The 144,179-nt window shown below is 37.3% G+C and overlaps 1 protein-coding gene across 2 annotated transcripts; it reads right to left on the reverse strand.

Moving 5' to 3' along the window:
• Positions 1-5,709: 5,709 nt before the first annotated feature.
• ajap1 (adherens junctions associated protein 1) lies at positions 5,710-67,706 on the reverse strand. Of its 2 annotated transcripts, XR_008385993.1 has the most exons (6): positions 67,459-67,706; positions 39,963-40,705; positions 14,980-15,067; positions 14,503-14,745; positions 7,724-7,847; positions 5,710-7,332 (listed from the first exon to the last, which is right to left on the reverse strand). XR_008385993.1 is itself a non-coding variant. In XM_053625422.1 (5 exons), the coding sequence occupies exons 1-5, from the start codon at positions 67,485-67,487 to the stop codon at positions 7,775-7,777; spliced, it is 1,176 nt and encodes a 391-aa protein (XP_053481397.1). In that variant the 5' UTR covers positions 67,488-67,706; the 3' UTR covers positions 7,361-7,774. The 2 variants fall into 2 exon arrangements, 1 of the variants encoding a protein (XP_053481397.1); XM_053625422.1 differs by lacking the exon at positions 5,710-7,332 and having other exon boundaries at positions 7,361-7,847.
• Positions 67,707-144,179: the final 76,473 nt, after the last annotated feature.

Genomic DNA, 144,179 nt, shown 5'->3' on the forward strand with positions numbered 1-144,179 from the left:
ATTTCCCTATATATTGCTCCAACCATTCTTCCTTCAATTCTAAGTGCCCAGACCCTGCTGATGAGAAACATCCCCATAGCATCATTTTCCACCACCATTCTTCACTGTAGGGATGGTGCGTCTTGAGGCATGGGAGTTTTCGGTTTGTGCCACACATGGCACTTTCAGTTTTGGCCAAAAAACTCTATCTTGACCTCATCTGACCACAAAACCTTTTCCCACATCACAGTTGGACCACTCTCATGCATTCAGATTGTACTTTTTGAGTAATAACTTCTTTCTTGATATGCTTGACTGGTGCACTATTACTCCACTTCCAGCCACTGAACTCTGTAGCTCCCTCAAAGTGATTGTTGGCCTCTCTGTGGCTTCTTTCACAAGACTCCTTCTTGTTTGAGAGCTGAGTTTTGAGGGGTGGCCTTTTCTTGGCAGTGCCAGGGTGGTGTGATGCAGCTTACACTTCCTGATTACTGATCCAACTGCACTCACTGGGATATCCAAACACTTGGATATTATTTTGTACCCTTTCATAATCTATGCATTTGTATTATTTTTTCTCTAACTTTGGTAGAATGCTCTTTGGTTTTCATTTTCCTTCAGATTCACAGCCTGACCAATGAGCCTTCAACAATAGGGTTTTTATCCTTTATAATTATAATATATAATAAATTATATTTCTTAGGGCAATTTCTTTCATCAGTTTAAACTGGGAGCTTCCACAGCACAAGGGTTGAATACTTATGCAAGCAAGATATTTCTTTTTTTTTTTTTCTTAAAAATATTTACCAACATAAATCCAATGTCACTTTTCAGTAATTGATTTTGAGTTTCAGTGTTTTAAAATAAAATATCAAACTGTATGAAATATCAATGCACCATTTGTAATTCAGTAATATGAGAGAATTGGTCAGGAGTCTGAATAATTTTGCAAGGTACTGTAAATATGTGGTGTGCTACGAGTGCCTAAATAGATGAATAAAAATGTTGGCTTTTTCTGTTTAATTGATCTAGATTGAGCGAATAAAATAAAGTCAATTCTTCTAAACATTTGACAATAATCATTTCTCGATTCATTTGTACCTAGATTTTCATCTGTTAAAGTATTTAAAATAGCATTTTCAGTGTTCAAAATCTTTTTATGAACATGTGTACATCATCAGATGAAAGCAGCATACAAATATAATTTGAAAGAAACTTTGAATGAAAATGTACACATACAGCAAAATCACCTTTGCAATAAAGGTTTAAATGACTACATTAGGCAATGAAGCACTGAAATGCATTGCTGATGTTCAGAACATTTTCTTCCCATCTATCTCAAATATGAACCATTCTGCAATCTAGCGAGTGCGAAGTCTCAGCATTGGCAGTCAGCCATTAGCAGTTAGAGCACAACTGCAAATTAAACTGACTGCATGGAAGTAGATCTGTTTGGCAGTGTTTTTATCCACTTAGGTGCTGTCTTGAATAATAAAATCATATAATTCGTGCTAGAGTAATGTAAAGTGTGTGGAAGTTCCATCAAGAGCCTGAACTTGTTATAGCTCAGTCTAACTGGTCATTTAGCAGACAGTATCAGCATTGCCAATTTAGACCATTTCAACTATTCAATGTAGGAATTTTGTCTTGCACATTAAGTGCTGACTCTTGTACTTGACCGCAATGAAAAGGTCTAAAACAGGGTGGATATGTTTAGGGTAAGGATGCACCAATCCTACTTCAGAGCTCAGAGTATCATTTAATGCACAATACTATTGCTACTGCTCTCTTCTGAGTAACTGAGCTGACACTGAAAGATTCTGTTACACGTATGCAAAACATCAAATACATGATGGAGATATGCTTTAAGACAAGCACTGTCCTGTGTTCACATCAGTAAAAAATAAAACACGACGGTCATACAAAAATCATCAACGATTGGGCAGTAAAGATGGAGATGTGAAGTGTATGTTGATTATTTTCCTATAACAGCACGTCCCAAAGTGTTTTATTCCTCTTACACCACAGCAATTTTGCAATCAATGAATACATTTTTTAAATTTATTAAACAACGACATGTCATACTTCTAAAAAATTTCTGACACTTCTGACACAAATTACCCGGGAAAGTGATCAATCACATTATAGCAGCCATAAACAGTTATTCCCTCACCATTGTTTTTTTTCTGTCTCAAAGACAAAAAGAAAAAAAAAAAAAGAAAACTGTCATATTACCAGGAAACTGAAAGTTCTTAATAAGCATATCCTTACAGAAAGTGTCACCATATCAATGATAACGTTGATGTTTTCTTTTTTTTTAGTTGTTAAAGAACAGCATGTTTTTATAAACTGTTTATTTAATATTACTATACTGCCATACAATCCTCTATGAATTAGTAAATATAATATAATTAATATGAACCTGTGATGTGAATTACAGCTGGCACTACTGTCAGACCTACTGTTATAGAAAATTATTTGACACTTTCTGCCCAATCATATTCACGAATTCAATAGTGCTGTAGTATAAGTCAACAAAAACAACAAAGACATTATATGCATGAGAGAATCACATCAGAAATTTAAATCAAATCCAATCAGATACCAGATCAGTGTTGAGGATCAGTACATTCCTGATAACATGTGCTAGTGCTTCATTCTGCTCTGATTCCCAACTGTGCTACTGTAAATATGATATTTCCTAAAACTTTTTGTCAGCCTATGCAAATTAGTGAGTGAACTCAGTTTCCAGAGAATGATGTCTCAGCAGACATCTGTTTAGGTATTGCACTTCAAACTGAAATGTCTGTATTTCACACACGCACACACACACACACACACACACACACACACACACATGCACGCACGCACGCACACACACGCACACACGCACACTACAAAGCAGTATTAAAGCTGCCACAGTTGTTCTTGTTCTGTGATTACACTAAAAAATACAGTATCAATCCCAACAATTCCATGCTGTCCACCAAAAAAGGCATGATTAAAAATAATACAAAATACTAAAAATAATGAAAAATAAAATTTGTCGTTAAATAAAAAAGACATGATTAAAAAGGAACATGTATATTGTCAGTACATAGATAGATGCATGCTTGTTTTTCTATACTACAGTGACATATTCACATGGAGCCTGCTGTAGAAAAGGTCAATGAAAATTATGGGCTGTGACATTTTAATAGAATAAATTATTTATAACTGAGCACTTTGTTCCATGAGATGCAATCAAAGACACAAACACGCAATCAGGCAGGCATTATCCTTCTCATACCACACCAGAATATGAGTTATCAGAGCTTTTACTGGCAGCACAGTGTTACACTGTTCATGTGTATCCAGCTGCACCTGTATAAATATCTAGATTTTAATAGAATGCTGGGGATTTTTGTTGTTTACCATGTTGTATGCTTTTGCAAAGAGGAAATACAGAAATCTATTGAGGCTATAAAGTGTGAAGGCCTGGAGACACTGTAACCCTGAGTTCAGCACTGATTGTCAATCTCAATGATCTCAGAGCTGTACAGTTTCAGGCTTGGACAAAAGGAGGGAAAAAAATGGTTTTGTTTTATTTCCTAACACAACAGGGCACCTATCAAATATCCTGTCTTTCTTCTATCCAAAGCATCTGCAAATCTACTGCAGCAATAACCCAAGATCATTAGGGTAAAACTGTAACTACACATTATTGCTTTTTGGAGAATCTTTTTGGAGAATCAGTGTCAACATTAAACTGTATACACTTACCGAAGCCTTTTTGTTATGAACGTTCATGCACTTATTCAATCATCCAATCATTTAGCAGCAGTGCAATGTATAAAGTCATGCAGATACAGGTCAAGGGTTTCCATTAATGTTCACATCAAACATCAGAATGGGGAAAAAATATGATCTCAGTGACTTTAATAGTGCCATGGTTGCTGGTACCAGATTGGCTGATTTGAGTATTTCAGAAACTGCTGATCTGGGATTTTTATACACAACAGTCTCTAGAATTTGCACCGAATAATGTAAGAAAGCATTAAATGAGCAGCAGTTCTACAGGTGAAGGTCAGAATGGTTTGAACTGACAAGAAAGTCATGGTAACCTAAATAATCTCTCTTTACAACCGTGGTGGACAGAAAAGCTTGTTGAACCTTGAGGTGGATGGGGCTACATCAGAACAGCAGCTCAGAAAAGCATAACAGAATGCATAACACATTGAACCTTGAGGTGGATGGACTACAGCAGCAGAAGCCCACATTGGGTTCCATTCCTATCATCCAAGAACAAGAATCTGATGCTATAGTGGGCACAGAATCACCGAAACTGGACAGTTGAAGATTAGAAAAAACAATGCCTGGTCTTTTTCCAATCTTCAAGTATCTAATTTCGGTGAGTCTCTGTAGCCTCAGATTCTAGTTCTTGGATGACAGGAGTGTGTCCTGATGTGGTCTTCTGCTGCTGTAGCCCATCCACCTGAAGGTTCAATGTGTTGTGCATTCTGAGATGCTTTTCTGCTCACCACAGTTGTAAAAAGTGGTTGTTTCAGTTATTGTAGCCTCCCTGTCAGCTCGACCAGTCTGGCTATTCTCCTTGGAACTCTCCTACCAAAAAGGTGTTCCTACCTACAGAACTACTGCTCAGTGATTGTATGCATTGCACTGCTGCCACAAGATTGCATGAATGGCCCAGTGTAAAGGTGTTCCTAATAAAGTGGTTAATGAGTGTATGTGTGTGGGCAGTGGTGTTGCTTTCTCAGAAACCTAATTGTCTAGGCTAAAAATGGGACTGAATGCAATATAATCCAGTATGGCCAGCTAGTTAACTAAATAACTGATAGTTAAATAATTGCTAGTTAATTGTGTATTAACACAATTAAGCTAAGTGAATGAGTATATGAATTCTCAGTAAGGAGACGACTGTGTGGCCATAGCCCTGATAATTCTGCTGATAAAAATGTATTTGTAGCACATTGTGTTTGCAACCTTGACAAGAAGTCACAAAGTCTTCCGCTATGAGATGTGGTGCTTTCAAGGAAAAATATAATTTGGGTCTTTCTAGGGTTTTATTTTCTCTAGATGTTACTTAACTAAAAGGTTTACTTTCTGTGGTTGTTGAACCTACTTTTCCACTATGCAACTACGTAATATATCATATAGAACTTTAATGTTCTGATGAGACCCACACGGGATTGACATGATTTTTTGATCGGTGCATCCAGGCCCTAAAAACATATTAATGAAGTAAAATTATTTTGATTATCAATACCCAAATATTTTGAGGTATATATGCGGGATATGTGGCTTGAAATGGAGATGGAGGAGCATAAACCTATCATTATGCTCTTTTTTCTGATTTAAAGTTTTCTAATTTGATGGATTTACAACTACATGTTTTTGCAAAAACTGTTTTTCCCACATGGACTTCTATATAGAAATTGTAGAACCGGTAATGCGTTTCATAGCTCAATTTAATTTCATTCTATTATATTGATATGAACTACGTATATCCTGTGTTATTCTTTTGACTTGTAAAATAATTATTTCTAGGTAGGATTTGTTTTCTGATTTTATTTCAGCAAAATTACCCAAATAAGTAACTGCCATCATTTATATCTCTTTGGCTTTGTATTTTATTTATTTATTTATTTATTTTTTATTTTTTTGCAGTGATTTGTGAAATGAATATCACACAGACACAGAAGCAGACATAGGCACACACACAAATGCACACAGGCACACACTCAGCTACCTTCCCATTTCAAGTGTTATCATGGGTCATTTCTATCCTTTCAACTGGTTGGATAATAAATTAATTTTATTTACCATTTCACAATCGGAATAAGATTTGAGAAGAAGCACAAAATGAAATAAAACCTTAACAGCTCTCTGTATACTGTAATTAGCCATACAGTTTTAAATAAAAATCCACTTCAGCATCACACCAGGTGACATTTCTGCATTTGGTACATACATCTTACTTTCTGAAGCATACTAATAAATAATATAAATGTTATGAGTGTGTGTTTAAATGATTCAAATGACTTGGACTTGGCACTCAACAATGACTTGGCACAAAAATAAAGCATGTGATGTGTTTGATATTAAGTCCTAGAAAACGGATAACTGTACAGTTTCTGTAAAAAAAAAAAAAAAAAAGAAAAGAAAAGAAAAAAGAAAAGAAAAGAAAAGAAAAGGAGTCTTTTAAATTTTGATGCACAAACCGTGAAAATGTATTGCGTACCATTGTGGAAAAATTTGACCAACCAATGACTAAGGCTCTTTGACAGTATAGATATAATACACAAACTGTGACCATAGCCACCCAACATACCAACTGTCATTTATAAGTAATGGCACCCCGTAGCAAATAAAATGGCTTCTATGGATGAACAATCATCAGGACCTGTATTACTGAATCATCACTAATAACGACGAGGGTCTTCAAAATGTCTCTTCCCCCCGACTGAATATCATATTAACAGTTCCAAGAGTTGATGCACCACAACTGAGTAAGGTGATGTGTGTCTGAGTATATATGTGTGTGTGTGTGTGTGTGTGTGTGTGTGTGTGTGTGTGTGTGTGTGTGTGCGTGTGTGTGCATGTATGTGTGTGTGTTTGTGTGTACAAAAATAGAGAAGACTATTCTATTTAAAACAGGGCCTAAAAACAATACGTTAAACTCAAAAGTCAGCCAAGGTTCTCGTCATTTCGTTTCTTTTACCTAATCAAAATCAAATAGTGCTCCTTATAAATATTTTTGGACGTCTGCAACACATTTTGTTCAACTATTTCAAAACATAGTTCAAATACATATTTATAGATTCTATACAAAAAAAGGATGGGTTGATATAGAATAACTGTCACAGAAATGACTCGTCGTTGTGTCTGTAGTTTTCAATAGACTCCCAGACGCGTCCCATCTGTACATATTGGCACATATTGGCGTTATTGGCACATAGTTCTGAAAAGTCTGTTCGCCCTTTTCACAGAAAGCAGCCCATCGGGAAACAGCATTCCAACATGTCTGTGGTGGTGATCTTCCTCGGATACTTCTACACATACAGTAATTTATGTATATAATATATTAGCTTTAAGTATATTGTATCATTTCTAAATGACCGGAAGTTTACATGGAAAATAATCTGGAGTGGGAACCATAGAACGACTCTCATCAGTGATCAGCTTAGAAAAATAAACATCTTCGCTCCATGTCCAGGAAATCCATAGTTTGTAAAAAAACACGGTGCGTACGTTCTTATTCTTCTTTCTGCAATATATGGGCTTTTGTTTCTTTTATTGTTTTGTATTTTTAAGTTTTCTTTATTTCAGAATTCAAGGTGTTCCAATGGGATTCTGTAATTTGGGAAATTGGGAAAAAGTTACAATTAGGACACAAAATTACAAGCACTTTGCAGCACAGCTATTGTTTCATTAAATTCTATTACGGCTACTAATTACTGTGAATCGAAAAGTTCCACAAATAGCATATAATTACGGGATGTTTTCCAATCTTAAAGCCTACTTCTAAAGCAAGCAATTGCTGAATATAGTCTATTTGTGTTGTCTTCATAATTACAGTTTAAGTAAAACAGTGTATGCCATAACTAGTACTTCTCTAGTTCATCTACATGGTGTTATACAAAAGAGAAACATCCTCCTTTTTTGAGCATCATGACTCAGTGGTGAGCCACAGCCTGCATGTTAGCTGGGTAGAATTGTGAAACAACTGAGAAATGGGACATACCAGGGTCCAAAATTGAGGAAGCTGCAGTTACCCACAGGTACTAAAAGGCCTTCAGCAGGAGATCTCGAACCATTTATCAGACACAAAGGCCACAGGGATTAGCTGTCTTTCAGTTGGTGATGGTCTGGAAACAAACACAGTTATTTCTAAGATAACATTTATCTCTAAATATTTCTCTTAAAAAATATTTTATATATATATCTGTCCGAGTCCAATAACTACTCACATTGCACTCACTGATATTTAAATACATTATTTTATATGCTGAAACACTTTTAAGTGCTTATCACATATCCTCCCAGTGTCATTTATCCAGCGGCTAAACACTTCACAAGTTTAAAGCACCCATAAACATGTAATTTATTACCATTAAAATAACTTATGTACATTATATGTGTGGAACAGCAAGGTGCAACCCTTCACCTGGAGACATTTGTATATTTTCTACTATATGCAATTATAATTCACCATGTAAACTGTGTCTATCTTTATTGCAGCCATTAGGGCAGTTGTGGCTCAATGGTTAAGGCTCTGGGTTACTGATCAGAAGGTTGGGGGTTTAAGCCCTTGCATAACCAAACTGCCATTGTTGGGCCCTTGAGCAAGGCCCTTAAACCTAGCTGCTCCTGGGGCGCCATATCATGGTTGACCCTGCGCTCTGACCCCAACTTCCTAACAAGCTGGGATATGCGAAAAAAGAATTCACTGTGCTGTAATGTATAGGTGGTAAATAAAGGGTTCTTCTACTGCTTCTTCTTCTTCTTCTTCTTCTTCTTCTATTCATAGCCTGCAGATAGACAGGTGATTTGGAAGTCACTTCTGTTTAGGTAGACTTCTTGGATTTGTCACAGGTAGATATTAGTGGAATTTCAATACAGTTGCAATCAATATTATTCAACCCCCATTGCAAATAAGGTTTATTGTCAAAATTTACAGACTGTCAGCTGTTTGCAATGAACAATTCAAACAAAGGTGATTGAAATAAGTCTACACAACGAATGCTTCAAGTGTTTTCCCCAACTTCAACTGAAAATACAACTTATATTGATTTCTCCAGTTTCAAAATTATTCAACCCCATTCATGGCAAGCACCTTTAGTACGTAGTGGAGCACCCTTTTGCTGTTATGACCTGCTGCAAATGAGATGCATAGCTTCTGGCAGCATTCCTGAGGAGTCTTAGCCCATTCCTCATGAACAATGTCCCCCAGTTCAATAATATTCTTGGGTTTGCGTGCTGCAAACGCCTTCTTCAAATCTCACTAGAGATTTTCCATGGGATTCAAGTCAGGCAACTGTGATGGCCTTGTAGAATCAACCAGGACCTTTTCTGCAACCAAGCCTTGTTGGAATTTGAGGTATGCTTGGGATCATTGTTCTGTTGGAAGGTCCAACGATGCCCAAGCTTCAGCTTCCTCACAGATGACATGAAGTTTTCTCATAGGATTTCCTGATACTTTAATGAATCCAGCTTGCCTTCCACACGTTGCAGGTTTCCAGTGCCAGAGGATGCAAAGCAGCCCCAGAGCATCACCGAGCCACCACCATGCTTGACTGTGGACAGAGTGTTCTTTCATCATTCTTCTTTCTCCAGACATACCGCTGATCCATCGAGCAGAAAAGTTCCAGTTTTATTTAATCGCACCACAGAACAGAATCCCAAAACTTCTGTGGCTTATTCATATTATTTTAAGCCGACTTTTCTTGTGCTTTTGGTCAGTAGTGGTGTACATCTTGGAGTTCTGGCATGGAAACCTTCTGCTTTTAGTATGCGCCATACTGTGCTCACTGAAACCTTAGTGCCTGTTGCCACCAAGTCTTGCTGCAGGTCTTTTGCCTGCCTTCTCAGAAATCTGGTTGTAGCCGCTGATAGCTTTGTTTTTCTGCCCTTCCAGGTATTTCATATATTTTCTAACCCTAGACAGTTCAGGTATTTCATGTGTTCCAGCTCAAGCACACCTGTGCAACTAATGAAGCCCTTGATTAGTTGCATCAGGTGTGCTTAAGACAACAGCTATTTTGCAAATTTGTCCTGTTGTGAGGGATTCCATTCAGTGGGTTGAATAATTTTGAAGAACTGGAGAAAACATTATAAGTTGCATTTTCAGTTGAATTTGGGGAAACCACTTGGATCATTTGTTCCGTTGATCTATTTCAATTGCTTTTGTTTGATTTGTCCATTGCAAACAGCTGAAAGTCTATAACTTTTGACAATAAACCTGATTTGCAATATGAGTTGAATAATTTTGATTCCAACTGTATGTGAGACTTGATTTACATAGTGACATTCTCAGCAATTTATTTTTTAACAATGGTAGTAAACTTTTTTTGTTTATCACTAATATTAGCTAATATAGTTAGCAGAGATATTAGTTCCTAGTAAACTAGCTTACATTAGTCACAGGTCAATGACTACATGCAGTGTTTACATGCACATCAAATTCTGTTTAAGGTCTATTTGGAATGCAGGCATATTCCAAATGCAATGTCTATATGCGTACAGGCATCAGGATATTCCTGTATACATGGTTATTCTAAGTATGATCTACATGTGCATTTTTTCTTTCCCACTGTTATTTCCTGGGAAACTCAAGATGCTGTCATTGCTACGCACGACTCCTCGCAGACTGCGCATGCAGGATTTTCTGAATAAGGTGTTTGCATGCAACAAATTTCCAATTAAAACAGGCATGTTCTGAGGGTGGGGATCAGAATTTGGGGAATCAGAATATGGTCTTAAATTGAATCAGGCAATCAGATTGCTGTGTTTACATGACTCAATACTAATTAGAATATTGCCAAATTGATGTGTATGTAAATGTAGTCAGCGAGATTAAAGTGCTGGGCTCATAATTTACATCCGCTTATTCTCTGTCATTTATTCAGCAATATCAAAACCTGTCAAAACACTATATATCATAACAACCACAGTTTTGTTCATCACTTCCATTAGTTAAAGGCGCAATGTTGTTTATTTTTTTCAGTGGTGGCTTGACAGTTAAGGCTCTGGGTTACCGATCGGAAGGTCAGGGGTTCAAGCTCTAGCACTGCCAGGCTCTGGGTTACTGATCGGAAGTTCAAGGGTTCAAGCCTCAACACTGCCAAGCTGCCACTGTTGGGCCCTTGAGCAAGGCCCTTAACCCTCTCTGCTCCAGGGGCGCTGTATCATGGCTGACCTTACACTCTGACCCCAAGCTCCTAACATGCTGGGATATGCGAAGAAAAGAATTTCACTGTGCTGTAATGTATATGTGACCAATAAAGAATCATTTATTTTTATTATTTCCTGCTTGTACAAATAATCTAGAAAATATGTAGAACATTATTTTTAAAAAATTGTTGTATTCATTGCCTCACCACAAGTGTATTCTGTGGCTGGAAAACACATTCGAAAAACTGGGTTATGGTCCAGAGTGCTTGTTTGTGTTTGGATGAGCAAATTTTGACAAATCTTGCTTAAATCACTTTTAACTTGCATGGAGCATGGAGGATTGATTAAAATCTGATATATTAAGAAAGTTTCTGTTTTAAATGGGAAAAATGACACAAGTACCTATCTATATAATCAGTTATCCAAGACACTGAGGAGTCAAATAATGTGTTTTTGAGTTCAGATTTACTGTACTATCAAAAATATTGTCTACTGGATTGGTAAATATGATACCATGTAGTTAAATCACATCTATTGATGCTAGTTATATAATTGCTTTATAGTTGTTGTAGTATGAGATCAGTTTTCTCACCTTGCAGCCAGCTGTACATAAAACGTAATGGGAGGCAGAGAAAGGACACTCATTTAGAAGGGACAGTTTGGCAGAGGGAGAACTTGACAACCTTACATTTCTAAATATTTTCATAGATTTATGGCCTGGGTTAGTAAATGTGCATCTGAGATGAAAAGGAAAGAAGGCTCCGAAGTGGGTTTTGTTTCATTATATGTAGTGAGTTTTAGTTCATACCATTCTTCAACTGTTTGTTCCCTCTTGCAATAGAGTGCATCCAAAGAAATTACATGTTTACATAACCTTCTTTGAGGGGAATTTGATAGCTCCAAAGACCTTTATGTAATATAGGACTGTCAAAGCCAATGAAATGTTTGCTCATTGTTCAAAATGTCACATCTTTACATGCCTTTAGACTAATTGCTAGGTCAAAATAATATCCTTTAATGCATGTTTGTGTCCCAGGCAGCTAAGCTTTACAAAACCAGCACAAATAATTAAAACACAAATATACCCTGAAGAAAAAGTGCAAAGAAATATCGGTTGGTCTCCACCATGCACATTTTCAAGCAGGGATTTTAAAAAAAATATGGGGAAACAACAGAAAAAATATAATTACAGTGCTTGAGGCAAGATTCTAAAAACTCTAAGTGTTTTGTAGAAATAGGGAATAAAACCAGCCATGCACTACTCAGAGTAAGACAGCCTATGATCTTTCCTCTTATGTGTTTTAGAAGTCCACTTTTTGTAGGCAAGATAAAACAATAATAAAAAGAAAATGAATAAAACATGTACACGCAACGGAAACATGTAACCATGTCAAAGTCTGTCATGATTGATGTCATAATGTGTCATAACAGTAGTCAGTGTTCCTGGGATACGCTCCGAATCCACGGCAACCTTGACCAGGATAAAACAATTACTGATTTTTTTTTCAATTACTGAATAAATAAATAAGCCTTTACAAATCTTGATCAAAGTTATAATTAAGCAGAATGTAAGTGTTAATGCCAAAATTGTGATGAATTGTGTTCATAGTTGGGTGCCATTCTTTCATTATGTGACATGTTTTATCATCACTGTTATGACCATTATCATATAATATGTGTAATGATCTGACATACGATATCGAGAGCACACTTAGCAAAAATTAGCATATGACATGAGCAGTCACTTGAATAACAACTATGTAGTGTTGCTGTGTCTCTAGATTTGGTGAATTTTAAGACCCCTGAACAACTTTATGTAAGAAAGACCCTAGCAAAAAATACAACTTTATTGAATGAAGGTTGTACAAGCTGAGAGAGCCGGTTTGGTCAACTCACCATCACCGTGTAAAGCCTGTCTTAATTTCGCTTGCACAAGCCTATGTTCCCCCAATGATCAACTACTGATCACCACTGTTCAAGAACCTGCAACTTTTAACTGGGGTGTGTAGACTAGTTAAATCCACCATAGGTAGTGGACTATTTTGTAAAAAAAAAAAAATGTCCTCTTTCTATAAGAAATGTTACAATATATTATTTTCTATTCTGACCAAACTGTATTGTATTTTTATATATTCTATTCTAATCTATTCTATTCTATATAAAACGTTGGTCATTATTATTTGTGCAGGCATTTTGACTTAATACATCGTCTCCATTTCAAGACAAGTCTAACCAGACAACTTGGCTTTCAGTCTCCAAGTACAAGATGGAAAAATTAGTTTAGATAGAGCAAATCACTTGGTGTATGTAAATATATTTCAGTCATGACAACTCACAGAGTGAAATTGTGAGCTTTAGATGGGGAGGGAGCGTAAATAGGCTTGGTCTGGTGGACTAGATCTGCTACTGCTGCTGCTGAGCGAGTATGAATACTTGGTCTTATAGACATGGTCAGACATAAAAGTAAAACTCTAAAACTGAATGTGTTTGGATTGGAAATGTAAAGAACAAATTTCCAATTGATATCCCAGAAGTACAACAGTTAAAAACGTTTTAGGAATATATATATATATATATATATATAGAGAGAGAGAGAGAGAGAGAGAGAGAGAGAGAGAGAGAGAGATAGATAGATAATAATGGTTGTGTCGATCATAATTGGTCAAAAAAAAAGAAGAAATCATACAAGTAAATGGAAATCATGTAGTCTAAGTTATAAAACCAGAATCAATATTATTAAAACCTTTATATTGTCTAAAATATTATTCCTATAATGTATCTTACCCCCAACAGATGTGTGGGTGAAAAAATTTAATAAATTGTTTTGTAATTTTATATGGGACACAACTAGAGAGGTTACAAAAGTGAGCTGCTTTTTAACATGGTTAATTGCTGTAATAAGGCTTCAAGTAAGAGCAGTGTTTAAATGGAGTTGCTTCGTAAAAACAAGTAAATGCCCGATGCCTAACTGTGATGAAGAGGAAACACTCAAACATTTATTTCTGAAGTTTCTTGACTTTAAACCAAACCTTCATCTCCAGTTATGTTGTATTTAAAGGCATTCAAAAGGAATTAAGAAGACTAAAGACCAACACATCCTGGTTTAAAGACTCTGCAGTGTGGGACTCTATTTGTATGTAATGGTATCTTGGCTATGTAAGTATTTTTGATTATGTTTGTACCGTTTCCATATTCCAATTTAAATTTTTTTTAAAAGAAAGAAGAGAACCATCCTGCTGCTGCAAAGGTTATGGAAGGAGGAGCCCCCCCAGCAGATCTACACAGTGGTGCTGTGGGGCAGGGTAGGGTACAAAATTTAGTAGCACACACAGGCCATAGGCGCCAAGTTGGTTGGAATTATAAAGGGCTACGTGGGCAGAGAAGCGTGGCTTATAGGTTGTTGCACGGCATCAAGGGAGCCAATCAGCTCTCAGACAGCGTTTCATGGCTGAACTGGGCATTTAATCTTCAGAAACATAAGCAATTTACCATATGAAAGCTGTCATTCATTTTGCTTAGTGTGTGTGTGTGTGCATTGTGTGCATTGTGTGCATGTTCGTGAAGGTGTCAAGAAATTTTTGAGCATTGTTAAATATGTATTTAACGCTCTATTCAGGATGCCTCTCTCACCTGCTTCCATTGTAGGTGGTCTTGTAAATCGGTGTGTGTTGGATCATCTCGTCTGTGTAGACTGGCACAGCGGTGCGCACACACTCGTGAGAGCACTGTAAACTGTCATTGTAGGCGGTGAAGATGTCCACCTTGCTGGGCACACGTGCCGGCGTGAAGTCAGTCAGGTTCTGGCAGCTCTCTTCCTGCTGGTTGATCTTCCTCTGGTGGCTAGTGTGGCGGCCATTCCCCGACTGTGCACAGCTACAAAAACACGCACCAAATTCACAAAGCCAACATAAAATCATACCTTGAACCCCTGTGTCTGTTTTACACTTAACATTTACAGGGGAAACAGACACAAAAATTTCAGTCCCGATACAAGTGAAGGTATGAATGTGATAGAGAGTCAGACTGAACGACAAGGACAGGGAGAGACTGACAGAAACCACGAAAATATCATTAATCACAATTATGATAGAAAAGAATCTTTCCTACCAGTTTTTAAGGACTAGTGTTGTTATCAAGGCTGCAACGACCATGATGAGGGAAACAGTGATAGTGATGATCTGATGCACTGCCAAACCTGCAAATATAGACAAAAGGCCACAAACAACCTCAATTCAGTTCAATTCTTTTCAACTCTGGTCTGTAGCACATCTAGGTGGCATGTAAAGGGGTCCATGGGTAGTTGGAGGCCCACTAGAGTAAAACTGTATGAAAAGTAATCATTAAAGTGAAAAATTGTAAATTTTATATGGGAATTTTTTTGTAACAAATGTACAGATGTTAATTAAGTAAAAATTGGCTCTGTTGTGCTGTGGGAGGATTCTTTTTCTGGCATGGGTTTGGGTTCCTTAGTCACTGTGACATCACTGCATATCAACACAAAGTTTTGATATGAAGCATTTTGATGAAGTATTTTCTATCTTGGTGGGTGTTGTCTCTTCCAGGATGACTCTACCCCCACCCACAGGGTGAGAGGGCTCACTGAATGTTTCTATCAAGCTTGAAACTTATGAAAATCATACGCCATGGCCTTGACAGATACCAGATATCAACCCAACTGAACATGTACAATATGTGAGATTCTGGAGCGACATGTTAAACAGCGCTCTACAACACCACCATCAACACTGAGGGAATAGCTTTTGGAAGAATGTTGTTCATCGTTCCAGTACAGTTCCAAGGACTTGTACAATCTGTGCCAGGCCATGTTGAACTAATGCACTTTTTTATATTATCCTTTAAATTGTCACCCATCTGTATTCTACTATTACTACTTTTCACACGCTTGATATTCTCAAGCACACTGCCCTGGAGGAAAAGCAAAATGAAAAAAAAATAACCATAATGATGTAATGATATCACTCACTAAAGAATTTTCTTCAGTTAGAGCCAAATTTTCCAAAAATGACAGTGAACGTTATTACAGCAAACTGCACATACTGAACAGCCAGTTCAGATATTTATACCTAGAGCCCCAATCCCTGCAACTGACAGGAACTGAAGTGTTACCATGCTCTCTGTTAGTAAATTCATGCAATCTTGTTGTAGGATTAAATACATCAACCTACGTCACTCCTGGCTACAGACAAACTATATGACCCTGAGGCTTTTAGGGCTAACCCACAGAAAACTTGGCCCTCCATGTCCTATTTATGCAAATACTGTATGCCTGGCGAGCAAATGAGAGCAACTTCAACCCCATTGAATGATGAAGCAGAGATGGTCTAATCGAGGCAATCTGCCACCAGTTTGACATAATCGGCCTACACATTAGCAGAAGTGGGGTGCTGCTGAGCAATACTGGCTGCCATGGTAAGTCACGGTTTCATATAGTTCTGCTTCAGAAGCAATAACACACTCCGTGACCTGAAGACACCAGGCACGGACACTTCCCTTGGCAAAATGGTAAATTGAGCACGGAGGCCAGCAGAAGTCCACTGACAGAATATCATCAATAACGCTTCCACGCATTTTACACAGTCATCTCATTTATAGTTTATGTTATATTCATTACCCTGGCAAGGATACAAAATGAGACCATGTTCTGTAGGCTAAATCAATACATTTTTCTTGTGCAAATGTAACCTTTTAAAGGTGTTTGAACATGTCATATTATGAAAGATTGAAGCTTTGAAATGCCATATTCAATTGCCATTCACTGCCAGTGCTCTGGAATGCATAGCAGGCGACAGGTCAATGGGCTCAACTTGTAGTGATGTGACTCAAACTCAGATGAGTGAGATAGAAAGAGCAGCCAGTCTTGAACTCTGTGTTTATGGTATAATTGAGGGTATGGGCACAGCAAGGAAATATAACAATCCTGGGTGCTGAGTGCTTGGCGCTGGCTGAAATACCTCCTATCACTGCCTTCCTATTGTGCTACGAAAGCCCCAATTCAATTTTCTTCAAAAGTAAGAAAGAAACTGAGGTTCTATAAACTAAGTTAGACACCAGACACTCAGTGCTTCAAAATACACAAGTACCAAGGCCTCAGGTTATGTTTTCTTCTCCAATAAGCAACTTGATCAAATTCATGTTTCAGTCCAGCACATGCCAAACTTTAATATACTGTAATAGCATTATTTAATATACTGTAATAAAAGCTATGGATCAACTGTGGAACAGGGACCAACAATCTTGCTGGAGCATCTGTTATAACAAGAAATGAATATCCACTATCCTGCTGTTTTCACATAATACAACAAATTTCGCTTAAATATGTGTGACCAGCTTTTAGGTACTAGGCTGAATGATACATCTGGTTTATCCATTTGTCAAAATCATCCAGATTGAACTGATGTCTGAGTGTTCATGGGTTTTGGGTTTTTTTTTGCCATGGACCTTGGAGTTATAGCTGAAAACTCAAGTTTTCAGGTAAAATGGTGGCAGGTTCTCAATTGAGAAAGACGGAACCATACAATTCATTCATTTATTCATTTTCTGTCACAGTGGCATCTGGTTGATAAGTTCTGTCCAGACTTCTCTATCCCCAGCCACAGATTCCTGCTCCTCCTTGGGGAATCCCCATATGTTCCTAAACCAGCTGTGAGATATAATCTCTCCAGCATGTCCTGGGTCTGCATCAAGGTCTTTGACCAGTGGGACAAAGTGGGATACAGCTATTGGAGGTTGTAAGGTGCACCTGTGGAGGAACCTCAGCTCCATTGCCTGTACTCATGACTATCCACAACTCAGGACCACATGTGAGGATAGGGATGTAGACTGACTGGTAAACAGAGAGCTATTATCTAATCAGCAACATTTATTTGAATTGTCTTAACTATAGGGTCAATATTATAGTCTATTTATAATAGATTATATATACAAGCTACTTGATTTAAAAAGGAATAAATGCATTTGAGAAGCAGCTCAACCCACTGAGTCCCATTGAGAGGCAGAGTCATCTACAAATGAAAGCGGAGGTGATTCATGATTCGGAAAAATGTGACTCAGCAACAAGCACACTGAAATGAAATCCTGCTTATGCATCCCCACTACTCACAAAAATGCCTACAGTGGCATCATAGAGAATATTTAAGATATAGAAAATACATAAAGATGCATTTTGTTTTATCCATCACATTCATTAGAAATAAAGTCCAGATGTTCTTATTTAATGATAAATAAAGTTCTTATTTAACGATCAAAAAGCAACAAGAAAGCTGCTATGCTTTTGGGATTTGCTCACCATGGTTTGCCACCTTAGACTTTTTAACACACTTTTTAGTACACTGAACTTGATATGGTACACCAATCCGTGGCCTGTGCTTTTTAATGAGCTAGGGTTTTTTTTAACCATTGCTGTTGTTGTTGTTGTTGTTGTTGTGGTACTGTCTTGTTAGTGCCACATCCTAATTTCTGTGCAAGGCTTCATCACTGTTGCTAATTAGCCTTGAGAATGTGGCATCACCATTAAATCGATTTATGTGCGTCAGTGTTTCTGAATGTAGGGCTGAATTGATAACCATATGTGGGCTGGGAGATTAAGGCAAGCAAGCAGGATGTCACAGCAAGCCAGGCTGACTCAAGCGGCACATGATGTTGAACATGTGAGAGTGAATGTTTTTATTTCTGCAAAGATTAAGCAGGATTATTGCAGCAGTCTTACTAAACACAGTGCCTCAGCACAGCTGTCAACATGATGGTGACTCAAGTGGTCCATTAGTAAACACAAAACAAGTATTAGTGGTAGGGTAATGTCCAATCAGTAACAAAAAACATCATACTTCATGATTTTACTAACAGTGGGCCTTTGTGCGGCGTATGTTTTAGGTAAGGAATAAAACCAGACAGGTGTGCAGTTATTAAAAAAAAAAATCAACAGCAGAGTGGCCTGGTGCATTATTAGACACATAAGCCCAAAGTGTCTAATAATTCTTTGTAAATTCTAGTATAGTGACAAAGAAATTTCCACCAGATTACTTAAAATCTTTCCTAACATCAGTAATATCAAGTGTGAATGAGTGCGATTTAATAGTATCCTTTTCAGACATTTAGAAATGAAATGATTTCATGTAAAGCTATGTATATACATGCTGAGTATTAATGTAGTGAAATTCAGCTTTATATCTCCCCCCTAATAATAAACCACCACGCCAAATATTCTAAGGTTCTGCACTGAGCCTGTACTCTGAATACTAAGGTGATAAACAGTTGATTTCTACAGTGGCACAATACTATTGGCCCAATTCTGAAACACTCACAACACTATAACCAGCCCTGACATTTCATTTACTTTATATAACAGCAGCCCACTTGTGCCAAGGCAGTTCAGTTTGAATAAGCAGCTCTACAGAAGTTTGATTGCACCTAAGAAGTAATGTTCTACAGTTTGACCGAGTAGGTAGCCCTTAATAATGGTGTTGTTGTTGTTTTGTTTTTTCTCCTTTCTCCACTGCACTGTATTACCTGCTGTCAGGGGGGTTCAAACACTCATTTAGCCCATATCGATTTGCTGAGCTGTCCTGATTGGTTAGCTGACATTGGCCCATGTGCTTCTGCATATGCATGAGGACAAGTTCACTTCCTTTGCCTCTATTCAGTTCTGCGGTCACAGCAGGTTAATGTCATCTCCTTCTCGCTTGCTAGAAAACATCCTGCACACATATGTGGCTTTGAGGGTGGTATAAACCTCCACCACAGGGTTTTAACCCATTAAAAATAAAACAATATTAGAAATGCTTGTGCCAATGTGGTGTTCTTAATGTAATTTGTAAAAAAAATAATAATAATAATAATACTAATAAATAAAAGATACCTGTAGTCCCCTGTGTGTAACCTGCAAGGCCGATTCTTTTGTTTTTGCTGTACACTGAAGACAGTTGGGTTTGAGAGCAAAATATGAATATGAGACGATAGATTTAAGCTCAATTCAATTTCAATTGCAAATCAAGTACATCTAGATGTGTTATACAACTTAGAACATAGCACCTTTCATTTGAAACCACTCATTTTTCAAGTAATCAAAAATATTTGAACATATTCAAAGTTTGTTGTTGCCCTTGTTAGATTGATTGTTTCAGCAATTAATAGCTCTGAATATCTACTCTTGGTTTGAGACTTAGGTTTTGCCTGTGAAAACTGCATTTGTTGTTTAAAAGGATAAACCAACATGAAGACCAGAGAGCTGTCCATGGGAGAAACGTAAGGCATTCTGAAGCTGAGAAAAGAAGTAAAATCAGTTATTGCACTTTGCACAGGCATTGGGCATAGCCAATACATCACTTTGGAATGACCAGAAAAAAATAAAAAAATACTAGTAGACTAACAACCAGACATGGAACAGTTCGGACAAGGAAAACGGCAGTTGATAACAAACATTGTGAAAGCTGTGATGACAAACATCAGTGACATCACCAACAACCTCCACAGTGCAGGGGTGAAGGTATCACAATCCACCATTCGAAGACGACTTTGAGAGCAGGAATTTTGCTACCATATCACAAGATTCAAACCACTCAACAGCAGTAAGAATCAGAAGGCCAGATTGACATTTTGCAAAAAAAAAAATGCACAGTTGAGCCACAAACATTCTGGAACCAAGTTTAACCTCTACTAAGTAATAGAAAGGCCAAAGTGTGGAGAAAGAAAAGCTCCAAAACATACTAGCATTGGTCAAGCATGGTGGAGGTATGGTGGAGCTTCTGGAATGGGATCATTAATCTTTTTTGATGATGTAACTCATGATGGTAGCAGCAGAATGAGTTCAGAAATCTACAGGAACATTCTGTCTGCCAATTTACAGAGAAATGCTTCCAATCTAATTGGGAGGAACCTCATCAAGCAGCAAGACAATGACCAAAAATACACTGCCAGCACAATAGAGAATTTCAGCATGGGGAAAAGTGGAAAGTTATAGACTGGCCTAGTCAATCACCAAACTGTAACCCAACTGAGCATGCATTTCACCTCATGAAAAGGAGACTGAAGGGAGAACACATAAAACAATTTGGGTGGTCTGCCACAAAAGGTGCCATGTTCTAAGTTGTTTAACACATCTAGATGCAAATATCAGGAAATGAAAGCTGAAATTCTGATTTATTGTCTCATATTCATCTTGATCTGAAACCCAAATGTTTTCAGTGTATAGCAAAAACTAAATAATTGGCCTTGCCATTCAAAATACTTTTGGATTCTACTTTACAAGATTTTTCATAAACATTTATATTGCAGAACTCTCGTACATTTTCTTCACCATCATGAGTAACATAATAAAGAACAGTCAAACAGTGTATGCCAAGATATTAATAATGGAACAATAACAATTATAATAGTTCAACAGTTTGCATCATATAATTATGTTCTAATAACTAGCATGCTCACCTTTTGTCTTCATAACTTCCTCCAACCTATGTGATATCCTCTAAGGAGACTTCCTGCCAAATTTATTCTAACCCTGCCAGATTTATTGGCCAATCATCACCGGTTCATCTTGACATATCTGTTATAACTCAGCCAGATGTCATCCACTGCCTCCTTCATATCAGGTCTGGAGACTTTCATGGCAAAACGTTCTTTCTTTTGGTTTGTCTTTTGATTTTTGCCTTATGTTTTGCAATGCACGTTTTTAGCAGGATTTTAAACTATTTGAACATTTATTTCTTTAAAATAAATTATAAAATAAAGGTACAATTTCCTTATTTTTTACCAAAAAACCAGAGAGGGTGCAAAAAGTTGCACTCAATCATATGCTCATTTCACCTGAGCTCATGCCTGTCATCATTGCATATGTCATGTAATAGTGGAAAAGGAAAAAAAACTAAGTTTCCCATCAGCCACTGCACCATCTCACATGTCTCATTCACCTGTTTTGCGGTTAGCTCATTAGCACTGGTGCGTATATTCAGTCATGTTCAGCACTGCACTGTTGTCTTGCGTTGTTTGTTTTGCCCCCATTTATCACATTATGCTCGTCTATGATCCATGTAAGGCTTGTTTGTTACTTTATTAAACATTTCACTTATATTCTGCAATTGCGTCTGACTCTAAATCCAAATCGAGACAAATATAGTTTTATAATTACTGCTAACTATGCATATAATATTACTAAATGAATAAAATTTTGGGCATATTTTTTAAAAATATTTTTTAAAGATATATTTTAAAATTATATTTAATTGTGTTGCTATAAAGACAGTCTGCATCAATCCTCTCCCCTTTTCTCCTTCAAGTCTCTTCCTTCCTCTTTCATGCTCTGATGGATGCAGAAAGCCAGGGGTAAGGGAGTCTTGTTTACGATGGAATGCCAGAGTTTTTATGAGACTTGTGTTTTGTACTCGACCTTGAACAACGCTCAAAATCTAACAGGCTGATTCACCTCTTGTTCCACATATCGATTTCTATCAGGGGACTCATTCCCCAGCCGTCATAAGTAACCCATCACATTCATGAGACAAAGCCATATAATACCGAGAGGGACTGGTGCTAAAGGTACGTCTATTACTCCCTGGTTTACAGAATCAAAGAGAAGGGCAATGTGTCATTTCATTCAGTCTGAGCCTGAGGAGAGGTAAATACTGCATGCTGAAACCAATTTTCAGAGAAAAATATCCCTGGTCAAACTTTTAACGGTTTTGTTTAACTTGTAATTTATTGAAATATCTATTTAAACTGTGTATCCACCCCCCACCCCCGGGTTCTATGAAGAAAAAGAAAAAGTTATCTTATTAAACTGCCAGTGGCATTGTTTCCAGCTTAGCAACGTCATTATATTAACATCATTTCAAAAGCCAAGCAACAAAGCTAGTGTTTTTTCGTTGATAACGAAATCATTCATCACTGATTACCATTGTTCTTAACAACCAATCACTGGTGACTAATGTTCCCAAAAGCCAATCACTGATAACCACTGTTTGTCCAACTCCCATATTTCCTTGTTCTTCATTTTAAACTCTCTTCTCAGTTATATTTAAAAGTTATTCTACCCATTATTATTTCCTTCCTGTACATACATTTTGCTTACTGACAGGTATGTGATTTACAGTAAAAACAAATATTAGGATTGTGCAGTTGTAAAAATCTCAATATACAGCACAAGGATTAAACATGCTGGCTTCAATAGAAACTAGCAATACTGGTCTCTGATAATGGCAAACTGTTTTATATTTATATTTAGCATTCATGGTGGCTTTGTCTAAGGAATATAAAGAGAATGTGATTTTTTTTTTTTATAAGAAAATAATGCATGTCTATATTTGCTGTGTACAATCCATGTATGTCATTTTAAATATGAAAATGTACACCAATGACCTTTCAAGATCATTTTAAGCTGAAATATGTCTAAATTTCAGACTTTTTTTTCAGTGTGGGATTTTGTTCCTGAAAAACTGCCTTTTTTTGGAAGATGCATGCGTTTCATGAAACAATGACGATATTCTGCATTCCCAAATGAGAAAGAAGGCTCTGCAGCTCCACACAATTTGCTCTTCTGTGCCCTGCCACGTCACTCAGTCACCTTGAATTTGATGCAGTGATAGTATTCGTTTCCCAGGCAGTTTTGCCAATAAACAGGACAAAGGCACTTGTACCTGTGGGACAGAGATACAACTCAAGTATCATTACTCCAAAATTGCAGGTGTGTGCTGCTGTCAGCTCTATAGCTAAAACCAGATGTGATGGTGACAGGCCACACCATTCCCATCCTATAGTATACATACCCACAGGGCATGGCACAGATGAACAGGGATTTTAGAGGGTCATTCAGAAAGACGTTACAGGTGCAAGGCTAAAAAACACTGCATAGTGTTGTCTATCTATAGTAACAGGCAGGCACAGAAATGTCAAAAGGACAGTGTAGTGGAAATAGGACACTTAAAAAAGTAACACTTTTATGGGACAAATAGGCTGCAGATATAGAGCTTACTGACAGATCTTTTATACAGCTTGCCCATCTTTTTGACAAAACTATGCATTGCACATGGAAAATTGACATAGTATGTCTTGTGATTGTGAGCAATCAAGCTAATGAGCATGGAGACTATTAGACCTTATGGACCTTATGGACCTTATATCCCTATGGATATGGGTTTCATATAGGTTAGATAGTAGATCTATCACACTGTCATGGTGTCCCCATTTGTGTCCTGCTGTGTCTTTGTAGTTTCATGAAAACCTATTGTGCAATTGGTTAGTTTAAATCTGAGCCTTTTTCCAAGGTCTGCTTTTATTGCACTTCCTCTTTCTTTTACCTAGACATGGATTATGGATTATCCTTGTTTGAGGTTATCTGCCTGTATTTTGACCCATTCTATGAACTCTAACTATGATTCTTGGACACCATGCGCAGTGCGGCAGGTAATGACATCATTGACATACGTTTTGACATATGGATATGGCTTCCATATGAATCCATCCATCAGGAGCAGAAAAAAGAAAGAAAAGGCGCCAAGAACGTGAAGCAAAAGAGCAAGACAAACTTAAAGGTATGTATTTTTTGTAATATTTTAAATTCTTATTTACTCTTGACAAATTAATTAAAAACAATACTCTAGTCAGTCCATATCAACAGATTCAATCGTAGTCCATTGTGTTTCGTTAGAAATGCCCCATGATGAAATGTAATTTTCAGTTTGTGTCAGTAGACACCAATAATCAAAACATTCTTATACATGTTTTAATGTAAAACATAATCCTGTTCAGCAAGACAAGCTGCCATATGACTCCTGTCAGTACTTTAAAAACAATGCCCATTATTCTAAAGTTTGCATATGTAGAGAATTATTGATGTATTAAAATCAACTCACTATGTTGTTTGTTGACAATAAAACTGCTCTGGCAGATTAAGGGGTGGGGTTATTTGGGGGTTTTTATGAAGGCACTGATAGGGGCCCCATGACAAAGTTTTGCTTAGGGCCCCCAGAAGTCTAGGGCTGGCACTGAGTCAAACTGATATTAAAGGTCAAAGTAAAGGCATTTGCACACCAGTTCTGGTTTAGTTTAGAGGGGCTTATAATTCCAGGTTTACTTTCACATAGAATAATTCCTTGTGAAGTTTGGATCAATTGCACAATTCTGTACATCACTTTTGTACATGCTAGCTTACAAAATGGTGGGCACCATGTCCATCCATATCTTATGAATTTCCTTTGGTACCAACACTCAAGTGGTGAAAAACAATGCTTTTTGGATGCATGGTATACCATTGTGTATGAATACCTGCAAATGAAGAACCGTTTTTGTACAAGAAGATTTTAGCCATGCAGGCCAGCACACAACATGCAATTTTCCCAGTGTTCTCAGTGCAAGTACTCACATCGCAAAGATGAATGAATTACAGTGCTCTTGTCCTATGAAAGTCTGGTCCTATGAAAGCCTGGATTTATATATCAATAAAGCAGTCACCTCTGCTGACAATAACAACTCTTTACCTGCCATCATGAAACTTGAAACAGGAAGTGGCATGAAAGTCACATTACTTGGAATGTAGTTGTGAGAGCGAATAGCTTCCATAACTGATGTGGATCACACCATGGTTCAGTGGATGCAAGCTCAAGACCACCATTATTAAGGAGAAAATTGACGACTCCTGGGCTCAAAAGCAGCTTTCACACTCCACATACCAAGCTCTCGACCCCTTGTCCGCAAAAAAAACTGAAAATGACCTCTGTAGTAATGATGGTTTGCAGTTTTGTTGAGCGGTTTGGTAATGTAGACCAGGCACAATAGACTGATTAAGCAGTAATTAATAAAGCACAGCCTTAAAAAATGCACACAAGGCATTTGATCTTAGAGCTATAATACTATGTAACAAAGGGTTAGAATGAGAGGAGCATAAATGAATGGACCAAACAAACTTCAAACACTGACTCTTAGAAAAATGCTTACTGAGGTCTATTTGTGAGCCCTCTGAAGAGAAAATTCTCTGTTCCAAAAATCTTTGGCATGCTATGCTTCCTAAATATGTGCATTGTCTAGATAGGGTTATTTCTTTTAGGTTTTGATGATTTACACAAATCTGGCTAAAGATGCATGTTGAACCCTACAACAGAAGGTGTAAAACCTTAATCATTCAAAGTACCATTTAAAATAAACCTTAAGAGAGTAGATACAGCACTATGCAGTAGCCTTAGCAACTGATCAAGGCAGTGAGTGTGTGTTTGTTAAAAAAAAAAAAAAAACTGTATGTGCAATTCATTTATTTTTAATTTGTAAAATGGGAAGATAAATGCCATTTTTTTTCTCTTTCGAATGTCTCCTTGAGGTACCGCTGCTATTAGTAGCCTGGGTGAAGTAGCCTACTGATTTTTAATCTTAACAAATACAATGTTAAATTGCACCACAAGCACATATTATTCCATTAAGACTCAGCCAAACCTGGTGTGCTAGTGGTAGAATCAAGCAAATATACTGCATATGCATACTGGGTGGTAATTATGAATACCTAGGTGCCTCAAGCAGGGTTTGGCAGCAAAGTCAATGCTTAATCCCTGAGATGAAGTCTAGAACAAATTGTCCTTTTTGGGAACACTGCATGGAAGAAACATTTTTTGTAGAAAGACAAAGTAAAAAAAAAAAAGATCACGGACCTCTAAAGGCTATAAAGCATACCACAGTAACTAAAGGCAGAAAATCTTGAGTCGTTTCAGGTGGCAGTATGTCAGAAGAAGAGATGGTAAGAAGCACATTGATGCCTGTCTGCACATTTTGTGAAGGTGGCTGTGTGATGGTGTGACTTCTTGAAATCTTGAAAAAGGCAACCTTAAGAAATCCAGGCTGCAGAATGTTCAGATCCTTTAAATCATGTGGTTGTGAGAAATCCGGCTTCGAAATTTTAGATGGTCAAAATTCAATAACTTCTATTCAAAAATAATTTACTTTAAGAATAATTTTCTCAACTCACCTAAAACCTAAGCGCACAAATGTAGTCTTCACATTAGTAGTGTTAGTCTGTACTGCTCCAGCTCCCCTCTGGCTGGAAACTGTTCTCACCTGCAGATAGTCAGCTTCACCTTTGTTTTGTTGTTATGCATAATATAACAGTCAGTGTTTAAATATGTTGTTGCTTGTTGTGCCCTTGCAAAGTCTTTCATTAGTTAACTCCATTTTTGGAGTTTTGAGTTCCTGGTTTTCATACTTCTGTTCTGTACATTTCCTTGCATTTATTCATAGTATAGTATTTTCTGGCTCTGATCTCTGCTTGCTTATTTGAAAAGTATGGATATAATTAAGGACAATTATATGTATTTTATGGATCAAGTGTAGAAAAAAAAAAAAAAAAAAGCCTACATTAAATAAATAATAAAAAAAAGAATCCACCATGTAGCTTAATAAGTATTGGAAATAATACGGTGTTAGATTCAACCAAACCTGAATTCATGATACTGAAATATAATGCATGTGTAATTTGTTGTTATATAAAGTCTCCACTTACTCCAGGTCTTACAAGTTCAGGATTTAAAAACCAAACAGTAGAAAATTCCGAACCTTATATTCATGTGAAAATTCAACAAAAAAAATCAGGTTCCAATCCTGATGAGTCTGATGTAACTCCATAAATGTTAGCAGTTTAGGATAAAAAGTACTGAAATGAAAGAAAATCCTGTACAATAAGCTGCTATGCATCAGCCAGATTTGATTGGCTTTTTTAATACCTTACTCTGATCCAAATGCCTGTGACAGGCATTGCAGATTCTCTCCCCAGTAATCTCCAAACTCAATTTACTTTTAATACGAATGATGAAATTTTATAGTGCAAGAAAATATGACTCACTGTGGGAGAATAAAGTGACAGAATAATTTCTGATGAGATCTGGGGGTCTATAAAGATTTCTCTCTTACCCTCTTTCTCAATCTCTCTGTCACTATAATAAAATTATTAGCTTCAGGAAATTCTTATAGACTCCCCATGTGCACTTCAAGGGCATAAGGGTCGAACTGAACTGTGCTTAAATGACTTGCCAAAAGCAAGTGCACGTGTAATGTGTAATTCTAATATGGTGCTTTTAGGATCCAATTTGACTATCAGTTATATTTTTTAGCTACCTTTCTAATCAGATCAATCAGCCAGGAAAAAAAAAAAGGTTGAGTAGAAGAATCCCTCATCTCTCCATTTGTCATTTCTTTAAGAAATGTTCTTAACAGGCCACAATCATTGAAACTTATGAGAGATTTAAACAAACAATTCAGCTAAGCCTCTGCAGAGAAATAAATTCTAAATTTAAAAGCCGTTTTAAAAGCCACACGGATAGAAAACTACATCTTAAAGCAAATTACTGCTCTGGTTTTCTCACTGCATGTGGCTGAGCCTCCAGCACTTTATTCCTTATAACAGAGAGAAAGCTCACATTTTCCATCTTTATTTGGAATTGGATAGCACCGTTATCTATCAGAGTGTGGAGGGTAACTTTTGAAAAGCTCCTTCTCCCATTTGTCTGAAAGAATAGACAAGATAGAAATCTTGCCAACCAACAGACCTCCAAAAGAAAGATAGCCAGCCCTGCCTTTTTTTAAAGCAGGAGAGCTGCAGGGAACGGGTATTGCCTTCAATACATCAACGAATAACCTTCACTCATTGTTTTGCTTTTGGGGTATTTCTTGTATGTTTCTAATGATTTCACAGTAAGAAACAAGTGTGCTCTTTCTTGACCTTACCTGTCATGCACTGAGCACACACATACATACACACGTTTGCCTTACTATGCTTGTAAGGACCTTCCACTGACATAATTATATTACAACTCTTTTATTCTATGCCTGCATCCCAAACCAAACCCTAACCTCAGTAACCAAAAGGAAACCTTTTTATACATTTGTTTTTTAATAAAAGTTGCATTTTTCTTCATGGGCACCAGCTAAATGTCCCCACAAGGTCAAAACTGTCTGATATTTATGTCTTGCAACATTGTATAAAAAGCATGCCCCCCAACCACACTCTGTCTGTCTGTCTGTCTGTCTGTGTGTGTCTCTCTCTCTCTCGCTCTCTCTGGGCCACACCAGGTGTTTCTCTGTCTGCCCTTGTAGATAGTGAGACTGTGAGCACTGAATCAGTACTTGGTCAGAATCTGTATATGCTTTATACCTCTGACAGTGAAACAGTGCTCTTGCCAATCCATACTCTCTGTTCTAAAGCTGATATCAGTCAAATGTACCAGTCTAATCCCGAATTCTCACATGACGCATTGCAGCTATGACGCAGGAGTGGTTCGTCACAACTGTCCTTTAAATCCAGACACATGTTCCAGCACAGCAGACAATAAAAATGTTGATATCTAGTTATTCATGCATATCATTGCTACACAAATTGTATTGGTTGCACAGTTCTGGCATCTTTGCAGATAATAATTAGAAATAACATTAACAGTATGTAGAAAGTGTGATTGTGTGATTTCAACGGTTATGTGGATTCTTTACACTTCACATATGCAAAAACAGAGATGAAACTTAAACTAAAGACAGCCTGATACATAGGCCTGAGTTTGACGCAGCTGATGTGGTTGAAACATTTGTTAAAAAGTAAGTGTAACTTCTGCATATGACACAATTTTTCTTAAATGCTTCAGACGTGTGTCCAGTATAAATTGGCCTTGACAGTCCCAAGGTTGCAGATGTTCCAGGTAGGTTGTAAAGATGGTCTTAGCCTGCACTTTAAGAAAATCCATCATAATTTTATCATAAAATGTCAGCTTTCTGATATGTGTTCATTTTTTCATTTGCCCACCGTAATCAATCATCAGCTCAACCTCAGAAACAAATGAAGTAAGAGAAAGGTTTTACTATTATAAATAGACTGAGTACACTTTTTGTTTTACTATTCTTATTCAACAATTAATTTAGTACCTGCAAATATAGCAAAGTAAATGAGCATCACTGCCCACCTCTGATGGCAAGATGGAACACTGCTTAGCCAATTATGTTAATTAAATTAAGTCAAGTGTGGAGATGTAAAAATGTCATGCAAGAATGGGGCCTAAAGTAAGTGCAAGGAACAGTAGCACCAGGTCATCTGAAAAGGGCACAACTCTGACGCCCCTTTCCTGTAGGGGGAATCTGGAGATTTTTCCGAAAGGATCTCACTCTCACTAACTCATTAATATAAATGTTGAGTGTTTGACAGAGGCTTCATCACTTTCCTGACTGAAGAATTCAGACACTTGTCACTCATTCTTAACATATTTGTTGCTTATATACATTGAATTAAAGAAGTATTTTTCTCACAGCCACTGTCTACCCATCCTTATTCACCCCTCACTGTTCCATTCTCTCTGTCTCACTCCATTCTCTCATTGCTCCTCTTCTCTTTTTGTTGTACCTCCCACATTCTCAACCTGGCCATAGGAAGCCTCTTATTGCACCTTCTGATGCTTTGCAATTGCCAATTAAAGCTGATGTCAACGTGTCAGTCTCAGCTGATTTCCACTGAGCCATGGCAATCCAAAGCACTTAATGGTGGCAAAAGGAGAAAAAAAGTGAGAAAGCGAGCCAGAGAGAAACACAAAAAGGAGAGATGAGAAGGAGTGGAGAGATCAGAGTCAATTATTGTGAATGCCTTGGTCTTCAGTGTGAAAGGCTTTACTGCATAATTTAATTAATGTACAGAGACGGTTCTCTATAAGACAGAAGGGAGTGGTCAGATATGTGCTCAAGTGACTGTGATTGTATTACTTAACACATAATAAAGTTAGCTAGGACACAACTACTTGATTTCTCCACTGCCTTGAAAGCTTATCTAGCAAATATTAAGCGTCTTCTTAGACCGACATCTTTTTAAGAGGCTGCATTTTATGATATGATGAATTGAATATGTCATGATAATAACAGTCCCAAAAGGGAAGTCTGAAATTGAGAGGTTTATGCAGCCTTCCAATAGTACTAGACATAATCTATTGCCTTTAATTGGCATTTTGAATTAACAAATAGAACAATTACATTTCAGTTCAGGTCTGCTGGATATTTTTTGTGGCACTCACTGATGGCTGGCTATTAGAAGAAGATTTGCACATTATAGGATAATATTAAATGGATCATTTAAAGTCTATAATAATTATTATAATGCTCATCCTGGCCTAGCTGTGGTTGGATAACCCCCTGTAGAGTCATCAAGATGTCAAAGCATAATTCCACTGTATTTTATAAAGTACCCTTCTGAATCCTATCCAAGTCTTTAATATTATCATTAATTCTTAAGCACACTTCGTTTCAGATATATGCATAATTTAACTTCTTACAAAATATGTAATTAGCCTATAGTCCGGGGAAAGGAATGGGTGGTGTGATAAAGAGCTCAGTGAGGAGAACAGCAGGTATGTGTGAGGCTTGAATCATCACAGCCACACTGTCTGACACTTCCATCTGGCAGCATCCACTCTACGAGCTCCCAGTGCTAAAGACAGAAGCACACCCGCACACACACACAGACACACACACACACAGAGGCACACACACATTGTACCTGGCTAACTATATACAGAGTTGAGCAGAATACTCTGAAAAAGTATTGATAGCATTGATTGTATTTAGTTTGTTCCAAGAAAACCATTCAGTGGTGGCTGGTCAATAGGGGGCACTGGGGCGCCGCCCCCTTCAAGTTATCCAGAGAAGAAGTCTACTTAAACATGTTAAACATAAGTTAAATATATATTGCAAAATAATTCTGAAATAAAATTATTCAGTCGTACTATTTGCCTGGTAGTCATGTTAGCATTTATTAAAAAAAAAAAAAAATAAAAACTGTATTTTGATCATATCTGTGTACAGGGCTCCGGCCAAATGAGTGTGTATGTAGGTCCTTAAACTTTTGAAAAGCAAGTGACTTGAAGCTGCTCTCTAATTGGCTTGCTTCAGATTGTCCTCTGGGGTGTGCCCCAGACATTCCCTCTTGTGTTGTTAGCAAATCAAAATTGTTTTTATATTTTTTGACCTCATGTGATTGGACCATTCTTCACAACTCTCTTTCCCGCTACGTTAACAACGTAGAAGTAGGTGCAACATTTCTTCCAGATGAAAGAAAATTCGGTTTTATCTTTACAAAAAAAAAAAAAAACCCTCATAAGACGTTCAAATGAAAAAAAAAATAGGATAAAGGAGTTTGGACCAGATTAACCCAATTTACAAATTCAGCAGCAGTCAAGTGATAATGGAGTTGGCCATTTAGATGAGATGTAAGTCATGCATTTTATTGTTTTCCTTGTTAGCTGTTTCAAAGTCCTGGTACCGGGGGTACGAGACTTAAACATCTTTCTGAAAAATGCAAAAGGCATGAAAGTAGTTGCAGCCACCTTGACAATTCTTATGATGCTACAGTTTTTTGGGAAGCTTCGCTTTGCTGAACATTCAGTCCCACATTACTAACGGTGTGATATTCCGTTTGTTTGTTTGAGTACCAGCTTCCACTGACACCTTTCCCAACTCCCTAAATATTTAATAATAAACATTTGCCCATTCACTTCTACCTTTTCCTTGGCTAGATTTTCAAATTTTAGATTATTTAAAATGAGGCAATATAAATGAAAATGCGAAAAAACAAATAGGATGTTCAAAAATCTGTCTGGAAGTCTATGTATCAAGAAGAACAGAAGGAAGAATGCAGATGCTGGCTTTTTAAAAGTATTTGAACCAAACAACCAGATGGGGAAGGCAGTAAATGTAAAGCATAAACAGGCAGAAGGTGAGTTGATTTGCAAACAGGAAAGCGCTAGGGGAGACTTAATGAAGAAATAAATAGACTAAGTTTAAAATCATAGAAACAGGCATGCAATGAGAGGCTCAATAACGCCACAGACTGGAATCTGGGGCAAGACTTTGCAATGGTTGAGTGTGAGTCTGGGTTATTTCAAGAAATGTGAGAAATTGGAAACGGATGTCCAAGAGCAGGAATGGGTGCAGTACAGAACCCTTTGACCCATCTCCACTGAAAAGCTCACTCCATGAGAAGACATGTAGTTCATCTTGTACTGACTTCGGGATATGGAGCCTGACTAGTACCTAGAGTCTAGGATGTCCACAGCAGAGACCAAACTCCTGGTGCATGAGATATTGCAATTGCCCCCTGCGGTGAAAAGAGATAAGAATGGTCCACATGGTGTATGAAGGAGACCCTTTGTATATCCAGATGAGGGGTGACTCGACCAAAGAATCAACCAAATGGTCCAGGGACTGTGGGATTGGGCAGTGATATGATGCCTCATAAATGTGTCAAGTGATCTTAAAGGGGTGACATATTGGGGCATAAACATTTGACCATCTCTAGACCTAGGGCTTTGGCAAGACCACCATTACTGAGTCAAAAGATTGACCAGTACAAGATTAAGACAGGGCAAAGATAAGGACTAGCTGAGAACAAGTCAAGAAAGAGTCTTAAGGTAATCATGGCCAAGTCAAAAATGAGTCCAAATGAAAGCGAGACCAAGTCAAGATCAGACAGAGATTAAACAGAGATCAAATAGATTGAAACCTATTAAATCCCTTTTTGAGGCCAAGCCTTTAGTTCAATTTCATAAATGATTCTATTGAGAATTGCAGTAGATTCCTGCAGAATCATTCTGGACAGTAAATTTAGAAATATACTTGGATTACAACTAGAAGATTACATGAACATTATTTTTTACAAACTATCGGTCAAGACAAAGACCATATTTTGCAAGACCAAGAATAAATCCCAATAAGTCCTAGACAAGTTAACATCAATACAGATAACATCCCCAAGACCTGGCTCAACCCCTACAGTTATATCTAGACCTCTCTAGTAGATAGCCCTACCCAGACCCCTGGTTCACATGTAGGTGTTTCAGCAGCATATGTCATCAAATTTGTTCTGTTGGATGATTGCAAGTGTGTGCTGGCTTCCTCCCAAGCTCTTTCACTTTTACAAAAGCACTCGTCTACAGTAGGTGGATCAGTGGGAGAAGCATTGCTGTTGATAGCCTTGTACACATTACAAGTTGGGTTGCATGGATGCAAATTCTTTTGTCATGAAACACAGGCAGGAGAAAACAGGGGGAGGTTTGGGTTTTATTAAAAGTAATCAAAGCAGACAAACCAGAAGGAGAAGGCAATAATCATAAAGCAGAAAAAAGTTCAGGCAATCAGTAAACAGATAAACACCTAGGGCTGGGCAATAACATGGTATCGGTATTTACAGACGGTACACCTTTATCGGTAACGACAGAAAAAATGTTTGGTATAATGCTCGATAAAATGTTAACAGGCATAACGTTTGGTTGCATGAACAACCCTCAAGCGTGCACCATCCCTACAAGTGACAAGCAAACAGCCAATAAGGCCGTGGTCACACTAGGTTTTAGTGCTCTCCTGACTTACATTCAAACGCATCCGAAAACAGCAGACCAGAAACACGAGCTAATGCGTAGAATTTTCATACTTTGCTGCATGATGAAAGTTCAAATTTAAAAACTCTGACCTGCGTAATCGTATCACGTGAAGACGTGTGACCAATAGATGATCGCAACGTCACTGTGTGAGCTTTTTATTTTAAAAAAAAGACATTTAAAAATGGATGGGCTAATTTTAGCTGTATTGAGCTGTCCTGTACTTTACAACACAGCTTTGAAAGATTATAAAAACAACTTATGTGTGAAGCGGCGAAAGTTTTGATGGATGATATCCATATCATATCCTGTTCCCGCCCATATTCATAGTGGTGTTCGACAAAAATATGCATGCTTAAAGCCTAGTGTGACCGCGGCATAACAAGTTGCATATCTGAGGGGTTCGGTTGCACCATCAGAACACATGAACACATACGAAAATGAGTTCAGCACCTGCCGAGGAGACTGTGAATAAAAATGGACATGTCAGCTCACCAGTGTGACACTTTTTTTGGTTTCTTTTCGTCTGACCAACATCAGAACACCGTTGTGTGTAAGCTTTACAAAACAAACCCATCCCGGCCAAACAAGCTGCAAGAGACTTGTAGTGCACGTGCAGTGCTCCGAGCATGTACAGTGCGTGTGACTCTGAACAGCGGGCAAAGAAGAAATATGACATTTTACCGCTTTTTGTGTTTTCTGTTAAAATGTCTGCTCTGGGGAGGACAGTGAGTGTCCTCAGAGCAGGAGCTTGGCTCGTCAGACACGGACCTCAGCACAGTGTTATCCGGAAGTAAGTGTTAAAGTGGAAGTTTTATACGAGGCTAGGCTAACTATGCTAACAGGCTGAGCACAAACCAGAGCACCAGGAGTCACGTTCTGCACTATAATGTGATGTTGATCTCCCTTAAAGTTTGCCTTGATTTTTCTACATTTACACTTTTACATTGCACACATTTTGTAACACTTTATTTATTAATTTCAAGAGTTTCTTTAACACTTGTTTATTTAATCTTCATATAAGAGAAGATATCTATTTAAATTCAATTTTGTTTTTGACTGTTAAAACTAAAATTAATTTTTGTTTGGGTAAAGTGGGTAAATTAAAAATACAGTAGTTAAATTCAAACCTATTTTTTCTACCAGTATTTGTTTAAAAATTATTCAAATTTATCAATAATTATTGATACAGAATGATATGGAATATTATATCATGATAATTTTTTTAGCTGTACCGCCCAGCCCTACAAACACCAAGCGAGACTTAAAATGTTTATACATAAAAACAACTGTATGCTGCCTTATCATAAAACTTATCATAGTCTTAATACAGATCCAGTTTTAAATGCTGAATATATAATGCCATTACTTAACCCTGTTAGCCCTTAACCCTCTCTGCTCTGCTCCGTATCATGTCTGACCCTGTGGTCTGACCCCTGCTTCCTAACAAGCTGGGATATGCGGAAAAAGAATTTCACTGTGCTGTAATGTATATGTGACAAATAAAGGCTTCTTCTTCTTCATAACAACCTTGGATATTTATCCATTCGCACACAAAATGGCTAATACTTCATGATACATCGCTGTTAAGTGTAATTCATGCTGTGACCAGTCACTCCTCAGAATCAATCCCTTGGATAAAATTTGCACTGGGACTTGGCAAATATTACCTTTTGATGGAGAGGCTTGTATGCAGTAAAACTGCTCCGTGACCTTAAGAGGAACACAAGTGAAATTCAGCGGAAAATGGATGCATGCAATTTCTAAGCAGCCTTGAACATTGATTAAATGATAATGTCAGCGGTTGTCTTTCAAAATTGCTAGGATCAGCACAGTAGACTGTGGTGTCACTAGAGTTCATGAAGCAGTGATTCTGACTAATGTTTCCACAGTAGAGAAACCAAATCATGTTTGCGTTGATTCGACATGTACACACGTTTCTGTATCAAAATTGGAAATTAATAAAAAGCTCTCTCTGTAGTAAGTTGAAATATTATTTATGATCAATAATAACTACGTTAAAAATGAAGTTTAAAGAGAATATACTGAAACATTTTACTTAAGTGAAAGTATAGATATGTTGAAATCTTAATTAAAATTGAAAGTGTATCCAACAACAAAATGTACGTTTTATAAATGTAGTTAAAAGAAAAGTTTATAACTTATGAAATTAAGTTACTGATATGTTTTCATGTGAAAAGTAACTTATTACAATCTGAAATGGTTGATGATCATATACATGACAAATGCTACGTAGTTTGATAATGAATTAAGAATAAATTAAGATGCTGCCTAGCCAAATATGTTGGAATCATATAGAATATGTTACTAGTCTAAACTGGCATTAGCAAACAGGATAACTTATTTAAATATACCCAGTTAACTTTAGAAATGACCAAAACTTACCTCAACATGACTTTTCAAATTAAATGGAGTTCATGCCTTCTAGAGAGGTAAAGGAGACACCTCATTTTATACAAGTATTTTCTTCCTCCAGCATATTGAAACACTTTTCTCAGTTAGAGCCAGGGGCACTCATCCTCAAGTTCCATACCACAGTCCAGTGGCTTATTCAACTGCACACAGATAGCTATATGCTAAATATAGCTATAATACCTAGAACGCATTACAAAGCCCTACAAATGCAATTAAATCTTGCCTGTAAAATAAAGCAATAATGTTTAATATGGGTTTACTTGGTTAAATATATTCTGATGATCCTTACAGCCACATTTCTATCTAGGGCCATTAAAGTCAAATTAATTTGTGACTACCTTACTACATTTCCAGGCAGGTCTTACAGTTACTAAAAAGCAGGGTGGCGTACAATAGAAAAGTTTAAATTGTAGACAATATTTCTGTACATTTTGTACTATGGTTTCTCAGGGGAGAAAACTACAAATTTATTTAGCTGCAAATATTGGATTATTCTGCTTCCTGCACCATAATACCATAATATACAGTATACTGTAGGACTTAATATGGTTATGTTCTTAAATCTGCATATAAAATATGACTTTCATAAGCTGAGTATTATTATATTGTGCTTTTCATCTCAGAATTGCTGTGTGTATTATCACCTATTCTACGCCAGTTTATCCAAAGTCAAATATTCATTCATTCATTTCCATCTTTATGCATTGTGTGTTTGTTAATCATAAATCTCTGGGTAAAGGCTTTGCAAGCTGGGAAGATATTATATAATCTTGAAACCATATACACAGCCAATATATAGTAAAAGAAAGGGCTGTAATATCTCTTGACAAACGTTTTGTATGTAAGCAGTGCAGGTGGGTCAGTCTATAATATAACTTAATCCTGTTTTCAGGATCAAAAATGTAATAGAAAAACTGCATTTTGAAATTTACCAACTTAAGCCGTACAGAGAACTGTTTCCATTTCCACAACACAGCACAAGAAATGCTGGTTATTGTGCCTAGCCTCAATACGATGCCAATTTTTACTGGATTCGTGTGGTTCACGATAATAGATCTCTTGAGGTGGCATTAAGCCTGGGGATCAACAGGCTGGCTATGATATAGCCAAGGACTAAAGCCTTTAAACAACTACACAGGGAAACTACATCATATGGCAACCCTGTAATATCTTTTTACAGGGGAAAAACAGGCGCATGAGATACAAGTCTGCTTATTAAGGATAAAATATATACAGTACAGAGCAGTTCAATTGCATTATGAAAACTGGACTTAAATTCTTTTTTTTTTTTTCCGTTAAGAGAAAGGTCTGACTTAGTTGTTAATGCAAGCCCAGCTAATTATTCTTCAGTATCAAATAGGGATGCACCGAATGTTCAGCAACCAAAATTATTCGGCCGAAAATAGCAAAAAAAGCACTTTCAGTGTTCGGCCGAATAAGTGAAAAGTCCGAATAAATTTGACCGAACAATGACGTGTTTGATGACGTGCCAAAAAGCCTAGCAACCAGAGTGAGATGCGCGAATTTCACGACCTCCACTTCCGGCAGCGCACTCGGAGAGATGAGGAGGCGCACGCATGCACAAGCTACGTGCACGAGCGCATGCCCTTCGGATGTTGACAACCGTGACATTGTTTACTGTGGACATGTGCGTTTGTTTTGTTTCTGTTCCGGAGTATCCTGTCTCCGTAAGAGAGTAGAGTATGGAAGCAGGTAAAGACGTATTTATTTAAGAGAACATAACATTAACAACGTATCTAACTATATCTACTATAATACTCCGCGAGGTGTACAGGGACGCGAGCGGTATATATCCCCAATATAATCAGCTGTATATAACCGAATATAACCATTTTCTGCACTCTTCTCAATGCACTTTTTAATGCACATTTTTGTTGTAGGCTACAGAGTGTTACATTCTTTCAGCAGTCAGTTATAGCCCTAACATAGGCTACTCAAGGGGGGCTCAAAGATGACCACATCAAAATATTTTTATTTTACTAATTTATTTATTTAAAGTTATATTGTGCCTTGTTGGTAGCCTATGCCTGCTGGAATGAAAAAAAAAAATGTTCCGTGTTAAATAAATATTTTGAAATTGTAGTTTTTGTACTTGATTTTTTTTCTTTGAAAAGCAAGACAAAATAGTAAAAAGCACATTTTGAGTATTTAACTTATGAAATGGTGAAAAAAATGGTAAAATAAATGGAAAAAACGCGAAAAAACGTGTTCGGTATTCGGCCTTTGTCCTTCGGCCAAGTTTTTCATTATATTCGGTTTCGGCTTCGGCCAAGAATTTTCATTTCGGTGCATCCCTAGTATCAAACTGAAAATGCTGCTGGAATTATTTATGTAATAGAAACAGATAATAATTAAGGCCAGGTAACATGCAAATATATGATTTTTTTTTCTTTACCATATCATATTAATACACTAATTAATTTAACTCTGAGTAATTTCATTTTTTGTTCTGATGGTATATCACACCCTGTGGATGGTTATCAAAATATTGATATGTAGTTTTATTAATAAAATGACACTTAAAATTAAAACTATTCAAAAAGGTCTGTGAAATGAAGTGAATGTTGCTCATTGGAAAGCTGTGAAAAATGGCCAATAAACTTCAAATCAATAATAAACAGAATCCAGGAAACAGATCATCTTTCAGCACCAGTCAATTCATCATCTAATGAAATACTTTTACATGGAATACATAACATCATATTTTAAGAAATAAGCTTTTCAATGCTGTTGAATATTATGTGGAAATGCCTCTTTAACTTCTACTTGAAAAATTGTTTATGAGTAGATAATAAATAAATGGCTATATAGAAATAAAGTATTTATATAAATAATTATCAATTTCTTTATTCATATTGTGGAGGTAAAAAGTTATAGATCGTAAAATCTACAAAATGACGATTGGAAATATAATAATTTTTTCCTGTGGCGTCCTGAAAATTATTCAACTAAACATAATTATTAAAGATAAATAATAGTTTGGGGGTTATGGATATGATTTGTGATTTGTATGTATTGTATGTGTCTAGAAATTTGTAAAATCTTGTACAATATTGGTTAATGGTATCACTAACCCTATTTAGCATTAGCTTGCACAGCCATAATAGTCTTTACACATATCATGTATAGCTAAGGTTATCACCTAGTAGAAGTGTCCTGGAACAATCCTAAATACTATTATACCTGAACAAGATGTACAATGTGTTTATAAGTTGCACCTACTAAAATTTGGTTTAACTTTGTATATGCTCTTACCTGGTGTATCTCCAAATGGCTTCTGTGGCTTGGCGGTCACGCCGAGATTAACAGCAGGCTGTGTGGTACTCAGCCTCCTTGGACGGGCAGTAGTGACCACTGCATGAGTCCTTTGTGGGCTGCGTGTGGTCGTGGTAGTTGTAGTAGTGGTAGTAGTGGTGGTGGTGGACTTTGTAGTGGCCGTGGTCTTGGGGATAACTTTCACCTCATCCTCTGCGCCATCATCCGTCCCAGTGGGCCCCCAGTCAATAAATCCTGCCACTGTAGTGGTCCTTCCTTCCTGCGAATAACTATCATAACTATCCCACTTCAACTGCCTGCGTTGTCGCAAAAAGTGCTGCACAATGTCGGCTTTACTCCCCTCCAAAAACTCCAGCGACTCGCCTCCCTCTGAGACAGGGAAACTGGAGGTGCAGTTCTCACAAAGATGACGTTTGTGCCTCTGTGGCCGTGGTTTGGACCCTAACCCCACTCTTCCTCCTACTCCTCCTCCTCGGTGGTCGGGTAATGGTACCGGTTGTGAGACACCACGCTGCCAGGTACCGAGAGTCCTCCAGTGTGGACCACTGGGTATATCCCGGGTGAGAAGACGAGGGCGTAAGCGAGGCAGTGACCGAGGGAGCAGCCTAAGCCCAGTCCCCACTGGAGCACACATGGAGAGATCCATAGTGAGGTGGACAAGGGTGAAGAGGACCCACATTCTGCATCCCAGGAGTCCCAGTGGTCTCAATGCAGCCATGAAACTGGACAGAAGAAGAAAAAGGGCTATGAGTCTAATTGGGGCACCTTGACAACATTTATCCTATACCCTCCAGCATCACCTTGAAGTGAGTAGATGAGAGACAGGATGTTTTAGATGTGTGTATCATTCCACAGGATTAGAAATAGGCTTGTTATAGACGCCCTGTTTTCCTAATGTGGTTTCACAGTCTACTGCTTACTGTTATGCTTCGTTCTGCTCCTTGACTCAGTAATTCTTGCAAATCGAACTCTAATAATTATTCATTTTGTATGTCCCCTTTTCATCACAAAGGTCAGAAAATAGTCACAGTGAAATACTTGTAAGGCTTGTCATCACTTTCCTAATCTCCAGTCTTGTTGTTATTGTTGTTGTTTACCTTGGGATGGAACAGTAGTTAGCTTTACTAGCAAGTTTTTTGTTTTTGTTTTTTTCTATGGAAAATCCACTATATGTGTGTGTGTGTGTGTGTGTGTGTGTGTGTGTGTGTGTGTGTGTGTGGGTGGGTGGGTGGTGGTTTTGGGGCAGGATTGGGGAGGTCTGAGGCATCACAGAATGGCACTAATATGCATTTAACATGACAAAAGCAAAACCGCATGATACAACTTTTCATGCTACAAGTCACCCACATAATGTCTGCATTAGAATATCAAAGCAAATTTAGACCTGCCAATCCCAAGGAGGAATAAAACCTAGCCACAAATGTAATTCTTTTTATCTTTTTACATTTCTATCTATTGTGCATATAGACAGGGTTTTACAGTAACCGGCAGGTGTTTGGAGACAAACAAGCTGCTGCTTATCTGTTTTAGTGAAGATGTAGCCACTAGAAAAGTGTATATGCAGAAAAGTAGAAAAGGTTTACAGTAGAAAAGTTTACTTTTCCTCCATTTCAAAAAGTTTTAGAAAAGTTTTAAACAGGTAAAGAACAATTTATAACAGTTGGAAGATGGTGCTGACACTGCACTTGTTATAAAACCCTATTTTTTATTCACAGTGTCTTCTGTAGACTAACCGATGCATAACATGGATGACTATGCATATTTAATTGCTTTTAGAAAGTATCTATAATTGGGAAATGACGTATTCACTTACCTTTTTCTCCGAAACCCCCACAATAACATAAAATAACTTTGGTTATGTGCCTACACAGGCAATGTCTCAAACCACATAATACTGTACTAGGCTAAAACGTTTTATATATATATATATATATATAATAAATTTTTATATATATATATATATATATATATATATATATATATATATATATATATATATATATATATATATAAACAGCAAAAGATACCACTAGTTATAAAGTTAAATATGCTATTAAGTATGGTATATGTGATTTGAAATGCCATGTGGGGTCACATGATCACTTGTCATTGGTGGAATATTTGTGAGTATATACAGTGCTCTCCACTAATATTGGCACCCTTGATAAATATGAGCAAAGAAGACTGTGAAAAATTGTCTTTGTTTAACCTTTTGATATTTTGTTGAAGAAATCACATAAATACTCTGCTGTCATGGATATCAAACAATTGCAAGTAAAACACAGGTTAATCAAAAAATATATTTTTTAAATATGTGCAACAATTATTGGCACCCCTATGAATTCATATGACAAAAATATATTTTAATATATTTTATATTCCCATTTATATTTATTTATTTTTTTGTACACCTGGGTGACTAGGAACAGGAAATTGTTCAACCATGACTTCCTGTTTCACAGGGGTATAAATATGAAGTAAAACATAGGCCAAATTCCCTTAGTCATTCATAACAATGATATAGCTGTGATGTGTGGCAATTTCCACCACCAGGGCAATAATTAAGAAGTTCTAGTCAACTGAAAATGTTATGAATCAACCTGGAATTGAACGTGTGTCTATATTGTCTCAACACACTGTGAAGAGTATGGTTCGAGTGGCCAAAAAATCTCCAAGGATCACAGCTGGAGGATTGTAGATCTTAGTTCTGGTTTCAAGAAAAAAGCCTCTAATCTCATCCAAAAACAAACTCAAGCATCGTCAGTTTTCCAGATACTTCTGGAACTTCAAACGGGATCGGGTTCTATGGTCAGATGAAACCAAAATAGAGCTTTTTGGCAATAAACACCAGAGGTGGCTTTGGCACACACAGAGAGGTAACCATTTGAAAAAGTACCTCATGCCCATGGTTAAATATGGTGGTGGCTCTTTAATGTTTTGGGGCTGTTTTTCTGCCAGAGGTCCTGGACATTTTGTTAGGATACATGGCATCATGGATATGAAAACATGATTGCCTCTGCCAGAAAGCTTAAAATGGGCCGTGGTTGGATCTTTTGGCAGGACAATGATCCAAAACATACATCAATATTAACATAAAAATGGATTACTGACCACAAAATTAAGGTCCTGCCATGGCCATTCCAGTCCCCTGACTTGAAACCCATAGAAAACCTGTGGGGTGAACTGAAAAGGAGAGTCCACCAGCATGAACCTCAAAATTTGAAGGATCTGTAGAGATTCTGTATGGAGCAGTGGTCTCAGATCCCTTGCCATATATTCTCCAACCTCATCAGACATTATAGCAAAAGACTCAGAGCTGTTATCTTGACAAAGAGAGGTAGCACAAAGTATTGACTAAAAGTTTGCCAGTAATTGTTGCAAACCTATATTTAATTATTGTTTTTCTATAAATCTGTGTTTTGTTTGCAATTGTTTGATATGCACGAGAGTAGAGTATTTGTGTGATTTTTTTTAACAAAAGATCAAACTGTTAAACAATAAGGACAGTTTTTCACAGCCTCCTTTGCTCATATTTACCAAGGGTGCCAATATTAGTGAAGGGCATTATATATGACAGAAAGAGAGTGGTCAAAGTAACAGTGATAGAACAGAACTACTTCAACAAATGGAATCATTTAGTGTAAAACTGCCAACTGGACAACAGAGCTCAAAACCACACTGTGCGAACTACAACCAGACACCTGCTAACCAGACTTGGGGGGAGGGGGGGGGGACCTATAAAATATTGTATAGAGCCAGTCATAAAATGACACTAAACAGTGAAACTCTTTGAGCTCTGACACTCTGTTAAGTAGCTGCAATCCCAAGGTACTGGTACACTTATACCAGACAAATCCCAAAATATCTTACCCTGGTTTGCTTGTCTGGTTTTTGCTTTGTTTTGTTTTCTAAATAAATAGTAGGGTATATTTTTATGGTGTTCATGCTCTCTATCTATGTCTTTGCCTTAAATATGTCTAGTTTACTTTTGAAGTCTGTTTAGAGTTAAACAGTGTGAGGACATTTAGAGATAAAATCACATATGGCATGGTGTCCTTCAGCTGCTATGATCATTTTAATGACTGGATCTATAATATAGCCTAACAGTAAAATTGGAGGTTTGGCACCATGGCTCAGAGTTGATTTATTTCAAAAGCATTCACAATATCCACTAACAACTCCTGCCTCTGTAGCTGTGACTGTATATTTGAGGAAGCCTGAGTCACTCTAAATGTAGACAAATGTACTGATCAGTGATGTAGCTAATTCATCAAGATGTATCTGTAGACTGTCCTTCAGAAATGGTCAAAGGCTAAAGGAATTAGCAACTCTCACGCACTAGAAGGGGGAAAAAATGGCAGGTTTTCCAGCATCTGAAAACATTAATGTCATTTAGGTAATTCTTGGAAAAAATGGGTTTTCAGTTAAATGTCCGTTTGATAGTTAACTGTGCTCCTGAAGAGGTCTACTTGAAACCTTTTCTTAGAGTAACCCATCAGTCTTAAGGCTCCCTTAAGACAGATAAGAAAATAAACCAAAGAATTCAAGTGTCATTTGGATGTTTAAATGTTCTAGATATTTAAAGAGATCTACTTGAAACCTTCTTCAAGTAGCCCATCTGTTTTACAGCTCAATAGAAGTTCCATTTTATTGGTCCAAACCAATAGCTCTGTGGTCTTTATTGCTCTGTTGCATGCTACTTCAACAATTCAAAAATAATTTTGAATGATCTCACCCCCTGTTATAGCTTCTCAGAAGTTTCCTCCTGGAGTTTTCACCCTTGTGATCACCAGGGTCTACAAAGGGTGCCCCAGTGCCCCTTTGCTCAACAGATCCATTTGATGTTCTAGCCATCTGCCACACCAAGATCAAGCTCACTCAATCAAGAAGCTCATCCAGTGCTCCAGCCCCTCAGAAGTAAGCCCCCTGCAGTTTCACCCGTATGATTATCAGGTGCTGCCAAAGGTTTCGTTGCCTTTTTGTCTTACATGCACTGTTCATGACTCAGCCATCAGCATCATAAAAGGGCTTGCTTGCTTGGCACACCAATCATAAAGCATAAATTCATAAATTCTTCTTTGATATATGTTGATATTCTTGAATTTTGCAGACTTATATCACCCTATACCATGCACCACGTTATCTGTAAGGGAATTTTATAAATGTGTTATGTCCATGCCTGAACTGCACAGGGAGTTGTAATGTTTTGTGTGAAACTGATGAACATACCATGTATCAAGTTCATGATCTACATGTTTTGAACATTGTCCTAAATGAATAATCCATTTAGAGGTGGGAATTAGAATAGCACCCAGGACATCCTTCTAGAGGACTTTCCAAACAGTGCATGACTGTGTGTTTAACAGTTTTATACTGCTGCACAGTAACAAATATGTCCCACAATAATTAACACTAAACCATTTTAACAGTTGATATTGAAACCTGTCCGGAAGGGATGCTTAGGCTCAGACATGCCATCTATAAGATGCCGCTTTTTAATCTCCCAGATGCATATAAGGTATGCAGACGAGTTGTAAATATTGAGCAAGCACTGTGAGCATGACATATAAACCAAGCAGCCTACCAATATAATAGCATAAGGAAAGTCTATTATACTAAGTCTATTATTCACTTACATTTCTGAAAATTATAGTTATATCAGACATATTAAATTAATTCACATAATGGCATGAATCCTGGAAATGGAAAAAAGGTTGGCAATTTTAAAAAAGGGGCTGTATTTTTTTTTTTTTTTGTCATTTGTCTTTTTATGGGCGCAGCATCTCCCTTTTATCTCCTCAAACCTTGAATATCCCATCTATCATTTGCCTTTCCTGTCCATTCTGTATCCTTATTTAACCTTTATAATTGAATACTTGCTTTTTTCTATTATTACATTTTGTGTATTTGTTAATGTTGTGTTTCTCTCATCAAAGAAGCTTTAGTTTTAGCAAATTGACACTACATTTCAGCAAATAAAATTAATTCAGATATTAGATAAATCATTATTTCTTGGAATTAAGAAGATTATCTCAGCCTGGAATATTTATTTCCACTGGACTGGGGCATCATTTATGTTATTAATTATAATAATGTGTGATATTTTAATTGAAAATTTTATCAACCTTTCTTACAATAGAAAGTTTTAGACTGTCTCTCTTTCTATTTATATAGTTATGTATGTATGTATGTATGTATGTATGTATCTGTCTGTCTGTCTATCTATCTATCTATCTATCTATCTATCTGTCACTGTATTGACTCATCTACTCATTTAAAAAAAAGTAGCTGTGAGATTTAAGGTAAGTGAAGTGGGGTATGACCCTGAGTCAACTGCTCATCTGAGAGCTGATAGATCATGCAGGGAATGTAATTCCATTTCAGTTCAATCTGTAAGAACTGCTCCATAACCTGCTTCACTCTCCATGTTTCCGCTCAGTTCCTATATCTTACCTGTGTCGTTTTATCCTAAAGTGGGTAATTATTATCAGGATGAGTCCACTACTTTACATAAGACATGTTTGCATAAGAGATGTTTTACATGAATCGTTAATATTTAATATTTAAAAGCAGTCTGTCGTCTGCTTGGTATTAATACGATGAGCTGAGCAGAGATGGATGCAAACATGTACAAGCTACTGCCGGGGACTGTAATTTCTAATCGGAGGATGTGTGTTTAATAAAATTCAGAATAGGGTATAAATGCCAGGTTTGTTAAATGTACATCAAGTCTGGGTAGTTTTCTTTTTAATGTCTTTCTCTTTTAGACTTTTAGATTTTAGTACTGATCCACAGAAAGTAGTATGTACAAATAATGTGTGCTGATTAGGGATGGGTATTATTAAGGTTTTAACGGTATTACTACTCTTACCGATACTGCGTAATGATCCGGTACTTTAACGGTATTCTTATTGGTACTTTGTGTGGTGTTTTTTTTGTGTGTGTGTGTTTTTTGTTTGTTTTTGTTTTTTATGAAAATAAAACAATTGAGAAGAGAATTAACATTGCTTTATTTTTTTAAAATAAGATTATTATTATACATCTATTTGTAAATGCACCAGTTTGAAGGCATTTTTAAAAATACTCTAAAGAGTTATATATAGGCTATTTGTAAAGTAACTGAAAGTGATGTGCATTTAATAGCCCAAATGTTTACATACTGATTTATTTCTTTATTTGGGATTTTAAAAACAAGTAGAAAATATGTTGAATGCGTAATGTGTTTCACCCAAATGAAATCAACATCATTTCAACGTAAGGTAAGCAAAGCAATTATTGTGATTTTACATTTATTTTAAATGACGTGAACAGCATTGATTCAACATGACTTTAATGAGCAAAAAGATGTTGGATCAATCTCAGACATGAACATTGTTTCGATGCCGCGAGAGACCTCGATTATGCGATGATTATATGTCATCGTTATTTGGTAAGGCTGCTAGCATACAAAACTGACATAGATGGGGCAAACAGACATGAGCTAGCTAGCCAGTCAAAAACTTTGCATTTCTCTGTCTGCACATAATGCACTTTTGAAAGATGCTTTGACAGCTTGCTTGTGTTTCTGCCCTTACAAGCAAAAATCTTGTTGCATTTGTGGCAACGAGCGTTGTCTGCATCAAGTATTGTGAAGTGTAACAACACTTTTGAAGGTATGGTTCTCTTCACCATTGTTACTCTGTGTATTAATTGGGAGCTTTCGTGTTGCGTGTGACAGACGGCCTCCGCGCACGAGAGATCTCACTTCTGGATTGCGAGTAATGAAAATGCAGATGAATGTCTTAATATTATCGCAAATTATAAATGGTTGGTGAGATAAAATGTGCAAGATAACATTTATAATAAATAATAATAAATAAATAAATAGGAAATACATTTATTTAATTTCTCCAGTATTGAAAGCAAAACCGATAAACTTATCGATACTACGGTCTTTCATAATTTAGCACAGGGACCAGTTTAATACCGGGTTTCAGTACTCATCCCTAGTGCTGAAGTATACTAGCAGCATATATTGCAGAAACCATTTCATATAAATGTCACGCCCTCCAGGATTTAGCAATTTTGCAATTGTAGAAATTAACATGAAAACAAGCAAACTGTGCAATATTCAGAGGAGCTTGCAATTTTTCAAAATTACAGCAGATTTTCCACAGATTTGGTCCAAGACGCATCATCACAACGTGCATTCAGCCAAAGCCCTCTTAGATTCACATGCATCCACATTAGTACAGCTAAAAGGTCTCATTTACCAACAAACATCACTGTGAAAGACCGTGCAAAACAATTACGTGCAATTGCAATTTCACCAATTCAAATAGTTTTCCGCAAAAAAAATCACAAAAAATTCTGCAAATTACATCGCAAATTTTGAAAAAAGCCACAGCAAAATCAAGCATTTTAATATATGCAATATAACAATAAATTATTAATAAAGGAGATGTTTGTAAAGAGCGCAAGGTTTGTTATTTTTAATAATGATCCATGACCATGATCATGATGTTGAAATGTTTTAGACGTTTTAGATAAAGCAAACCACTCAAGCTCATGAGGCATAAGGCAGTGTACACCCTGGACGGGGTGCCAATCCATCGCAGGGCACACTCACATATACACTCCCACACCCATTCATACACTACGGACACTTTGGACATGCCAATCAGCCTACCATGCATAGCTTTGGACTGGGGGAGGAAACCGGAGTACCTGGAGGAAACCCCCACAGCACAGGGAGAACACGCAAACTCAGCACACACAGGGCCGTGGCAAGAATCGAACCCCCAACCCTTGAGATGTGAGACCACCGTACAACTATTACAGTATAACTATTAGTGTGAAAATAAAATTAATGATTCTCAGCCAAGTACTAAGAGCTAGAATGTAATCAAGGAGTAAGGTACACCTATATTACATTTACAATCATTTATTTTAAAATAAATGATATTTGCAAGAGTAGTTTTGAACTGTTTTTTTTTTTTTTAAATGTATTGATTTCGCCCATATGAAACTGATGCACACACACTCATGCAAGAATCAGCCAAAATATGAGAATTAATATAACTACAAATAATTGAATAGAAATATGCATCTTTTATACTTGATAACTGAAAAGTTGGGCTACGTTTCAACCTAGGCATTACAATTATGTCAATACCATACAGAAACTGACAATAAAACAGTTTGACATTTTTCCACATAGTGCATAATGTTTTATTACTAATGACCCTGTCCTTATAAAACATTTTATTTTACAAGTTCTCATTTCTGAAACTCTATATCCCCATCCTATTCATGATTACAAATCTTTCTGCTATGTAATAAAAATCAAGATCCTAAACAAGACTAGAGCTGCAACAACTAATAGATAAAATCGATATTAATCGATTACGAAAACCGTTGTCAACGAATCTCATTATCGATTAGTTGGCCTGCATGCAGCACGGGGTACATTTACTTCCCACGTTACTTCTGCTCCGAAAACACACTTCGGAGAGTAAATACTAAAGTCGTGTCCCAAATGACGTACTATACACTTATACTTATTGTAGAGACTACAGTTTACAGACTAATTTGACAATGTTGTGTATTGACACTTTATGTAGAACTTAGACCGTGCCACTGTATTATGAAATAGTATACAATTTACAAGGAGAAATGTTAATACAACCCTTTTGATTTGACTTAAAGATTGAGTAAATAACTAAAACAAGGATGTTCTAGTCCCATGAGAGTTCTAGGTATCTGACCTAATATTGATGTAACACTTCATATACTGACCTCATATTGATGTAACACTGGTACCTTATTAAAAGGGCCAAACTTGATCACTGAGATAATTATAGATAGGTAAAAATCAACTTCAATCTGAGAGTCAATTCAGACTGATTATATTTGCATACAATGTTAAGAAATCACAAAAAATGAAACTCCACCGTTGTTCTATATGATCGATGTTCTTTCTGCCAAGTGTAATTTGAAAATAAAGAATAAAGTAACTAAATTAATAAATAGGCTTGACCGCATAATAAATATAGGTAATGGCTGATTGGTACAGGATAATAGATAATGGCTAATAGTAATGATACATTTGATCAAGCAGAAAGGATAATAAAAAAAACATTAATTTATACATTTGTCCTTGTTATAATCAATAATTGCTCTCAGTTCTTTGTATTATAGCAATTGTGTAATGACAGTCACCATAACACTTACAGCATACAGTACATCAGTGGATCAGGTTAGAAACGTTCTGTAGTTATGACTGTGAGGAAGTCTAGGTGAGACCTTCTAGGTCACTGTGTCTAGTGGGAGACTAGAATTCGTCAATTATGGGTACAGTGCAGTGACCTGTAGGTCTCATATCATTGAACCTGTGAATCACAAAGGACAACAAGGCTGATGTGTGTTTGTTTTATGTATAATGAAAGCCTACGGGGAAGATCTCTGACAGCAAACACTGATAAGATATGAGTGCATGCTTTGCTGATAGCATACACATACTTTTATACACACACACACACACACACACACACACACACACATTTCAAGACATGGGATTATATATGCAAAGTACAAATAGTATGTATATGTATGTAACTATCTATATGTAATACACATTTTCTATCATGGTTGTATTTGTTCAGTCCAAATAATGCATACATATTCATTCACATCACTGGAATGTAAATCTAATCCTAACCTTTACCTCAGTAACTTCAAACAGATGTGTTTTATCCTTACAGGTTTGCAAAAACAAGAACCTAACATTTAAGAAAAAAAAATTAGGCAAGATAAGCGAGATAAGAACAATGTAGGTTATCCCTATTTTATTTGCTTGCTTGTTTGTTTTGTTTTCCTACATAGTCAGGGCATTTTTGTCCTGACAATTCACTAACACAGACACTCAAGCTTCTTGGTCGTCTTAATGGAAAGCAGGATTTGTTCTCAGCCCTGGGGAAGACCGTCAGAGGGAAAGCCCAGCCATCTTACAGTAATTACATCAATAAGTCCCACCAGGACCAGACTGGAAAGGCACACACGTGTGCATGTGTATATATATATATATATATATAGCTGTGTGTGTGTCATTCTGTGGATAACCTACATGCATGTGAAAGCCTGTTTGAAAAGGTGTAGTAAAAGACAAATTCTTCTCATATTCAGGGTTCCAACGTCATCCCAAAGCCTGTGCAATTTCTCATAGTAACATGGTGAAATGGAATGGGTTGCTGACATATAGAACCAACAAGATGGGTTACGTTAAAAATGTGGCCAAGCACTTTAAATTTATGAAAGTATAGTAATGTTTAAAATCACTCTACTTTCAAACAGTAACTATGCAAAGTGTACACTTGTATGCAAACCTGATATCATGAGGTAGCCAAACAAATTCAAAAGATGGAATTGGTGGATTTGTTGCAAATAAAGTAAATTAGGGAAGTTACAAACAAAAATATATCAGCGAGTCCTACTAATTTTATTAGCGAGAGAGCAAGCTGTGATAACCACAGAAACAATAACACTTGGTGTTATTAAACATATCAGTCAAACACTGGTACATAAGGATCAGTTTTTGCCATTGATATCCTAATGAATATGATGACTGTATTGTAGATCAGAATTCTTAGATAAGAATAGGAGAGAATTTGAGAGATTCAATCACATGCACTGGTTTCTGATGGTGGAATCAACTTCCCTATCAGTCACTGGCTGTCTTCAAATGAAGACTGGAAACCCACTTCTTCACTAAGAACTCAACTAATACGCTTTTGTGTTGGGGGTTCGAATCCTGCCTCTGCCCTGTGTACACAGTGTTTGCATGTTCACCCTGTGCCCCAGGGGTTTCCTCTGAGTACTCCGGTTTCCTCCCCCAGTCCAAAGACATGCATTGTAGGCTGATTGGCATTTCCAAATTATCCATATTGTGTGAATGTGTGTGTGATTGTGTGCTGCGATGGCTTGGCACCCCATCCAGGGTGTCTCCTGCCTTGTGCCCCGAGTTCCCTGGGATAAGCTCCATGCCCCCTGCAACCCTGTGTAGGATAAGCGGTATGGAGGATGGATGGGTGGATGGATGAGTTACATGTTTTACAAAGTTGACTATTGATTATGTGACTAATAAAATGATGATTTCATTGTTACATCAAGGTATGATTACTCTGGACAGAGAGCCTTAAAAAGTCTTTTAAAAAATCTGATGTGAGTGACTTACATGAAGTGCTTTCCCCACCAGGAAAAACATATTAAGACCTTTGAATTATAAGTTTCTACTGCTTATGTCATATAATTTCAGAGTCTTGGAATGAATGGAAAAGAATGCCACTGAATATCAGCTCTGTGGTAGCCTACTACTGTAAAAATATATTTTTGCATAAAGTACTATTTCACACACACACACACACACACACAGAGCTATTCTATTAAACATGAATTGTTATGTTGAGTAATGGCTACTCCGATATTTAAAGCGAATGCTGGTGAACACAAAAGGCAATGCCACTCTGTAGCGTTACACCTAGCTTGTGAATATGATATGTAATTCGCCCCTGTATGACAATGTCTCTCTCTTTCTCTCTCATTGTATTTCTCTTGCTCCCTAAATCCCACATCCACTTTTCTTCTCTTTCAACGGTTAGTTAGTGATTACATGCACTCCGTGCAATATAGCTCCTACTCTTCAGATGCAGGAGCAGTAAGTGAAAGAAAGATGTTATCATCAGTTTCTTTCCTTTCCCTGACACCACGACTGCTTCATCAAATGGCAACCATAGCAGCTGTTCATCTGAAACAGAGGACACACTGATGGCTTCCAGCGTGCCTGTCTTGGCATGTCATTCCCTCTCCCTCTCTCTTTTTCTCCACTCGGATTTTAAGTAGACATATTGCTGTGTTAGGCATCAAAGTTTGTTTTCACGTCCCACAATGTGCGAGTCTCTGCACAGCATATTTCTGTAAGATTACAAGCTCTATGAACTACTAGAAAACAGAACAACCCCCCCCCCCCCCACCCCAACATCTCACCCCCATACAAAACCGTATGCCTCTCAAGAAGATAGCATTTGTTTAGTGAATCTAGCACAAGTTATAAATAATTGACTGGCACTTAAGATGGCACAGATTAGGTATTAATTATACAGGTTCCATATGCAAAGTGGCAACCAGATGATGTGACACAGCTATCTAATGAAATTATAATGTACAGTGTCTGTACCAGAGCTGAAACCCAAAAAATAAAGTTGTCAGATATGAAGTATACACATTAAAGGTGTATATTTGTATTTGAAAATATCAGTATCCATTCATCAATTTTCTATATCACTTATACTACACATGGTCACGGGAAGCCTGAAGCCTATCCCAGGGGACTCTGGGATCAAGGCAAGGGACACCCTGGATGGGGTGCTAACCAATCGCAGGGCACACTCACACACATACTCGCACACCCATACACACACTAAGGAAAATCTAAAGATGCCAATCAGCTTGCAACGCATGTATTTTTGCACTTGGGGTTTACAGATATGAATTGGGGAGCACTATTCTTTTTCTTCTTTTTTTTCAGAAAGCTTGCCACATCTACTTGAGACTAGAAGTGTATATCGTGGCAGGTTTTCCTTTCATGCAGGTGCAACTAAGGAGTCATATATGAAGTTGTAGGACAAACAAAGGCTACAGTCATTAACATAAATGTACAATATTCATTCATTCATCCTTAGTAACAAGTTACAGGTTATGCTGATAGTGCTGGCATTTCTACCTCTGTATTTTTCCCCCAGAGTTTTAGGACATGCCTACTTTGGATTTAAATCTGAGCACAGATACGAATGTTTGGAGCACTAAACAGCTACAGACACAGATTATGACATTGTTTGACACCCTTAAAACATACATATATATTCATTAAAAATGAATGTACAAAACCATTTCTTTGTGATTACTGAGGTTAAGGTTTAATAGTGTAGAAATTTGTATTACATATAGGTAGTTACATAAATGTACATACTATTTGTACTGTGCATATATAATCATATGTCTTGAAATGCGTGTGTGTGTCTGTGTGGAGAAAGTATGTATATGCTAATATCAATATCTGTATCTGTACTCAGTTTTATGCACAAAGTAGGCATGGGCTAAACTGTCACTGTTTTTTGTTTGTTTGTTTGTTTGTTTGTTTGTTTGTTTTGCTTTGTCCCTGGAAAACCCTTAAAAGGAGCACAGCAGCAGAAATGCCAGCACATGGCATTTCTGTTGCATCCCAGTGCATAGATCTACTCTCAACCAGATCAACTTTTCTGGAATGCTTTCTAAAAAAAATCTCACCTCTTAGTGCTCCTTCTATTCATATCTATATTTGTATCAATTTACAACACATTATCTGTTCAGTCTGGCTAATGAATTTGTATTCAGTTACATTAATACACACAAGCTCTGAAAGAGGCTAAATTCAACACTTCAACACAGGTGTATTCCTCAAATCATTCCCCTTCCATCTGTTAATAAATTAGATATAGCATGATCAGTTGGACAATAGGCCTAGTCCCCTGCATAAAATTAAAGTATGAAAGTGAATCAGGGAACATGGTCTCTCTCTCTCTCTCTCTCTCTCTCTCTCTCTCTCTCACACACACACACACACACACACACACACACACACACACACACTCAGTACAGCTCAGAGGCATCAACTGTAATCTGTTCAAATGAATATCATACCCGCAGGCACTTAGCGCGGGCGTGAGAGCAGCACAGATAGATAACAAGGGTGGGAGGGAGGAAAAGATACCCATGCCATGCCAGCTTAACCAACCCACATTTGAAAGAAAAAAAAGGGCGGGGGGCATAAAAAAAGAGAAAAAGAGAAGGATCTAGTTTACAAAGCATGCCATGGGAATCACCATGGCAACTGTGCACTGCTCTGTTTTCTATATAATTCATATTGCTATGTCTTTCTATCACTGCAAAAAAGTGAAGGCCAGCATGTGTGATGTAACAAACTCACACGCATGCACACACACACCTAGCCACTTTTTATGTAAAGCCTGAAGAGAATGTGATCACAGAGGTACAGAGGAACAGCAAGAGCAGAAGAGTGTGTGTTTGAAGGGCTAGCTGACCCGGAATAATCAGGATTTGTGAGACCGGAGTCAGCAGTGCTCAAGCATCTGAACTAAATGGCGCAGAGCTGCTGAGAGATCAACACATTAGGAAAGGAGCTTTAGAGCGCCGGCTCCATTTTCCATCCGACTGCTCAGCATCACATTAAAGACACGGGCATGGATTAAAGCACCAAATCTCCCATTGCATGGCCTACACTACAGTGTGTGTGTGTGTGTGTGTGTGTGTGTGTGTGTGTGTGTGAGAGAGAGAGAGTGAAAGAGAGAGAGAGAGAGAGAGAGCGAGCAACCACATTATTAATGAACTAACAGAAAGGGAGAGGGAAAGATAAGCAGGGGAGAAAAAATATAGAGCAAGATGAAGGAGAATGAAGGAGAATGCATCTTAATGCTGAGGAAACGTTATGCAAGGAGGAATAGCAGGCGGGAGGTGGGTGTAGGAGGATGTTGCATTGTGAGCTTTGGCTCTATGAAAAGGATCGAGAATAAACATCAGGAATGTGCTAATAATTTATATTATAAACTGTGATATCCACCATGCATACATATTATGGACAATTCCTATTAAGATAAAAGTCTTAAAATCTTTCACAGATGCATCCATGATGGTGCAATTAGTCACAAAATGTTCCACATCATAATAATCATAATTATTTGAACTCATATTGCAACAGAGGTTCCAATTAATCAATTCCACAATCATGAACATTTTATATAAATACACTGTATAGTGATACTGTAATAAGCCTGTAATTTGTCTTGCAGCAGAACTGCTGCCAGAGCTGTTGTTTTAGAAAATTGATCAACACCTTCTGGCCAATCAGTGTTGAGAATTTAACAGCACTGTGGTGTAATTTCCATTCGTTTCTGGTAATACATAATCAAATTGTAGCATCATCATATATTAATCATTCTTCTCAGTCAAAGGATTCTGTCTACATGGAACAAAAGTAATAATTACTGGATTCACGTAGCCACCAATTCAAATATGCTGTAGATTTAGGAAATTAGTGCATTATTTATTTTCATCTAATTTGCTATAGTACATTTTTTACATTCCTTATTGTTCAGTAACCAATTTGGGTATCCCAGTAGTACATTTAATATATTCTTTGATTTTTGTACTCATCTGAAAGGAAAAACTGACCTACAGGTTCATTAATTACAAGAGACTCTGTATATGCAGTGTTACATACTGCTATGGTTATATTTTCAAAATGAACAGAAAAGACAAATAAGTCACAATTATGGGTATGCCAATCATCAACAACTATAACAATCATACCAAGCTCTTCTAATCTGTGAATAAAAACATAAACCTACTCCCACACATGGAATTTATAAACTATCTCGATTAGCTCACATTAAATTAATCTCATGGGTTTTATCCAAGCTATGTCGCGTATATCCACTGAAGCTGACATTTAAATTTAGGTATGGAGTGTGGTATGAAATCAAACTGAAAAGCGCAGTGAGGGCTAAACTGTGCATGGCTAACATTTCACATGGTTGTCATTTATTTTGCATTCACCAGCCACGACTCAGGGCATAACTGACTGCATTTAGCCCTACAGTCTGTCCTGACTTTTAGACAGCACTTTGGACTCATTTTCTTTCCAGCTGACACACAAACACACACACCAATTCTCTGCAGCTGCTGCCTGGCACTGCTCATGTTTGGTCACTGGGATATGGGCAACTTTCCTGAAGCAATACCAACTCATTGCCAATGAATGGCTGAGAACAAAATGCTGAGAATGGTCCAATATGTTGAAGATTCTTTCTGTTTCTGCTCCTCAGAGAAAGAGAGAGAGAGAGGGAGAGAGAGAGAGAGAGAGAGAGAGAGAGAAATCCTAGTTTTCTAGTAGACTCAAGAGATGTTAACACTGAGATGTAACCATTCATGATGTGCATTTTATGAAGCCAGATGTCAGTAGAGAAATCCCATCAATAGTAATTATGTGCCTTTAATACTGTTTGTGAGCTTCACCTTCATAGAACTGTGGATTGCACTTGACAATCTCAATGAACAAGATATGCAATATGGATCTATTTCATCTAGTCAGCCATCTGGATCAAAAGTGCTATGGATTTATGAAAAGCTCTTTTTAAGGGTGACATGCTCCTTTTTCAGGTTAGAAACAAGCCTTTTTGTCCCAAATACTCCCTTTTCAGGTCAAACAGAATCTCCTCATGGAAAAACCTCATTGTTTTGAAATTTTTTATTTCATTTTTTTTTTTATCCAAATAGAAGAGACAGGTGATGGGCTGTCAGTTAGTCACCCGGAGATATCTGTCAGCCATTTTGGAATTCTTTTAGCACTTTGCTTCTATATTTACCCAAAATATCCCAAACCTCAGTGTTTGTTATTATCATCCTATGCTTGTCGGTCCTAACTACACTCGATTCATTATTATCCTTCATGGGCAAGTGTAGCACGCCCGCCGTCCAACTGGCGGTGCTGCAGTAACGAGATGGTCAGAGATGTGCTGTTATTCACCGCCCTTGTAATGGCAGTCTTTTCTTCGCGACTCACTGTTACCCTCGCAGTCTCTCAATAGCACATCGTCTCCCCCTACTGTACATTCAGGGCATTTCACGTCATCAGTCCAGCATTCGTATAACAATCGTAAACAAAATGATAAACACAATAAAATAATCAAATACATGGGAAAAAATCATTATTCCTGTGACTATACATAAGCAATTAAACAAGCAATTGAACAACACTGTAATCATATCTTAAGTTACGAGAAAAAAAAAATTCAGTGTAATCCTCTAAATTAGTTGTGTGAATTTCATTAACAGCTAAGCTATTGTGCGTTATCAATGCATACTTAAACAGCAGCTGGAAGGACTGAGTTATTTTTGCTATGTGTATTAGGTTGGTGGAGTTAAGCGCAGATCTGATTAAAGACTCAGTAAAGACATAAAGAGAAAGGTGGACATTGCATATGTAAAGCCACTTACCATAAGCCATAAGAACAGGTATGAACTTTGTTGTATAGTGTGGAGTTTCTGATAACCTGACTGTCAGAACTCTGGCATTAGAGACAATACAAGCATAAAATGTTCCCATAATCAGCTGTATAGTGTAGGCAATAATATACTTGTGTAGAAAAAGTAATTACTTTCTGGAAAATGACTGAAGTAAAGATTAAAAATAACCTATGAGATATCTACGCAAGTAAAAGTTTTAAAAGTATCTGCTACATACAGTATTTATTATGTTTGCATTATTGTTGTGGAATTCAGTCTACTATTGCACACTTTTTGGGGTTTAATTTTATACAAAAAAAGCTCCTTTGTTCATCCTTTAATACTCACTTTCTACAACAGCCATGCAACATAATTGCAGTGGTAAGTAAAATGTGCTATTTTCCAGGCTGGAAATTGCTTCTGCACACAAAGAGGTCTTTAATATGTTTAATAAATGTTCCACCATATTGTACGAGCTGCAAAAGTGCATTTTCTTACATCCAAATATTACCTTTTCCGCTAAACATTATTAGTCTCTGATAGCCAACACACTAAGGCATTGCTCCTAATGAATGCTGGCTGCTGTTACAAGAGCTATTGTTTGAATTTGTTGATGCCACCAGATTTACCCCTGGCTGCTCTGAGTTTGAATGTACAATTATGGCTTTATTGGAATTACAAAAGATCATGTGTGCTTAAGCTCTTATCCGAAGTGACAAAGCAAACAGCGTTCAGGCAGCTAGAGGAAAAGAATATGGTACTCACCGAGTCAGTGTGCCATGCAGAGCCACCAGGATCACTTTAAACCTAATTTTTTTAGCTCAAGGCTCTCGGATTAAGTCCTGAAAGTGTGGAACATCACACAGTTCAGTGTCTCTCACTGCTCAAACACGGCTGGTAAATCAACTGGTTTAAACTGGGAACTGACTGACGAGCCGAATTGGGTGTTATAAGATAAAAGAAAACACACAGAGCCAAATGTGAGGTGTGTAGAAAATCCTTTGTGGAGGTACACAGGCTTGCCAATGTATCCACTTGGACTTTTCCACATATTGTAGCATTATAGTGAAGCATGATGCAGGGAGCATCATGTTGACAGTTACCCTTGGCCTCTTGATTGCTTTTCTGACTAATCTCCACATTACCTGGTCACCTTGTATGACACGGTAAACATAAACTGTTGAGCAAAAATGTAGGTAAAAGAACAATTTACACCAATCATCCTGTACAAAAGTTCACATCCGCCTGGCTCTTAATGTAGTGTCTTGCCTTCTTGAGCATCAGTGAATGTTTGCACCTGTTGTAATAGTTTGTCTGAATAGTGTCTGAATAGTCTGGCTATGTCTTCATTTTTGCTCAACATTTTATGTTTAATTGCTAGTTAACTTTCTGGCATGTCACTGTTTTGTCAGTGTTTCCACATCACTAGGAATGTTAGCAAGTGTTTGTCTGATTTTTAACTCATATGCCTGATCTTTAAAAAGCACGCCACCATTTCATTTTTAAATCTTGCCAAATAATTTGAAGGACACGCAGCACCTGGAAATATATATATTTTTTTATTTTGTGATACCATTATTTATACGAGTTTATACTACAACACTGAATTAATATTCTATAACAATTTTAATTTACTATACGTTTTCTATAACAGCAACTCTAACAATAGTGCTGCAATTCATATCACATGTTTATATTAATGTGCTTGTTCCGATGTATTATCCTTACTATAATAAAAGTTCATTCACAGGGATTTGTCAGGTGGATGTGCCACATAATTTAAGGCTAAAAATAACATAGAAAAATGTGTTGTTATTTAACAAAGAAAAACTTATAACCATTGATATGATGAAGCTTTCTACAATGAGATATTTGTTAATTTGTGGAAAGAAACTTCAGTCACAGCACTTTTGACAGTTTTCCAACAGTTTACAAAGATGGGAAGCCTTCAGGACAGAGTAGTTTGAGCTTTCCAGTTCCTCTGTAACATGACAAGCTGCAATTTAACCTCAAGATAGAGGGAGAAAAAAAAACAACTGTTTATAGCTGCTAAAGGAACTGATAACAGTAACATATAACAGGAACTAACTTACACAACATTAAACATTACTATAAATGGGTAAAAAGTACAATGTGTGGTTCATTATGAATGAAGGCATAAGAGGAGTAAAAGCATTTTACAATAGGAAAACAACCAGTAATGCAAAGCAGAGGGTTGTGACCACTCCAAAATGAATTATTTTCCTATTACAGAACATGCTGAAGTGTTTATTTCTTTAATAGCATCCAATTGCTTTATTACCATCCCTGTAGTCTGGATTAAGCTTAATACACATGGTCTCTATTGAACCCATTCAGATATTCACTGATGACTACGTTTATTCTCATTGGCAAACACTAATTCTATTCTTTTATCTGTAAATACGTTGAACCATTATACCCATATAGGAATACTGACAGTCTGTCTTACTGTCATACACAGCCAGTAATTACCTTCTTATATTATATTATTAGTGTACGGCTAAATTGTAATTAGCAACAGGCTAACTTGAAGCTAGCCTTACCCTGTCAACTACCATTCATGCTTTATTACAATGACTCATAGTCTCGTCATTACAGGACACGATGTAGCAGGCAGCTATTTAACTGATGTCCCACTCACTATTTATGCAACATCTCTAAAGCATCATATGCTTTATTAAACCTGTCTAGGATGCTGTAGTACTTTATTTCTTACTAGATATATGTGATGTTTTATTACTGTGTAACAAATTTGATGCTCTTCAATAGGACTGAAAGAAATAATTGGCATTACTAATTTAGCATTTCTAATTTCTGAATAGACCTCCAGTTGACATTGAGTTAATGACTCACAAATGGCCCAATTGTTAGTGTTTATCAATGAGGAAATACAATACACTTCTACAGTAAGTGTTTAGCCTGAAAAGTTAGTTGTGGTACACTTAACATTCATAACATTTAACAGCTTTAACAACTGGAATGTCTAAAATTTGTTAGCTTAAACAAAAGTAAAAAGCTCATCCTGTGATCTTGCTCATACGTAATTGTGAAATAAAACAGCATCAAACATAATGCTGACTAAAATACTGCAACAGAGGGAGATATAATGTACATATGCAGGGTTTAATAAATCTTGTCTAAAGTGAAATTATCTAAAGCATTTTCCCACTGTTTTATATGTGAATAGCAAATTTCATTCAATTAAATTTGACTAGATATTATAGGGTTATTTTTTTTAATAGTCAAAAGTCATAAGTTGTTCAGACACAAGAAAGAGTTATTATATTGTTAAGGAAAATATTTTAGTTTTTACGGACAATACAAGTCAATATCACAATGTGATAAAGCAAACTGTGAAATTTCATCTTTTAACCCCTCATCTTTTCATTTTTTAAAAACAGTTTATTTAGAAATATTGGCCATATCAAACTATGGAAACCTAATTTTATAAATGAGGCATTAGTACAAACCCTGTTGTTATTTATTAATTATTAAGTCAATATACATGCACTGTACATCATCATATTAACACATCAAGAGTAATAACCAGGCACCTGTCAAAGCATAAAACTACTTCCGCAATTAGGTGAATGCATTGATTAATAATGATTTGCCAAACCCTTGTGAAAACCCTTATTACAATCACTATCTTGTGAATTCCCAAATAAGCCAAAAATCGGACTAGTTTGTTTGTTGTTACGTAAAATATCCTCTTTTACACTTATGTACATGTGAACACATATACAAGCCTTCATACACTCATGCCTACACACAGACACACACAAGCGCATACGGAGTACAGCAGTGGCCTGCAGGCTTGGAATCAGCTGTTATAAGGGGTGAATAGAGGAATACTGCATCAGAACTGATGGGACATCCTGGTTCCTTCTGAGTAAAATTTACTGATAAAAACAAGCAACAGCCGCAGGCACTTGAATGGCCCAGTAACAAATCCCCTCACACAACTGTCCTTAAATCTCCTGAAGTAAATACTCCCACACTCACACACACGCAAATGCCAGAGTAGAAAACTCAGTGAATGGCAAAGCTATTAAAAACCACCAATTCACTCGCCTCCAGCAGATCCCACTAATAATAAACAATGATCACTGGTTTGCATCATATCTGCAATTAAAATATCTGGTCCTGTTGGACTACAAGAAAAAGCCCACAGAGACCGTTCACAATCAGCTAGGAAACTTTTTCACTTCCTTTCCACATGAGTTGAGAGCGTAAGGAGGACAGCAAGCCCAGGAGGACACCAGGATAAGTTGAAGTAGCAGTGTGATAGATAAATCTGAGGCTTTTTAGAAGCAGTATTGATTGAACAAAAGCTCCAACATGAATCGGTATATGTAGACTCCCTCAGCCCTATTAAAGACTTCATACAGGAAGGCTGAGGGCACCCCTCAGTCACTGTGACTCATCCACACCATTGCTTTCTGACGCACTCGGGACAATGTTCCCGTGTCTTTACATTTATGGCTCCACAAGGCAACTTGTATGACACGTTATGATTTAACAGTAGGGGAGTTCAGAAAACAAGAACAACAGTAGTAGGTGAATGCAAGTACAAGAATTAAAGGGACACACCAACCAAAATGTTTAAAAATACTATCTTTTGGCTGTTGTCTACTCAAGTCTTTTACTGGTGACAGAGTTGCTTCATACTGGGAGTACATTTAGAAAAACTTTAACCATGTAGGATTATTGCTGGTATTTTTTTTTGGTAACTGCCTCAGATTTAAGGTGCATTAAAGGACAAATGGTGGAAAAGGACATGTAAAGGGAAAGTGGGTTCAGGCAACAAAAGCTCACATTCAATCAATCAATCAATATCTATTTATGTGGAATGATGAAAAATACCTTTAGCAGGGTTGCCAAACTAAACCCAATGCAGTCTTCTGCTGTTGTAGCCCATCTACCTCAATGTGTGCATTCTGGGATGCTTTTCCGCTCATCACAGGTGTAAAGAGTGGTTATTTGAGTTACTGTAGACTTCCTGTCAGCTCCAACCAGTTTGGCCATTCTCTATTCTCATGCACTCTCCCATTTCTGCCCACAAAACTGCTGTTCACTGGATGTGTTTTTTTTTTTTTTTTGATTGATTGATTGATTGATTTTTGCATATAATCACAGCCCATATACATACATAGGTGATTATGCATTTAGTGTTTGCATTTAAAAAAGACTCCAGGTTACATACTTGATTTGCAGAACATTGATATAGATCAGCCTGCAGCCCAAAGCAAGTCAAAAATAGCCCAATTCTGTTAGAAAATACTTGAACTTGGCAAACCTGAACTATAAGTCGACTGGCTAGTAAACTGGTTACTAATGATTCCTGGCTTACACTAAGGATTCCCAAAGATTGTATAACATATTTGCATACTACATGCTGAGTTTGAGACCAAATATATTCATGGATGTAAATTCTGCCAAAATGCTGGTGCAATGCTGCACACATAACATATTAAATGCTAATGTTAGGAAACCTCAGAATTTATCCTGGGAGTCAATTACTACAATGTTAGCTGGTCCAAACTTCCTTTAAGACATATTTGTTTTAATTCACCAAATAAAAAGAAACAATTAAATGAGTAAAAAAAATCAATTATTCTTTACTGAGATACCGAGTCTGTGCTATTCAATAAGATAGTATCATATTTTTCAAGGTGAACACTTTCAGCAGTAATAATATTCTGTGAATTCTTCACTATATTCATTCAAACTCATCAGATTATGATATTTTTGAATTTATGTCCTCTGCTCCACTTGCTTCTGTACAGACCACTTCTTCAGCCTTACTGAACCTCTCTGTGTTGGTTATGCAATGATGTTCAACTGAGAGTGTGCAATCTAAATCTGTCCTACTCTACTATCGGCCTATCTACCCTATACCAGCAACAAGTACCCAAAATCAGCTCACACTAAATATATCACTTTTTACGAGAGAGAGATGAGCAGAGAATGAAAGAGAGATAAAAGGAATTATTTGGCATTAAAAGTCTACAGAGTGGCCGATATGAGATGCTAGTTTTCTGCTAATGAGATGCTGTGGCTGCTGCAATGCTATTAAATGAACTCTATATACATTTATTAAACATTTATTTTAAAAAGCCTTTTGTAAGCTTCACAAATAGTCTGCAAACATAAAATGAACATCAAAATATGTCTCAGTAGTGCAGAACTGTCTAGACACTATGCCAAATTCAGCAAACACAGCAGTGTTAAATTCTTGAATCTAATTGTTTAGATGGCATTGATTAATTTTCTTTAACAGCAGGTCTTTCAATTGTTCCAGCTGAAATTCAAGTGAGAGGTTTATATCAATTCACTTGTTCTAAATGTTATCTTCTATCTATAGTAACAACTCATTCACAGGGACTTGTATGGCAGATGCTCCACATATTCTAGGGATAACAATACGTGAATTTTTAAACGTGTTGTTATTTAACAAAGAAAATGCCTGTACTTACTGATATTTTGAAGGTTTCTGTTAGTAGACATTTTTTTTTGTTAGTAAACATTTATTTTACATTTATGGAAGGAGTCTCCAGTGTTAGTGCTTAGTAACACTCGATAAGTTTTCCACCATAGGAGTCTCCAGGTCAGAAAAGAGGCTGGTGAAGAAATTCCTGTTTGTAGTTGCTATATATCATAAGTGAAAGAAGTGCAGACTCTATAACATTAAATGGAACTATAAATGGTTAATAAACATGATATGCCTTTCATTAATAAAGTAAAATTTGTAATCCTTCTAATGCAAATCACTGTGGTATAATACTTTGTGTTGGTGCAATTCAGACCGTATCCCTCCGTAACCCCCCCCCCCCCCCCCCCCCCACTGTACATTATTTCCCTGTAACAACATGGCCTGTCGTGTATTATTCCTTACATACAGTATATGGAAGTCCATATCAAACTTAGACTCTGGAAGAAGCATATATCTTGCTTGTAGCGCCCTTAAAGAGATGAATGCTGGCAGGAACAGCATGTTTTCTTCCACTCTGCCTTGTATTGGAGGAGAAGAGGTTGTCTAGTGGGATGTAACACACCTGGACTGTCTTTCACTGCCAATTCAGGTCTTCCATTGGAGAAAAAAAAAACCTTTACAATGTATATCAGTGTTCATTTGTGTCAGTGTGAAAAGCACACTGTCACATTACATCAGACAGTGATAACACTTGAAGCGCTCTTTCCCACATTATGCCATAATGAACTAATGTTAACTGTGTAACATTTAGTACTAAAAACACCTTACATAAATCTAAATGGTCGAAATTATTTAGTGGGAGAACGTAGGCAGGCAGCCTCTCTCACACTCTGCTGCTCACTTTACAAGGCAATAATAACTCTCTGATCAGAGCTTTAACAGCGAGGTCCTCATCAGACCGCTGTATCAAAGCCCATTTTTTATGAGACAATGTGGTGTGCTGCATGTTCTAAGGACTGAATCAATGAGGTACAGAATTTATTTTATTTATTTATCTCTGTACACCCACTGAGGACCATTCATCTTTCTTCTCCTGATGAGTAATGATTATGTGGCTATGGAGAGCCTAGAGGTGAGAGATATGGCTAAATAAACCAAAACAAAAAAAAATGTAAAGAAAATAAATAAGTAAATAATGTTTCATGATATTGTACTGATATTGTAAGCAATATACATGGCACCCTACAATGAAATATATAATAGATAATATATTATATCATAGCAATAACAATATCATATCATCATATACAGTAGCTTAGGCTACTAACCCTAGACCATATTCTCTCTCTAGCAAAAGCACGGTGCTCACCAGGATTAACTTTTTCCCCCTTTTTCATTCTGCAAAGCATAGCCATATTGAAAATGACATAATGACCACAGACACCCCAAGACCATGTTCTTAATTAAATCTACAGCTGATGGCAAGGCCTTTCACCCTGCCCATAAATGAGGACGTGATCTATACAAGGTCACTGACAAACCAGTTCCTGTTTCAGACCACACCCATTTCTATTATTTTAATTTGGATGTTTGACCATTTGAGGCCAAATGCTATTTAATTGGACATAATTTTGATGTTAAGGTTACCCTTACAGTGAGATAAAAATGTGTATAGAGGATGCCACAGAGAGGCTACCTCTTAATAAATATTTAATAACAGCTTTTTGTAGCTTTTTTAAAGTTTCATAAGCTTCATATGGCTCTTGCTACCATCTATCAAGATTTTTCCAGTCATCATTGAAGTTACATATATATGTGTATATATATATATATGTGTATATATATATATATATATATATATATATATATATATATATATATATATATGTGTGTGTGTGTGTGTGTGTGTGTGTGTGTGTGTGTGTGTGTGTTAGAAATCAATTGATTGTGCTCCTCGATTTAACTGACAGCTCGTGTCTGTGAGCTGCATGACAGGTATTCACAGCCAGAAATCAAGCGTGGGCTGATAATGTTTGCGCTGAGAAAATACACACTTCCACAATGTGTTCTCCTATCTCAGATGCCATAACAAGAAAAGCAAACACTTCTACTGTCCCTCGAGCACATCATTAGATACAAAATACCCATGCAACTCAAGATATGTTACAATATATTCTGGGTAAACCAAGTTGGTGACACAGAATAGATTTAAGACGACTAAGAAACTGATACTTCTGTGGTATTAGTATACCAGCCCACTTCTCTCTCTATATGTATATTAGACACACCTCGCGCATACAGTTGAGGGTTGATTAATTTGTACGTTCATTGGGTTTGACCCTCCCTCACTCAAGCATGCCTTTACAACCGGCAGCTCACATAAAGCTTGAGCCCTATAATTAAAATGTAATTTTCATAGCACTGTCTTTTGATGAACCGAGTAGATTACATAATAATCTTTAAAAAGACAGTACGGGCATAGAGTTAATTGCATTGTGCTGCGCGTGCGCGCGCGTGTGTGTGTGTGTGTGTGTGTGTGTGTGGCAAGTAGCCGAACTAATTGCCAGCGCTGATGTGTAGCGCGCGCGCTTTGCGGTTGTGTGGCGACCCCCAGCGAGCGTGAACGTGAAAGCTTGCTTCGTAATTGCGATGTGTGTCCTTATAAGCCTGCCAATATCACAGCTGGGATTTGTGATCGATCAGATCGACCAATAGGAATAGATCATGTAGGTGAACTACAACGACGGATTTGATTTAAAACGACAGGTGCAACTGTTTGATTGCATAGTTTTCCCCCTACCTCCTCCTCCTGTTCTTCTTCCTGTGCATTTCTCAGAACAGCAGGATGCTATATTTTTAAGCTTTCTAAAACATCAAAAATATTTGTGCACAAAAAAAAATGGATATACATATATGTTATATTACCTGCGTTCTCTATACCACTTTATCCACATATTTCACGAGACCGATCCAGATTCAGCCCAGCTCCCATTTACAATGGACTCCTCAAATATCGACGCTCTTGTGACACCTTCAAGTTAGGAATCTCCGTCCAGATGTCATTAAGGCTAACATTTTCAGCCAAGCAGCATCAGCTAGCTCCAGATCTCCGGAAGCGCACAAAAAAAACACACACAAGCTCGCTTTGGATTTTTCCTCCTTGTTTTCTTCACTAAGTGAGGATGCGCGTCGGAGACGCGCGCTCGCGCCCCAGACGTTGTTCAAAAGCTGTCTTCTTTAGCCCGAAGTTTATGAAACATGACTATACACTCCAGTGCTACAGAAAAGTCAGGAAGCAGTAGAAGCGTCATGCTGGATGCAGAGTGAAAACGCCAAGTGGCGCGCATAATGACCGCGCACTTTATTATGACTGCGCGCTCGTCTGTCATTAACAGGAAGCTCGAGATCAGGCGCGAGAGGGCATTTAGATGAAAAGGAAAAACCCGTCCGCGACGCGGAGTCCGACCGAGTCGTCACGTCAGCTTTGGCACATAGTAGTCGATGAAGTTCAGCGATGTTTGCGGAGGCGGCTGGAAGGTGTGATGTGACGCGGTGGAGAAAGCGAGGGGCGACGGGAGATGAGCGCCACTTCAGGCGCGCTGAGGGGAAAACAGAGCGCTTAGCGTGTGCGCAATTGCGCAGTGGTTACAGCCCGAGCGCGCTCTGCTCGCTTTCTCTTCTCTTTCTCTCTCTCTCTCTCTCTCTCTCACTCTCTCTCTCACTCTCTGCGCGCGCGCTCTCTCTCCTCTCTCCTCTCGTCTCCCCCGTCCAACTAACAGCACAGCCACTGCTGCTTCGGCTCACACCCCCGTGACGTCATTTTAAAATACAATATCGTCGGTGTCGACGAAAACCGAAGAGAGGACGTCTCGACAAAAACGACGCACACCAGGTGCTAAGTGTTTTTGATCAAACAGAGGCCAATATTGTACACATTTTCTTCAGATTTTGACCAAGATATATTCTGCAACCGTCCCTGAACTGAAATTTGTTTTGTTTATTTTTTATTTTTTCCAAATATCAACCATACCTTAAATACTTGGTGTCACAGTGCCATCTCACAGCTCCGGCATCCCTGGTTAGACCCTGAGCTTAGAATCTGTGTGGAGTTTCTGTGCATGTTCTCTGCACATCCACATGGGTTTCCTCCAGGTTCTCTGGTTTCCTACCACCTCCCAATAACATGCCAGTATGTGGATTGGCTAAGAGAAAGTGAGTGTGCATGCTTTATGCTCAGTTGAGTCCACCCTAAACCTGATCAGAATAAAGCGGTTACTAAAGATGAATGAATGAATGAAAGCTCTAGCATTTTCTAGCAAGTCTGGTTCCCGCACAAAATTGAAAAGGGAGAAGGCTGTATCTAAAGATTCCAGTCCAGTTACCTTTAAAGGTGCCCATCTATACTGTATCTGCATTTATAATCTAATCTTCTTATGGAAAAACTGCCAAATTTTAAAGAATTATAAGTTTACAATGAGAAATAAGTTCTCACTTTGATTAAGCGCATCATCAACATCAGTATCTGTCTCATCACATGACGTAAAAATCACTCACAGTGTTTACACATGACATTACATATCACTGTCTCATCACTTGACTGATCTCTGTTCTCACTAACATCGGTAAATAATTTCTGATTCGATCACTCAGTTCTGTTCTTTTGGCCAAATTAAAATGTTAATGACATGTTATTAGGTCATTTAAACATTTTAATACTTTGCTGTTGTCATCTTGATGTAGTCTAACAACTTATCAGCTGGTATCTGATTGCAAACTGAACTGATTAGGCTTATACCTAATTTGCTGTAGTACGTAGTAAACCAACAACTTGATCAAAGTATGACATTCATCTTGCAAGTTTTTTAGCCCTGTTTAGACAGATTGTCTGCATTTACTACCGTGTTTATATACCTGGCTCCATATTCAATGTGATATTTGCAGGCAGACAGTCAAAGCTTATAATACAAAAAATATTAATTCACTGTTTTGGCAAAATATTTTTACATTTTCTTAAATTTGAGAAGTGTATTACTAGCAGAAAAACTTCATTTTGGCCAAAAAAAAATGTTTTTGTGATTTTTGGCTGTTTTCCATATAGTAATGATAGTCTATTTATGTCTCATTTACCATTTTGGACATTATAATATGTGCTAAGGTTTGCTCAGATTGAAGGTAACTGCAGTAGCTGCCTGTAGAAGGGGTTTGGATGGTGCTCTCTACCCATCTATCACAAATTAATGTATGCACTGAAACTCTGTAATTGAAAACATATCAGTTATATTACATCAGAAGATGTAATATGTCCCATTTATCTTCCTTATATTGTACCTTTTTATTATTTAATTACAGACCAATCCATGAAAAGATCCATAAAGATCAATCCCTCTGCTTTAGACCTAATGTTGAGTCTCTGTTGCTCTCAGAGGATCTGTTAAATATGAGAGCTGGTCTGAATCCTCATTAACCAGAGCAGTTAGACCATAGAAGGCAATAAAGAAGATGTTCTGTGGATTTTACCAGAGAGAGATAGTGAGAGACAGGATATCAAACATGCTTGATGAGGAAACCATAAAACTATGTCTAGAGAGACTGAGATATATAGTACCCTAATAGGTTTAGGAGTGGGTCATGGGATATGAATAGCTGTCACAGTTTGCTTGTTGTGTGTTGTTATTCTGAACTTCAAGGAACACAAAAGCCTCTAATGAAACATCTGTTTAGGGCTCCTGCTCATCCGAGGCCAAGGGGAAACATTACAAAAGCCTTCTGGCAAGCAGCAGACTTATGCAAATCAATGTGGACTAGAGACACTCTAACAAAATCAAACTTAACACACATTCACACCAAGTGGCCTATTAAGGATGGCACTGAAAAATTACATTTCTCCGTGTGTGTGTATGTGTGTGAAAGTGGAAAAATTAGAATTAATGTTTACTATGGTGCAACAAAGCCAGGATTCAAACCATCCCAATGGCTTCAGAGGATAGTTTTATATTCTTATAATTACCTACAGGAATACACTTTCTTCTTTTATTATATCTATTATATATAATGCAGTCATCCATTCAGTTACAAGATCAGAATGTCAGACTAAAGCAACTTGGTGGAGGCCACTGGAAAAACCAGTATCCACAACCATTAAGCGTGAAATGGGAGTCCACGGAACAGTCGGATATTTATGAGAACTTCAGTCTGCTCTGAGGGATCAATATATGTCCCCTCTGGTGGAATGCATTTATGTGAATGTGAGGAACTTGTTAATTGACTATTAGACACCAATAACAGGCTTCATTAGCATTCTCCAGTCCCTGTGAACCATATTATTGGCAGAGAATTTCCCATTTTTGTTAGAGAGAGCAATATAACTCTGGAAATTTCCCAACTGGTGTTAAAAAAATTTTTGACATGAAATGAGGTAAGGATACAAGATTGCTTTCACATTTGGCCAGAATACTCAATTGAAAAACTGAGTCTGGGCACATATGGGAAAGGACATCATCATTTGTTTATTTTATTTTATTTTGTTTTTACAAATTGCAAGAACAATTGTGAAATGAACAATATGTACATTCCTTGATAATTCTTAGAAAGTTTATTTAATATAGTATGTATTATGTATTTATGTGTTTATCTACACTGGTTAACGATCATGACAAGTCCTGCATTCATTGTATAAACTGCTTTATACATAAACAATTCCAAAATAATCCAAAATAACAAGCACAGATTTGCATGTGCAGTTGTATAAACTGTGCATACAAATAGTGACTGTGTTGCAGGTAATTTAGAAAGATTCATTGTGGTAATTACATCAAGTATGGAGAGGAAAATATATGTAAGTTATGTTTTGTGTGTGCGTTAAATCAGTAGCTGCTGTGACTGTGAGGCTCCTCAAAGAGAAACCTTGAATTTGAAATGTAAGTATAATGCTGACTAAAAGGTCAGTAAATGATTAGAAATCTTAATCTGAATAAATTAATCATGACATGAGTGTGCCTTCTGTTAATTGAAACCTTTTTAAATGACTCTATTGAAATGCTATTGGTATCTGAAGTATCTGTCAAAAATCTAAATATAAAACCAAATTTACCGTGGTAATAATGTATTCTTAAAACAGATGTGTTGAAAATAACACATCATATGTTATTTTTTTAACAAATCTGTGTGTCTAGTTAAGAACAACACAGTTGTGTTGCTTTTATATATTTTAAATTGTTGTTTACAATTACATGAAATTCAAGTGAGATTTATTAAAATCATTTAAACATTTGACAGATGTAAGAATTAGAGCTGATGCATCTTCTTACAAATCTCCCGGCCATCTGGGAAGACAGCAGACCCACTCTCGTCCCATTGAAAAGCTGTAAAGGAGCATAAAGAGTGTTGGTAAGTTGTTAACCTTTGTGTTTCAACTGAGAAATTGCATTACAGAATCCCAAAATTGTGTAATTTTGGAAATGTGACCTCCACTCTCCTAATGAACAAAATGGTGCTGTAGACTCACCAGGAAAATCTAGCTAACTTGCAACTATTTATTTTCCGGCCTTTAGCACCTCACCGCCAACTTTTTTGCAGAAGCTAATTAAGTCAACCAACATTACAGTGATAGTGGAAACCATTACAACCTACTGTAACCCCCAACCTCTCTTTGTGTCACGTTAAACTTTTGTCCTCGACAATACTGAGCTAGCTAATTTTCATTAGCTACTGACTGTCTGTAACTGTTAACCAGCATTAACAGTCGCCAAATACATGAAGAAACATGGCCATAACCCGTCCTCCTAATGCTAATCACTACAGCTTGCCTTGTCCAAAACAATTGCTAAATATAAGTAATATTAACCCACTCTCTATATGACATTATAGCATTTGGGAGACACCCTTATCCAGAGCAACTTACGATTATCTCTTCTTTTTTTATATACAATTGAGCAGCTGGGGGTTAAGGGCCTTGCTCAAGGGCCTAACAGTTTCAACTTGGCAGTGTTGGGATTTGAACTCACAACCTTCCAATCAGGAATCTAACATCTTAACCACTGAGCTACCACTTCCCCACAGCATGGTGAATAGCTGTAATGCTATGTTAACTTTCAAAAAGGTAATGGGAATGTCTAACATTACCGCGAGCTGTATGCTAAAGTAATGTTATCAACTCAAGTGAGCGTTTATGTTAGCATCACTCATCCCTACTGTGATTGGTGACAACATCCAGCTAGCTAACCCTAACTTGGAACCTCAGATAAGATGCAGATCCAGAGAATTATAGAATAACCTCAGTCCATATTTCACAGCAAACATAAACACGACACTAATAGTGTAATGCCAACACTGCAGAAGCAGTACATGATATTCACTTTTGAAACCGTCGCGACAGGTAAAGCTAATTATCACTTGCTGAGTTATTGTTTTCCAATGAGTAAATTTTTGAGAGCTCTCTATCTAAATATTACACACTCGGCCAGGCATTTTCAGCAGCATTAATGCTAAATAGTGATAAATGCTAACTTACCTGCAGTCATTTCGTTTCCTTGCCTCAGGACTCCGACTCAATCCGGTCACAGTCAAAAGCTCAAAGCAGTGAACATTCACTTTGGGCCGAGTTTAGATTTGGATGATGGCATCAGTAGTGCAGTCCACAATGTGATTGGACAATAATTTAACACATGTTGTGTTGGTCACTTGTGTGAAATAGTTTTCTTTTTTTAACACATTTATTGGGTAATTTAACATAACGTGCTAAAATAGTAATAACACAAAAAGTGTGTAGGATATTAACACATCCTTTCTGGGAGTGTAGGTCATCATTTTAAGAAAGCTTCTCATTTTATTATTAGAAGATAATTCAATAAACTGTCTCATTAGTATGACTAAGGAAATAGCATAATTTTGTCTGCATCTTATGGAAACAGGCTTGCCCAAATTCAATATCTGCCCTTTTTGCACATTAACTTGTGCACAATCACCATTCCCAAAATAACTTTTAGACTTACTAAATTTAATTATCACAATGAATCATTTTGCCGTCACATTGTATTTTGTACCTGTAGGTAGAAATGCCCCTAAATTGCATATTCATTATGCCAATACAGAGAAGTTGCTTAGACCTTGTCAGTAAAGCAGCTTACACATTTTTTTGCATATGTTCTAAAGTTTGCACCTGTTTTTACACATGCAAAACTTTATTAAACCAGGGCCTGAGTGTTTATATAAATTGCAATTATCTGTAAAGCATTTTCAAAACCCCCCTTTGCTCTAAATATCTAAACATCCCATAGTCCATCTCTTCTTCAGCCCATAACAACCCTTTTCCTGATGCTGTGAAACTGAACATAACATGACAAGTTGAACCAATTGCACTATTTGATGGAGTAAATCAGGAGTAAATCACTCTCTCACATGGTTCACTTGAACCCTAGACCGATGTTTTCAAGTGGACCAGAGATCGATTACTTGGCCCACACCTGGGTTTGAAAACAACTTTCACATATGACCAAACATGTCAAGCAACCTTTGGCTGGCGGAAAACAGTGCTAAACTGCTTGAAGTGTGACAAAAATTCCATTATGTGGTAAAACAGAGGTTCTCACCTCCAATCCTGAGGACATGTTGCCCTCCAATGTTTCAAGAGTTTCCTTTCTCTCAGTGCACCTCACACACCTGAATAAAGGCTTAAATGATCAGCTGAATCAGGCGTGTTGGCATTTAGGAAACCTTGAAATTGTGTAGGTCAGTGGGTCCCTGAAACTAGAGCTGGACTTGGTAAAACATTGCACTTAGGTTCAGGTGGCTATGTTTGTCCTTCTATGACTGGCAAAAAATTAGATCACTGGAGTAGATTTTGCAAATGACCATGGCCTTATTGGTCTCACAAAAAAAATAAAAAAATAAAATAAAATAAAAAATGAAGGATCATGTCAACCATTAATGGATATATTAATCATATGCAAATGTACTTCAGAGCCTACTGGCCATGGTAATTACTCTGAACTATAATAAATTCACTTATCAGCTTATAACATGGCAGTTAGGAGGTTATGATACAGTTTGTCTGTGCAAGACAAGACAGTGGTCATGCTTAAATCTGCACAAGTTTAGCATTAGCTATAAGGAAATACTATTTTAATATAACCTGTGTTTTATCTCCTCCGTAGTGAATCTCTACAGATTCTATTGAATAATCATTTTTAAAAAAAAGACCACAAAGTCAAATACATGGTGTCAAGCAGTGGTGGCAAAAGAATTCTCTCTATAGAGCCTTTTTTCCCTTTTGCTGAAGCTGATGAGACATGACAGAAGCAGAATAAAGTGTCACCCTGGCATTCATTTTGATAACTGTCAACTACATTGAGCCAGGGAAGGGAAACCGGGGTGTACATTACAGAACTATCAGAATAGCTATGATTTCTTACAAGAGGGGAAAACAAGAAAGCATTTAAATGATATGAGAGAATGAGCGAGCGAGAAAGAGAGAGAGAAAGAGATCCTTGGTGTAGTTGAAGCATAAATACATAAAATATGTCTGGCACTACTTAAGACTGGTCCATCTTCCAAGTTTTACCACTTACAGTTCTGAGAGAAAATAATCTTGTACTCAGACTTTAGACTATAAAAGCAACAATACTGTTTGTGTGTGTGTGGGTGGGTGGAGGAGTGTGGCTGTTTTTGGACTCTCCTGCAATAGATACTGTGAACATCAATAGCCTTCAAAACATATTTTATCATGCTGCTGACTTCACACAATTCTGGAACATACCCGTGAGACAGGCAACATATCTCTTATACCTTCCTTCCTATCTGATATCAAGTGACAGGGCCACCACTTTGTCACAGGAAGCAACAGAGGTGTGACAAGAGAATAATTTTTGTTAAGTGTTGAAAGGGCGAAGTAAAAAAAAAAAATGGTGCCTGTTTTTTCCATCTCTGAATGATGATCCTTTTATTCCTGGCCACCAGGATGATTTCATTCATAACTACTGGAGTATTTCTGTTTGCTCATTTCCTTGCCAGGTATTTAAAGCAAAGTCGTCACCTAATGACTGTAACATCACAAGTGCAGGCTATAAATGGCCCCCAATACGTCATTCACATCCTCTTTCCCATTATCTTTTGCCAAGGAGATTAGCACTAAGTATATCACTGTAATCCTTTGCTTTTTGCTATTACTGTAATTGTTTAAATCCTTGCTGTCAGAGAGCGCATTGTAGGTGACGGTATTTCTAATATTTAACTTATGAGTAATTTTGCTACAATTGGGTGTCTTGCTGGCCAAAAACATGTGGCTTAATGTTTATGCTGATGTCTAGCAGCAAGGAGTTCCTCTTAAAACCTTTAAAAGTCCTATGTCTTAATACTGAGGTTCACTATCTTTTTGGTAGCTCAACACAGATGCAGACTGATGCTTTGGCAAAATTAGAGTTGCATCCTCCATCCAATACGGCTAGACAATTGTCTAATCCATTTGTCTGCCACGAAGTACTGATGTCATTGTTGAGACCTTATTTGTGTTTAAAAGCACACTGAAGCTGCAGCTGCAATGAGTGATGCAGAAACCCTGGACTTAGAGATCAGTGACTGTGGTAGAGAGACTGGTCACCTGATTAGTAGTACAGGCTAATGAAGCTTTGCACATAAATCCATAATTAGTATAATAGGCTTATGCTTGTAAAGCACGTCATATAATAGGGAGAATAAGTTGGCTCGTCAAGGCATTGGCACTTGAGGAAATAATGCACTCAGTAAGAAATGCATTGGACACTGAGATCTTAAAGACAGCACTTTAAAGCTATTCGAGTCATAGCAACAGGGTCAACAAATCACTGGGACTTTTAATGCATATGAGGAGGTCAATGTAGATGAAGAGAAGATTGGACAGGGCCTGCTCCAGATGCCATCAGTATCTAGACAATTCTTTGGCACACAGTCCACACAGGAAGAATGTTGACTAAATTTGACCAGAAGCATCTTAATATTGTACCACAGTAAAAAAAAAAAAAAAAAAAATTGAAGCACTTTTGGGGACATGGTGGATTAGTGGTTAGAACATTTGCCTTGCACATCTCGCCTCAGCTCTTTGTGCATGGAGTTTGCATGTTCCTGGGAGGTTTCCTCCCCAGTCCAAAGACATGTGTTGTAGTCTGATTGGCAATTCCAAATTGTTCGTAGTGTGTGAAGGGGTGTGTGATTGTGCCCTTTGATAAGTTGGCACCCTTTCCAGGGTGTCCCCCGGCTTGTGCTCTTAGATCCCTGGGATAGGCTCCAGGCTCCCCCACAACCCTGTGTAGAAGTGGTATGGAAATTGGATGGATGGATGGATGGATAGAGGCACGTTCTTTTTAAACCCAGACATCAGGGATTTTGAACATTTTTGCCAGTAGTTTCACATATTTAACCATTAAATGCTCTGTTTATGTTTACAAATAGATTATCTATACTAAAACATTCTATCCAGCAAAGTTTCCTAATGTTCTCTAAATAATTTTAACATGACAGTTAACATACAGAACATTACATACAAATATATAAAAAGTTTGTATACATTGCCATAAATTCTGTTTAGATTGATAATAATCAAGAAGACAATAATGTTAGGTATATTTGTCAGAAGATATGGTCTGGAACAATATGCGTTAAAAAATGAAGTGAACAAAGCTGCGGGTTAATGGGATTTGGAAAATGAGGGTTTAACATGATGCTGGTGTTGATGGACACCAATACATTATGATCACAAGGGAAAAATCTTTTCAATTTCATAAAGAATGCAGGTTATGCTGGTTGACAGCTTTGGTTGAGAAAGCAACCGATGTTGAGGAACAACATCTATGCTTATCTGACAATTTGCTAAGTTAAGAAGATGTGGGTTGTAGCTTTAGCTATAGCTTAAGTCTAAAACCCTATCTGGACATTGTTGCTGACATTAAGGACAAGGGGAGCAAGGGCGGTCTTTCAACTCACCTGAGAAAACATTCCAGCCTAGACCACACTGAAATGTTTAGGAAATGAAGAGATCAGAATTTTTGTTTCACAATTCATGAATTCATTTCTGGGGTAAAGACTCATTTCCATGCAATACTCAGACCACCTTGCTGCACTTCTGTCTGCTGTAGCTGACAGTTCAAAATGGGGAGTTAAGTTTCTTCATGCTCTTAGGGAAATGTGACTGGCAGGAGATATAAGAGACTGGATTTTTTCCTCTTCAACCTTCATTTAAAATTCTATTCATCCTGTCTGCTTCTCATTTCTATCACCAGGTCTTGAAGGAACATGAATATATGCAGGCAAGTAGATATGTCATAGGGCTGAGATAGGAAGGGCCCTTGGTCTTGGAGCATCTCTCCTGGGCTTTGGTTTAGTCATATTACTGCTTTTGTAGTTGTTCTTCAGTTGAAGAACTTAAAGTCTCAAAATGCTCTGCAGGATTTTTGCACACACACACACACACACACACACACACACACACACACACACAAATACAGTGCTATGAAAACGTATTATGTGATTTCTTCTGTTTTTGTGTATATCTCATTCTAAATAGTTTTAGATCTTCAAACGAAATACAACATAAAACAAAGGCAACTGGAGTAAACACACAATACAGTTTTTATTTATTTATTTAAGTATTTTATTGAAGCAAAAAAAAAAAAACATTTATCCAACACCTGCATAATCCATTTGCACTTAAGTTTCAACTTACGGACTGAAGACTGGACATTCTCCTTTAGGATTTTCTGGTAAAGAGCAGAATTCATGTTTCCCTGAATTATTGCAAGTTGCCCAGACCCTGAAGCAGCAAAGCATCCCCACACCATCACACTTCCACCATTCTTGAGCGTAGGCATGATGGTTTTTTTTTTTTTTTTTTTTAGAATTCTTTGTTTTGTTAATGCCAGATGAAACAGGATCCCTGTCTTCCAAACAGTTCCACTTTCGACTCATCAATCCACAGAACATTTTCCCAAAAGGTTTGTGGATAATCAAGGGTGGTTTTTTTGGCAAAATTCATATAGTCTTAATGTCCTTCTGGGTTAGCAGTGGTTTTCGCCTCGCCACATTTTTGTCCAGTGTCTTTGTGATAGTGGAGTCCTGAACAGTGTCCTTTATTAATGAAAGAGAGGCCTGTAGTTCCTTTGATGTTGTCCTTGGGTCTTTTGTGATTTCCTGGATGAGTAGTTGAATTTTGGAGGGTTGGCCACTTCTGTGAAGGTTCATTACTGTGCCGAGTTTTTCCATTTGGAGATAATGGCTCTCATTGTGCTTCTTTGGAATCTCAGAGCCTTTGAAATAGATTCATAACCCTTCGCAGACATGTATTTCAATCATCTTCTTCCTCATCATTTCTGGAATTTCTTTCAACTTTGGCGTAGTGTGTTACTGGGTTAGACCTTTTAACCAACCTTATGCTGTTTAAATTTTTTTTATTTAAGCATTGATTTGATTGAACAGGGTTTGCAGTAATCAGGCCTGGTTGCGTCTAGTCCAGCTGAACCCCATTATGAATGCATTTTCATAGATTTGGGGTATTAGTAACTACGGGGAAATAAATTTTCACACAGACCCAGTTGATATCAGATAACTTTTTTGCTTCAATAAATAACATTATCAATTAAAAACTGTATTTTCTATTTGCTCAGGTTGGATTTGTTTTATATTAGATTTTGTTTTCATTTCTGAAACCATTTAGTTTGAGATATACACAAAAACAGAAGAAATCAGGATGGTGGCAAATATTTTTTCACAGCACTGTACTTGAGGGAGACTTCTGGTTTTAAACCTGTAATAACTGAGAGTGAGAAGGATTGGAGGGGATATTTTGTAAGGAGTCTCAGATATTAGTACTGACTGTCTGCTATTTTTCAGAAATGCACCTCTGTGTCCTCTAAACCCTGGAATACACCCGTATATGCTTTTTAGGTGTATATACATATACACACATTTTTATCCCCCATACAGCAGAACATCTATGGAAAAATCATTTGTATGGTTTGTATCTTTGTCTGTAAACACAGTAAAATCAGTGTTGTACTAAATAGGGACAATTTCATAAAATTGCATAACGGGGCACAAACTATAAAAGCAATCCCAAAGACAAAATGCTGTTACTCAAAATTTTTGCATAAACATTTTAAATATTCCTACTAGCATTTACAGTTCAGCTATACAGCATTTACTCTGTGCTGTTGTCTGTTTCTCAGATTCCCCCAGTAGTGTGACATAAGATCCTCGAGAGCCTGATGACACAAGCACTTACCTGCAAGGAGTTCAAATGCTGGAGCCCGGAAAAAGTCATTGCTATGGAAACAGGCATAATGCGCAAGCATTGTGAACAAGAAGCATTGACTGGGGAAAGAAAATCAAACTTAAAGAGACAGTTTTTAACTGAGACACATCATGCTTTGGAGTCAAAAGACAAAACAGTCTCACATCTGACCTGTGCCCAGTGTAAAAATTCCTGATTTATTAAAGTAATTACCATTGTCTTTCACTGACTATCTATGTGTATGTCTGTACTAGGGATGTAACAGAATATTAATTACTTGGACTGAACAGATAATGTGTTCCAAACAGATGCAAATACAAATTTGAATCCATCCATCCATCTTCTATACCACTTATCCTTTTCAGGGTCACGGGGAACCTGGAGCCTATCCAAGGGAGCATCGGGCACAAGGCCAGGTACACCCTGGACAGGGTGCCAATCCATTGCAGGGCACAATTACATACACACTCACACACCCATTCATACACTACGTACACTTTAGACAAGCCAATCAGCCTACCATGCATGTCTTTGGACTGGGGGAGGAAACCGGAGGAAACCCCCACAGCACTGGGAGAACATGCAAACACCTCACACACAGGGCCACGGTGGGAATCGATCCCCCAACCCTGGAGGTGTGAGGCGAACGTGCTAACCACTTAGCCACTAAATTATGTTTATTTCAGGAGATTTTATACATGGGCAAAAGCAAGCTGTCAAATATGAAGCTCATATGAACACCATTGTTGCCCTGCGATGGATTGGCACCCTGTCCAGGGTGTACCCTGCCTTGTGCCCGCTGCTCCCTGGGATAAGCTCCAGGTTCCCGTGACCCTGAAAAGGATAAAGCGGTATAGAAGATGGATGGATGGATGGATGAACACCATTGTCATGCGATGGTCATGCTCATGCAAAGGGTTGTGGTTGTTTCAGTTTGGCTACTTGTTTGTTTATATTTTAGGGAATAGTATCAACTAAATTTGTGAATACATAATATCTGCATAAGCAGGGTAAAAAAAAATAAGCAGCTCTCACATCACATCTCTCAAGTGATGTAGCTGAGGTTGAGGAACTGTCAGAGTTCACAGATCATGCTAACAGTTCTGATGTTTCTAGCTCTTGTGGATTTTCCAGTGTTTTCCAGTGTTTCCATGGGCATCATGGTAGGGTTCATATGTTTAAAAAAAAAAAAAACTTCCAGTTTAGATCCTGAAGTTACAGTACTGTGCAATTAAAAACTACTGTAAAGAAAAGTAAACATTAATAAACTAAACAAAGTCAATATTTGTGCGACAACCTTTTGCTTTTAAAAATGCATCACTAGTCTCAGGTACACTTTGTTCAGTTATATAAGGAAATTTACTGTAAAGCATCTTGGAGAATCTTTCACAGTCCTTCTGGAGACCTACATTGTCACAGTTGTTTCTGTTTTTGTAGCTAGTCCCTGACAGCTTGCAGGTTTTTTTTTTTTTTTTTTTTTTTTTTTTTTGTCTGAAAAGTAGCCTGTTACATAATATATTACTTTCTTTACTGGCAAGCAAACATTTATCTGTAACATTGAATTTTTCATGGAAATCTAAAATATTTGTAATAATATAGAAGACATAAAATAAATGACTAATAAAAAATTTTAATTAAAAAATTAGGCTGCCCAAAACTTTTGCACAGTACTGCATATATTTGTAAACAGGGTTGCATGCTGTAAAACTCACAATCAGAGTCAGCAAAACTCTAATGGGAGGGCATTAGTCTTTCTGCAAGAGGGCACAGATTGCTGCTTAATAAATGAAACAGTAAAGGAAAATTGTATTGGGAACCATGCTTTCAGGCCAATTAATGCAGAAACACACCAACACATATTGATGTTCAAACACACACACATACACACACATACACACACAAACACACACACACATACACACACACACACACACTTGCCATGTTTGACTTTCACATAAATTTACCATGTGTGGAACTTCCTGATATTCAGAGACAGGTTTTGCAGCGGCTTAAATTGATTTTCTTGGATCCCGATTCAGATTATTAAAATTACTTGCATGTAGCACATGCCTCCAAGGTTGCCAAATTTTTCTTAAGTAGAAGTGTCAGAGACAAGGTTTTTCAATAGCGTCCAGACCACCACCTTTAAATAATATGCATTTGCCTTTAAGCAAGAATAAATTCTAAAAAAAAAAAAAAAAATTAAAAAAGCAAACTGAAGAAGCAGATCATGTTTTTTCTTTGCCAACAACTGTAATACAATGTGACATAAAAGCAATGACAATTTAAAAGTGAAAAAGAAAAGAATGCTAATGTGATTTAATATATAAGTGAGAAGTGGCAAGCATTCAAATGAACATCTGATACTGTTGTGTGAATAGTCTTACTTGTAATTATCTCATTAATCACTGCAAATTAAATGTAATTTAACAATACTATACTTTATTATTTGGCATAGATTTTTTTTTGTCCTCGAGGCAAAAAAATTAAAGAGACTATACTGTTAATTAATTCATTAATTAATCAATAATGTCATATTTGTGTATTTAGTATTTTCCTCAGTGGCATTCTATAGTACATTTGAGTATACTTATGGCCCAAAACATACATTTCAGTCTGTCAGACAGTGACACTGGAATTCATATTGCTCCCTATTTAAACCAATATTAAGCAAGAAAAACTGAGACATGCATTTGTTTTTGGCAAACTTCTTTGCGCACTACTCCTGTGCAACTGTCTGTGTAGAGCTTATATCTATAGTCATATCTGAGGTCTGAATACTGATTTGCACACTTTCAGTATTAAATCCTCACTCTGCATCGATAACTCATCTTTGATTGTGGCCCTCTTAGACAAATGCCTTTAAGAATCACCATTAAAATATTTACTTCCTTCTGCTTTTCTAGCAGTTGACCATCCGCTAAGGTGGTTTTCACACTAAGCATGTCTGCTGCATCCGAATCCAAGTGAAATTGTTCCAGGCGCCCCCCACAGCGTTGGTCTGGTTTCAGTGTCACAAGATTAAGATTCACTTGATCCCTGGTGCATTTGCATTCATCTTACATCATCACAAACATGCATGGAGAACCCAACATATAGTTTTTGTTTTTGTTTATTATTTTGGTGCTATTATGCGCAGCAGAGGTTATGCACAGCAGTGGACCCCTTCTGTGTCCCACAGTGTTCCCCTGCCACTCATGGTACACATGTGTTGTGGAAACTAATGATGTCGTCATCATAAAACTCATGCACAGGTTACTTTACTTCCTGAAAAAGTGCGAACCCGAGTATGAGTTGCTTTCACATTCACGGGAATCACGGCACAGTTCCAGCGCAACGAAATTCATATTTATATTTATGTTTATATTATTACCCATAGTTCAGTGACACAGTGAGGAAATAATTAAAAGCATCAAGCATACACACTAATATATTTCTGTTCCACCAACTTTAAAATCTAAGCATTGCCAAAAGTACAATGGTTCAAGAATTTCAGTTGATTATATTAAGGAAAAACATTTATCACAGAAAAATAATCAAAAAATTAAAAGATTAAGTAAGAGTATTTGCTAGGAGGGGACACAATAACTCATCTAGGGGTTCATGGCATGTGAATGACCCTGTAAAGCTAACTCTGCCCACAATGAACACTAAAATCAGGAAGTACAGCAGAGTTTTCTAAAATACTAAAGTATATTATCATACTATTTATTATTATTATGAGAGCCAATAGAAATATGCTATACTGTTTATTTCCTGGCAAGCACTTCCATATCCCAGTGCAACCATTAGAATTTCTATCTATTGATTTTTCACTCTTTTAATCTAAGAGTTTTGTTAGTGCATCATGTATTGGGTGGTTATGTTGTTCTCTTGAGATAATGTTTTCTTTTCTTGGCACACAGGACTTTTAGGCTCACTCACATATTCGTTGAAGCAATTAATTAATGCTGGATTCGGAGTCAAAGCTGAAGCAAATTGATTTCTTTTCTTTTATACACACATTTAGTGGTTCTGAGTTGGCAGGAAGTTGAGTACCAAGGGCTTTTTTTGCGGAGTACAAAAGTTATTTTACACTTAAGGAAAGTGCCTTTTTCAGGGGTTCTGTGTTTGTAGTTCACTCTGCAATGATGCCTTGTTCCTCTTTTAACCCCTGGCCATGGAAACATGGCTGTCTTCCTGTTTATCACCTCACACAGGGTGTACATGCCACTCATTGCTCCATCTTGGATAAATAACATGTACTTCATGTCAAAAGAAGAAGAAGTTTTAAAACTCTTAGTGATGTAAGACATTAATAATGAACAGTTTCATGAATAAGCTATAACTAGAGTCAGGATTATTATTTAGATTCTAGTACTTGCACTCACATTTTCAAATGCTCTAATTATAGTGCACGTGTGTTTCATGCGTAACTGTGAGCATTGCAACATCACAACCCAGAAGCTTGGCTATCACTTATTTTAGTTTTGCCGAGGGGCCCGCCTATTCTCACCCTGTCTGATGACACACTCGCAATCTCGCTGACAGCACATTCGTCTTTTATCAACACTACAGTTTTGCTCTAGCCTGTGGAAAAGATCCTTAAATACACACAGGGTGTGATGGCTGCACTTTCCACTGCCTGGATGTCTGTGTATGTATGCTTATGTGTGTAGAAGCTATCTCTATGTTTGTTAGTTATTGTGCATCTGTTGGTGTGCTGTACTGTATGTATGTGCATGTATTTTAATGTGAGTGCTAATGGAGTGTATAGTTTTGTCTGCCAGAGACCCCAGCAGTCTACTCTCATTGGACACATCCTCTGTCACCAGAGGATGAAGCTTTTTCCAGCTTCATCTTTAAGTGCATTCTGGGTGTAAAAACCACTGGCCTCATCTCAAATGTCCCCTATGGCACTTCCATCCTCACTCTGCCCTAGCCCCATGACCTCTGAAGTGCAACATCAATGTGTGATTCATGTATACACCCTGTGGCTATGCTTTCTGCCAAAATGATCACACTGCCTGCCATAGAATGGTGATTAAAATAAAGCATTTATGTGCCATTTAATTATCGGCCAACATTAATTTTATTGTCTGAAGTAGAAAAGACAGGAGCCTTATTTTTTAAAAATCATACTTTATAGCACTAAATTGTACCTGATACCTGATTTTATTAGACTTTATACAAATGAAGTTGTATGAAAAGCTACCCCAAGTCTAACCTCAACCTTTGTAATCTTTTATACAAATTATGTTCTGCCATGTCTTACTCTCTTAAATTCTTACTTTCTGCTCTCACAGGAATTCTGACCAATCCTGCCTACACTCTTAGAAAAAAAAAAAAGAAAAAGATCATATTTTTCACAATTGCAAGTGTGAGACCATGTTGGGGTTTTTAGTCTAGTAGATTTGGAGTTTTTCTCAATCAGCTCCCTAGTTCAGTAGTCAGGGCACTGATCAGGGAGTCTGCCATTTGAAGGACAGTCTCAATCGCAAAATCCTTCCAGTGCACTTGAACTAAAAAAATCTAACAATGCACCACAAAAACCTGGGAGCGTCAATGCTCACTATGTTCCATTACTGGAAATGACATGTTTTCTGAAGCCTTTCAGCTAAAAAAAAAAAAATGGTGGATGAACTCTCGGCCAATTTCTGTTTACAAATGTAAGTAGCTTGTTATCATTGTTGTAGCTCAAATGATCATTTAGATTAGCAAAAAAAAAAAAAAAAAAAAAAAAAAAACTTTATTCGATGTTCTATATATGGTTTGTTTGAGTCTAATGACTTTTAAGTGTTTAATTATTATTATTATTAATCCACTACCTAGCCTACAATCCTGCTTGATGTACCATGACAGGAATGCATGTGATTAAGCTAACAAATTTATATAACATATAAAATCTAAATGTAAATGTAATGTAATGTAAAACATAAACATGTAATAGTAAAGTTGCCCACTGACATAACAGAGTCATGTGCCAATTGTTATTAATGTCATAATAGCTGTTATAATGTTTAATGTCACAATAGCTTGTCTGAGGGTGATTCTTTTATGTTTTATGATGTATAAACAAACAACAGCATGACATCTTTTGTGACATGTTTATGATATGGTTATTTCAGCCTTTAACAGGGTTAAAGTTTTACCTAATGATTTATTACATTTTGAAACACAGCAAAGGAGAACCTGTGGTAAACGCTCTTTATGTAGCAAATCCTCTGTAACACAGTTTGTGAGTAAAGTCATATCGTGGCAGGCCAGGCCACTCCTTGCTCTCTTACTGACACAGCCATAGATACCCAAACTTTATTTTTGGTGGCCAAGATAGCGCAATGGTTATGGCTCTGGGTTACTGATCAGAAGGTTGGAGGTTCAACCCCGAGCATTGCCAAGCTGAGGGCTCTTGAGCAAGGCCCTTAACCCTATCTGCTCCTGGGTTGCTGTACCATAACTGACTCCAATTTCCTAACAAGCTGGCATATGCAAAAATAGTAATAATAATAATTTCACTGAGCTGTAATGTATATGTGCCAAATAAAGGCTTCTTCTACTAACATCTCTTTCTGCTTCTGTAAATGTCAGAGAGAGAGAGTGGGGAAAAAAAAAATTCCAAGTACCACAAATCTGTTGTATGACATTTTTTATAGCAGAAGTGGGAGATGATTTAGCCCGACCTCATGGCAGCAGCAGTAGAGTCAAACTATAAATTTGAACTAATTCTGTTTCAACTGCAAACCGGCACCTTTTTTCCCTATTTTATGTTGCAAAATTCACTTCCTCTGGTCCAGAATGCCCTATACGGGATTATAATAAAAGACACATGGAGATCCACACAGAGATCCACACTCATTAATCATGCAAGCCTCATGCTATTTTTGTCCAACTCTAATCCTTATCCCTACGCTGAGAATGTCTTAGTGCCAGCTTCAATTAGTTAAAAGCAATTACATACAGCATAAAGTTGTATGATGGAACAACCTTATTGCACATTAAAATGTATAAATAAGGCAATATTTTAAACACTAATTAAGGAGACAGCAAGGGTGTGCAAGCTCTAATCATCTATATCTGTATTTGTGTGTGTATATATATAAACATGTAGCTGACTTGTCTTTTCACAAATGTCTCATTTTTCCTGAAGAAGGAACAGCCTTCTATCTAGCTAATGTGAGCTAACGAAAACTATTCGACTATAAACTATGACACAAACCACCATTACTAGTTAATCTAGCCAGCTAACATAATATCATAAATTTTATACAATGTAGCTAATATGCTTTCTAGCTACATTAACATTATCAAAACAGTTTTGAACAATGCAGCTAACTAATTCTATCTGCTTCTTTCTTGTTAAATAGTGGTAACTCTCTAACAAAGTGAATATGGCCAGTTTTAATGTTACATTGGCTAATACGATCTCTTTGAGAATCAGAAAACTTGATAGCTACCAAGGGTGAGCAAGCTTACTATTTTTACTGTTTTGCCAACATTTTTGGGCCAAAAATGGTGGTGGTTAAAATGAGGTGATTAGGACATTCATGGACTGTCACTATACCTATCCGAATGTCAGTGTCTAGCTATCTTGAGCACAACTCAGTTATGTGATGTATTCAGTGATTCACTACATTAGCTTTATGTGCTTCAGAAATTAAAATAACCAGAAAGTGAGTTATATCATGGTTTTTAGAATTATTTCTGTGTCCTAGAATATATAAGAATTAAAACACAATATGTTTAATATGTAACATTAAGGGGGGAGACGAGGCCCTAGCTGGTGGTCTGTATGCAAACTGGGAATAAATTATATTCACAATACCAAAGAAATGTGTTATAAACACTACACTCTACATGTGTTATAAACATACACTCTAATGCATTCTGTACTAACCTATAAAACATTATAAACATTGGCATAAACTATAATGTTTTATAATACATACATGTATTTGTATCATTATACATAGAAAGTGTTTAAAAAAAGTTTATTTTTTGATGACTTTCTGGCAGTGACTCTGGTATAGGGAAAATATATGTAGGTCATTGTTGCCCATGATTAGCAATAATGCATTATACAAAGTAGGATTTTGTGGTATTGGTGTTATAATATGTTACAAACACTACTTATAATACTATAGGTTAAGAATTCATAATGCATAATAAAGGTTGCTATAGGTGGGCTATTTTGTGCTTTCACGCTATTTATGTGTAACAATTAAACATTTTGTAATAGCTTACAAATTCATGATAACGTTCTTAATGTGGTCATAGTTCATTACATACATGGGCTTTTCCATCATTAGAAAATGTTGCCCAGCTTAATTTAGGACAGTTTAAATGTGACAGATTCAAACTTGGCCTTAGTGCCCCAGTTGAAACACAGAGCACTTTATACGCCTCAGTTCAGCACATTCAGCATCAGGGACTTTGCTGCTGGTGATTCCCACAGTCAGCAATACACAGCCGCTACAGAAATAGAGTGACAGCATTTAAGCAGACACATATACAATTAAGAAGACATTTAACTGAAGTGTAACTTATACTCAGTCAGAATCATAGGTATAATTTGCACTGGGGTGTTGAGATATCAGTTTTTCTATTAAAACATTTGTTTTTAAATGGAACTAGGAGCAATATCAGAGTTTGTGATATCAGCAAGTCGTGTGCTTCAGCATTGTGTTAGTTCTGAATGTGTTAGGTCACTATTACACTGACTTTTCACCGCACTAATTAACATTTAGAAAAACAGCAAGGCATTTTGTTGTATGTGTGACTGAAAAATAATAAGAAGAATCTCCTTCATTTCTCACCATCAATAGAGACCACAGTTTCACCTTCCTGTTTTCAATTGGCTCCCAATTCCAAGGCTCTTGGATTCACAGGTAAAATTCACCTAGAAACAGCATTTGTACCATTTTTAGCATTTGTACAAAGCAAAAGTAACCACTTGGAGAAGCTGGTGCCTCTTTCATGCCCCACGTCCTTTTCCTATTCAGTAAATTGGCTTTTCTGCTGGCTGTATTTTATTTATGTTCAGTTTGGCTCCCGCTTTAGTTGAGAAATCTAAACAGCATAGTTTTCAGGTGTCTTCCGTATTGGTATAGCAAGGGGTCAAAAAGTCTTAAATGTTAACCCTAAACCATAGATATTGGCAGTTCTGCCAATCAAAACAAGGTTACACCCACGCTTGGAATATCTGAGAGCCAGGTTCAATTAATGATCATTCAGGCAAATACACACAATAAAAGGTTTTATGTTTGAATGCCCTCATGGCACAATAAAAATTAGAAACAAATTTAAAAAACAAAATATCTGAAACCTCTATATGTTCAAATCTCTCTTCACGTCCAGTGTATTCTGTCTTTTTGTCTTGTCTTTGCATGTCTTTAGTTAGTTACCTAATCCTTGGTGGTTCTTTACTGTACAGAACCTGAAAGTCTTATCGACAGGTTTTGTTTTACAGGGATAAGCAGAAGAAGTCTTCTCGGGAGCTTTTGTGTCAACTTTCAGAACAGAGACAACTGTTCAAATAGAGGTGATTATTTGGAAGAGAGGTGCTGGTGAGAGCTTTTCTCTGCCCAAGGTCTCAGTGAGGTGATAAATGAACTCCAAAGTGCAGGCTGTGTGAGGGAGATGATTTATAACATGCTCTTATAGCTTGGTTTGCCACTTTCCATAGCACTTCCCTGATTGAGAAGCCACTTTAGCTAAACAGCCAGCTGTTTCACCAACATACAAAGGGAAACAACTAATAAGAGTGTTTCATTATCTATAAGTCTTGCCTAATTAATGCTATAATAATGCTATAACACAATTTGAGTATTACAAAGAGGTCAGTTGGGTTATGCTGCAAATTGCCAAATTGCATAAATGTACAACTGACAAATGAAGTGGCATTTGTGATGCAAAGTACATTTTAGTGTAGATTTAAATTCAAGAATTAAAGAAAATGAGCCCACTATGCATTTGTCTCTCAGATATATGGTTTATATTTCTTTCTCATTTAAAAGAAAAATCATGACTTATAATGGACTCATAAATCTTTCAACCCCCACATGAAAATTATACATACTTACCTGCTGTATAAAACAAGCATTAAACTTCGAAGAAATATGTATGAAGATGTGCAGAACCATTCGATACAAATACTATTATGGCATGTATGAATGATATAAAACTTTTATTTTGTTGTATAAGCCATACTTATATTTCTTGAGCAATAAAATGTTTTTTTGAGTAATGTAGTTAAATATGTTATGCCACAGTGCCATTTCATTCACAAAAAAACAAAACAAAACAAAAAAAAGATGTGGATTATTTTTCAATAAAAGCACAAATCTGGCAGAAGTTCCAGCTGTAATAGAAATTATAGGCTTATATGAATGTGCTATAATTGTTATTTAAGAAATAAAAACATATCATCATTGCAATGGCAAAGTCTTCTGTAAGGAGACTTTGTTTTATTTGACATTAAAAGATGGAGTTTTGGGTGTCCATGCTGCATTTTTGTTTTATTAACATGGAGAGAGAGAGAAAAAGAGAGGCTGGTGAGGAAACGACAGTTTATAGCATCTATAATGTAAGTGATGCAAATCATTGTGGTATAAGAAGGATAAAACACTTCAGGACATGCTGTTATAGGAAAATAGTCCACTTAAGGGTGGTTTAAATATTGTAATAAAACCATATTAAACATTGTTCACAACAATTGTTGTGAACATGAGCCACAGAATGACTACGTGTGTGAGAGAAAAAGAGAAATGAAATTCATGCAGATCTGTTTAGCTTTGCAGTAGTTACTGCAGTATTAATTTAGCTATTTATTTACTTGGTAAATCATGCTTTAAATAAAATTCAGTGCAGAAAGAAAACATAAATTTGAGCAGTGTAATGGAAAATGCGTTATGCAAATTTGGTTTCCCAGAATAAGCTTCTCTTTGTAAATCAGAAAGCATATTCTTTATCTGTAACCTTTATCTGCTGTGAGACTCATATCCCAGTGCTGCATATCTGTTAGTGAGGAATGGAGAATGCACCTGGTAATTTATTTGTTACAATAAAGCTGAAACAGAGCAGCAAACGGGTGATGGGTACTCTGAGGGATTGTGGGAAATGCTGTTATCTGTGGGAATGGCAAGGTTTGAAGTACTCCCTGTGTTCATGCTTTAATTTGGGCAGCACCATTGGCAATCGCAATAACTGCATATTAGCAACAGGGGGATTTCTCCTGGGAGGAGTTCCATATGCTGAAACACACATCCTCTACTGCAAATTATTCTCTTCTCAAACGCTCCTCTTTCCAAAGGCCACATTCCCTGGACTATCATGTGCTCTCTCTTTCTCTCGCTCTTCCTCTCTCTTTCTTCCTCTTATTTTCTTCCTCTCTCTCTTTTACTGCTCTTTTGAGAGACAATTTGTGCATGCTGCCTGGAAGTTTTATTTGTCGGTACTTGGTGCAGGGGAGAGGAGGACATCAAATGAAAAACATTAATCACGCGGGTGAGCTACAGGGAGATCTGGGAGAAAAGAGAAAGAGAGAGCGAGAGAGGAGTGAAAAAAAGGAATAAATCAGATAGAGTGGAGCAGCAGCACTCTATCGAAAAACCACATAACAAACAACAGTCTGGTCTCCTCCAAGTACACTGAAAATAATATTGCTGTGGCCTGTCGTGTTGTGAATAAGCACTATGCTGAAGTGATTGATGTAGACAGAGAGGAAATACATCACATTCAACAAGCTCAGTATCAGTCCCTAGTTAAAGCTTGGTATCAGATGTATGTTACACATTAGCATCAAGCTTCTCCCATTGGCTTTTGAGCGATGAGCTTGGGCTTGACTTTAAACTTACACTAACATCACTGACGTTATGAATGCACAAGTTCATGAGTGTCTTTAATCATATCTGAGCTATTTAAAGTGATGGTACTTGAAAACACTTGAAGCCACTCCGAGTCAGTCCCCATCACCATGGTTGTGCTCTTCATAAGCTGCAAAGGTGATAAGGGCTAAACCAGGCTATGGCACAGATGGCACCAATACATGGAAGCCACTCGCTCCTGACCTGCTCATCATCAATCACAGATGGCAGGCCTGTTCAAACGTGGAAATGTGAGTGTCAGCCTCTGTGCAGTTCCTCTAGCCTGAGATACATGGTCGAGCAGAGAGGACGACTAAATGAACAAATGGCAAACAGAAATGAAGTGAAAGAGAGCGCATGAAAGAGAAACATCAGCTATGGCTTTCAGTGTAAAAGTACGTGGGCTATGTGTGAGATGAAAGCAGAAGCTCTCAGTGCAATGTGTGGTAGCGCTCCTCAGATGTGAGACAAATACAAAAGCCCAAAATCCAGATTTTGCTGTGTGTACATGTTCAGCTCATATTTATTCCATAATTATCTGTGATTCAGAGAAAAGAGAAATCTATTTTGTTACTCTGCATACCTTTTCATTGTTTACAATAGTCAAACATGGTGCATCACAAGAAGTTATACTTTTTTTCTGGTGCTTTCTTCCCTGTAACACTGGTGTCTTTCTCCTTTCATGAAATATTTTTAAAGCAGTTCAGAAAAAAAAATTCAGTAAATTATTATTTACAATTATTTCAGTAAATAAGTGTGCTGTATGATTTTACAAAAATAAATCTAAAAAGCGTTTCAGACACTCATGCTGGATATATCTGTGGCCGCTTGGGAAAACCCTTCACATGGTGAAATTTTGCTATATATATATATATATATATATAGAGAGAGAGAGAGAGAGAGAGAGAGAGAGAGAGAGAGAGAGAGAGAGTCATGTGAAAGAATAAGAAATATATTGTATATATTTGGACAAGCAAACATTTTATCATCTTTGAAACAGTGCCTATTGATAAAGGTGATACACTATCAAATGTTTTAAGAAATATATATATATTAATTTTGTAGTAATATGCAAGTTGATATACTTGAACAAAACCACAAGGAAAAATAGCTTTTTCAATCATTTATTCAACAGAAATATCAATAGATGTGCTGTCCTTCTGTGGAAAAGGTAAGTACACCTCAGAAGCTCAGTATAGCCGCCATTAGCAGAAATAACTTATTGTAGGCATTTTGCATAACTGTCCACCAGTCTCTAAAATTGGCTTGCTGGAATTTTTGACCACTCTTACATGCAATATTCATTCGTTTGCAAGATGTTTGAGGGCTTTCTTGCATGTGCTGCCCGTTTCAAATACCCAAGAAACATTTCAATGAGATTCAAATCCAGGCTTTGACTAGGCCATTCTATAACCCTCCATTTCTTCTTTTTGTGCCATTCCTTGGTAGATTTGCAAGTGTGCTTAGGATAATTATCCTGTTGAAAGGTCCACTTTCGGTTCAACTTCAACTTTTGGACAGATGGCCTCACATTATCTTCAAGCGCTCTTTGATGTGATGCAGAATTCACAGTTGAATCAATGAATGCAAGCTGTCCAGTGTCTGAGGCAGTGAAGCAACCCCAAACCATAACATTTCCACCACCGTGCTTCACAGTTGGTATGAGGTGCTTCTCCTGAAAAGTTCTCTTTGGTCTGCACCAAACATGTCTGCTGTTACTGTGGCCAAACAACTCTATCTTTGATTCATCTGTCCAGAGCACATTATTCCAAAAGGCCTGGTCTTTGCCTATATCCTCATTGGCAAGATGTAGTCTTGCTCTATGTTCTTTCAGCAAAGGCTTTTTCCTAGCACGCCTCACATGCAGGTAAAATTTGTGCAACCTCTTTCTGATTGTAGAAGCATACACTTTGACACCAATAGTTGCAAAACTTACTAGTAGATCCTGTGATGAAATGCTGGGGTTCTTAGGGACTTCTTTTTGCATCAGACAGTCTGCTCTTGGGCTGAATTTGCTGGGACAGACAGTCCTGGACAAATTGGCAGTTGTTTGAAATCTGTGCCATTTGTAGATTAACTTCCTTACAGTGGAATTATGTATTTCAAATCATTTGGAGATCTTTTTAAATCCCTTGCCAGACTCATAGGCATCCGCACCTTTTTTCTGAAGGCCTTACAGTATTCTTTTGATGTTGGTATGATGATAACACACACCTCAATAGCAAAGGGAACACCAGACACTACATATGAGAGAGGTATAAATAAGACAGGTTCCACCTGCACTCCCTAAGCAGGTTCTAATCACTGGCACCCAATCATGAACACCTGATTCTAATTATATGGATTCTATGGATTTGAAGGTGTGATAAATATAGGTATGTACTTACTTTTTCTATGTGACTGATCTGTTTTTTGTTAAATTAAATTGTGAAAATTACTACGAAATGTAAATTTTCTGTCATTTGATAGAGTGTATCACCTTTATTAATAGGCACTGTTTCAAAGAGGATCAAAAGTTTGGTTGTCCAAATATGTAAATAAATAAATAAATAAATAAATAAATAAAAAAGCCAACAATTTCCATGGGGTGTACTTATTTTTTCACATTACTGTGTGTAGCTCTAATATATATATATATATATATATATATATATATATATATATATATATATATATATATATATATATATATATATATATATATATATACACTTGAACCCCATAGAAAACCTGTGGGGTGAACTGAAGAAGAGAGTCCACCAGCGTGGACCTCAAAATTCAAAGGATCTGGAGAGATTCTGTATGGAGGAATGGTCTCAGATCCCTTGCCATGTATTCTCCAACCTCATCAGGCATTATAGGAGAAGACTCAGAGCTGTTATCTTGGCAAAGGGAGGTAGCAGAAAGAATTGACTAAAAGGGTGCCAAAAATTGTTGCACAGCTATACTTAACAAAGAGATATATTTTTTTATATAAACCTGTGTCCTGTCTGCAATTTCGATATCCATGATATCCATTTAACAAAAGATCAAAAGGTGAAAAAATAAAGACAATTTTTCACAGCCTTCTTTGATCATATTTACCAAGGGTGCCAATATTAGTGGAGGGCACTGTATAAGTAAATAAATAAATAAATAAATAAATAAATATACACTGAAATATATATATTCTTGGCTAATTTCATACAAATTATCATTAATCATTGGATCCAAATTATTATAGCATGTGCATGCCCTCCTCTAGCACCATCATGGCTCATTAATGTCACATGCAACGGATTACCAGTTGACAAATTTTAAGAGGGAAGTGCTAACCTCAGATGTACAGCCCTTGTGTAAATCTATACTATTATCTCCAGCAGCTGTGTGTCCCAGAAGGAAGGTCAGTCAATGCAAGCCACCCTACATCCTTCAAGCCACCATGACTGCTCCTATCTACTAGATCAATGGGCATCTTGGGGTTTGAGCGATATTGCAGGCAGCACTTGGTCCCCAATAGCTGCAGACCCACAGACTGATGGAGCGTTGTCATCTGCATTCCCAATAGCTGCAGAGTAAATATCATGGGTTCACACTCAATCTCTTCAGTAGCCCCAGAATGGGGTGGCATTTGCCAGTAATGTAGTGGATTTGTATAAGGCTTATGGGAGACAAAGTCCTGCTATCCAGAAGGGTTTATATGGAATATTGAGCAGACAATGAGGCAAATAAGGCAAAGATAGGAAACAAGTTTAAGTTTAAAGGTGCAGTGTCTAATTTTTCTAGACCTGTAATAATGATTATGATATACCAAAGACACAATGTTATTTGCAGACATTGCCATGCAGTAATCTAGTTAGTTTATTCTGGCTGCTGAATGCTTTATGACAGTTCATTTTGGCTACATTTAAAAAAGTTGACCTGGAAATGAACCTCACAGCCAACAGAGGGTTCTGGAAATTGCCAACTTCAAGTAATACTTACAGCCTTAACAACACCAGTCCAAACTCAGTTTAACACCTTAAAGTCACAGGACCCACTAGCAAGCCCAGACTAAGATTTCTCACTTTTTCATAACTACATATAGTTAGTGAATAATTCATTGTAGTTACTGAGAAATGCTTTAAGATGAATAATAAATAAAACACATTAACTTTAAGGGGTTAATGTTGTCCTAAAGGTGAAGATGAACTAGTTTCATTATTTATAACACAGATGGTAAGCCCTGTAGATTTATGGAGAAATGCCCAGTTGTCATGACCTACAATTGTTTTTCTTACAAAAAATAAAAAATACAAAAAATAAAAATCCACCCACCTCCCCGCCAAAAAACAAAACAATGACATATCGCCTAATCACTTTTCTAATAGTTCGCCCTTGGCTTCCTGATTAATTATCTGATGAGATAGGGAAGTGCTTGTTTCAATAATCCACACTTTATCACAATTCACTGGAACTGTGATTAGCAGACTCATGTATTTTCACGTTTCCTGATTTGGTAACACACTTAACTTGTAATGATCAATACTCCACACTGACTCCATGTATCAGTATTGACTCCTAGCTAAAATATGGTAAGAGGTTACATTAACTGGAAATACGCATAATCAATTTTTACCCACAGGATAGTTATCTATTTATCTGTGTCCTCTACATTTCACCGGATTCCAGGCTCCTTAAGCCCTCTGTGTCAATCTGGTCTGAGGGACTTGACGTAAAGCCCAATTAGCTTTAGAACAAATGACCCATGGGAGCACAGTTCTCCCCATCAGCGAAATGCATGCAAGTGAGCAGACTGAACATGCTTTGTGCTAATTAACAACAGTAAAATGTGGCTATGAAGGATCATCTGCAAATGAGAGGAAATGCAGGAAATGAGAAGCTGCCATTTCATAATCAGTGCCAGAATCAGATTTGTGGTTTGGAGCAATGTGTTATCAATAGCGCATCCCTTTAGGTAATCAATGAAATAACGTCTTCAGCCAATTAGTGTCCATATTATATTTAATCATTTCTTCTGAGGAACTCGTTTTTCATTGAAAAAAAATTGTATAGCCTTTCAAGTCACTTTTAAATATAATGACTGAGGCTCTGTCTTGATAATTGAAAGAGATTTGAATGAACATATTAATCTCTATTCTCTTTTACTAATCTCTATTCTTATCTATTACTATGCTGTTTTTACTGAATGTGTGAAACTGAAACCCAGGGAGAACCATGAACTCTCAGAACATGAAAAAGTCAACAAAAAATAAGAGTATAGAATAAAAGAATGTCTGTTTACATACTATTTACATTTTGCATTGCTCCTTCTCATCTACAGTGCCCTCCACTAATATTGGCACCTTTTGTAAATATGAGCAATCAAGGCTGTGAAAAATTGTCTTTGTTGTTTAACTTTTTGATATTTTGTTAAAAAAAAAAACTGTTAAAATTGTGTGGCACAATTATTGGCACCATTTTAGTCAATATTTTGTGCTACTTCCCTTTGCCAAGATAACAACTCTGAGTCTTCTCCTATATTCCGTGATGAAGTTGGAGAATACATGGCAAGGGATCTGAGACTGTTCCTCCATAGAGAATCTCTCCAGATCCTTTGAATTTTGAGGTCCACACTGGTGGACTCTCCTCTTCAGTTCACCCCACAGGTTTTCTATGGGGTTCAAGTCTGGGGACGTGGATGGCCATGGCAGGACTTTGATTTCGTGGTCAATAAACCATTCTTGTATTGATATTAATGTATGTTTTGGATCATTGTCCTGCTGGAAGATCCAACCATGGCCCATTTTAAGTTTTCTGGCAGAGGCAGTCAGGTGTTCATTTAATATCTGTTGATATTTGATAGATTCCATGATGACACGTATCCTAACAAAATGTCCAAGTCCTCTGGCAGAAAAACAGCCCCAAAACATTAAAGAACCAGCACCATATTTAAACATGGGCATGAGGTATTTTTCCATATGGCTACCTTTCTTGTGTGCGCCAAACCCACCTCTGGTATTTATTTTCAAAAAGCTCTATTTTGGTTTAATCTGACCATAGAACCCAATCTCATTTAAAGTTCCAGAAGTATCTGGAAAACTGAAGGTGCTTGAGTTTGTTTTTGGATGAGAGTAGAGGCTTTTTTCTTGAAACCCTTCCAAACAACTTCTGCAATTCTCCAGCTGTGATCCTTGGAGATTTTTTGCCACTCTAACCATCCTCTTCACAGTGCGTTGAGACAATATAGACAACACGTCCTCTTCCAGGTTGATTCATAACTTTTCCAGTTGACTGGGACTTCTTAATTATTGCCCTGATGGTGGAAATGGGCAATAATTTTTTTTATACATATATACATTTTGTTATAGCCACTTCCAATTTTGTGAAGCTCAACAACCTTTTGCTGCACATCACAGCTATATTCCTTGGTCTCACCCATTGTTATGAATGACTAAGGGAATTTGGCCTATGTGTTACCTCATATTTATAACCTTGTGAAACAAGAAGTCATGGTTGAACATTTCCCTGTTCCTAGTCACCCAGGTGTACTAAAAACTGTAAACTATATATGGGAATATACTTCAAAGGGCACTGTATGTACATTTGATCAAGAGTGCATTGCTCCTTTATCATACCATGAAAACAAAGATAGACATGTACAGCACCTCCAAGGTTTACTATTGAAGTATTTAGAAGCTGCTTGTGGCCAGGAAATGTTGGCTGCTTGACTATTATATCTGTACCTTGACCCAAAGATAGACATTCCTTCAACATCATCATAAAGGGAAAAAAACAACAACTTTGAATTAACAAGATGTTATTGTTCCCACCCATTGTCAAAAATGAATAGGACCCGGCTATATCACAGCTTAGTTTAGAAATTCTCAGTAAGGTTTCTGGCCTACTCGGCATTGAGCTGGATGAATTTCTGCATTCAGTATTCAGAGATGACTATGTGACCCACGGCTGCCTGAATTTCAGTCAAGACACTTGTTCTTATTTGTTCTCATTAGCATCAGGTCACACAGCAGCCCTGTGTTGTGTCTTCTGCTTCTATTTCTGTATTTGCACACCTGTGGTCAGCTATGACAGAGCTAAAACAAAAGTATCAAGCTCTATTCATACCAGACGGATTAAAATGCAGTGTAATATCTATTTTCAGAAGTTGTCATGTGATAAATTGGATTGTCTGATCACACTTCTATAAAAAAAACAACAGTGTAAGTTGGATTCTGCTCAGTAGATTTTACTTTAAAAAACATAGAGTCTCTCTTTCCTTGTAATGCTTATGGGAAGACAAAAAAGGCTAAATTGCTGTTGCATAAAGAAAACAATAAAAGGCGTCCAAACTGAGAAAATGGGCGATTCTGTTTACACTGTGCAGAAAGAGGTTGCGTCTTTCTCTAGTCAATCATCATTGCAGATTGGGTCTTCATATTGAGGGTCACAAAAATATTCACAGTCAGCTTCAAGAGTAAACCCAATTTGTTCTGGACAGGTTTAATGAAAATAGACATCTGCGTCAATGAAGGACAATGACAAATCAATAACAGAATACTCTGTATTCTGTTATTATAAATCACAGGTATATCACAGATGCTGAAATAGTAATTTGCATGACGAATTAGCATCGGCTCAATCAGTTTGTTGTAAAAATATTCTTACCTCTCTTCTTTTGTAAGAGACACTGGCAATTCGGACAAATATCTCTATCTCTGAATTCAAAACTCAGCTCTAAAACCATTTGCTCACCCAATATTATCAGTCATAATGTGTATATGCTTCATGTACTACTCATTGTGTTTATCTGTTTATACTGCTTACACTTTCTGTGCACTTTAAGTCTCTGTCCCTTGTTATGGATTTGAATATTGTAAGATTTATTCTAACTATGCACCTGCATTGCTTCTTGTACTGGACTGGGCAAATGTCCACTGTCCATATGACCCATATGTTTGACTGCTTTACTGTATTGTTATTGTCTTTTATTGTGAAGTGTCCTTGAGCTCTGGAAAGGCGCTATACAAATTAAATATATTATTATTATTATTATTATTATTATTATTATTATTATTGTTGTTGTTGTTGTTGTTGTTATTATTATGGCAGCGGTACATTATGAAGATAAGTACATTTAGGTAAAGTAAACATGCTTCATTACCAAGTAATAACACTGAAAATTCCATATTACACATTACATATTATTCTGGTCATTTGAATTGAAACACCTGTACCCGTGCTATTATCTAATATGATGCACTAGTGACTCTGACTGGGGCATGTTTGTTAGGGCCACACACTGGCTTCAGTATTTCAGAAACTGATGATCTCCTTTCATTCATAACAGTCTCTAGAGTTTACACAGAAGTGTGCAAAAAAAAAACAAAAAAAAAAAAGAGCAGCGGGTGGAAACACCTTGTTGATGAGAAAGCTCAGCAGAGACTGCCCAGACAGGTTTGAGCTCACCGGAAGGCTACAGTAAATGAAATAACCACTCTTTACAACCGTGGTGAGCAGACAATCATCTCAGAATGCACATCACATCAAATCTTGAGGCAGACGGACTACAAAGGCAGAAGACCACATTGTGCTCCAGTTCTTTCAGGTACTGTATCTGATGCTACCTTGGGCACAAGTTCACCGAAATTGGACAGATGAAGATTGGAAAAATACAATGCATTCTGGTGTTTGGCATGAACATTAACTGAAGCTCTTGACCTGTATCTACATGATTTTATGCATTATACTGCTACCACAGGTTTGATTGATTGAATAATTGCCTGAATGAGCAGGAGTAAATGTATTCTTATTAAAGTGACTGTTGAATGTTTATACACTGTATTATATACTACACCAGATTTTTGTAGGGTAAAAATTGTTGGGACAGCTTCAAATCGATCAGTCAAGCTATGTCTTAAATTGGCATACTTAGTCTACTTTTAGTGCAATTAGAAGTGTGTACCTCAGAAATTCTGTGATATGTATTGCACTATTAATATACATTTAATAGACCATTTTACAGAGCAAAAGGGGTCATCAGAGGGCACTGTGGTTTGAATTTGTCTAAATGGCCAATGCACCAAGTGTAATGTTGGTTCTGGACAATTGTAGTAGGTACTGCATGGTAATTTGATATTTTCTTGTAGTACAGAACATTTGGGTTTGATTCTACATTCTAAAATGGTTCTACTTGGAACACTTTTGCCTTTTCTGAGGAGATCCAAATTCTACTGCACAATTTATTCCATGAAATCTACAAATATCCAACACGCTGATGACCCAAGATTGTCCCATGTAAAGACATTATCTTTAATATTCCTTCGCACTCGTTGTGCCACCTGGTATAGTACTGGCAAGATGACAACTAGAACCAACACAAGCTCACTTCTGCAAATTCACACAAACTAAGTTAGGGGTGGGACCAGTTTAGTAAAAGAGTCATAGCTCTTCTTAGTTCCTTTGTTTGGAATTCAGTAAAATTTATTTTGTTTTTGGTAATCTACCTGAGTTTTCTAATGTTTTCTTCTACAAGAGGAGACTTTAATCTTGTTTAGAACAGAGACATCAAAGGTAATTTACATTCTTTTAATGGCATCTGTCATGTTGCAGCCCAATGGTAATTTCCTCAGCTTATCTGAAGCCTCTACTTTGTGGACATTGATTTTGTCAGTATTGCATTCCTTCCTTCTGTCAAGTGCTGGGAGAAGAATTATTTGATTGGGATCATAGTTAAGCAGGACTGCAGGCATCTTAACAGTCCCTACCCTGCTATCACTGATTTCCATAGCAAAGACCTGCACAAAATATGCACAATGAACACTATGAGCACTCTCCAACTAGCAAAAACTATATACTCACAAATGTTTGGTTTGTTATATTTTGGAGACAGCACATTTGTGTACACTTGTTATGCCCAGAATTCTACTTTTAGTATTGAATTGGCAAGGTGAAATGCATTGTATAGATGCCATTGTTTTACCGTAATCTGGTTAATCTCCTTATTGATCAGGCTCCTTGCTGTTACTGTTCAACACTGACCTTTTCTCAGCTGATAACTGTCATGGCAGACAGACAGACACAAATGCAGGTAGCAGATGAGTCAAAGGGCTAGGCAACACTCTGAAGTGTGAGGCAGGCAAATGCTCAAGTTTACAGAAAACAGGCATAAAATGTGAAAACTTTTGGTCAAGACACAAAGAAAGTAATGTGATTGCAAACAGGTGTGTTTCCATTAGTAATTAGGTGACAAGATGATGTGAGCTTGACTGAAAGTCATGTGACAAGATCACAGGCTGAGGAACGTGGGAATTGAATTATGGGAGCTCGCTCTATCTCAACGGTCTGTATGAAATTCTCTTATGAAATCAGGGTTTGAGGCATTCTTTGCAAGAACATAGCAGTGTTCCTCCAGGCCATAACCATCCTAGTTTTTAAGATACTGGATTTGCCCTGGGTGACAACAAGGATGGACCTTACTGGAGTTCCTTCAGTATCCAACAGTGGAGAGGGGTTTCAATTGAGATGTCTTCATCTAATGGACCAGGAATAAGAGTCTTGAGAAAGAAAACATGAAGGCTTGGAGAATGCTTCAATGACATGGCAGTTGTAGCTTACAGGTTGTTTTATTATTATTATTATTATTATTATTATTATTATTATTATCCATCCATCCATCCATCCATCTTCTACCACTTACTCCTTTTCAGGGTCACGGCGAACTTGGAGCCTATCCCAGGGAACATCGGGCACAAGGCAGGGTACACCCTGGACAGGGTGCCAATCCATTGCAGGGCACAATCACATGCACACTCACACACCCGTTCATACACTACAGACACTTTAGACACGCCAATCAGCCTAACATGCATGTCTTTGGACTGGGGGAGGAAACCGGAGTACCCGGAGGAAACCCCCGCAGCACGGGGAGAACATGCAAACTCCACACACACATGGCCCCAGCGGGACTCGAGCCCCACACCCTGGAGGTGTGAGGTGAACGTGCTAACCACCAAGCCACCGTGCGCCCTATTATTATTATTATTATTATTATTATTATTCTTCATTGGATTACTCTGGCACACTGTCCAGGGTGTACCCCGCCTTGTGCCCGATGCTCCCTGTGATAGGCTCCAGGTTTCCCCGTGACCCTGAAAAGGATTAAGCGGTATAGAAGATGGATGGATGGATGTATGGATGGATTACTCTCAATGGGCCAAAGTAACAGGGCATTTGTCCTTGGTTGACAGCCATCCCATGTTGCCTGGTTCATAAATGGGAATTTATCAGAGAGGTGTCTCAAAAATTATTTTTGTTGTTGACTGCTTAACAGTCAGTGTGACTCCTCCCCTCCCATGCGCCCTCACTTTTTTAAACACCATTTGTCAAGTGCATCTGTGGGTGTGGAGTTCCAGGGAAAGATGGCTGTAGTTTATTTGATTATCCCTTAAGGAGTGATCTGAGTCAGATTGCAATGATACTGAAGTTTCTAATGAATCATTGGTAGAAATTTGTAAAACCTAGGAATCTTTCTAGGTCTTTTAAAGTTTGTGGAGTTGGCCACTCTGCTAGTACTTAGACCTTGGCTTTGCCTTTGAGAACATCCTCAACATATTTTTCAGTTTTGACAAACATTTGATGTTTGAGGGGTTATGGCCTCCTCACTCACTGGTTTTCCATGCAAACCTTGGACATGAATAAGGTCCTTAGGTGGAAGCATGGGAATACCAAAATGATTAACTATATCAGCATCTATCAAGCTTATAGTTGCCTCAGTATTGAATGCTGAAAAAGTAAACAAGGTGTCTGAATGCTGGATCATGACAGGAATTTGGAATGGTTCAGCTGAAACAGTATAGAGCACACTCCCGATATTTGCTGTCAAGATCATTGTGCCTCTTTTGTTCTAAGTCAGACTGGAGTAGTGGGCTGGCTCTCCAAAAGCAGAAACCTTGATCCAGACGAGGCTGATGTTCTTAGATGATTAATTTGATGTGAGTTATTTGCATGGGCTCTGGGACTTGATATATCTCACTCTCAACACTTGCAGAGACAGAACAAAGACTGAGTTCTCATTTTATACAGGCAAAACTGCTCTGTAATCACATCCACATGAATGTGGTGATGAGTGCAGACACATTTAATCTGCATCTAGTAACTAGTATGCAAAACTCTAGAACTTACTCAGCTGCTGATCATAAACCTTGTTTTAGGGACATGAGACATTCACATGTTTTTTTGTGATTTGGAGAGTGATGGAACATGCTATGAAATGGTTGATGAACTATCATGTGACTACATGATATCAGTCTCATTCATCTGCACAGTAGTGACTCATCTAAGTGCCTTCCTTGTGAGCAGTCATATGAACTGGGCTACTTTGTCTGGTAAGAAACTTTGGCACTTGGATGGAACTCTTTCATACTTATCAAGTTGGCAATTAAAAGCCTATGTGATAATAATATTTTCTAATTTTGTTGATCTAGCCTTGCAAGAATTGGGATTCATAATCTCTCTGTAGTGCAAAATCACAGTTTTATCTCTTTATCTGGGATTTTAATCATACATAATACTCGCCACTAAACAGATCTAGGTCAGAGATTCTTTATTCTCTACAGGCATTATCAAGTTGATACTTCTGAAAAACACCCTCTGAAGTGACGGTGATCGAGCAGGGAAAGTTGCAAAAGGGACTACTCTGAACGTGTGGGTGAGAGAGAAACAAAGATGCAAACAGAAAAAGAATAATACAGGCAAGGAAAAGGTCCAAAGTGAGAGCTTGTATTATTTTCATTGTGTATTTGAAGCAAGGTCAGGCCAAGTAAAAAGCCTCCAGAGTAGAGAACAAGGCCTTTGACAAAGTGTTGTGTGCAACACCACAGGTCAAACACACACAGTGCAGGGTGAATCAGATGATTTGGACAAACATAACAGACTGTCTGGACTGGATCTGCTCCAGCCTTCATGGGTTTGTGCCTGTAGTCTGGCTGAACCAGCTTGAGTTCTCTAGCTCTGGCTCTGGTGGCCTTTGTTTGGTGTGTGCAATCTATTTCCTCTGCCTGTTGCAGCTGTTTGTGTTCTGTTATTATTGTGGAAAGGGTCTCGATTCATAGGCACAAAAATTCTCATATATTCATACACACACACACACACACACACACACACACACACACAGACACAGGCCACTATATCCAGGCAGTTTTAACTGGCACTATTCTATAAGGCTGACAAGAACCCTCCCCTTTGGGATCTGAGGAGCCTCTGCTGCACGTGTAGTATAGATGCAGTTACAATTTTTTTTTACAACCCCAATTCTGAAAAAGTTGGGACAGTATGGAAGATGCAAAAAAAAACAAAAAAAAAACAAATGGAGTCATTTGACAATTCAATTCACCCTGTACTATATTGAAAACACATTATTTGATGTTTTACTTTGAGAATTTAATTTATTTTTGAAAATATACACTCATTTGAAATCTGATGACTGCAACACACTCCAAAAATGTTGGGACAGTCGACTGTTTACCACTGTGTAACATCACCTTTTCTTTTTATAACATTTATTAAGCATTTGGACACTGAAGTCACCAGTTGGTTAAGTTTAGCAAGCAGAATTTTCCCCCATTCATCCATTATGCATTTCTTCAGCTGCACATCTGTACGGGCCTTCGCTGCCTTATTTTGCGATTCATAATGCACCACACATTCTTAAACGGAGACAGGTCAGGACTGCAGGAAGGCCATGCTAGCACCCGCACTCTCTGCTTACGCAACCATGCGCTTGTAATCCGGGCAGAATGTGGTTTGGTGTTGTCCTGCTCTGGATGGCAGAATATGTTGCTCTGTGTATATGTACATATCTTTCTGCATTAATGGTGCCCTTACAGATGTGCAAGTTGGCACAGATGGGCATTGACACACCCCATACCATGAGAGACCCTGACTTTTGGACCTGACGCTGATAACAGATTGGATGGTCCTTTTCCTCTTTGGCCTGGAGAACACGACAGCTGTTTTGTCCAAAAACTATTTGAAATGTTGACATGTTGGACCACAAAACACGATTCCACTGTGTCTATCTCAGATGACACTGAGCCCAGAGAAGTCGGCAGCGCTTCTGGACAGTGTTGATGTATGACTTCTGCTTTGCACAGTAAAGCCTTAACTTGCATTTGTGGATGCAGCGGCGAATGGTGCTGACTGAAAAAGGTTTACCAAAGTATTCCCGAGCCCATGTCAGCATATCCATTACAGACTCATGACGGTTTTGAAGACAGTGATGTCTGGGGGATCGGAGATCATGCGCATTCAGAAGTGTTTTTCGGCCTTGCCCTTTACACACAGAGATTTGACCAGATTTACTTGAATATTTTAATTATATTGTGCACTGTAGAAGGTAAAATGCCCAAAATCCTTGTCTTTGTGGAATGTTGTTCTTAAAGGCTTGGATTATTTGCTGACGCATCTGTTGATTAGGCAGTCGCCGCACCTGTTTCACAACACCTTCTTATATCAACTTGTCACATCGCTATTAGTCCTAAATTGCCCCGTCCCAACTTTTTTGGAACATGTTGCATGCATCAATTTCAAAATAAATGTTTATCAAATATGTTTTTTTTTGTTGTTGTTTAAATACAAGTCAAAGTACATTTACAAATCACTTCTCTTTGTTTCTATTAGCAATTTCCATATCGTTCCAACTTTTTTGGAATTTGGGTTGTACAGAAACTCAGTTATAATGGACATATAACTTTAATTATGTAATTTTTTAATTAAGGTTTTTTTTTAAATTAAGCTCTGAATCTTAGAGATGGGACAGGTTCCTTTTTTCAGAGAATGTGTACTTATGCATCACAACATATTTGTTTCAGTGTCATAACGGTCTTTTCATACTGAACAGGTCTGACTGTATTGCTCCAGTATTGAAACCTTGAATAAGAACAACTTTAATAAGATTTTTTCCTCATGTGGTACAAATTTTTCTCATGTGTGTGTCATCCTACAAGTTTTATTGTGAAAGTGTTAGACATTCAGCAATTGCCCTTGGATTTCCTTTGTTAATGAGTTTTGAATAAACAGGGTGTAACAGTCTTGTCAATATGCCACTCAAAGGATACAGCAGACCCAGGGTAAAATGTTTGCTTTTTTATTTGTTTTATTTCTTTATTTTATTACCCTGGCATGCTAATCAGACAGTAATATAAAACTTTTTCAAAACGAATTGTGTTGCAGCTTTCCAGCTGGCTCATCAAATTCTGGTGTTCTTCTCACACCTCAGTGCTACATAGACACTCCATCCTATGTTGGCCAGGGAGCCATCAGATCTGTGATTAACTCCCTACTTCCAGCACTCTCTGATTCTTCATCCTGCAGCACAAACAGGGAGAGAAAATACAGGCATGGTCCAGAAAACCAGAGGGCCCCGACAGAGAGCTGCTTTACAAAGGCCAAATCACACTTCACTAGGTTTGAAGTGAGACCAGCTCAGCTCAAGGATTTTAGGAATGCCCTCATATACTTCTGCCATCATTATGTCATCTGAATAAGCAGCGGTATGTGTGCAGTGGATCTGTTACACATCTGATTAGTCGTTCAATCATCTTGCGTAGATCAAAAAGGGTGGAGAAAGCTTTTTTGCATTGGATTATTTGATCCAGGATCTCTATCATTACAAAGAATTAGGTAGGCATCACATTTTTAAACTGCCCCATCCAAATTAGGCACAAGCACAATGGGACTGTTTTATTCACCCTATTACTTCCATCCCTAGCATTTTCACCAGTTCACCCTGAACCGCTTTTATGTTATGTTCAGGCAAACTATATGGCTGGCTACACAGAAACATGCCGAAGGAGTCCCAAGATAGTGTTCTATGAGGTCAATGCTCCCAGGCTGGAAAAAAAAAATGCATTCAAAAATTTGGCTTGTAACCTTGCAGCCTTTGCCATCTGGAATGGTGAGAGATGGTCTCCAAATGAGGTCTTAGTAGTATTTGATATTTTTGAGCACTTTGGTCCCAGCTCATGTTTCTCTCCTCTCTCTACTGTTTAAGGAGGTGATAAATCTGCACCCACCCATATATATATGGATTGATTTGGAATGCTCCCCATGCTGACCTGGGTCATTAGATGGGTCATCATGGGGAACATTCCAAATCAAGCATACCAATTCAAGCGGATCGTGGTAAGCAGAAGATGGTGGAATGGTGCATTTGGCTTTGCTGGCGGATTCACCAGCCAACATTTGCAGCAGGAAGCACACCAGTGCATCACCACAAATGCCCTGCCAATAGGAATGAGCCATTAATCAGTGTTTTTTTATTTACCTGTGGGTGTCCAGCCATGGGATTATAATGAGCAGCATGGAAAGCATTTCCATGCAGCTTTTTGGAGCCAACACTTGGATCGAAATTCTACTGATTTTGCCCTTGAGCTCTCAGATTTCTTGATTTAGTTTGAATTTAGTTTCTAGTGACAGACACTGATTCTCAAGATTGCTTTTTAGAATAAGTGCTTTATTGTTCTACCTTCAGCTGCTTGTTGACACATCCAGAGGGACTCTTGGGTCCTTTGCAGGTCGTCTTCTAGTGTTTTCTTCTCAGATCTCAGCTTTGCATTTTGTAAACTCTGAGTGTATGGATTATCCATCTAGCTTGTCCCCAAACACCTCTTTCCCAGTGAAGATGTGTGCTAAACCACATCACCACCTGCAGCACAGTTCTTCCCTTTTTTCCTGAATACAGGAAAATGCGTTGAATTTCTTTTCCAGGGTAAATGCACACATTTTACAGATGCAATAGATATTGAGATAACCCCAATAGATGCAGTTGAAGAATGCTAGAGCATTTCTTTTATGTGGTGTTTTTTTTTTTATTTTTATTTTTTTTTTATTCAACCAAAGCTGAATTTTCTTTAAATAATATATTATTGTAGAGTTGCGGTATGACATCAATGCGTTTCTTACACCTTAATTATAATTACTATTTAGCTCATTTCCATCAAATCTAAAGTGTTTAATTAATGTAGGAGTGCGACATCATTGCCAATAAGCAACACTCTCTGAAGGTGTTTCTGTCTGAGCCATATTCAAATGTGGAGTTCTTCATTCAGCACTCATACAGTACTAATCAACCTTACAGAATGTGTGGCAGAGAAAGAGAAAGAGAGAGAGAGAGAGAGAGAGAGAGAGAGAGAGAGAGAAGGTGTGACAGAGTGAAGAACTGAAGATTGTGTTTGTGTTGCAAGGTAAACGGAAAGCAGGCTTTTAAATGAACATCATGGTCTCAGAATTGATTTATATAATAACATCTAAACCAAAGTCTGCGTTTTTCTCCCGCAGCCAAAGGTGCTCTTAAAACATCCTTATGATATAAAAGTCATAATCCATAAAATTGCACAAATTTTTCCATTCGTTATATCCTTCAAGGCCTTACTGACAGCCCAGTCCATATTAAGTCTAATCTGGCATTTTGGAGAGGCTGTGAAAGTCAATGGGCCAGAGCGAGGCATTGCGATGAGCTTAATGGTGCCGTCTCTTTAAACAGCTGCTTCCTGTTTACTCTCTCTGGCACCCAACAGCGCTCCACACCCCTTGTTTTGCTCATTACACACAAATGGAGGAATTGCAAAATGACATTCAGGGATGTTGCTATGTTTTACTCTGATCAGAGTTCATTTTCTTTTGGAATGGTTCAGGGTTTCAGGTGATGACTGACCATATGGTGTCTGGACATTAAGTAGTGTACACTGACACAACTCCCACATAATAGTATTCCAGTAAGTCAAAGTATATTTATAGATGCTAATGCTTGAACAGTAACACAGTGGGAGGGAGAGAGAGCAAATCCAGTGCTTCAATGCTGAGTGAGAAATCACAAAAATGATAACAAAGCATTATGTTTTATCTCCAGCTCTGCCGTGGGCTAGACAGACCATGGCAGGCTTTGAGCCAGAATTATGGGTCTGGTGGCATAAATTGTAATTGGTGTGAAATGACTTTTTGGAGTGGTTTCGGAATCCAGGCCTTGGCATTGTGTGTTGTGAAATGTAACTTGGTCAGGCATGCTAAACTGATCTTTGATGAGGTCTACAGTATATGCATACTTGTGCTATTGTGAAAGGTCAAAAGTATGTAGCAGGTGTTCACATTATTAGTAGATATTACTCACTTGGATAAACAGCAGTTTACTACAAAATGTTGCATTATTACTTAATGAGCCATTGGCTGTAGCAAACCATGGTCTGTAGCCTCTAATACAAATTGCCATAAACACTATCCCAGACATTTTAATTGTTTATGGTGAGAGAAAGCAACTAGGGGGCTCACAGAAATCATTTCAGAGGCCTCTGCTAATCTATTTAAAGAAGAGTAGCATGTGGAAGAAAGAGATAAAAGATGCTTTTGGATTAAGTGGCTGCATTAGACCCTGTTTTTTGTTTTATTGCTGTGGCTGTATCATAGCAGGAGTTGATTGTTTAGCTTGGCTTAAAAGACAGAAGGCAATGAAATTAAAACCTGTTAAGAACAACAGGACAGTGGGCCCGTTTCCCTGATAGAGTGGCCCACACTGTGAAAATAAACAGTGAATCACAAAAACATGAGGGTGTGCTGAGATATCGAGTTGGCAAACAGTCATGCACATATACCGTGGGCTTGATTTCTATGGTGTCAATCAGTCCACAACATTGAAAATAAAGTACATATATTAAGTAATAGTAATGGAATAAAGCTGCAGTGGCACATAGATTTTGATGGGACAGGACAACATTAATAATGACATGGGCTCAAACAAAATTAGGTCGAGAAGCTGTCACGCTTGATTATGCTGTAGGCTACTGTGTACAAATTTTTTAGAGTAACCCCGTAATAGGCAGTTGAAAGTGAACATATGGTCATCCAGTATACAGTCACACAGTTCATTTTCAACAGAATCAACAGAATGTTAGCTAATTTCTGTCAACTAGTGACACTTTTTAAAATAATTTTTCATTCAAAAGAGGTTTTTTTTAATTGTCAGTTTTTAAATGAGTTTAAAATGTATGGAGTTGTGAATGAAGACTTTATGAAGATTAACATTTGTTAAATGGCTGATATATAAATGGCGGTGCTCTGCCTCACCTGTGCTGATCGACAAGCCACTTTTGGAATAAAGGTTAGATGGCCAAATGCAGTCTGTTTTTCAAAAACATTCCAGTGATAAGATCATCACCATAGGAGTATGCAAAGAAATACTTTCTATAATCAGAAGATGGTCTTTGTGCTCTGATGCTTTTGCAAAACATACCTTTAAAGGCCTACTGAGCATAAGTAGATAGTCTATCAGACACACAAATGTCACTCTGTAAAACATGAGTAGGTGGTAAGAGTCTTTTTCTTTAGGCCAGTGGTCACCAACCATGTCCCTGAAGATCTACCTTCCTGAAGACTTTAGTTCCAACCATAATCCTGCCCACCTGACCATCTAATAATTGCCTTAAGAAGTTCTTGATCAGCTAAAACAGGTGTGTTAGATTTTGGATGGAGATGAAACCTGCAGGAAGCTAGATCTCAAAGAAGAGAGTTGATGACCACTACTTCATGAACTGTTGAAAATTTTAATCTAAATCCATGGCAGAGGCCAGCATCTGTCTATACCCATTCTGCAGACATACAAGCATTCTAAGGTCAAGTTCAGAAAACACTCAAAGTACAACTTATGAAGAGGAACCAAGCTTGAAAATGACAACTTAGAATTGTGGCATACTGTACATGCACGAGATTTCATAAAGCCACATGACTAGTGAAGGGTTTTTATAAAAACTAACGTCTGGGTTACGCATGTAACCCTGTTCCCTGAGAAGGGAACGAGGCATTGCGTGAGCTTCATGCTGTGGGAAGTACCCTCAGGCTTGACTGGTATCTGAAGTCTGTGTAAAATCATGCCTATTTATAGGCCTGCCGTGATCAGGTGACATGGAATTTCGCATGTCGCATAACTATAAAATGGCACCCGTAAACCACATCATCAGCCTCTATTATCTGAAGTGAAGATGCAATTCACAGGCATGCCCCAGTATGATAAACCTATGCAATGTCTTGTTCCCTTCTCACGGAACAAGGTTGCATGCATAGCCCAGACGTTCCCTTTCAAAGGGAACTCAACATTGCGTGAGCTTCACACTGTGAAAACGAGTATACCCACTCCATCATACTGAGGGTATGGCCTGTTACAAGGCTCCATCAATAGGGGCATGGCTGGCCAAAATGGTGGCCATGTAGAACCAAATTGTAGAAGGAGCTGACCTTGCTGAGAAATGTTCCTGTAAGAACTCCAGGATTGTAGCCATTGTGCAGTTACTGGGTCTCACTGGTGTTCCTCTCACGACGATAAAAAGTTGATACTTGAACACATACAATTTTATCATGGATGGTGCTCTACAGTTCAACATGTTCTTTACAACCTCTGTTGAGAGACTGGAATCTATGAGCTATTGACCCTCAGGGGAAAACTGAAAACTTGGGATGACATTGAGTAGGGGAGCCCTACAATAATACTGGGGGCTAACTTCCCTAACAACCTCTCGTCCCCTGATACCTCTGCAGGGGGAGGTGGACCGCTACACTCGCCTTCTGTGCCTCCCTCACAATTCAGCAGGTCTGCCTGGATTCCATTGTACTGCATTCGGGTGTCATGATGGCCAGTGGGTAGCATTGCCACCTCACAGCTCCAGGGTTTCTGTCTTAATTTTGAGTTAAGGTTGGTATCTATGTGGAAGTTTGTGTGTACACTTGGGTTTTCTCTGGGTTCTCTGGTGTCCTCTCACTATCCAAAAGCATGCAGGTAGTCAGATTGTCAAAATTGCTAAACTGCCCCTCAGAGTGTGTGTGTATGTGTCTGGATCTAGTGCAACCCTGACCAGAATTGAAGATAAAGGAATGAATGTATAGTAGTTGTGTTGGAGTTAAGCAAGGGATTATAGAAGATAATCTACAACACATCCAACATTATAACTTTTAGCATGCCATTCATGGTCGCATCCACTGTTAGAAAGGGTGAAGACAAAATGAAGGTTTATGGACAGCCTCTCATGAACAGTTGAATCGCAAATCACAATCACACTGAATTGCAGAAAAGTGAGAAAGATTCAAGCTGAATCCAGACAGCATAGCCTGTAGGGAAATTCCACCACATAGAATTCAATACAGTATATGGAGCATGAGCTATGAGGACACATCTCTATTAAAAAAGCAGCTTGTCTGTGCTGTGATGACTCCAGCCAGGAAGCACCACAAGGCACGATTTCTCAGGTCCGTCCCAGGCCCCACCACTCCTGCTCGAATCTGTGTCATGAAAATTAATAGCTGTTGAAAAGTTTATTGAGGTCAGAGCATTTCAAAGATAAAGGCACATTGTTTGAAGCCCCAGGTCTAAAGTGGATAATTATGATGTTCTAAAGAAAGCAAATTCAGGTGGTGCGGTGTTATTGGGAAAATCTCAGCTTTATTATGAAGACAGGTGGCTCTTCTCAAAAGTTGCTGTGAGCCTCATTTTTGCTTTGTGTGCAATACCTGTTGGGATGCTGATGTTCCACTGTGTATTATATATTTATAGTTGAATAGATACAGTACATAGTTGTCTTGTATTAGCTTCTTTTTATGGAGAATTTGGGAAGCAGTCATAATAGAGAACTAGATCTTTGTTCCAGAAAGAAATGGTGCCAGTCACTGCACTGGCACTGATAGCAGATGCCTTGAGACATCTCAAGTTTTGCTAATTAATTTCTGTAGAACTGTCACAACTTAATTGAATCAGTATGGCATTTTAGGTAAAAAATATAAATCAACTATTTTAAAATCTTCCTGTCCTCTTTTGTGAAATATTGGTTTAGTGTCTGTTTAAAAAAAAACTCAAGAATGAGAAACGCTCATGTTTCAAACCAGGTCTAAGAGATACATTTATCATGTGGAGAATATTACTTTGCTTGGAGATAGTGTTCATAAGGCTTCATAGCACCTGCATAAACCATTCATGATGCTGGACATAAATCTAGACAAACATTTATGAATGCTTATACCAGTAGATATTAGCTATCAGAAAGATAGCTTTTTTAAATTTTTTGTTATGTGTAAATGCTAAACTTTCCTGCTTTTCCATCTAAAACAGCGGTCAGGCCAAATTGAATCAGGGGAAAGGATGTGAGAAAAGAAAGACACATTATCTGTAACTTCATCATGCTACATCACACCGACTTTAAGTGAGCTTTGGCCTGTAAATTCCTTTAACATGTACTGGTGTGCTGAATTATGGCTGGACTGTGGGCTCTTTGGTTGGTAAAAACTGTTGATCGGTGCACATTGATGGTATCATGGGATAGTCTATGTGCTACCAAGAAAGCCTAGCTGGATATAAGTGGGGAGAGATGAAATGAGTTAACTGTTTTCAGAAATGTGGAATGTGTTGGGGGCTTGTTTGTTTGTTTGTTTGTTTTTATGATGCACAAGTATTTGATTACGTATTTAAAATGATATGGACATGAAAATGAAATGGACTGTATACACTCAGCTGATTGCTTAAAAATCCAAACATTCCTGCAGTTAAATAGCTGTTCAATGTACAATATGCATGTTTTGTTATTCATGCTGTTAACTTGGAGCCATCTGTCCATCAACATACGCTAGGGTTCTTGTGGTTTTTCACTCTGTCTGCCAGGATTTTCTTGTTAGAAATTTTAGCACCTCTGTGTAGCCCTGTAAACAATGCCCTTAATAAAAGTGTTACCACTTTGTTTGAAAATAAGACTGTAGATTTCAGTGGCATGCAACTCAAGAAACCAGATGACCTAACGTGAACTTTCCTGTGAGCGTCTTTATATTTCCCTTAAGCTCGTACTTTATTTATCTCTTAATTTTGTACTTTATTTTTCTCTTAAGCTTGTACCGCAACATGTAAAGCAGCAGCTTTTTGGATTGCTCTGTGTTCTAGACTTAGTTTGGGCTCATGACCATATATCCCTTCAGATCACACCGAGAGAGAGAAACACAAACAGCTTATATATATATATATATATATATATATATATATATATATATATATATATATATATATATATATATAGTGCGTATATACATGGCGAACTGTGTTCACAGACAATGAGTTCTGGAGGTATTTCTGAGCCCATGCAGTGATTTCCATTACAGAATCATGCCTGATTTTAATGCAGTGCTAACTGAGGGCCCGAAGAGCATGGGCATGCCGTATTGATTTTCGTCTTGTCCCTTGCACACGGAGATTTCTCCAGATTCTTTTGATGATATTATGTACTGTAGATGATGAGATTTACATTGAGGGACATTATTCTGATATTGTTCCACAGTTTGTAGACATTTTTTTCCCAAATTGGTGAACCTCTGCCCATCTTTACTTCTGAGAGACTGTGCCTCTTTAAGATGCTGTTGTTATACCCAATCATATTACTAACCTGTTGCCAATTAACCTAATTAGTCACATTCAAAATTACCTTTATTTTTTCCTTAAAATTTTTCCTTAAAATACATTTCTTCAGTTTAAACATTTGATATGTTTTCTATATTCTATTGTGAATAAAATGTGGGTTCATGAGAGTTGCAATTCATTGCAATCTGGTTTTTATTTACATTTTGCACAGTGTCCCAACTTTTTTGGAATTGGGGTTGTATTGATAGGTATATGTTTGGGTAAAACTAACATTTTTGTTTTATTCTATAAACTACTATTTCTCCCAAATTCCAAAATAAAAATATTCTCATTTAGAGCCTTTAATATGTAGGACATCAGCGCACAAGATCAAGCTTTAAATCATGAGCCCCTGTGTGCAGTCTTTGGGGCACCAAACCAATTACAGCTCATGGCTGATTGCTGGGTTCTCACTGTCCTGTAAACAATGGATGATCCCTCACAGATTAGCAAACCTTTCTTAAAACTCATTGATCTAGGCCATTGGCCGAAATGTGGTGGCTGGCCTGCAAGATGAAAGCCCAGTCCCTCAGCTGATAACCTTGGGAAAAGAGGGGTGACTCACCAAAACAGGCCCCAAGAACTATCAACACAGGTGAGGCCCTTTTGTTCTTTTACCCAGTTCACTGTCTTTATCATGGTCTTTATCACACCAGTCACACCAACTGCATCAGGACACCTCATATCTTCTAAAAGACAAAGGACTGCAAGAATAATACAATAACAACTGAAGTTGCCTATTTTCTTCTATGTGTTACCCTGTAATTATCATGCTTGTAACCACAACGTTATATCTAGACATTTGATTGTTCAACATGCATGAGTATGATTGATTATGTATATAGGAGTGTGATTAATTATTAGTAATGAGTTAACAATCTCCAACATATGTCTTATTTGGTATGTGTATGTTCCTTGAGTGATTTTCTGAAAGATGAGAGTAAGGAGAATCAGGTAGAACTTTAAGTATAGGTACCAACAGTAGGACTAAAAGTTTGATCCACACTCTAAAAAAGAGAACAGAGAAGACATGAAATTATGTGACCACAAAGACAATGCACTAGTAAAGCCATGGGTAAAGCCATCGGCGGAGAACATAGCTACACCCCACCCCAACTTCATGCTGATTGGAGCAAAACCTTTTGGGTTCTGCCCAGCTAGGAAAAGTTGAAACCCTTGGACACCATGGAAACAATGAGTTCTCTTCTACCAACACTTTCAAAAGGTACTCCCTAATCAATATCCTCAGGGAGTCCTCATCAACTAACAACAGCTGCAAGAGTCTTCCTCAAACCCACATCTTAAGGAATTCTCTCTTTGACTAACATCTGCAAGAGGGCTCTGCAATCAACATCTGCGTGAACTTGTTCCGGAAAAGCTTCGTAACTACAGTCATGAAAGAACCAGAAGAACCGCCACCAAGTCTATGAGACTCCATTCCATTCACTATTCCTATTGGTCCTCCTAGATGCCGCTCAAAAGCAGCCAGACCTCTGACAAATATACCATCTGGAGCAACTTCAAATCAAGTAAGCACCTCCAGGTCTTAGTCGAAGCTGGTGTATTTAATAGAGCCCTTCTGAAATGAGCGAAAATAAAATTACTTGTTGATGGTTAGTTCAGGTCGAGGTCTAAGAACAGCGTACAATGTTAAAATAGGGAGTCAGTCATTCTCCATCAAAGCTATTTTCACCCATTTGTGTGTGTGTGTGTGTGTGTATGTGTGTGTGTTAAATTAGTTTGTGTATATTAGAGTAGTTTAATAAAATCTCATCTGATTTTAATAGCAAGTGTCTCTTGTCTATATCTATGATTTATTGTCTTAAGTAGTCCAATCATGTTACTATGCTCATAATTCGTGTTCAACATCAGGATATTATTACCGGTGGCCATGGGATTAATATCCTAGCCAGACTTAATAAGATATATTAAGTTAAACTCATCAGTGGACGAATAGTGGATCAGCTGTTGAAATATTAAGTTTGCATTTTAATATTAATATTATATTAATATTTCCCCCTTTGAGCTCAATCCAACAAATGGAAAAGTTCATTTTTCCCTACAGTTTGCAGAAAATATCAACTGGCCAAAATACCAAAAAAGATACAGTGTTGTCAGACCTAATAATGCAAACAAAACAAGTTCCTATTCATTTTTAAACAACACAAAGAAATGTTTTAACTTAGAAAGAGTTCAGAAATCAATATTTGGTTGAATAACCCTGATTTTCAATCATAGCTTTCATGCTTTCCACCAGTCTTTCACATTGATGTTGGGTGACTTTATGCCACTCCTGGTGCAAAAATTCAAGCAGCTCAGCTTTGTTTGATGGCTTGTGACCATCCATCTCATCTTGATCACATTCCAGAGGTCTTCAATGGAGTTCAGGCCTGGAGATTGGGCTGGCCATGACAGGGTCTTGATCTGGTGGTCCTCCATCCACACCTTGATTGACTTGGATGTATAGCATGGAGCATTGTCCTACTGGAAAAAAAACAATCCTCAGAGTTGGGGTACATTGTCAGAGCAGAAGGAAGAAAGTTTTCTTCCAGAACAACCTTGAACATGGCTTGATTCATGCATCCTTCACAAATACAAATCTGCTCAATTCCAGCCTTGCTGAAGCACCCCCAGATCATCACAGATCCTCCCCCACATGTCACAGTGGGTGCGGAACACTGGCATGTAGGCCTCTCCAGGCCTCTGTCTAACCATTAGACGACCAGGTGTTGGGCAAAGCTGAAAATTGGACTCATCGGAGAAGATGACCTTACTCCAGTCCTCTATGGTCCAATCCTTATGGTCTTTTGCAAACCTCAGCCTGGCTCTTCTTTGCTTCTCATTGATGAAGGGCTTTTTTTCTAGTTTTGCATGACTTCAGCCCTGATTTTAAGGATGGAAGCAACCCGACGCTCTCTGTATCTCTCTGCCAGTTAAGCGAGAATTGAACCCTTATTTTCCTCACTCAAAACTTCCCATTTCAAGTCTTTTGACATGGTCAAAAGTTGTTTGTTTTTGTTTCCAATTACTTTTGAGGTACCACTAGCACTGTCTTTGCCATCCAGCTGGTCCTAATGCAAGAGGATAGTGATCACCACTTCAGTGGTTTTTATACTTTTCCTTGTTAAATAATATTTGGTGCAGGTGACCACTACTAATCAGTACCTCAGTCAGTAGAATGTGTTGGAATTCAACAGACACTGTAATGGAATGGCTGCCATACATGTAGAGATGCTGATTTAAGAAAAATTTGCAGTGGTCTGTTAATTTTTTATAGAGCTGTATATACACTATAAATAATAGCACAGGTAGGTGTCTCATGTGCCTTTAGCTCATCCAAACCCAAAACCCTCCCACTATAGATTTACAATCAATTATTTAGTGTTCATCTTTGAATAAAATTATATATCATGCTCAAATTATACATCATATTCATCCAATCGAATGTCACTATTATTTTTCATCATTTTTTACTTAATTGTAGAAATTTCTGTCATTCTCTTTTACAGTCTCCTGTTACTGGCAGGTACAGTATTTTGAACAATCGCAGCTGTTGCATAACCTGCACAGTCTCCAGGCCACACACTAAAACTCCACACATACACAGACAGGAGAACATCACCTCGAACAACAATTCCTCTTGTATTCCAGAGTGTGCATATATGTAGAATAGCTGCCAGTTCTGAGCCCTGCATATCGAACAAACTCCCACACGCGCCCACTAATGTGCTACAGCCTGAATGTCTGAGGCTCTGCTCTGTTGGTTTCTTTTCTGCATCTGAGCCTGTGCACAGAGACGCAGTCTGCGGGAGGAGAGAGCAGCCGCACAAAGACGACACGGCACCCACGCACACCAGCACCGAGATGAGATGTTGACTCCTGCAGCTCGAGAACACAGTTTAACACTGCTAATTGCCATGTTTTGCAGAACATTATTCTATAAAGTGTGGGCATGTGTCGTTGACAGTTTTTGTTTGGAGCCTAACTGATTCGCAAAGTTTTGCCATCTTTATTGTTTTTAAAGATTGTTTTATTGCTTGCAGTAGGGAATTCCTGGATTAATGTGAAAAACCTACAGAATACCCTAGTGATATACCCTGATTAACTGCTATATAATAAATGATTGCCATCCTTTTTCAGCCAGGTTGCAAACTAAAAGCTTTTAGTGTTATTTATCTTCAGCATAATAAACTTCAACATTATTATGCATATGTAATGTTAACAAACCATCAAAGATATGCTACAATCCATTGTACTCACTCTAACCCCTAACGCTAATTCCAAGTTAATTTTACAGAGGATGGATCTAAAAGAATTCTATTGCTTCAGCTCGTAAAATGCCCAGAGCAAGGTCATATTTCTTTGCCTAGTCTCGGAATTTGATAAATATATTCATGAGATGTATATGAATTATTTCTGCATGATTAACAAAAAATAAATAAATGACAATCTAGGTTAACTGTCTTGTTCATCTATTCATAAATATGCTGTTACAGTGGTCTTGTCATGTTAGTAAATTTGGGATGAAATCAGCAGAATTAATCAGCAGAAGCAACAGAAAAACTTAAAATCAAGTTTTATGAATTAGAAAATAATGCAAAGGGAATTCTGTCTACTGTTGAATTTGTGCTGCCATATTGTTGTTACACACCAGGCAAGGTTCTGAATTGACTGATGAATCCATTGTACATTGCACAATAGATTGTGGTATTAATATGTGCATTCATTTATATTTGTTTAATTATAATTTAAGTAATGTTTATTTTAGGTCCACATAAACTAGCATAAATTAAATTACATTTTGTTATTAAATGTTCAGCTATACTTATTAAACAATCAGTCAGTAAAAAAGGTGTAGGTGTAGATATTCCCAAACTCTGTTCAGCCTCACTTATGAATTATGTCAATTAACCTCTGCAAATATATTAATCATGGCACAGGGTTATATTGGTGGTTGGTTATTTAAACATTGTTTCTCATGGATGAAATAAACATTGGTTTGTGTGTGTTTATTTGACTTATTTAATTTATTAACTTTTAACTGTTAATTTCTTCATTTCTAAAACACTGCTTGTGTTATTCATTTGCTTACTAGTGCTAGTAAAAGCTTGGCTTTTCACAGCATCAAAATAAGAAGGTCCAAGTTTATCCCAAAGTTCCTTTCAATCACATTTCTAATTTTATTATCAATAGTGGGCTTATGAAAGGGTAAAATAATATTGTATTGGCCATAGGAAATGACTGATAAAGCATACTGGTATTCACTTACAAAACAATTTATATTACAGAACTGTTTTATATTACCGTTTTCTCAAATTTTGTAAGTTCCTTTATACATGTTTAAGTTTTATTTTTGGCATCTTGTGTATTTTAGGTATTTTTTAAGTCTATATTATGAAGTTAGGTTCAAAAAAAGAACTTCTGTTAAGAATCAAAAATCAAAGAAAATAGAAGTGAATATTCTAATTTAAGTTCAAATTCTGTTCCACTTTCCACTGCTGTGTTTTTTTCCCCATCAATATTCATCACATTCTACCTCAGAGCTTTAGTGGCAGCCTATTACACTTAAGACTTTACACTCTCTCCTTGTCTGTCTATTTGAAAGCCATTAGGCTAGACTGATGCATTATTGACACATTCTACATGGGCACTAAATTGTTACTGTTTGCATGGTTTTGCTTCCAAACTGGATGAAATTTGGTATGCCTGTGCATTTATTCATACATACCAAATCTAGTGATAAGTTTTGGATGAAATTAATGATAAAAGACATTGCAAAGATACAGGCCTAAGGCAATCCCTCTTGACAGTTTGCTATCATTCTGAGAAGGAGTTCATTAAGTATACATTTGATTATGAATAAGTTTGCCTATGATGCATTAGCAATCCTGTTGAAATCCAGGAAAATAGGCAATTGCTCATATTATATTCTGAAATTATTAACACCATTTACATCCTAAACACACATGTGCCATTATAAAGGCCATAGACTGTAAGTATGTTTTAATGTTTATTTCTGTGTATAGCTGTTAAGATAAAGCTGTTAATTTGAATATCAAAGTTGATTATATTAATTTTTACTAACAGTTTAGTTAATTTTTTTGTTCTGTTTTCTGTTTAGTTTTGCACCAAACCAAAAAGTAATAAAATAATAATAATAATAATAATAATAATAATAAATGAATAAATACATAAAAAGTAATATTATTAACATTACAGATGTGTTTTCGAAATAAGATTTCAATATCATTCCCAGACAAATAAAACAATTTTCCATGTCTAGTAAAATATCATTTGTTTTTGCTTTTTTTTCAGTTTGGAGCCCTGTTTAAGACAAATTCTTTAAAGTTTGAGAAAACTTCTACATACAATGACACAGAAACACTGAAAATTATACACAATTCATTCAAGGGAATTTAAAATGTACTTTCAAGTAAATCAAGACAAATAAAATACCACTAAAACTCCCACTCTGAATACACAGGACACATAAGTAATCAAAACTTTAATTTCACGATGGGACACGTACCGAAGGTTCGATGATTTAATCCAATTCCTGGCAGAGTGAAATCTGATTTCTTGATTTCATATGAGCCCTGTGTTTTCTCTCCATACTCAGCTTGTTCAAGGATGCTGTCAGATATCACATTCTTTCTGCACATTTGCTTTTGTTTTCTGTTCTGAGTTTCTCTCTTTCTGCAACTCTCAAAAAAACTTCATTATTAATCAAGCCTCCACAAAGATTCATTCCAACCTGTTTCTTCCCAAGCCAAGACTCTACATGAGGAGAAAGTGTTTTTGTTTTGAACTCTCAGAACTAGTGACAGCATGTGTTTAAAAATATATATTTTTAAAATATTTACAAACACAACAAGCAATATTATTCTATTGGAACGTATGTATTTTGCAGTGAATGTAGGGTATGTGTATTTTTCGAAGTGTGTTTTCCACAGTAGGAATGCTGTGATAAAAATAGTTTCAAATAGGGTGCTCACACAGTAAAAGCACAAGGGTTGCTTCAGTTACACCACAGTAAAATCAGTAGTGTTGAATAAACTGACAGTAGTATTCAACACAAGAGCTATGGCACCTTGCCATATGTATTTACTCCCCACCCACCTTCAACTTCATAACCTGTTACACCCTAGATTTAAAATGGACTTAATTACACAACATGCCAAACATTTGAAGGAATAGAAAATGTTCTTCTTTAAATAATCAAAGAAGCAGACATTTGGTGGTTGCCTAAGTATTCAACCCCCTGAGCCATTTCTTGGTAGAACCATATTTGGCTTCATTTCCACCTGCAAGTGTTCTGGGATATGTCTCTATCAGCTTTTCACATCTATATCGAGATATGTTTGGCCATTCTTCTTGCCGAATTTGGTCGATCTCAGTCAGACTGGATGGAGGTCATTGGTGAACAGCAATCAGATTGAAGTCTGGGCTTCTTTCTGGGCCATTCTAATGCATTCAGGTTCCTGGTTTTTGAACCACTCCAATGTAGCTTTTTGTAGAACAGTTTGTGTCAATGCCCTGTTTAAGTGCATTTGGTGACATCCATTTTGCACTCAACTCAACAGTTTTCCACTCCTATGAATGAAAAACACCCACACAACATAATGCTACCACCACTGTGCTTCATTGTGGGGGTGGTCTTCTTAGTGTAAGACACTGTAAGTTCTTTAAAGTATTGTCTCCTGCTTCTAGACAAATGTGCCACAGATTTTATTAAATGTTTTACTAAATGTACTTTTTTATTAAAGTAAATAACATTGCAGCTTTAGTCATGATTCACATAGTTATTCTGTCTTGAGTACATAACAAGCAATAACTGTGAAAATACTTCATTTAAGGGCTGTGTTCATAGGATTACATGACACCTACATGCACCTTCCATGGACTCATCCTTCCTTAAAATTAGCATAGCCACCCCATATGCAGGCATGATATTGGAAGGTCAGGATTGAACCGGAGACCTTTGGAGCTGTGATTTGGCAACATTTCCTGAATATACATTAACTTAGATTTACCAGGAATTTAGGTACTTTGGGCAGTGGTAGCTATTTGTCTTGTCCTGTGTACCATGTTCCAAGGATGCTTAACAAATGTGGACCTACTATTAAACTCTCCTGACTTATCATAGCCAAAGGGGCAGAGACAAAGAGGGAATCAAGGACAAGAGAGGGGGAAGAGAGAGTGTGGGAGGGTGAGAATTAACCATGGATGAAAACCCACCACAGCTAGTAGATAAGGGACCAATTCAATCTCAATTTCACCCACAGCAAAAATGCAAAGCAAAACAGGGGGCTGCTTTCCAACATCTCAGTGCAAAACCAATGCTTCATTCTCTTTTCATTCTCTTCCTCTATCACTTTCAAATCCTTCCTGTTAGACTGACTTTACATAATATCATGCTGATTTCATGCACGTGTGCCTGTCATGGTTCTGATATCGCAGTCACTCATTTACATCACTGCAACCTAAGAACCAGAACATTGAACAGCAGCCTCAAAATTTCATGCCATGACTGCACTGATAGTGTGGACTTAAAGTCATATAAAGCATACGAAGCATATTAAACCTAGTGTACTTAATTTAATATTTATATTTGAACCAACATTATAATGCTATTGGCAGTACTCAAGATAACATGTTTGCACAACTTAAAAATTTTGATGGAACAAGTCACTCAATATATATATATATATATATATATATATATATATATATATATATATATATATATATATATATATAGCACATGCATATACACTGAAATAAAAGTGCATTTACTTTCATAATGTCAGGCAACTACCCCTGTCCTTTCATATTTGTTAACATTTAAAACAAGTGAACTTGTCCCACACTGTCTATTACAGAAAACTTGTAAATATATTATGAAAGAAAGAATGACAGAATTAAAAAAGGAAAGGGCATGAAGGTAAAGTTTAATCCATTTGATGTCAGCACCCTTTAGTTAAGAACTTCAATATAAATAGAAGGAGAACAAATAGCAGAGGTGTGCAGCAGGGAATAAAAAAGGAATGGACATCATTCAAGCAAAAAGCCATTTATCTTTTTTACATATCCAGTCGAGGAATGAAAGCTGTCCCCAGAGAGTTGCAGTTGTCTGAGGAGCTCTTTGCATGCCCTAGGTAAATCAAAGTGACTGTAAAAGGATGCACACTGTGTAAAAGCATCTAGGAAAATTACTGCACAGCCAGTGGCACAGTGAGAGGACCTTACGGGAACAGTGTCACAAACACACCACACATCCTTCCAAATTTAAGTACCTCTCATAAGTTCAACACATTAATTAGAGAAGACCTATCAATTTGTGTGTCACAGATAATGAATGTGCTTTGTGTGATGATGGCCATGTCATTGACCAAGAAAACAGTCAGGGATTCAAAACACATACATATTCAGAGAACAGCAAAGGTGAAATGGCAGCGCTTTATTTAAACATAATGAAAACACAAAATGACTATAAACCAAAGTGAGTCTGTTCACAGCTTTGAAAGATCAGCCTCTATCAGCTTGCTCTCTTTTAGCTACTTTCTATCAACAAGGTGGTGGTTCTGCAGCTATTGTTCTGCGGATTTCACCACAAAATTCATTTTGTTTCAGCACCAACACCCATGATGTCATGTTGCCATAATAACAACTCAGGCATCTCAAGTATCTCAATCATGACCACCAATTAAAAGAATTAAGCTTTGTAAAGTTACTCACAATACAGCCAATGAGAGCTACATTGCTAATGTTTAGAAAAGTTCATTTCGGAAGTGTAACACTCAGAACAAACAGCTTCAAGGTGTAAAACAAGCATTTTATTTACAATCTCACAACTCCAGGATGTGTTATTGTTATTGTCCATGTAGATGTTTCATGTGTTCTCTGCAAGTCTGCATGGGTTTCTTTCAACCTCATAAAATATGCTGGTAACAGTTCCCCCACACTACAATCACTAGTGTTAAATAAACTGACAGTATATTCAAAACAAAATATGGCATCTTGCCATATGTATTCACCCAACACCCACCACCCCCCACCACCCTTCAACTTCACAACCTGTTACAACCTAGATTTAAAATGGACTTAATTACACAATATGCCAAACATTTGAAGGGATAGAAAATATCACAGAAAGTATTATTTTATTATGACACAAAGTTTAATAAACAAAAAAGCAGACATTACTTGCCTAATTACTCACCCCCTAAGCCATTACTTGGTAGAACCATATTTGGCTTCAGTTCCAGCTGTAAGTCTTCTGGGATATGTCTCTATCAGCTTTGCACATCTATATCGAAACATGTTTGACCATTCTTATTGGCAAATTTGCTCAATCTCAGTCAGATCATTGCTTCAGTTTCCTGATCAGATTGAGTATTTACATTTACATTTATGGAGTTGAGGTTTAAGGGCTTTGTTAGTGCTGGGCTTGGTAGTCCCAGCGATTTGAACTCATGGGCTTCTGATCAGTAGTCCAACATCTGAGCTTTATAAGTGAGCTGTCAAGACCACTGAGCTCTTTTAAAGCCTGCATGCCCCTCCTCTGATGAAGCACATCTAACAATGATGGAGAGAAGCGTGCAAACAGGGCAGAGCATAGGATGCACCACACACATAGGATGCACCACCATATAGCTGTTTCTACAGAGCTATAAAAACTCAGCAAAGCTTCCAGGTCTTGGTCTTCCAGGTTTGAGTAGTGATTTCGCCAATTGTTGAGTGATTTCGAACATACACTTCTATTTATAGCCCCAAAATAATGAAGAGACAAACAGTGAAACTAAGGGTTCCAGGAAGGTTTAGTAGTCCAGTCAATACGTCTATTTGTTAAAACTATGATGATCAAAAATTTAGACCTATGAATTGTTTGCAACTCGTCATAAAAGTAATGTTTCCCTTATGTAAAATGGTTTAGTCTGATGAGTTTTCACAGTAAGAGCTACCACACCCACTGACAATTTTGTGGATAAATGCAGGCATTTTGTCTCTGGCTATTAGTTATATCCACCTAGTTGCGTACATTTCACATGAGGAAGAGCAAACTGAGGCCGTCAGCTAGCTACAATTAATTAGATATCGCAGGGATAGATTGGTGTTTAAAAATATAACTGCACATTTTCCTTCGTCTGCCAGTGTCTCAGGTGGTGAGTGTGCATTCAGTAAATTAAACTGAAAAAAAAAAAAAACTATTTATGTTTTTATGTGCCAAGAGTTTGCTCAACAGTTTGGCAAAACTCTCCATGGAGAACCAACTGGCCCAGAAACTCAAACTTCTAATATCTTATACATGACTGCTACAAAAAAGTTCAAATAAATGAAATTCAAATATTACAAAGTAGGAGTGCATTAATTTTTTATGCTTGATTAGGATAATGGCTGACTATATGCTTAAGAAATATTGGCTAGTGCGTTAGAATGAGTCCTAGTTCGATTATGTGTTTGAGCCATTTATATTTCATGGGTTGTTAAATGGTTTGTCCCATGCCCAGGCAAATTGCACGGCAAGTCTGATTATAGCTCATAATGACCATAGTACCATAATCTATTTGCAGTGCATGGCCAATAATAAAGAAACAAATCTTTGTCCTTCTCACACCTGAATGATCAAGGCCTTTTTACTTTCTGTACATGTTCCACTTCACATTCCTCCATTCACCTTTAAACATGAGAAAGAAACTTCCAGTCTCAGGTCATTTCACCCTGTAACATGATGACAGATTATACACTACACCAATAAATTCAATTTTTTATGAAATTGTAGTTCCTAAGCTTGCGTGAAGGTCAAAGACCATGACCATACAGTTACACATCAATCCACTGCTTTCTAACTTGTTCTGCTTGGATGCTCTTGGCTCTTGACGTGCTCATGTCCAATGGGTTGTTCGATCTCTGCATTCTGCCAATTTTCATGTTGGTAATTCACAGATCTGTCTGTTTATTGTGAATTTTTTATTTATTTATTTTTTTGTCTTTGCCTGTCACTTTGGTTCACACTGTGGAAAGGGTTGAATGGACTGGTGAACCGAAATGACCCGTTATGCATTGGCCCAGGTGCCTTCTGGGAGAGAGAAAGAAAACAAAGAAGATACCAGCATTCTAGCCCATCAATCAATTGGCTGCAGTGAGATCTGAGAGAAAAGCCACCAGAGTAGCTTTTGGTCTTTAAACCACAAACAGAAAGTTTAGGAGGCTGATCAGGATCTCGTTGTCATTAGTCAGTATATAAAGTGAAATGGGTGAGAATTCCTCCTAGGATTAAATACACAGTTGTTGAATAAACTGCATTGCACAAAAGATACAGGAGCAGTCCATTTATATTAAAGTGTCACATTTGCATAAACTTTAAAATAAAAGGTTTCCTGTTTAAACAAATGTAACTACCCTCACAGAGTTACTTTAAACTCATAATGATTTTTCAGTTAGTGATTGCTTTTTTCAGAAAAAAAGGAAGAAGTATAAGTGGGGGGGTATGGTAGCTTAGTGGTTAGCAGGTTTGCCTCGCACCTCAAGGGTTGGGGGCTTGATTCCTGCCCCTGAGTTTCCTCCCCTAGTCCAAAGACATGTGTTGTAGGCTGATTGGCAATTCCAAATTGTCCATAGTGTGTGAATGGGGTGCGATTGTGCCCTGCGATGGGCTGGCCCCCCATCCAGGGTGTCCCCCGCCACATGCCCCAAGTTCCCTGGGATAGGCTCCAGGCTCCCCGTATCCCTGTGTAGGATAAGTGGTACAGAAAATGGGTGGGTGGAAGAAGAAGAAGTAAGTTTACTGTATATGCTAGTTTTATGGGGAGTTTTTGTTGTTAGTTAAGGCGCATTGATATGCTTAATCTTATTGAGACTAATACTGTGTCTGCATACTTGTTATTGGTTTGGTCTACTTTTTGCTAGTTTGTTTAACCAATTAAAAGTAACTCTTGCAAAACATCTCAAAATAAAACGTGGATGAAAAAAAAATCCACGATTAGCTCTAAACTCAGCCCTGGTTTATAGCCAATTTATGCTTATGCTTATGTGACATTTGCAACACATCAGTGTGTTGGTTCTCCTTGTGGGCTAAATTAGTACTTTTAAAAAAAAATACATTAATAATTCATTAACATTTCACTACATTTAAAAGTGTGTCCCAATGTTTACTAGAGCTGCTCGCTTAATATATTGTTTTTTAAAAATAAGTGGGGAATACTAATGATTCAGCAGATGTCTTTGCCATCCCTCATGGTTCACTTCACATGTTTAGTGCCCAGTCTGCTTGTTTGACTGTTATGTAGGCAGTGGTAATTACACTGTGAATTCCAATAGCCATGTAAATGTGCTTGCCATTTCACTGGAGAAATTAAGTGTTTTAAGTAATTTAAGCAAGCTTTTGAGAGCAAGCCACAAGTGCTACAGTGGTTAATACCACTCTCCAACCACAGCCAGCTTGTTATTTAGCAAATTGCTGATTTTAAGTGAACAGACCAATCCATTCTGAGCTTTCTCTCTCTCTCTCGTGCTCTCTCTCTCTCTCTCTCTCTGTCTCTGTCTATCTATCTATCTATCTGAACTAGCATTTGAATAAGATCAGTAACTATTTATTTTAAGCAACATATGTTTAGCGGTTAATTAAAGTCTACTTATTTGTTTAATAAAGCTCAAATTAGACACTTGTAATGAGTTTATTTATGATGCATTCATTTTTATTCATAAAGACTACCTCTGTTTTCACACCAAAGAGGAATATTTTCCTATAAAAGCACTTCCCAAAGTGTATAATTGTTCTTATTATTAGACTTAGGTTATGTAGACCATCTACCATACAAGTTCCTGTGAATCAGTCATTACTATAGAAAGGATAATCTATTCAAACAAGTGCATTAATATAAACCTATTATTTGAAATAACACTGGAACTAGTGACAGAGTCGTGCTGTTAAAGAAAATGAATCCATACCTTCAGATCTGAGTATTCAACAGTGCATTACTGTATATTGTGGTATATTGCAGTATAATGCACAATATACATGTTGTGCAAAGTATTGAGCATGAATTAATAACTTTAATTCACATCATAATTCACATAATGTAATACCTTTAGGGTTTAGGCAAATCATCAAGTGAGTTCTGAAGTTTATGGCTTTAAAAACTAATAAAAACTGAATAAGTCACTAATACTCCATCTGCTACATATACTAAAATAAAAATTTTAAAAAGTTCTAACAAATTTTTAGTAAATCAGTTTGCACTCTAAATTCTCAGGTCAAAGCCATTTGTTGCCTTTTTGGCAGTCATAAATGGTGAATACCAATAAAGCATCATATTCACCCACCAATTTTATTTTTCCACCTGAGAAAGTCAAAGCAATACTAAATCCTATTCTACATTTTTATTTGAAGAGTAGCTGTCATGGGCCCTTTTTAATGCATTCAGATGTGCTGCATAAATGTTTTACAAAGCAATGCTGAAATATGTAGGAAAACTCATGATGCAACATTAAATAATATGTGACGTTTCTATCTATAATTTCTTATCTTTACCTTGTAAGCTTGTATTTACTAACAGAAGAGCCTTACATTTCATCTAAACGAATAGTAAGGGAATGGATACTTCACAGAAAAAGTCTCAAAGCTTCATGAATGTGCTTTGGACAAAACAAAACTATTAACATTTAGTAATCTGTAATAAAAACTAATAATCTTGAACAGTTGACCCATAATGATAATTGAGGACTCTTGTCTTAGACTTGTAAAAACAAAAGTAATACCATAAAACCTTTAATGGCACATTGTAAGCCTTTTATAATTTTTTCCAGCATTGCTTTATAAAATGCTGTATGTTTGCAATGCTAATAAATGTCTTTATGTAGATGTCCTCCAAATAAAGTGTTACTCAAGCTATAATTAGTTTATTGGATAGAAAGCTTTTGGCCAAGAAATCAGCCATTTTTAACATTTTACTAGAGTGAATGAATTAATTAATTAATTATCTCAGAGCAATATTAAAACTAATCCTATTTATTTGTAATATCTATTTTTTTTTTCTACAGCAGCTTTCAAAGAATTTCTAAGTTAAAGAATTTCCATATTAACCTTTAATTATTTCAGTTTTACATTAAGTCAACTCGATAGATGATGGCTCAATTCTATCCAGACGTTGCATTTGTCAAAATTCTAGCATTAGCATTTGCGTGTGATGAATGAGAGCTATTAAAGGTGAATTTGTATACAACATTTTAATGCTTGCACCATTACCTGCTTGCTGTGTTGAAATGAGAAATGACCCCTTTGAATGCTGTGGGTACATTTTAAACACAGACAAAGTAGCTATTTCCATTTTCCTCTTCAATGTTGCTAAAGTGCCAATAATTATTATAAATGGGGCGCGTTTAGCCCATTTAAACAAAGCACTCGTGTAGTGATGGATGTGACTCTGGAAAACAATAGCAGGGTGAGGTCGGATGAGCGATTTGGAGAGGTAACGGAATCCTGTCAAAACCCTCTTATTTATTTTATAAATTCTTTATTTATATATCTATTCACTGGACAGGACAATTTTAAGGATAAATCATGTCTTATTATGGTGGTGTTTTAACTCGTGAAAATAATGCATGGATTTCAACATTAACAGCGTGACATCTCATTACATTTAACTCAGTGACACTAATAGCACTTTCAGCAAATTTGATGAAATCAGCTTTCATGGATTTTTTTTTAGGTTAAAAGCCCTTATGAGACATTAAGGTAGGGATTTCTCAGCTTGATCCTTGTGGGCTGCAGTGTCTACAAGTATTTCTTCCAGCTCGAAACATCACCTGACTTTGCTGATAAGCTCTGTTTGTTAAACACAAGAGTAAATCTAATTTGTGAATCAGATTGTGTTGAGCAAGGCTGGGATGAATTCCTGCAAATACCATGACCCTTGCTGGGCTGGGGTCTCTTTTCATTAATTTATTGATGATGGTAAGGATTCTTAATTTATAACAAAAATTCATGTAGAAATAAGAAGGCCAGACTTGATTCTATGAAAAATGGCCATAGGTGTTTAGTATTTGTTTTACATACAAATGAGTGTAATAGCCCTCTCCCACATTCTCACACAGAGAACACTCTGATACATAGTGTGGGCTCTTCCTCTTTGCTTTCTGCAAATGCTAGTTGCCTAGCAATAAAATCACTGATTTTATAGTCTGTGAAGCTCATGCACATAAGAGCTATAGTGAAAGAGAGAAAGAAGCAGAAAGGCAGAGAAATGTCAGATTTAAAGTTGAGTTCACCTACATTAATTTCCAAATGCCAGAACCTAATGATCATAAATTCAACTTATATAGATAGACATGCATTTATTTGTCCATTGGTTGTTTTTCTTTTGTTGTTTTTTTTTTTCGTTTTTTATTTATTTTTTATCTGACAAGATCTCTAGCTTTAGTCAAGATCTGTGTCTTTAACACTGATGTAACACTTCATGAACGCAGAACCATCCGACTGCCATCTAAAGGCTATATAACCAAGGGCAGGTTTATTCTCAAATCAATTAAATGAAGCCAGTGGCACAGTCGTTAAGTTCAAAACCCATTAACTATCTCTGTCTTTCATTATTAAATCAACCATTAAATCAGATGACAAACAAATGCATGATATAAAATTTAATATTTTGTTAAACAGGATGATGATTATGTCCTCTGTATGTCTGTTTGTGACATCGACATTAAGCTTCAATGCAGTATTAGGTGTAGAGTGTGTTTAAACAGGCTTTCTCCATATCCAGTATGAACCACATTGTATCAGATCTCTTAGGGCCACATTCATATAACAGATCATCCAGTAAATGATCCTGCGCCTCGAATGTACCTAAGCCCGCATATCAGTTAAGAAGAAAAATAAATCCAATTACATACCCCACCCACCACCAGCCCCCCAGCCCTTGACATTTTCAGATAGCCTTAGTTTGAACAGATACAGCTCATTATTGATCTGTATATTCATCTGCTTTACAGACAGGAAGTGTACATTATCTGTTGTTCCTGCCGCAAGCACAGTCTCTCTCTCTTTTCAAATTTTTATTTCTTTCTATTAAAGTTCATTTTCTGAGCTGAAGGAAGCTTACAGAAACTGTCAAAAGTTTTTTGTTCTTTGAGGTTATCAAGGTCCACAAAATCTCATTTGTCCCAGCAACAAAAAACCTTCCAACAGCTCAAGCCAGACATATTCACAGAGCAAGTTAAGTCATCATAGGACCCGGGAGATTTCATAAAATCTTATATCTCCAGGCAAAAAAAGGATTCAAATTGCCGAAGTCATATTCACAGAGCAGGTTAAGTCATCACAGGCCCTGGGCTGAATATTAAACCTGGTGCAATTTGTACCCAACAGCTTAAACTGCAATGACCTGGATCAATGATCACCAGCCCTCCTCCTTGAGGTACAAACTTTCTGCAGAGTTTAGTTTCAAACCCACACAATTCAGCCAATCAATGTCATTTAGACCTAATCTTCAAGTCCTTCATAAACTGAATCAGTTGTGCTATAGCACAGAAAAACTAAATTCAACACAATACTGTCATCCAACTCTGTCATTTGAAACACTGACTTGGAAAAATGAGGATGAATCTGTAATGACACAATTAATTTGTAACAAGCAAATCTTGCTGTATGTTTGGTGTTTACTGAAGAATGGATCACATCTACCACCATGCATCCATCCATTTTCTGTACCGCTTATCCTACACACGGTCACAGGGAGCCTGGAGTCTATCAAAGGGGACTTGGGGCACGAAGCAGGGGATACCCTGGATAGGGTGCCAACCCATCGCAGGGCACAATTGCACACACATTCACACACCCATTCACACACTATGGAGAATTTGGAAATGCCAATCAGCCTACAATGCATGTCTTTGGACTGGGGGAGGAAACCGGAGTACCCAGAGGAAACCCACGAAGCTCGAGGAGAACATGCAAGCTCTGCACACAGAGGGCAGAGGTGGGATTTGAACGCCCAACCCTGGAGGTGCGAGGAAAACGTGCTAACCACTAAGCTACCGTGCCCTCCATCACGTCTATATTTGGATTTGAATTTGGAGCAATCATAATTACAAAGCAGTGTGGCATTCTCTAAAATCTTACTAAACATCAAAACTGCCTCCTCCAAACTTTTGTCACAGTCTCTTCATTATTTCTCTGAATTTGAAACAACTAACAGGCCTTTTTTGTTGGGCTATGACCCATACAAGAATAACAAGACCATCATATCAGTGACAGTCCTGAGTAGTCATTTTAATGTTCAGTGTAAAAACATGGCATTAATAAAAGATTCAGTTTTTGTGTTTGTTTTTCTCTATATTTTTAATTACCCCTGGAAAGCATAATTCTGCAACAGTCCATAGAAAATGCGGACAATGACTCAGGATCACAAGGTCAGAGACACTGGACCTGTTTCTCACATGTTCAGTGAGGTGGATAAAAGCAACCAAGATAAATCAGCACACTGAGAGGTTTTAAATGAACTGAGAGTTTTATTACAAGAGAGCGATACACACAGACACACAAAGAGCTAAAAACAGATTCAACAGAAGTAGAAAGATAAAATGCTGGCAGATGCATAGTTTTCCTGTGGAACTGTTACATAATTTTTGTTTCTGGGTTGAGCATTTTGTATGCATTTGATTAATGATACATGTAAATTAATAGAGGAAATTATTCTATTCTTTTCAATCATTATTCTTTTTGTTAGAAGGATTTACTTTTGACCAATTTGTGATTTTAAAATATTAAGACATTAAGTTTGATCCTTAATAATATGAATGCAGGCACAGTTTTTTAATTTTTACGTTAAAATTTAATCATTGTACATTAGGCATGTAACAGTACACACAAGTCACGGTTCGGTACGTACCTTGGTTTTGGGGTTACGGTTTGATATGAGTTCTGTACAACAGGAAAAAGCAAGAAATACCATGTGCTATGTTTCTTTTCATTTATTTTGAATAGAACATAGAGCAAATTACAGTTTGTGCCACCTAGCTGCATTTATGCCCCCTGAGGTAGTTGGTACAGTAAAGCCTCCTTTAGTGTATTAAGCAGTAAACATAGGCCATTTTTTTTTGTAGGGTTCATAAAACGGTATTTGGACACAATCAGCTACAAAACTGAAAAGCATCTCTTGTGTTATCAGTATAGGGCAAGCAGTGTAACGTGGCACAAGCACTTTTAATAAATACTTGAAGCTGGGCTCTTCTACAACTGTATATGGGTGAATAGCTGATGAAATGTATATGCCAATTGCCTCGGTAATGACTTTGGTCCTGTCTGCTCTCTCATCTAGAGGTTGGATAAAAGCTGCAGGGATAAGTTTTTGAACTTCTGTCCTCTTTTTCTGCCTAACTCTGGTCATTGGCACATTCGGATGATGATTTCTGATATGTGTTAGCATGTTGGACGTATTTCCACTCACATACCATACAGCTACATTAAAACACCGACACACCATCTTCACCCTCTCTACCACTTGCTCTCCACTGCTGCTGTAGTTCACTGGGAACCCGAAACTTTCCCACACTGCTGATTTAAAACAAGCAGACGGGTCTTCGAGCTCATGTGTGTCAACTGAACTCGCCATTCTTGTTTTGGGTTGGTGCATGGATGGTTTCTTCTTCATCTGCTCTTTTTTGTGTTGTGGCAGTTACCATACAGCATTGTATTACCGCATACACCCCCTTTGGATTGAGACCCATGTACTCTTCGTCTGACTGCATGCACCAAACCGTGACATCTGTACCGTGACAGTTCGAGACAAATACATGTACCCTTACACCCCTATTGTACATGTATGTTTAATTAATAATTTTGTAAAAAAAAAAAAAAACTCTCATATGATCAGTGGCATGTAAGTAACATTTAGTACATTAAATAATTTTGCCAAAAAAGTCAAATAGGTTCTTATATAATTGGTCTCGCTTTATGACAATACAGGAAATAACATGAGACCAGAGTAAAATAAATATTTTGGAAACTGCTTTTTTTGTTTGTTTGTTTCTTATCTGGGAAAATGTGGTGATAGTTGTAAAAGTGCAATAAAATGGTAGTTTCCTTTCAAAGTGAACACAACTTTGTGTGAGCTTCATGCTGTGGGAAGCATCCTCTCGCGTGGCCGGTATCTAAAGTCTGGTAAAATCAGGGAACTATGAGTCTGGCCCCTGAGGGGCACCAGCTGATGGATTCCAGTCTCCCAACCGAGGTTGTAGAGACCATGTTAAATGCTAGAGCACCATCCATGAGGAATTGTGTGCATTCAAGTGGCAACTTTTTTATCGTGGTGTGAGGAACACCAGTGAGACCCAGTAACTGCACAATAGCTACAGTTCTGGAGTTCTTACAGCTCGTATACGGTTCTCTGAGGTAATATCTCTGTGGGACGGCACTCCCTGGGAGATTCCCATTCACGGGGATCTATTGTGTTAAGCTAGAGTGTAGAGATTTATCAACCTCGACCAGAACTATCTACCTGTGAGTCTGGCCCCTGAGGAACACCAGCTCATGGATTCTGGTCCCTCAATCAAGGTTGTAGAGACCATGTTTAAAGCTAGGAACCTCAGTGAGACCCAATAAACTGCGCAATGACTACAGTCCTGGAGTTCTTACAGGATCATTTCTCTGCAAGGTTGGCTCCTTCTACAATTAGGGTCTACATGGCCACCATTTCAGCCAGCCACATCCCTGTTAATGGAGCCTCTGTGACAAGCCATACCCTCAGCATGACGGAATGGGTATACTCGTTCCCACAGCATGAAGCTCACACAACGTTGAGTTCACTTTGAAAGAGAACGTCTGGGTTGCACATGTAACCCTGTTCCCTGATAAGGGAACAAGATGTTGCGTAGCTTTGTCATACTGGGGTATGCCTGTAAATTGTATCTGTGCTTCAGACAAAGAGAAGCTGAGGATGTGGTTTACAGCCGCCGTTTTATAGTCACGCAACAAGCGTTATGCCACATCACCTGACCATGGCAGACCTATAAATAGGCATGATTTGACCAGACTTCCCACATTGTGAAGCTCATGCAATGTCTCGTTCTCTCCTCAGGGAACAGGGTTACATGCGCAACCAGATGATCTCTTAATAGTATAAATAACCTGAAAAACATGTAGATTTTCTTTTTAAATCATTGTTTAAGCAGTGCCATAAAGCACGTGTTTTATGTGGCCGAGAAAATCTATTTGGAACACTGCGGTCTGGGCCAGACTGCTTATATTTATTTACATGGTCCCCTTTGTTTTTCCAAGAGGGAGAAATTTATTAAGCTACTGGAGAAGTGGATAAAGTTGGATGCAGAATTAGCAAAATTGCCCCGGACACATATTTATGGCCAACGTTAAGTAATAAAGTAGATACATTTTACACTTACAGAAATCAGGTAAGCTAATGAACCAGTTCAAGACAAGAAAAAAAAACACTGTTCCAGTGTTGTTTTATGTCACCTACTGACCTGCTAGAGCTCCAATCTTGACAATTCTGACAAATGCACCTTTAAATATTAAATATGGCAACGATTTGTACGAAGGTATTAAAGGTTACAAATAGTGTAAATGACCTGCTACCACCTCACCCTGACTCTGAACTCCACTCCACCCCGATTACAACCATGGTGGAGAGAGAGAGAGAGAGAGAGAGAGAGAGAGAGAGAGAGAGAGAGAGAGAGAGAGAGAGTGTGGAAAAATGCAAATATGTGTTGGTCCTCGTTGGTTATTACAGTATCTTCAGAACCTGGTAGTGTAATATAAATGGTCCTCTCAACCAGTGGATATGTTCAGATGAACAGCTGTATTTTCTTTGACTCTCTCTCAAAGGGGAGAAAATTACACGAATATGGAGGCTACATAATCTGCTGTGGCTTAAAAGACTTTCATTAAAAGCAATGGAATTGCATGTACCAATTCCCCTCAACAATTTTCCTCAAGAACGTCATGGCAAAAATAATGACTACAACTAAGCGACACCCTAAAGAACAGCATTTACATATTTATACCTACATGCGGTACATTGCATTTACTGTCACTTTACAGTGGATATTCCACTACAGGAATTACTTATGAAGGACACTATTATTGCACTGGACACTGGCCTGGTACAAACAGTGCATTCTAGCGGTGTGAGTGAGACTGTTTTTCATTTGTTTTTTCTTTGATTGTTTTGTTTTGTTTTTAAATCTCATTAACCTCAGAACTCCCAAATTAAATTTCACCAATCCCACCAACTCCCACAGATATTCTTGACCAATCCCATCAATCCTGCCAGCTCCTGCAGACACCCTTGACCAGTCCAACCTGAACCCACAGAAGGTTTGACCAACTGCACCCCAATCCCACAGAAACTTTGAGCAATCCCATTCACTCTTGACCAATCCCACCAACTCTCACAGAAAGTTTGACCAGTCTCATCATGCTCCTGCTGAAACTTTGAGCAATTCCATCCAAAGACCAATTCGACCTGATCCTGCATGCAGAAACTTTGAACAATCTTCCTGCTCCTGCAGAAGGTTTGACCAGTCCTGACCACTTCTGCAAAAAGTTTGACCAATCCTGCCCACACCCTCAGACACTCAACCAATCACACTGCTCCCACAGAAAGTTTGATAAATCTCATCCTCTCCCACAGTTACTGCTGCTTGCACATGCCAGTGATAATTTCTGAAGATATTTGTTGCTGCTGTTTTTCATAATTGATTTAAATTCGGCATGACCTTGACCAGGATAAAGGAGTTACAGATGATGAATGGATGAAAGTAGCATATGCCTCATTCGCTTATGTTAATGAACATGGCCTTTCTTTGTCCCATGTGCTTCAAATCTTCAAATATTAAATCACGACATTATAGTTGGGTCTAGCAGGATCCTGGTCTTAGTCCTTATCTGTTATTTGTGTCTATCAATGATTTACATCTACAAAATGTGTTATGCTAGACATTCTGTCATTTTGACTCACAAACCACAAAAAACACTTTTTTAACAAAATGGAAAGCAAAGATGAAAAGAAATAAAAACAAAGACAACAGAAAGCATCTGTCTGAAAAGATGCAAAACTTGTCACAGTTTGAAAAGGATGCAAAGCCTTGAAACATTTAAAAATGCAATAATCCATGAAGCCTACTTTTTGAGCAGATCAACCATGATCCCAGTTATCTGAAAGAGGAACATGAATGTTTTATCACAGCAAGCATGTAATCACAACACATCCCAGCGGTACAAGCTACCACTTAGGAGAATTACATAAACGCTGTAAAAACGTTTCCACATCACGAGTTGAGGCAAAAAATATCCCACTAAAATGTAGTCTCCTGGACTTCAAATGGAATTCTCATTTTAATGCACTTCACTAAATATGTGAGTGTCCTGATGTGTGGGTCAAAAGATATTTAACATGCATAAAACCCCTGAAATATTATGAAGAGTTTTTCCACAGTGGGAGGGTGAGAGACGATCATGCAATGCAATCAAATTGGATCTGGATCCTGTAATGTCCTAATCCAATAAACCAGGCCATATTAAGCAAACTAGAGTAATTTACAGCTTTGACCATGGCACTGAATGTCAAACATAATGTGATTGCAATTTGAGTATGCAAATAATGAATATGATGCATCAGAAATGTGTTGCCATGAAAGCAATTAAGGTTTGCTTCCAACATAATGAGGCATCATCATGTGTGGTTTGCAAAGAAAAAGACGATGTCAAAATGTCATACAACCAGATCAAAGAAATATAAAAATAACTTACTTTAAAGGGCCGAATAACATAGAGGGCCACCATTAACTTGTTATACAGTGTATCCCAACTGTTCACATGACTTTTTTAAATAACTGCAAGCATTTTTCTTTCATCGCAAACAATACTAGTAATGGAGATGTATAAAACCATGTCTAGTGAGGGAAAGATGATGTTTTCTAATAACCAAAGCAGGTCATTTATCATGTAGAGTGCTGGATTATAATAGACTACATGTATATGAATCACATAATTTGATAACAAAATTAAATACTGCACAGTTTTGTGGTGCAGCAGGTAGCATTCCTGCCTCTCAGCTCCAGCATCCCTGGTTCTATCCTGAGCTTGGGTTACTATGTGTGAAGTTTCTGTGCTTATAAACTATGAAAGTTTCTGTGTCTGCTCTCCCATTGCCATGTGAGGTTCTTCTGGGTTCTCTGGTTTCCTCCCACCTCCAAAAAGTAGTTTGATTGATTAGCTATGCTAAATTACACACACACACACACACCATAAAATGCATTTTTCAAATCTGCATGTAAGATGGGACAAGCAGAAAGATTGATGCCATGAATTATTGTAGCACACAGTGGAACTACAAAATATTGGTATTAGTAATTAGTAATTTTTAGAGCTATCGAGAGTTTACAATTTATGCAGTACAGTCTAATATGTCTGTGCAAAGCAAAACAAAATGTGCTTGCCATACAGTTAACAGTTAAAGGTGATTCATAAATGTTTTGCTCACCTTCCAGTGAGCATATAAGCTCATTAATGTCATACTTTTAGTAGTATTAGCCAGTGGTGGAATGTAACTAAGTAGATTTACTCAAGTACTGTACTACGTACAAATTCGAGGTACTTGTACTTTACTTGATTATATCCATTTTATGCAACTTTATACTTCTACTCCATTATATCACAGAGGCAAATACTGTACTTTTTACTCCACTAGCTTTAGTTAGTAGTTACTTTTTAGATTATAATTTTTCATACCCTTCCTGTCCAGTGAAAACTGTGTATCTACAAATGTGGTGATTTTGAATGTTTGTGATGAACTGATGGATTAACTGTTCCTTCATGGGTTAAGAAATTGTCCTACTTCTTAATCTAGAAAACTATTTCAAACCCCCTTGGGTTAGATGGAAAATGTATTGTCACAAAGCTGAAAACAGAGCTGTTTTTCTGAGTTCTTGACTTTTTAGAGATACAAATATTATTAAAGTAATATTAACCAAAAACATCATATATAATAGTAAAACACTGACAGGGATCATTTTACTGCACAGTGAGTACATTTACATTTGATACTTTAAGTACATTTTGCTGATAATACTTAGATACTTAAGACTTCACCAAAGTGCATTTTTACTGGAGGACATATATAAAGATTTTAACTAATTTCCACCAGCATAAGAGAGCCCAGAATTACAGCAATTAGAATATCTACATAATGTATATGCTGTCATCAGTCTAAAAAAATCTTATTCATAATACAGTGTTTATGTATGAATCTAGAGGTGAGAAAAGAGAACAGAGATAAATAGCATCCTTAACGTGTATATATTTAAACATTACACACATACTCACACAAACACACACACACACACACACACACACACACACACACACACACACACAGAGTATTGCAGTATTATAATAGGCTACATAAAAAATAGATTAGGGAAGTAAAACTACACTCTACCATACTTAATACTACCATATTAAAGACATTTTATCATTGGAATGAATCTTACTCTGATTCTTAAAATGAATCTTAAACAGCTTTAGCTATGAGAAAGCTACTTGTTTCCTCAGAGAAATTGTCATTTGTCAAGCTATTTTAAAATAACAAGGGAAATTGGTTGCAAAGTGGTTACAAAGCTTTTGTATGTTGTCGCAATTCCATAATGGACTAAATTCATTTGAACAAATCAAATTACAATATGAATTATAAATCTTATTATAAAAGAACATCTTGTGGGGCAAAAGCCCCCCTGTTATGTAGGACAGAGGGCCACCGGGGGCGCTGTATGATTTATTATGTACCCATAGTGACCTAAATAGGAGCTACATTAGTCACTGACAGCAATTTATTGTTATACATTGTTATATTATAATATGTAAAACTCTACATATATATATATATATATATATATATATATATATATATATATATATATATATATATATATATATTTTTAAATAAGCCAGGTTATCCTCATTTGCTGATAATAAAGTGAAATTACTTTGTGTTAGAAAAGGTGCCCCTCGTGTGTTTTAGTTAAGGTGTAGACACTAAGAAAGTTTGCATGCACAATTTCATATTAATTGCTGTATGTAATTGCTGTATGTCTTTCTTAGAACAGGAAGAAAGAAAGCAAACATTTTACCTTTCCTGCATGTAAACCTTTGTAGTGTTTGCACCTTAATTAAATGCCCAGAACAAAGCATTGCACTTTCCCTTAAAAATTCTACAAAACAGGACCTAAATTCAGAAATGACCTTGTTTCTGAAATCTGGAATTGAACCCTAGTGCCTGGAGAATTCTCACTGACACTGCATATTTCCATCTCAATTCTTTATTCCCTTTAACTCTATTTCCAGCCTAGTATGGAATTAAAAGGTAAACAGGAAAAATCAATGATCTTTTATTTCTCTCATCCTGAGCGGGTCACCCTGGAGTATTGGGATAAACATCCTTTAATTATAACCAGACTCACGGTGAGCCTGGCCGGAAAAAAAAGACCTAACATTTAATTGAGAAGAGATACAACATTTTAATTGGGTGAGGTAACAGATTTTGTCACCTGCTGTCTCCTCCAGCTAACAGATTTGAAACCATCATTAGCTATCTTCATTATCCATGGCTCTGTGCCAGCAATTGATCATGATTGATCAGTAGTTGGCACATGTGCCAGAGGCTGGAATGCAATAGGGTCTCTGAGCTCAAATCAGTCGAGACAAGTAAAAGTCTGACAAGGAGGATTGGGCTGGAAACGTCAAGTGCAGAAACTGTGCTAATCACCTGAATGCCAAGCAGGTGACTAATTATTAGTGATATGTTGTAGCCCATTGCAGTTTCAGTATTTTCCTGATAAAAAGTAAAGCAGAAACACTATCATCAACTTGTCAGACTTGGAAGGTGCCCTCGTGCACACATAACTGTCTTTGGGAGAAAGCTGACATGAGAAAGTTCCGGTCAGGACTAGCTTTACTCCAGAATAGAGCCATGCCACAGTGTTTGAAATCAGAACAGCAGTTAGGTTAATATTTCTCAACCAGAAGTCCGCAGACCCCTTGCGGTCCGTGGCATAATTACAGTTGTACAAGGGGTCCGTGGGATTGTTTCAAATAATATTTAAAATATGTAGAAGTGGTATTTTTGTTAAATGTTTCAAAATACACTTCAAATACTTTTTTTTCCAGAAAAGCCACAGACTGACTGTTTTTAAAATTAATTTATATGCTTAGTCATGCGCACTCTCTCACTAACATAGCTGGAAAAATCTATGCTCAACTTGTGTTGATGCACGTGAAGGAGGCCATCATTAGGCTGAAAGAAAAGAAAAAAAACAGACCTATCAGAGAGACAGCAGAAACTTCAGGAGTGGCCAAATCAACAATTTGGTACATTCTTAAAAAGAAGGAATGCACTGGTGAGCTCAGCAACACCAAAAGGCCTGAAGGCCAATGAAGACAACTAAAGTGGATGATCACAGAATTCTTCCTTAGTGAAGGAAAAACCCCTTCACAACAACTAGCCAGATCAAGAACACTTTTGAGGAGGTATGTGTATCATTGTCAAAGTCTACAATCAAGAGATGCCTTCATGAATGTAAACACTGAGGGTTTACCTCAAGATGCAAACCACTGGTAATACTCAAGAACAGAAAGGCTATATTAAACTTTGCTATATATATATATATATATATATATATATATATATATATATATATATATATATATATATATATATCCACAAGGATCAGGTTGAGAACACTGAGCTAGGTTCCTCGAGATACAATATATTAAGGTGTCTGGTTCAGATCCCAGGATTCATAGCTGTAACAATCCCTAAGGTCTCTGTAAACAGTCCCACAGTGTTAGGATCTGAATTTTTCAGGATGCTAGTTTTGAGACCTAGAATTCTTAGTGCTGCGCTGCTGCCATTGCCAGCATCGTGGACAAACAAAGACAAGAAAGCCGCACAGCGTGTGGGTGTAGATTTGTGCATGTTATTTATGTTCACACAACTGCACTGTGAAGACCTTGGAGAAGCATTATAGACTAAGCTTTTAAGTTCCAGTTTGGTTAAAACTATTTTTATGCACACACTAAGTCACAATAACTTTGAAAACTTGCACACTGTTAAGTAATAGTAATAGTGCATTGTGTGAGCAATTTAACTACCTCATCATGGTCATTTGGTAAATAGTGTTTAAAATGAGATGAAGAAAAAAAAATTTGTTTAAGCACACATGTCCATATGGAATTAACCTTCAACATCAGTCTTTATTGTCACACAACTTTCAGTTCTTAAGGCAGAAAAAGAAATCTATACAACTATATAAACCTATAGTGATGTACAAAGTGATTAGCATTGATTACGATTAAACAGAAAACAATAGTGAACACTAAACATCTGCTCTCCATTTTATTTTTTGTTTTATTACAGCACATGACTTTATGTACATTCCAAGTTAAATACTCTCTCACTTCACAACCATTCGTACTGGTTGTTCCTAAAACTATTAGTAAGAGCAGGAAACAATCAAACACGTTAGGACTCATTTATCCAAACAATTTGCAAGATCATGTAACATGTGTTGTTCATGTAAATTCTGTTTGGATTATTCTTTTTCAAATCATGTATGTTTTGATTATGTTGTATGCTGTATGTTGTATTAAGTTGTATAATCTGTATAAATGATTTATTTATTTCAACTGCAAACATGAATTTTGTGAAAATTTTGTGAAAGTCACTCATTTCAAATTAATGATTTGAAAGAAAGTGAATCTAAAAGAAATTCATGAATTAAAATAAATAAAACTAGTCATTTAATTAGGACAAAATAAATGAAACCCTATAAAGGAGGAAGCTACAGAAGCCCTAAGCAGCCATGCATTATTTTTTTTCTTTATGATCTCCACATAGCAAAATAATTTTCTCATAATCTCGACATAATAAAAGTTGTTTTCTCATGACATAATTTTATCACAAGAAAATCATGTAATGTACATAAATGTAATATCTGCCTGCTGGAGAGATGGACTTTATCTCCACATTAAAAGAGAGGGCTGACCCCTTCTCAAGTGTCAGACACTAAAGTGGAATTTGTCAGTCACTGACAGACATAGAGCTATTTCAGCTTG

Source organism: Ictalurus furcatus, chromosome 5 (genome assembly GCF_023375685.1).
Source record: "Ictalurus furcatus strain D&B chromosome 5, Billie_1.0, whole genome shotgun sequence".
Classification (NCBI taxonomy): domain Eukaryota; kingdom Metazoa; phylum Chordata; class Actinopteri; order Siluriformes; family Ictaluridae; genus Ictalurus; species Ictalurus furcatus.

Coding starts and splice junctions, on each gene's coding strand:
- ajap1 (XM_053625422.1), bottom strand. CDS start 67,487: ATGTGGATAAAGTGGTATAGAGAACGCAG. Junction 40,706..67,458: donor AAGTGGTATAGAGAACGCAG/GTAATATAACAT, acceptor TCTTCTGTCCAG/TTTCATGGCTGCATTGAGAC. Junction 7,848..14,502: donor ACCACCTACAATGGAAGCAG/GTGAGAGAGGCA, acceptor GTTTGTTTCCAG/ACCATCACCAACTGAAAGAC.